Here is a 144,179-nt window from a genome sequence, read left to right as displayed (position 1 = left end):
CAGAGTCTGGCGGCGGGAGGGAGGCGCTAGGGGGGAGGGGGCTGTAGAGAGGCTGCCAGCTGTGGAGAAAGCAGGCAGCCAAACAATGTTAGAGTGGAGCATTGCACAACTTTAAATGAGTATGCTGCCTAACTGATCAGCAATGTTAAGCGGATGATCTTCAGTGAGGAGTTACTGTACTGTGTCATAAACCCAGAAATTGTTCTTTTATCCACTTAGGACAGGACAAAAAGTAATTAGCTTAAAAGGCAGCAAGGGAGATTTCGATTAGATATTCAGAAAAATTCCTACCTATAAGCAGGGGTCAAAGTAACAAATTTATTACTGGTACAGTCGTTTTGCAAACCCCCTTCCCACCTCCACTCTTGCACACTTAACTTCATGGATCCGTTTGTGTGACTTTGATGCAGTAGCTGTCTCCTAGTTTTATTCTAAAGTATTGGTAGTAGCTTTAATGGTATGTCTACACAGCTGACCTCAAAGCGCTGCCGCAGCAATGCTTTAATGTTGGCTGTATAGACATACCCTTTTGTGGATGACTTTCAGCTTCTTCACTTGTTGCTGTTCTTTTTGACTGATAATCCCCCATTTCCTCACTTTTACATTTAAACATACCCATTAGTGTGTAAGATGGGCAGAGGCCTGGGAGGTGTCCCCGACCAGCAAACAGTGGGAAAAAGGTGCAAGACGGAGAAGTTTCACCTGGGACACCAGCTGCTTCGGAACCCAGCTCACGTGTTGCCAAGCCTCATACCTTGCCCCCGCCCCATTGCTGGCTCCTGCCTCTGGCACCCCACAGCCACTTGCAACAGGGACTGCTGCAGAGACTTCCCCAAAGATTTCGAGCGCAAGAGAAGGAAGGAGGGTCCCTGGTTTTGGTTCTCCCCAGTCGCAGCCAGGTGAGCTCTCCCTCCCACAGCTGGCTGAATAATGAATGAATCCAAGGGCTGAAAGCATAGCACAGTGCCCTGGGCACAGAGTGCAAAGCCACTCTTCCGTTCTGCAGTGTGCACACAAGACTTGCTCCCCAAGCTGCCTCGTCCCCCAAAGGCCCACACGTGTGGATCTGCATGCTGGAGAGCAGGCGGCCCACAAGAGAACCAGTCCAAGAGCGAACCGGGTGGGGAGCAAGGGGCTTTCTGCACAATCACATTCCTGGATCCTGTTCGCATTGCACTCCTTAGACCCCCCTGCCTGCTGCTTTTCAGCTCCCATATTCTCTGAGGTCAACTCTGATTCCTTCTCCAACTATGCATAGGGATGGTCTGTTTTCTTGCAGAGAGCGATGTTTGCTGCAATCCATTCTGCCTTAATGGATTTCACAACACTGGTCCCCTTCCAGCAACATTTCCACTCTGGTGAGTTGTTCCCTCTTAGTGAAGGCTGAATTATGCAATGTGTGATTCTGCAATCAATGACATTTAATTACATTGTGACAATGGAGGGGAGAGTCACACCAGGTGCTTTCTAATGTAAATTGCGTGCCTGAGATGACAGACTTGATCAATAAGAGCAAGTGGTTACCATGATGGCACTCAAAAGCTAACATTCCAAATCACATGAACACCTTCCACCCGACAAGAAGTAAAAACTGAAAACTGAAGGGAAGCATTTTGTTTCTAGAGAATATAAAATATATTTAATTCAAGTAATTAATCTGATTTTTTATTATTATGCTTAAACCTGGCCTATTTTATTCATCTGTACTGGTATGCCATACTGGTCCATACCAGCTTACTCTCACCACTGCCTATAAGGGGAGAAAAGCATTGAAAAAATTATCTAGGGAGACTGTAGAATCTGCACCTTTGAAGGCTTCTACAAACAGGTTAGACAAACACCTGTTGGGATGGTTTAGATAATACTTAGTCCTGCCTCAGTGCAGGGGGCTGGACTAGATGACCTGTCAAGGTCCCTTCCAGTTCTGCATTTTTATGATTCTGTGAAAACTAGAGCTGCTCAGCCAATGAACTAAAGAGTCATGATATCAACCCAGAAAGTTAGAGATGTATGGTCTCTGAACAAGAGACCACACAGTAATCTCTGCCCTGAGAAGAGCACAGAAAGTTTAAGGTGCTGATCTTGTAACCACACAGAAGCCCTTGACCTCACAGAGGCTTGCCCCTTGACATCACACCAACATGATAAAAGATGCTCAGTTAGTGACTTGTGGATTGTCCTCTGACAAACAACGCAGAGGTTCTTGTCCATAGATGTCATAGACATCTAAACCTTCATACACAGCCAGCAAGCATGAGAGGTTTTTCCTTGGTTTTTGCTCAGGTTGCAACTTGACAGACACCCAGGAAAAAAGGATTCACTAACTTGACATCTTTGGCATCTGTCCAGCAAGATAGAGATTCTGGGCAGGGGCTAAAAGAAAGAGGAGTAAGTGAAGAGGCAGTGTTCTTCTATCCTATCCTCTCCTGAGCTTGAGGGAGGTTAGCCCACCTCCTTCTGTCTGTTCACTGGCTGGTGAAACAAGGACACATCAGGCAGGAGAAGCTGAAGTGGGAGCAGCAGGAGAAACTGACCCGTGATTGTGGAGTTAACAAAGTTCCAAACTTTTCCTGCCTGTAGATGTTTAGGCACCAGGACTTGACAGGAGAATAAGAATCACCCAAGCTGGGAATCCCCTACCTGCTTCCTTTCTTCAACATGCAGCTCTGTCTCTTTTGCTCTGCTCCACTGGAGAGGGATAGGAACCACCATTCAGGACCTGATGCTCAGAACACAGCTGTTAAATTCCTCTCTCTCCTGCCACTCCATGTGGGGCTGTGTAGGTGAGGTAGAAATTGAGAGAGTGCCTGTGAGCACAAGGATTATTTCCTAATCTAGCCCCATACACTTCACATGTGCACACCTTTTAGTGGCAGTAGGCCTTCAGGAGTTGAATAGATTCTGTCCAGACACTTTCATTCCACTGTCCATTTTCTCCTCCAAGCCAGTTCCCAGGATACAAAATGATACAACATGACCTCAACCTGCATAATGACATGCAACCACTTTCAGATTGTAAGCATTTGGGGTCTATCCTAGACAGCACCTGGAACATCACAGCCCACCCGGGTTGGCCTAGCACTGATACCACAATATAAATATTAAGCAATAATAAGAAATAATCACCAGCACCATGGGATTTGGTGAGTTCCCTCCCCTGTTTGGATGTACTGTAACTACAGCTCACGATAATGGTATTCTATGCATTTCTAGGTCACTGGTTCAAACCCATTCTAGCTCAGTGATGAGGAAAATTATTACTAACCTGACTTACGCAGTGTTTTGGTAGCTGTGTCGGTCCCAGGATATTAGAGAGATGAGGTGGGTGAGGTAATATCTTTTATTGGACCAACTTTTGTTGGTGAGAGATGCAAGCTTTCGAGCTTACACAGAGCTCTAGATATTACCTCAGCCACCTTGTCTTACTAACCTGATAGCAGTTTGGGTCCCTCTGTGAAATGAGGTTGGTGGTCTCTGTCCAGTTCCCAGTGAGTATCACAAGAAACACTACCACAATTGATATCCTTGTTGACACTCTCAACAGGAATTCTGGTGACTGACTAGGCCATGGAGACTTAACTGTCCTCTTCCACCTAGAGGCTGACCTTCCAGTAAGGGCTTGAGGTACATTGGCAGGGAATAGGGAGAGAATCTTGCACTGCTGTTGCCTGTGCTGTACCTATTCTGTGGCTAAATAGATTATTTCAGTCTCTAGTAGAGGGGGCCCCATTCTGGAAAAGTAGATCATCTGATACTGTTGATTAAAAAAACATTTGATAAAATAGCAAAATCAGTTTTTATGCAGTTGATTGGCTCCATCAAATGGCTGATGGATTCAACCTACTACTCAGGAAGAAAGAGCCTGTTCCAGGAATTAAGTGTGATTGAGGAGGCTCTGATTCAGAAAGACAATGGGATGTGAGCTTAACGTGCTGAACAAGATGTGTTTCAGAATATGCTTAATGCTTTGCAGAACTGAGTCCTGATTGCAAAGTAGAAAAACAAAGCAAACAAACAAAACAAAACAAAAAAAATACCCAACTACATAACAGATGGGATTTTAAAGCTGTAGGTATTTTCCTTTTTTAGTGAATAATTTTTCTGCTTGCTCATTATCAGTTCTTAAATTATAATGAATGAATAATCATGGATAATTATCATATCTGTATAATGATAGAGAACCTCTGCATACGAATATAGTAGGATAATTTGATATTTATGAAATGCTAGTTTATTTTTGAAACTTCTGTCTGGAAATTCAATTCCCAATGCTGGAACTTTTCACTGCAACTCTAAAGTAGAGTAGAATTCCTAGCTGGTCATTAAAATTTGAAAAATGAATTTCCTTTGATTAATCCAACCCCATGCCTTACTCAGCTACTGTGTAGAGTGCTTTGTATTTTCATTTATTTTTTCTGTTTCCTATTTCAGTCAGAGAAGTTAAAACTGGGAAGCCAGGATTTGGATGCAAAACAAAATGAAACAGAGATGGGGGAATGGCTGTGTGAAATGTTAGGGTGATTGAATAGCAAAAGAGTCAGATTACAGCACATGAAGAGACCAAGGGAATATTTAAAAAATATGAAGTTTATAATACTGGACAGAGGATTAAAAAAAACTAGAAATACAACACAAGAATAGATGGATGACAGCTGTGGGAGGGTGACGAGAGAAAGAATAGGAAGGGGCTGATTTTGTTCCCACGGAAGTCAATAGCAAAACTCCTTTGACTCCAATGGGAGTTGGATCAGGTCTATGGTAAATGAAAACTCACCACTGTGGAGGGAAAATCTAAAATTAATGGAAAGGGAATAAAATGAACAGGGGGTAGGAAAAGTAATAGAATACAACAATCAAAGCCTGAGGTGACACAGTCAGAACAGTATACATGGCCAAGACAATTAGGGAATCGGGGGTCTTCAGTGTATCGCAGGACTGAGCCCTGACTGAGGGCTGAGTTCTGGAGATCTAACTCTAGGTGTGCTGTGAATGAAGCAGGGGATTGCAGGAAGAGAAAGGACAGTCTTGTGGCTACAGCAGTTGAATGCTTCCATGTAGAACTGGCAGGGCCAGTGCAAGAATGTTTCGCGCCTTAGGTGAAACTTCCACCTTGTGCCCTCCCCCCTCCATGGCAGCTCCCCCTCTGCCCTGAGGCACCCCCCCTGCGGCAGCTCCCCACCCCCCACCCTCTGCCGTGAGGCACCCCCCATGCCCCAGCTCCGTGCACAAGCACCCCGAACACACCGTCGCTGCTTCACTTCTCCCACCTCCCAGGCTTGCAGCACCTAAGATGATTGGCATCGCAAGCCTGGGAGGTGGGAGAAGAGAAGCAGCTCACCCCTGCCCTGCCTCCTCCCCGAGCACACTGTGGCCGCTTCACTTCTCCCGCCTCCAAGGCTTGCGGTGCCAATGAGCTTAGGCGCTGCAAGCCTGGGAGGTGGGAGAAGTGAAGCAGCCACGGCGTACTCGGGGAGGAGGCGGGGCGCGGTGAGCTGGGGCGGGGAGTTCCCCTGCATGCCACGCCCTCCTTACTTGCTGCAGGCAGCCCTCCCCACGCTCCCCTGCCCCAGGTCCCTCCACCTAAATGCCGGCGGTGACTGGGGCGGCCGAAGATCCAGCCACCTCGGTCACTGCCAAAGAAAATGGCGCCCCCCAAATGCCAGTGCCCTAGGCGATCGCCTGGGTCGCCTAAATGGTTGCACCAGCCCTGAGCACTGGATTCTAGCCCTGCCTCTTCCATAGATTTCCTATGTGATGCTAGACAAGCCGCTTAAACCAATCTTTTCACAAGTGGTCACTAATTGTGTATTCCTTATTTTCTGGGTGGACAACTTGAGACACCTGGCGTCTGATGTGCAGAACTGCTGAGCAATCACAACAGTAACTGAGGTCAATGGAAGCTCAGTAGGATCTACATAATGCTAAGTACTCTGAAAACTCAGGCCCTAAGCATGTCAAATTACGCACCTAAAAGGCATTGAAACTTTTAGCAATTTTGGCATTAATCTCTGTGCCTCTGTTCCCCATGTGTAAAATGCTGCCTCACCTCACGGGGGTGATGCAAAGAAAATTTCATTATTGTTTGTAAAAAAGCTAATGAGAGCCATACAAACACTTAGGTGGAAATTAATAAGTCTGTACTCAGGGCAGGGCTTGGATGGTGTACAGTAAATGATGCATGGGGCCTTACACTGAATGACGAGGATAAATAGAATGATTGAAGAGCCACCATTCCTCTTGTGGACCTAAGAAGGCAGAGGTCTTGTGGGAAAAAAGTATGTTATCATGTAATTAAAAACTATCAAAATGTACACACATGAAGGGCCCAATTAAGGTTTCACAGGCAACCTTAATTCTGGCATTATGCAATTTCTGAGTGCTTGACTTTGCCACCTTAATTTTCTTTTAAAGTAATTAGAGATAAAGGCAGAGAAAGAGTTTAATACAGATGTGTGTGTGTATATATATATATGTGAGTGTGTGTGTGAGAGAGAGAGTCAGTCTACTGCCTGAGACAGAGAACATAATGTACTGTTTGTAGGTCTTTGGGGGACGACTTGGCTTCACTCCCCCCCCCCTTCAAAATTACACACAGATGATCCATTAATTACAAGTATCCTATCTGGAAAAGGACATCAACAATATTCCCAATCTCACAGGGCTGTTGTAAGGCTTAATTAGTTTATTGGTCCAATCCTGCTTTCCATACACCCTCAAAATTTATATTAGTTCGAGTGGGACTTCTGGAGGGTGCAAGGAAAATAGGCTCTGGGCCAACATATGTAATCGGATTTGAGCTCCTCGGATGAAAAGGCCTGTGGAAGTGCAAAACACAAGACTGTATATACTGTACTTCTAACAAAAATCTTATATTCTCCTCATCCTTGTTATTTGGCATTGCTTGTGCTGTGACTCCCTAATCTGTCATGTTAAAATCAAATGTCAGTGAACCCTGATGGTCTTTATTCACTCTTTTTTGTTGAAAGACCAAAGATTAAAGCTAAACCCATCGGGTATTATCACATGGTAAATATTAATTTAGTCCAGCATCTGAACATTTGGAGTAAATTTGAAAACAGAACCATCTGTTATACAAACTAATCCAATAGACTCCACACTTTGTATGACCAGCCGCTGTCCAGTAACAGATTATGAAACCAAGTCATAAATCGTAATTCAAAAAATGCATCCCCATCTGAAAGGTTTGAGATTTCATTTCTCTTTCCTTGTTTTAATGTAAACTTGATGCAAGCTGGCAGAGCTCTCTGACCTAAAGGGGGTCTGGTATTCACTCAGATCCCAATGAGAGGCTGTGGATGAAGTCTCATTGAGGTCAATTGCAAGGCAAGCCTTGTGATACTGGCCCTCTTTTTGTGCACCAACCATTTGCTCTGATACACAGAAGGTATAAGTCAGTGTCGAATCAGAATTCAAAGATGCCAACAGTTTTCTCTTTCCCCAAAGAAGAATCCGGTTCCTTGTGCCTGCCACCTAACTTCCCTCACAGCATGCTGGGGAATTACTCAGTTCACAACAGCTAGCCCAACCCTGCTATCCTGACAATCCCTGTACTTATTGCATATAGCTGTTCTCTTTCCTCAACTCAGGAAGAGAGATAAACCACATCCAAAGACAAGCAGAGAGAATGGTTATCCCTTCTGGCCATATCACACAAGCTTACAACAAAATGTCTGAACATATTTTTGCTGCCTCTATTTATATTAGCTTAACATTCATGTGCCAATGTGACACACAGAGAAGAAAAAAAAAATTTTAGGGACTATAACAAGAAAACATGAAAATGAAGCTGAGGAAGGATCCAAACCTATAGCTTATTTTCAGAGAAAAAAAAATTTTAATTTTTGTTTTTTCAGATTCCAATCCCAAATCATTACGGCACTAGGTTTTATCACATCCCATCAAGAATCACATTTGTGGGAGATGCCATGAGAAATGAAATGAGTTTTGCCACCATATATCTACAACCTTAGATATAGTTAATCCATGATGAGGCCACTGGAAAAACTCTTAAGGACACCAAGCATATGGAAAACTGCAAAGATTAGCCACCTTTAGTTTGGGTTTGCTCCCAGTTACACGTGGTGGTGAAAGCTAAAGAACAGGATGTGTTTTGAATAAAATCTTTGGAAGCAGGATGATATTATGCAGGGATTTCGTTTGCATGTCATGGGGAAATAAAGAAAGGATGAAGGAGTAGCTTTAATATCTTATTCAATAAGGGTCAGAGTCTCTCAACCTTATGATGAGTAATATGTTATTTCTCAAGCAGTCCCACTATTTCAATGGGACTAGTAGAGATGTAAGGTACTCATCTGCATGAGTAAGGGTGGAAGAATCTAGTCCTAACAGTTGTATCTCATTATAAATATACAGTTGGCTAAAATCTTCCAAACTCTATTTACTTTAATGGAAGCTCTGTACTGCTGGGGTGCACCTGACCCAATTTATATCTTCCCATTTCCTTCTTTACCACCACTACCCTCCACCCATGGTTGATTAATCCATTTAGTACAAACCATATCTATTAATCATGCAGCCTATTTAAATTCGCCATCAGAGGTGCTAATTTGGGAACTACAATGGGCAATCCTTACTCACATTAGTGAGCACTTCATAAGTAGCACCACCAGTACCCAACTGGACTACTCTGGTGAGTAAGGCCTGAATCCATAAAGGGACTGAGGCATTGTGATGCTCAGCATCACAAAATCTAACTTTTAGGTGCCTACAAAATCACACAAACAACATTGTGATCCATAAAGCCTCATTTAGGTGCGTAGGGTCCCTGTATGGATAGGAAGCCTTAAAATGTGATTCATAAAGCCAGCAAGCTAGGCAGAGAGCCATCTAAACTAGCCAATGGGATACACTGATGAGAGAGATGTGTCCTAAGCCCTGCCCCTCTTGCAGAAATCAGTACCTAAGTCCAGGCTGCAGGAAGGCACATATCTCTGCTAGGTTTCAGAGTAGCAGCCATGTTAGTTTGTATTTGCAAAAAGAACAGGAGTACTTGTGGCACCTAGGGTCATTACACTAATTTAATCTATTTCTCTATGTTAAACTCTCATCACACCTTCTATAGGTCATCTCGATTATCACTTCAAAGTTTTTTTTCTCCTGCTGATGATAGCTCATCTCAATTGATTGAACTCCTACAGTTGGTACGCGTACTTCCACCTTTTCATGTTCTCTGTATGTATAAATATCTTCTGTCTGTGTGTTCCATTCTATGCATCCGAAGAAGTGAGCTGTAGCCCATGAAAGCTTATGCTGAAATATATTCGTTAGTCTCTAAGGTGCGACAAGTACTACTGTTCTTTTTGCTATCTCTGCTAGTGATCCACAAAGCAGGCCAAGATAGGTGTTCCTCTGCCGAACTCACATGCAGGGCCCAGTCCAATAAGTGTGCACAGAGGCTACCTAGATCTACACAAAGCATCTAGGGTAGAGGGAAGACCTGTCAAACCTTTAGCTCAGTGGTTATGGTATTCACCTGGAATAAGGAGACCTCCAGCTCAAGTCCCCTCCCCCCTTATGAAGAGCAGGTTCTCAAGGAATCAATTCTGAAGCACTTAGAGGACAGGAAAGTGATCAGGAACAGTCAGCATGGATTCACCATTGGTAACTCATGCATGACTAACCTAATTGCCTTCTATGATGAGATAACTGGCTCTGTGGATGAGGGGAAAGCAATGGATGTGTTATTCCTTGACTTTAGCAAAGCTTTTGATACTATCTCCAACAGTATTCTTGCCAGCAAGTTAAAGAAGTATGGGCTGGATGGACTATAAGGTGGATAGAAAGCTGGCTAGATCGTCAGACTCAACGGGTAGTGATCAATGGCTCCATGTCTAGTTGGCAGCCAGTTTCAAGCGGAGTGCCCCAAGTGTTGGTCTTGGGGCCAGTTTTTTTCAATATCTTCATTAATGATCTGGAGGATGGCGTGGACTGCACCCTCAGCAAGTTTGCAGATGACACTTGTCATAAACAGATAGTTAAGGGTTAATGTCTCTTTTACCTGTAAAGGGTTAACAAACAGGGAACCAAACACCTGACCAGGGGACCAATCAGGAGACAAGATACTTTCAAATCTCAGTGGAGGGAAGCCTTTGTTTGTGTTTTTGGGTTTGGCTTTGTTCTCTCTGGGTCCTGGAAGGGACTAGACGGGCAACCAGTTTTCTTGCCAATCTCCCTGCTACAGTCTTTTATAGTGAGTATTTTAGTAAGAAAGGCGGTTATAGTCTTTTGATTGTTTCTGTATTTGCAAATGTGTAGTTTGCTGGAAGTATTTTAAATTGAATTTCTGTTGGAGGAGGCTTTTTCTCCAGTTTCTATAAGCTGACAGACCCTGTAACTTTTACCATCTAAAGTACAGAGACACCTTTTACTTTTTTCTTTCTTTTTATTAAAAGTTTTGCTTTTAAGACCTGTCTTGCTTTTAAGACCTCCCCCTTGTTGAGGCTCAAGGGAATTGAGTCTGTACTTAACAGGGAGGGAGGGGAGAAGGGGGAATCCCTTTGTTTTAGATTCACGGAGCTTGAATCTGTTTTGCCTCTGGGTGAGGGAGAAAGGGGAGAGGGGGAAGGGACATTCTTCCCTGTTTTAAGATTCAAGGAGTTTGAATCACAGTAATCTTCCAGGGTAACCCAGGGAGGGAAATCCTAGGAAAGGCAACGGTGAGGAAAGGGGTTTACTTTCCTTGTGTTAAGATCCAGGGGGTCTGGGTCTTGGGGGTCCCCAGGGAAGGTTTTTGGGGGACCAGAGTGTACCAGGCACTGGAATTCCTGATTGGTGGCAGCTTATCAGATCTAAGCTGGTAATTAAGCTTAGAGGAATTCATGGTGGTACCCCAACTTTTGGACTCTAAGGTTCAGAATTGGGAATTATACTATGACAACACTAAACTGGAAAAAATAGTAGATATGCTGGAGGGTAGGGATAGGATACAGAGGGACCTAGACATATTAGATAATTGGGCCAAAAGAAATCTGATGAGGTTCAACAAGGACAAGTGCAGAGTCCTGAACTTAGAACGGAAGAATCTCATGCACTGCTACAGACTAGGGACTGAATGGCTATGCAGCAGTTCTGCAGAAAAGAACCTAGGAATTACTGTGGACAAGAAACTGGATATGAGTCAACACTGTGCCCTTGTTGCCAAGAAGGCTAACAGCATTTTGGGCTGTATAAGTAGGGGCATTGCCAGCAAATCAAGGGGCATGATCATTCCCCTCTATTCAACATTGGTGAGGCCTCATCTGGAGTACTGTGTCCAGTTTTGGGCCCCACGCTACAAGAAGGATGTGGAAAAATTAGAAAGAGTCCAGCGGAGGGCAACAAAAGTGATTAGGGGGTGGAGCACATGACTTATGAGAAGAGGCTGAGGGAACTGGGATTGTTTAGTCTGCAGAAGAGAAGAATGAGGGAGGATTTGATAGCTGCTTTCAACTACCTGAAAGGGGTTCCAAAGAGGATGGATCTAGACTGTTCTCAGTGTTACCAGATGACAGAACAAGGAGTAATGGTCTCAAGTTGCAGTGGGGGAGGTTTAGGTTGGATATTAGGAAAAACTTTTTCACTAGGTGGGTGGTGAAGCACTGGAATGGGTTACCTAGGGAGGTGGTGGAATCTCCTTCCTTAGAGGTTTTTAAGGTCAGGCTTGACAAAGCTCTGGCTGGGATGATTTAGTTGGGGACTGGTCCTGCTTTGAGCAGGGGGTTGGACTAGATGACCTCCTGAGGTCCCTTCCAACCCTGATATTCTATGAGAAGGGATTTGAACAGGGATCTACTGCCATTCAGGGGAGTGCCATAACCACAGGACTATAGAGTCAGTCACACTCTTGCTGGCCCAATTAATATTTAATTAAAGTGGAAGTACCTCAATAGAAGACTGAGGGGAACCCACATCACACTATTCCAGAGCGTAGTGGTTAGAGCACTCTTTTGAGCAGTGGCATAGCCCTGTTCAACTCCTTTAGACAGATGGAAGAAACTGAACAGGGGTCTCCACCATCCTGGGTGAGTACCCTAACTACTGAGCTAAAGGTTAGAAGAGTTTGTCATCATCATCATCCTCCCCACTCCCACATATTTTGGGTAGATCTGGCAGCCTATGAGCACACCTACTGGATCGTGGCCCACACACAAATTAGGTGGAGGAACACTTATTTCCCCCAATTTGTGGATTGTTCTGGGGGTTAGGTGAGACATTGGTGTTCAGTTAAGCAGCAGTGTGTGTGCCCAGAGCCAGAAAAATAGGTGCCTGGGGAACTTTTGCTGCAGAAATGTAGGTGCCGAGTGAGTTAAGATGCCTATAGGGAAGGCAGTAGCTGAACGCAAGTTTTGTGAATTGCTGTAGTACCTAAAAATGAGGCTTAAGCACCTAAGTAACTTACTGGATCCAAGCCTAAAAGCTCAACAAAGTGATTAAGAGCTACATAGTCTAGCCCTTCGCCTGTGAGATACATTCCAACTTTTGGGTACTTGCACTGCATAAATTATCTGTATTCTCTCTGGACATTTCCAATTCTAAAAATGGTAAGTTCTCCCATTGATTTGCTGAACTGTTTCCCATTAGCATGTACACAGAAAGGAGAACAGGTTCTGCAGAATGCAATAAAAATATGTTTCCCTAACTAAATAAATTCCTTTATATATTATGGCAAGAAAAAATAAACAAACTCTGAGATTTACAGACAGCCACCTTGGCTGACATTTTACAGAGTTGGATCCTTCAGCAATACTCTTTGCTTAACTCTGTCCTTTCAGAGCCTTTCTACTGCTCCCAAAATCTCATTTTTCCATCTCTCCCTGACATCTTAAATAGAATTGGAAGGGACCTTAGGAGGTCATCTAGTCCAACCCCTGCTCAAAGCAGGACCAATCCTGAGACAGATTTTTACCCTAGTTCCCTAAATGGCCCCCTCAAGGATTGAACTCATAACCCTGGATTTAGCAGGCTAATGTTCAAACCACTGAGCTATTTTTCTTGCAGCCCTATTGCTTGGTCTCCGTTTCCCTATCCCTCTGTCCAACGTGTGATTCCTCTCTCGCTCTCTGGTCCCCAAATCCTCTTTCATTGTTTTGTTCTGCTCTAAGAGTCCAAGACATCTCTCTACTCCAAAAATTCATTTGCCCTTTTTATTATTTCCAGGCTCATCTTTCTCCTCCAAACCTTCTTCCTTTTTCGGTCTTGTCTGTTCTTTCAGACTCTTTCCTTCAATCGTATTTCCCCTCTGCCTTTCCAGTCTCTCTTTATCTCTTTTCTAGTCAAGTCTTTCTGCTCTTAGAGCACCAATAAAATAAATTCCATAGTACCAAAAAATGCCACTATTCTTTGTTTTGAGCAGTGACAACTGAAAATGCAGAGAGTTCAGGTTCACAGAAGCAGTAAAATAGAAAACATTTGGAAAGTTTTCATCATGAGAATCTACGCGTAGGAACAGGAAAGATGGAGGTACATGTTCATTTCTGAAGGCACTTGAAAGCTGAGTTCTGCAAACCAGCCCAAAAGCCTAAAAACCAATGGAAACATTCAGAATCATTTGTGGTCCTCCCATCCTCCTTCTAAATTTCCCACATAAAAAGACACCATTTGAATTTGAACTGACAATCTCTGCTCCAAAGATGAACACTCAAGACCAATTTAAGACCTGATGTGATGTAGTCATGCCCACTTACATCAGGTTGGATTTTTCAGCTCTGTATCTTCACTTACCAGGACTAAAAGGAACAAACGTTACCCAAGTGAAGTTACCAAAATCTCATGCTCTCTACTTATTATACATTTTGTTTTCATGTATATTGTGACATGCAATATAAATAAATGCAAATAAATCTAAGACTGTCTCTCAAGTGAATTGCTCTCTCCTACTTGGCTTTTTATTTGCACAACCATAGGGGACGGTAAAATCCATTACTGAAATGACATACATGGAAGCTTTTTATACTGGGAGTGGGGCTTAAAATTAATATTAAACAGATTATTTGCAATTTATCTAAGGTTTTATTTTGCCAACAACAAAATACTTTATTTTTATCTAGGTGTTTACTTCTGTTCCCATTAATGTTAACAAACATTTTCCCATGTACTGAATCCAGAGTGGGATCAGAAGGCAAGCCAATGCAACTCTTATTTAACTTCCGAAATTTGATGGTGCTCTATGCTGCATTCCTCATACAAGCAAAACTCCCACTTACTTCCTGTATTTGAAATGCAGGATCAGGCGCATCACTACTATGTAGCAGATTGACAGAACCCGTGTGGTACCATCTATTACTACTGGCACACAACATTTGAATTCATCTTCCCCTTATTCACAGGATGACTAATGCTGTCTTGTACACACTTCACTTTTGATTTATATAAGATGTACATCTCAACATCCTTTTTGAGATTCGCAATTATTCCATCTATTTTTGTCATTCTATTCATTGGCTTTTGCAAAGCATTCTGCATTAATAATCAGTCTCCATTCTGACTCATTATTTAGTATTTTTTGGTATAATGGAGTACGTACCAATTAATCGGACTTCTGGATGGGTGACATGTTTACTGCTAAAAGTTAAAACATAAAACTTCAGGCAGCAAAAAGGCAACATATTTCTAAAACTACTGTCTAGTTCTGAAGATCATGAGTGACCTGAGGCAAGTAAGTAACAATAGTGCTCTCTTCCTAGCTTTCCAAAGGTCGACGCGGGAGGGAAGAAACTACGAAACATCCCTTAGGGAAGGATTCATCAAAGGGGATACTCTATATCATCATAGAATCTTAGGATCGTAGGACTGGAAGGAACTTTGAGAGATTATCTAGCCCAGTCCCTTGCATTCACAGCAGGACTAAGTATTATCTAGACAATGCCTGAGAGGTGTTTGTCTAACCTGTTCTTAAAAATCTCCAATGATGGAGATTCCACAATTTCTCTAGGCAATTTATTTCAGTGCTTAACCACCCCAACTGTTAGGAAATTTTTCCTAATGTCCAACCTACACTGCCCTTTCTGCAATTTAAGCATAACTTCTGAGAATTGGACAAGAAGCAAAGGAGAACAATTTTTACCTCCTCCTTGTAGTAACCTTCTATTTACTTGAAAACTGTTAACATGTCCCGCCCTCAGTCTTTTTTTCTCCAGACTAAACAAACCCAATTTTTTCAATCTTCCCTCATAGGTCATATTTTCTACTCCTTTAATCATTTTTGTTGCTCTTCTCTGGACTGTCTTCAATTTGTCCACATCCTTCCTAAAATGTGACACCCAGAACTGGACACAATACTCCAGTTAAGGTCTAATCAGGGTGGAGTAGAGCCGAAGAATTACTTCTTGTGTCTTGCTTACAACACTCCTGCTAATGCACCTCAGACTGATATTTGCTTTTTCACAACAGTGTTACACGGTTGACTCATATTTAGCTTGTGATCCACTATGATTCCCAGATCCCTTTTTCCCAGGCAGTCATTTCCCATTTTGTATGTGTGCAACTGATTGTTTCTTCCTAAGTGGAGTACTTTGCATTTGTCCTTATTGAATTTCATCCTACTCACTTCAGACCATTTCTCCAGTTGTAGTAAATAGGAGAGAATAGAAATTTGTAAAGTACAAATTGGAACTGAAGAGAAATAGTCAAACAAAAAACTGTCCCATTCAATTACTTCACATGAAGGCAGACAACTAAATATTGACAAATTTTTAAGTGTGTATACATAAATGCTAGAAGTCTTAATATTTAGATGGGTGAATTTGAGCGCCTGGTATCAAATGAGGATATTGACTTAATAGGCATCACAGAAACTTGATGAATGATGATAATCAATGGGACACATTAATAGCAAGGTACAAAATATATAGCAATGACCAAGCAGTTCTTGCTGGTCGGGGCATGGCACTATATGTGAAAGAAAGCATACAGTCAAATGCAATAGAAATCTTAAATGAATTGAACTATATCATAGAATCTCTATGGCTAGATATTCCATACTTGAATAATAAAAGCATAGCAGTAGGAATATACTACCAATCACCTGACCAGGGGCGTAAGTGTGATTGTGAAATGCTCAGGAAAATTTGAGAGGCTACAAAAACAGAAAACCCAGTAATAATGAGGGATTTGAACTATCTCCATATTGATCTGGTATATGCCACCCTCAGGACAGGATGCAGCGATAAAATTTCTAGACACTTTAATGACTGCTTCTTGAAGCACCTACTGCCAGCTCACAAGGAGAGAAGCAATTCTTGATTTAGTCCTAAGTGGAGCACAGGATCTGGTCCAAGACGTTAATATAGCTGAACTGCTTAGTTAAAGCAACCATAATATAATTAAATGTAACATCCTTGTAGAAGGGGGAAATACCAAAGAAACCCACCACAGTATCATTTAACTTCAGAGGTGAAATACACAAAAGTGTGGAAGCTAGACAAATACAAATTAAAAGGAACAGTCACAAGAGTGAAATGCCTGCAAGCTGCATGGAAATTATTTAAAAACATCATAATTGAGCTTCAAACTAAATGTATACGCCAAATAAGAAAAAAACAGTAAGAGGACCAAAAAATGCCACCAGAGCTAATCAACAGAGTAAAAGAGGCAATTAGAGGGGAAAAGGAATCCATTAAAAATTGGAAGTCAAATCCTGCTGAGGAAGGTAAAAAGGAGCATAAACAAGTACTGGAAATCTAGTCTTTCTGTGTTTTGCACACACCTAATCACATCATATTGAAAAAGTTATTTGAATAGAGACTTTATTTATGGAAAGATTTATAAATAAATGCAAGAAAATTGATGTTCATCATTATTTGTTTAATCTACATGCTTGACATACTGAGTCTGTGGGCAGAGTGACCAGCCAGGGAAAATGAATAATGTTCTCCACAGCAGCTGAGTTTCAGTGCCTTACCTCAGGGTCTTCTTTTATTGAGTCATAAATGAAAGATCCGAGACCAAAACAAGCCACTCAAAACAGTGAGTGCCAGCTGCAAGAGACCTTTCCAGCTTCTCAACAGCTAGAGGAGGAAAAAATACATCCTTCCCTCGAGTTAACCATCACCGTGACCACTTCCCCTCTACCTTGATATGTACAACCCTGATCACCCAGGGGACAGGCAGGGTTAACTCTTCACACACTAGGGCTTGTGAAATACCTTTCTACCTTGTCATAAGTCAAATTTTCATGACATTTTGCAAAGACATATGATTGATCTTGGTGTGAACGAGGGAACTAGATTTGTGTGACATTTGTAGTTCAAAAATACAATTTCCCCACTATACTGTAATCCTCATTATTCAGGAAACAGTATCAGACAGCTCCTGTAGCTAGCACATGGACATGGATAACAAAGCCTGAGTGGCATGATGGATGCAGCATCCGGTTTATATCACACAAGTAGTGAATTCAGATTTAGCTGTACATATTCTTTTATTGCTTTAATTATCAGTGCCACTGATTAGTTATTCTTACTACATTTCCAAAGTAAGAGTGAAAAAAGATATAGTAGTTGAGTCAAAATATATCATCTCTGAAAGAAATCAAGATAGGAGAAAGATGTGTCATCTATTTTAAAATGACCAAGCCAGACAAGGACTAGACATTTAAATGGTCAAGGTAAACAAGATACAGGTAGGACTAAGTTGGCACCTATAAGTCAAATGTTAAGTAGTCGGATATAGATTATTGAGGAGCATGTTAGCAAATCTTCAGCTTTCCATCCAGATCCTAATGAGTTGTGGTTGGAAAGAATCACTACCCACAGTTCTGCAATCCTTATTAAAGCAATGTTCACCAAGACTAGAGGATGACATATGGCATCAATAACACAATTCTTCCATAAAATATCTATAACAAGGTTTCAGTTACCCCTAACTAAAACAATACCATTCTGTGATGGGTAGAGTCACAAAGACCCCCTTGGGACTGCCACCTGCTGTGCTGAGACTACCTCTGAGCCCGTTTTCCCTGACAGCTTGGGACTTCAGTACCCTGTCTTGTTGAGCCATACACACTAGTCTGCTGCAAACACAGACCCAGGTCTGAACCACGTCCCCTAAAAGCTGCAGGCTTAACTGAAAACAGCTTAAGTAGCTCTCCTGTCTCTAACACACAGTTACCCAGTTCCCAATGGGCTCCAAAACCCAAATAAATCCGTTTTACTCTGTATAAAGGTTATACAGGGTAAACTCATAAATTGTCCGCCCTCTATAACACTTGATAGAGAGATATGCTGCTTTCTCCCCCAGATATTAATACTTGTTATGGGTTAATTAATAAGCAAAAGGTAATTTTGTAAAATATAAAAAGTAGGATTTAAGTGGTTCCAAGTAATAACAGACAGAACAAAGTAAATTACCAAGTAAAATAAAACAAAAACATGTAAGTCTAAGCCTAATACAATAGGAAACTAAATGCAGGTAAATCTCACCCTCAGAGATGTTCCAATAAGCTTCTTTCACAGACTAGATGCCTTCCTATTCTGGGTACAGCAATTACTCACACACCCTAGTTACTGTCCTTTGTTCCAGTTTCTTTCAGGCATCTCTTTTGGGTGGAGGGACTATCTTTTGAGCCAGCTGAAGACAAAATGGAGGGGTTTCCAGGGCCTTATATAGTCTCTCTCTTGTGGGTGGAAACTCCTTTGTTCTCCCATGTAAAATCCCCTCAATAAGATGGAGTTTGCAGTCACCTGGGTAAGTCACATGTCTATGAATGATTCAGGGTATGGCTACACTTGCAGCTGTACAGTGCTGGGAGTTAAACCTGTCTTTGTACAGCTGAGTAGGGAAAGCACTGCAGTCTGTCCACACTGACAGCTACCAGCACACTGTCGTGGCTACATTTGCAGCATCTGCAGCGGCATTGGGAGTGGTGCATTATGGGCAGCTATCCCAGCATTCAAGTGGTTGCAATGTGCTTTTCAAAAGGGGGGGGTGGAGTGTGACAGGGAGCATGGGGAAGAGAGAGAGTGGATTTTTGGAGCCGACACTGTGTCAGCACGCTGCCTTGCAAGTTCCGACCCCGTCCCCAGCCCCTCTCTCACTCACTGAAAGCAAACAGACCAGATAAGCAGCCGCTCTGAAACGGAACCCATTCCCTCTCTCTTGTGCGCCGGGCTGCTTCTTTCCTCAAGCCTTCTCCCTCCCCCTCTCTTCAAGCAAACACTAGCTGTGGATGTTCCAAAGGGAGCCCCCCTGCCTCTGCTCATTCACAGAAAACAGGGGCTGTGTTTGTTTTTTTGATAAGCAGCTCCAGGAGCCCGGAGTTCACAACAAAACAAGTGGAACCTTCAGTTAAAGAATTATGGGAAGCTTTCAGAGGTCAGTCACAGCATACTAAGGGCTTGACTACACTTGAGAGTTACAGCGCTGGTGGTGGCTTTACAGAGCTGTAACTTACTCCCCATCCACACTGGCAAGGCACATACAGCGCTGTATCTCCCTGGCTACAGCGCTGGCTGTATTCCACTTCAGCCTGGGGAATAATGACTATAGCACTGCTCTTGCAGCGCTGGGGTGCCAGTGTAAACAGTGATTAATCTTACTGTGCTGTAACTGACCTCCGGAACTTTCCCATAATGCTTTTTAAGTAAAGATAACACTCTTTGTTTTGTTGTGATGCCTCTCTTTGTTTTGTTGTGAACTCAGGGCTCCCGGAGCTGCTTATCTGAAAAACAAACACAGCTACTGTTTGCTCCAGCAGAGGCAGGCAAGGAGATGAATGTCCACAGCTAGTGTTTGCTTGAAGAGAGAAGCAGCCAGGAGCAGGGGAGGGGGGAGTCCATTTTGGAGCAGCTGCTTATCTGATCTGAAGTCTGTTTGCATTTAGTGAATGAGAGAGGGGTGGGGGAAGGGGTCGAAACTTTTAAAATGATTGAAGGTTGGTGCTGTGTATCTTCAAGTCCTTAGAACTTGCAAGGCAGGGAGCTGACACAGTGTCACCTCCAAAAATCCACTCTCTCTGTCTCCCTCACGCTCCCTGTCACACTCCACCCCACCCTCCTCTTTTGAAAAGCACGTTGCAGCCACTTGAATGCTGGGATAGCTGCCCATAATGCACCACTCCCAACACCGCTGCAAATGCTGCAAATGTGGCCACACTGCAGCGCTGGTCACTGTCAGTGTGGCCACACTGCAGCGCTTTCCCTACACAGCTGTACAAAGACAGGTTTAACTCCCAGCACTGTACAGCTGCAAGTGTCGCCAAACCCTAAGATTACTCCCTATTTACACTGGCGCCCCAGCGCTGCAACAGCAGCACTATGATCTTTATTCCTCTCTGCGAGGTGGAGTACAAGCAGCGCTGTAGCCACAGAGATACAGCGCTGTATGTGCCTTGCCAATGTGGACAGGGAGTGAGTTACAGTGCTATAAAGCCATCAACAGCGCTATAACTCTCAAGTGTAGCCAAGGTCTCAGCTTTTTGTAGGCTGATGCCATTGTATACATGTTAGTTTGAACATTCCCAGGAAAGTTCAGAATGTGGATTGGGGTCTGCCAAAGTCCATTGTCAGTTAAGTGTTTCTTCTTTGGGGACTTACTGAGACTAGTCCTTTCTCAAGAAGTTGACCAAATGCTTCACTGAGGCTACTGAGAATCAAACAAATACATAGCCAATATTCATAACTTCAAATACAAAAATGATACACACATACAGACAGCATAATCATAACCAGCAAACTACAAGCTTCCCATAGACACCCCACTTGGCCTCCTCTTTATAAGAACTAGTGCAACCATAGGACCCTGGCTCCAACAATGATCTATACGGTCACAGTTTATGTCAATAATGTCACACCAGTCTTCTTTGGCACAAACCCTTACCAATTAGCTACTGATAAGAGTTTGGTTAAATCTTCATCATTTGGCTAACTATAGATGTCTCAAAGATATATATGCTGTGAGAAGAGCCAGGATATTTTGCTAAGGTATTAACAGTAATATTTCGAGCGTCACTGACTTCCGGAGCCGTGGGACCAGCGGACCATCCACAGGCATGCCGCCGAAGGCGACCGGCAGAGCGCCCACCGCAGCATGCTTCCCCAAGCACGCGCTTGGCGTGCTGGGGCCTGGAGCCGCCCCTGCCTATACCTATACATGTGCTCGTTCTCTGGCTCCTTCCACAACTGGAATTCAGAAACTATCAATCACGCTGATGACACAGGTTGAACCAACAGTGAAACACAATATTTTCTTCACTTAATGCTGGTGTTATGAAGAGAGAGAGAGAGAGAGAACTCTAGGACTGCCCAGATGTGATATAGCTCAGTGTTCACATACTGAAGGGTGCACCAGAGCACAGAAAGACTAACTCCAGGTCACAGTCTCTTCTCTCAGCCTGTGTACAAACTCTATAGGCAGGATGATAATGACAGTAGCACGTAACTCCACAATAGTATTTCCAAATGATACAATGTGATTCAGTGTTACCTTTAGAATTTTCTTTACACCCCTGAATGGAACTTGTCAGCCACAAGGCCAGTTTCCAAACCAGCCAGAGATAAATCAACTGAACAAACTGAAACTTAGAATGCTAGATCTACAGTAGCTTTTCTTTTCTTTCCTTTGGTTCTCTGCTTTTTCATTCTTTCTTGGGCAGAAAGCAATGTCCCTCTTACAGCTAGAACAGGGATTTGTTGTTGCTGTTTAGGGAAGGAATGTGATCTAGGTGTAACCCTTCTGCCAGGCCAAATTGATAGCAGCGAAGGCCGGGTTCAGTATATAGGGGTCCCTCCCCTACAACGTAATGCAAAACCAGCTTGAACCCCTACCCAGTGACCTGGGAAAATCTTACACACACCCCATGGCGCCTCAAAGAGGCAATATTTCCCCTCTCGTAAGCACAGAGTCTCGGTGTAGCAGAAAATGTTTAATAACATGAGATAAACAACCTCAGCATTAAATTGGGAAAACACCTCAGCTAGAGTTCATAGACCAAACCACAAGCAAAGACTCACCCCAGGAAATTGGGCTGTGCCCTTTTCTCTGGGCTCTTGAGTCCAGCAACCCAAAAATCACCCCAAGACTCCAAAGTCCAATACCCCAAATGTTCTTTGAGTACAGCAACCCATAAATCACCCACAGTCCCAAAAGTCCTGCAACCCAAAAGTCTCTGTCCTGGGTCAGTGCATCCCCAGAGTTCAAGAGTATATTTGCAGAGTTCCCCACCCCCCACAGCCTGGGTAGAAAGGGGCACCTTACGTGGTCTGGGGCTGACTGCCCTGCCTCTCCCCAGGATTCTGCTTCTGCCTTCATCACGAACTGCTTCACTCTACCAGCCACTCCGCTCTGCTCCTCCAGCCGCCCCCACAAACTGCTCAGCTCTGCTCCGCCCTGCCAGCTGCTCTGCTCCACCAGCCGTCCCGTGATCCACTCCAGCCATCCCCGCAAACCTTTTGGCTCTGCTCGCTCCGTGGGCCGCTCCAACTGTCCCACAGACTGCTCCGCTCTGCCAGCTGCTCTGCTCCACCAGCCGTCCCGTGATCTGCTCCAGCCATCCCCACAAACTGCTCTGCTCCGCAATATAGCTTCAGGCTCCCCCACAAGTTAGCCCAGCACTCAGTGATCTCAGCTCAGTAATTTTAGCTCTTTAGTGATTTCAGCTCTTAGCAGGAGAGCCCCAGTGCTGGTGCACCATTAGTTCAAAGTGAGTTCAGCTCAGTAACCAGTAACTAGATTTTTAATGGAATCAAAAATCAGCTCTGACATTCAACAGTGGAGAGAGGAGGATGTGCAATTAGTGCTTCTGGCTCACACATGAGGCCCACACCACCAGGTATAGATACCTGTTCCCAGCCTCTCTCAATTCACTGGGTTTTGGAACTCATGTCCCTTGTCTAGCGAGTGCTACTTAGTTGATGGTGAGACCCTCTGTCATAAAATAACTTCACAGTTCCTCATTCACGTAATCAGGGTGACAACACTTTATTCCTCCTGCCCCAATAACAGAGAAATTGGGGATCCCACAGCTGTCAAAGTGACCATTTTAGGCTGCCATGGGCTATATATGCTAGGTGGGGTGCATGTGCCTATGTAAACAAGATCAGCCCCTGAAATTCTTTTCCACACTCACCATAATTCACCACCAGATGTCAGGGTAGAGCTCATCCTGACTCTGCTTATATAGGCATAGAACAAGAGACTGGGTGTCGGGACTCCTGAGTTCTAGGCCTTCTATTACTGACTCTTCATGCAGCCTTCTCGGGAAACTTGATTAATCAATATAAATAAAACAGCATATGCTTGCCCCTCTGTAAAACGAGGATAATAATTGGAGTTGTATGAAAAATTCAAAATGAAATTTTGCTCTTACAAATACTTAAAAGGGAGTGATGAAGCTGTATTAATCAGTGTTTGTAAAACACTTTGAGATCTTTCATGAAAAGTCCTGTAGAAGTACAAATTACATTTTCTGTCACTCTCTTCACAAAGGTACTTCCTTATCAACACAATAGAACATTTACTTGTGCATTTTAGATTAATAGATTATAAAGCCAAAAGAGATCATTGTAATCTGACCTCCTGCAGGACACAAGCCAAAAGACTTCCCTAAATTAATTCCAGTTTGACTTAGAGCATATATTTTAGAACACACAACCTTAATTTTAAAATTTCCAGTGATGGAGAATTCACCAAAGCCTTTAGTAAGTTGTTCCATATATACCTATGTATTACCTGAAAAGACAGCCAATACTGGCATTATTTATATACATTTCATCACGAAGTATGTAATAAAACTGTATTCACAATGTGTCATGAATGGAAAAGTTGGACGACAATTTCATTGATCATTCCTCTTTTTGACACTGAAGTTATAAACAACCTTCATCAGGATGGTCTGCTTCTCTCCCTCAGCCTTACCACAGCAATCCAGTTGTAAACAAAAAAAAATGAGAATTTTGTCCTTTATTTCATTCCTTCAGGAAGCTATCGATCCTCTTGCTGTCTCTCTTTCCTTATAATTGGGCAATCTTAGTGATCTAACAAAATGCTTTGTCATTCATGGTGAGTATACTGTTTCATGAATGAGTGTATCTGCATAGAAATTAACTTTAATTATAAATTGTATTAGTCCCATTGCTGTCAAAAGTGTAGAGGGCATCTTCAGCTAAGTGAACAGTGAATGGTGGGGTAGCACTAATGGTACTGGAGATGAAGATGAGCTGAAGACATACAGTTTTTTTTCCTGTTATATTCCCCTTTATTTTTTAATTACATTTTTTCTGTCACCCCAGAAGACTAATTATATAAGAACAAGTAACTGAGCACAACGGCATTGATTTGTCATTCTGTTAGAGCCCAAAGCTGCAGCTGCAGGGAGTCAGTTTTGATTAAATTTATGTGTAATCATCTCAGGAAGAGTATTTGTGTGCAACTTTTATATTACATCAGCATCATGCACTAATCGGAATCATGGAGCCTGGGTTCTCCACTTGCCCCAACTCTCCTACACATTCCCTCTCTGCTTCTCTCATCTTTTCTTTCACACCCTCACAAAGTCTTAATCTTGAGGTCCTGCTGTACTTACAGATATCACTATGCTGTTTCCTGACAACAGTGCAAGCCCATAGGTCACTGCTATACAGCTACCTTTCACCATGAGGACAGTGCACACTAATGTGCTCCAAGCACTGCCATTAGTTGGATGGTGCTAGTATACCATAAACTAGCAAAAATTTAGAAGTGTAACATTCACCAAGTCAGATCTTTTCAAAATGTCTTAAGACCATGGATACATTTTTGACTCAATGCATTTTTGTATAATTCTCCCATCCCTGGCTTTAACCTAAGATTTCTTATCCCAAATAAATCTTTATAATTAATAAATTCAGATAATTTTGAATGTCTCTTTATGGATCTGAGGGATATTAAAAGCACTATGATCCTCAGCTCTGGTTTGGCTAAAATTTTACACACTTACGGGTTAATCTTTTCTAATTGGCTAAGGACTAATCATAGCTATAAGTGCTCAGACAGGGAAAAATTCTATTATTCTTTCCTCTCCAACCTTATTTTCTTTAGATTAAGAGTTAATGCATCTGAAATAACAGTTGTTCATCCAGGTTTGTGGTTTATCTGAAAGTCCAAATTCCTGCAATCTCAAATGACATCTGCACTTGGCTCAAGTTTAGACATTAACCACTATAAAGGACTGTGGTTAGATGTCACGCTAAACTTGACACTCCCAAATATAGGAGGACCTGGTCATCACACACCAGATGAAAAAGTTTCTTCTTCCTGTGGCTCAACATTTTCTTTCAGCTGCCTGCAAGATTTATTGGCAAAAACGTTTTTAGTATTTACATGGTAATTTCCATGAGAACCTATATTGAACAAATGCCCAAACCTACAGTTGATGGCATTCAAATAGAGACATAGTTGTGTTGTTCAAATTATAAATTAAAAATCAGAAGGTTTATCCCTTGGTGTCATAAGCCAGCCTTTTTTCACAGTTGGCACTAGCATTCACATTGAGATTTATGGACAAACCAAGTTGGGGACTGGACGTGATGACCCAAGGAGTTCCTTCCAATCCCATGTTCAAGTTCAAAGAAGTTCAGTACGATTGAACACATTTTAACTAGGTGCCTTAGACTGTTTATAAACCCAAAACTAATCAGAAGTTTAGTCAAGTTTCATTGAAACTCAGGAGTTAGTCTTGACCTGGTTCAGAGTGTGTGCCAACAGATCCAGCCAAGAACCTCTTGTGACAGGCCCCAATCTCTTTCTTACCTTAAGCCATCTTCCAGCCTACTCTCGTCACTCTCATCTTTAGAGGATGGCTGGTAGACCCACTTTCCACACATTGATCTTGAGTGAGCAGCTGATTGGCCTGCTCCCCATTCTGTTTTTTAAAGGATCACACCAGAAACCCGTTTTTTTTTCTACTGGAGCAGCAAGACTGGAAAGGATCTTCTTGGACTCTCTACTGCCTTTTCACTAGTTCTTTACATCATTTTAGGGCTGAGATACTATGAACTATGAGGTTCAGTGAAGCAGCAGATGCATGAAGAAGAGGGTTTTCAGCTCCACAGTCATACCACCTTGAGCTGAGATTGCAATAGATGTAAAGAGGGTCAGGTCTATTCACTATTTGGATATTAGACTTCCAGTGAACACCCAAGAGGCTCCCGGATGTGGTGTGGTTGTGACAAGGGGCCCTGTTGTCTGGCCAGGCTGCCATCATTGGCTCAGTATAGGGTTGGTACACCCCATCATTCAGTTGTCAGGATTCCTTGTTAGATCAGGTACCTGCTCTAGACCCCTGGTGGGGCTGAGCAAACAAACAGCCAGTGGCCCCTGAGTCTCTGGGCTGGGGCCTACAACAACAGTTGGGATTCTGGCCCTCTAGGTAGCCCCCGAGCAGCGCTGGACAAACAAACAGTCTATAGCCGCTAAGCCTCCTGGCTGGGGCAGGCAGTAGCAATTGAGGAATCCGCCTCTGGGGTGGGGCAGAACAATCCAACAGTCTATGGTCCCTGAACCTCCGGGCTGGGACCAAGAGCAAACAGCAGCCATGCCTAGTGGTCTATGGGGTGTGGTAGGAGAACCTGGCTCCTCCCTCTCCACCAGGTTCAACCCAGAGCCCTATGAAGCTGGAGACTTCCCCACTAAGGTTCGAGGCATCTGCTTCTACTACTCCCCTGGGTCACTTCCTACTACAAGTTGCGTCCCAGGCGTCTCCTCAGCTGGCGGCGGTGGCGTCCCTGTCAGTCTCTGCAGTCGACGAGTTGCCCATAGTGTCACCAGTCCCTATGGAGAAGCCTGCAGTATATATCCTTCCTACTCCACAGCCAGCCCCGACTGAGCTGTGCTGCCTACCTGAAGCATGCGCAGCAGGGGAAATGGGGCATTCCCTCCTGGGCCCCAGTGATTGGTCCATCCCCATTGGCCCAGTATGGGGTTGGGATACTCCATCACAGTAGTCAGTTAGTAGGTGGCAATTTTCGTTCTGAATTAGTATTGAACCAGTGTTCCAGCTTGGTGTGGGAGAGGTGCATTATGCTGTTGGGAGAGCTATCTTTTGAATTAGACAAAAATATGGTCCTTACTGCTTATGTTCATTAAACATCCCTTGGATCTTTCTCCAAGAGTAGGGGAATTTTCCTGATCTTACAATTTTGACTATACTCTGATTTAAGTAATATTGCAACTGCACTGCAGTTTCAAATGGATGGAGATTTCTACATTTGGGGCCTGATTCTTAATTGCACTAAGGCCCCTTTATATTGCTCTATAAATTATAATTAGGTTCACATAAAGAGCCCTTTACAATGCCAGGTGATATAAAGAGACATTAATATAAAGGAGAATCAGGCTCTTCAGGCCTAAACTACTATCTGGTATTACTGCATGCTGCTAAACAGCTGGTGCATTTCAGTGGTTCCTCAATATACACTTATGGTATATAGAATAATGTCCTTGTGGAATGAAAAATAGCATATTATATATTGTAAATGTAAGATGACATTATCATTATCGTGAAGTTTACTTTATTTTATACTGAAATGAAAAAGGGAAGGGCATTGTTATTTTGTTTTACTTTCTTTTTGTTTAAAAGCAGTATCTGTATTTTAGAAAAATCAGTAGATGATACGGAGTTAAATCCCAGAGGCCCAACATTAAGGCTATAAGCACATTCTTCAGCTCAAATAAATTCTCTATCTTTTCTTGTCAGTTTGATTAAAGGCTCATGTTCAATATCACTGATGTCCAAGAACGTTAATTTTCCTTTGATAAACTGACAAAGAAGACATTTCTTTATTGTTAATCCAAAGGGCATAATGTTATAATAGGCTCTCTGTAATGCACTAAAACTTATTTTAACTTGTTCTTATCTCCAGAACCCCTTAATAGCAGTCAATACAATACCCTACCAGTCCAATGTGCACATTCAGTGGATTAGTCTGGAGCAATTAGTTATCAACTCTAGGTAGTTGTTCCTTTAGTGGGGACAGGGGTATATTTAATCTCTCCTGGGACCTGGAAGGGTAGTAACTGGCTCCAAGTCAATCCAGCTGAAATACAGACTGTTCTAGTCAAAGGAAACAGTGGTGACCCAACCCAGTGAGGACATATGCCCCCCACAGTGGTCAATGTTTTGTCTAGTTTCTGGATCCTACCAGAGTCATCATTCCTCCTAGAGGCCTACAAATGGCTTCTTTCACATTCACCTGTGTATGCAGACTAGACACGCCTGTAAACTAGAGTACTGAAGTGTTATTATAACCACTTTTATAGATTGAACTGAAACACAGCAGGATTAAGAGATACAAAGTCTATGGAAGAAGTGTGAAGATAAAGCTTCTATTTCCAGTCTAGTCCAGCACCTTAACCATAGGACCATCTTTCTACCCAATTGGCATATGTACTACAGAGAGAATGACTAACACACTGTGTCCTGTTGTGCACATGGCACAGTTAACATTTGTCTGTTTTAAATAAAGTACCATCTGTTGTCTTACCCTGAAATTGTGTGTCTTGCTTCAGTCAAGCAGAACCTTGACATGACAGGAGTTCAGCTCAAAAGAACTCACCATGTCAGCATCATCACGGGAATGAAATTTTTCCCCCCTTTCCATTTCCATTTTCATTCAGATGGAAGGAAGGAAGCAGCCCTAGCAGAATCAGTTTGTCAGCTGTATTGCTGGAAAAAATCTGTTTAGAAACCAGATTCCTCCACATGAAAATCAGCGTGTTAATTAGCCTCTTTTGTGTCAGACTGTTTCTGAGCCAGTCTGGAGAGTGATCTGAGGGCACTGGATGTCTGTTCCAAAGAGAGGCTTATATGACTGAGAGTGTCATGACCACTTGTAAAGCTTTCTTCAAGGATGAGAACTTTTCTGTTGGCAACATATTATCAGGAACATCTAGTCCAATAACAGCAAGGGCTTTTCTGTTTATTTTAAAAACATCCAGCCACTACAACTTCTTTTGGTTGCAATGATACAAGGAAATGAGAGCAACAGAAAAACAGTTCAGGGAGATTTAATTAATGAATGATGCAGACTTTGCCATTAATATAAGCCAGTATATTGAGGCCACAAGTTGCAGTATTATTTAATGCTTTATCGGTAACTCCTGTAGGACAGGCCCAAGCTAGGAAATGTAAATATTAATTTTTAACCTCAATTTCAGTTACAATGCATGGGGATGCTTAGCTTCAGAGTTTGACTTATTATCAGGATAGGGCCCAAAGTTCAGGAAAGTTGGGATCCACAGGAGCCTATCTTGGCTACCATATAGGATTTTCATATCTGCCACTTTTGGTTTATCCTGTTTGGGCCAACAAAAACTGTCAAGTTTGACTTGTCTAAATTATAGACAACACTTCGCCATCCAACCCATCTCTTCTCCCCAGGGATGATTGAATCCCAAATCCTCTGGATGAAACTGGTACAAACAAAGCAACAATCACCAGCTTCCTAATGGAATCTGCATGTTTCTTTTCCCTTTTTCCCACTAATAGGCCCCTATACTCACTATACCCCTTCATCAGACATCTTTCCACCCCCTCCCAGAACAAGCCCAAGGAGTGTCCTTCCCTTTTCCATTTAGCCATACCCACTGTCCTAACAACATCTATAGCACTCATTTTCAGGCATCTTCTGGGAAGGCCAATGTTCCCCTAAAAAAGATTTTACAGGCAGCCAGCTATTAATAAAAGAATATGTACAGCTAGATTTGAATTCACTACCTGTGTGATGTAAACCTGACATTGCATCCATCACACTACTCAGGCTTTGTTGTCCATGTACATGTGCTAGCTACAGGAGCTCTCTGGTAGTGTGTCCTGAATAATGAGGATTATAAGTATAGTGGGGAAATTGTATCTTAGAACTACACATTTCACACAAATCCAATTCCCTAATTCACACCAGGGTCAATCATATGTCTTTGCAAAATGTCATAAACCTCCACATAAATCACTAAGCCTCAACAAGTAGTTTAAGCGCTAACTCTAAGTGAACAATGAGATAATACTGAGCAGCGCTAATCACTGGGGTCCCTGCATATCAACAGCTTAACTATTGTCAAGTTTTTTCTAGGCATGGCAGTGTGATGCTGGCATTAACTAAGAACTAAGAACAGCTGGGGACCAGACTAGATCACTTGTATGTTAGTTTTGCTCAAAAAGGTATTAATTTTATAAGAATATATTTAGTGTATAGATGCTATGAAATGCTTGTATGTTGCTGTAGGAATTAATCCCACCTGTAACATCTATAGCCCATGGTATAAGGCAGTGGTTTTCTACCTGTCATAGGCGGACCTTTGTGCCGACTATGACTATGTCTGAGGAGTCCGAGAATGGTTGTTGTAAACATAAAACAGTGGCATCCAACCTATGGTCCACAGACCCCTTGGGGTCCGCAAACTATGTCTAAGATTTCTAAAGGGGTCCACACCTCTAACTGAAATTTGTTAGGGGTCCACAAATGAAAAAAAGTTGAAAACCATTGTTACAAGGCAATATTTAAGCGTTTGCTTTGTAACTGTAAAAGTGTTTGCTCTGAAACTGTAACTCCCCACCCCCAATCTGGAGAGAAACATTACCAAGTGTGAAATATTAGTTTTCCAAAGAAGGTGTTCTCTCCTGCACAACAAAAGGAGGCCCATAGATACCAGACAAACTATTGTGGAACATCATAGGACAAAAGACTTTGTTGATTCCTCCCCCTCTCCCACACACACACACTCAAACATGAAGAGGAGACCGAACTAGTCTTCTCATTTTGAACTCTGGGGGAAGGGAAATCAAATCCCTGACAAGAAGAAACTGCATCTTTTTGGCTGTTTGAACTCTGAAGGGCCAGAGTCTCGAGACTAAAGCCAGATCCTTCTGGGTCTGCCCTGAAAGACACTTTGATTAGACAGAGCACTACAATTCTGTCACTCTTAGGATTTAGATAATAACTCCTTCATGTGTATATGTTTGCTTGCTTTAATCTGTAAATAACTCTCTTAATTCTTTTTCCCAGTTAATAATCCTTTAGATAGTTTATTTCAGGATTAGCTACAGGCATTGTCTTTGATGTAAGACAGGGGTCCCCAATGCAGTGCCCACGGGTGCCATGGTGCCCACTGGGGCGTCTATGTGCGCCTGTGTACTGGCCGGCGGATGAGCATCCGCCAAAATGCCGCCAAAATTCAGCAGCATTTCAACAACGCCGCCTCAGGATGATGCTCCTTGTCAGCAGCATTTCGGCGGATGCTTGTTCGCCACCATGGTCCTCTGTGGCTCGTCTGGCACTCACCAGATGAAAAAGGTTGGAGAATACTGATGTAAGATCTAGGGCACCAATTGACCTGGGGGTAAGTGACTGGTCTCCTGGGACTGGAAGGAATCTGAATGCAGTGTGATTTTTGGTGTAAATGACCATTTATCACGAAGTCCAATTTGTCTGGATGGCAAGATAGACTGGAGTGCCCAAGGGGACTGTCTGTGACTCCATGGTAAGACTGGCATAGTAATCCAGGAGTTCACATTTGTTACTGGGTTGGTGAAATCTAATTATAGAACACACCACCATTTGGGAGTGTCTGCCCTGTCTTTGACAGTCTGCCTTGAGGTATGCACTCACAGTCGTGAGCCACTCCAGAGAGTATAACACTCAGCAAAGGAGAGTTTTGAGGAGGGAGCTGAAGTGGGATAATGAGGATTTGAAGGTGGATAATGATATATGGATTACTTGAAATTGACCATACAAGCAGACAAATCTTTCTGCCCTTACCAAAGAAAGGAGACATAATAAAATGTAGTAATAATCATATTGTCTCCATAATATCATACACAAGAAAGTTCTGCCCTACATAATCTAGAATTGTATGAAGAAAATAATACCACCACAACAAACTGGTTTCGGAGATGGATGAAGCACATGTGATCAAATAGTGAATATCCTTCACATCATTGAAAAATTCAGGGAGCACAATCACACACTGATTGTGTGTTTCACTGACTACTCAAAAGTACTCAGTACCATCCAACATGACCATTTTTGGAGGATATTGGCAGAGATGGGGATTTCAAAGCACCTCATTGAACTCATCATAAGTCTCTACTGTTAACAACAGACCATGGTGCAAACAGCAGCAGGCAAGAGCAAGTGGTTTTCTACTGGGCAGGGTGTGACCCAAGGTTGTATTCTGCCCCTAAACTTTTTCAACATGCACACAGAATTTATTATAAGATGCCCTGGAAAGTTTTGACAAAGTGGAAAGAGCTGGGATTTCAATTGGTGGACACCTCTTAACTGACCTAAGATTGATGATGATACTCTTTACCACAGCCACTAATGTAGTGCAATGTAAGTCTGTAAAAACAGTTAGTGAGGAATATGGATTATTCCTAAATATGGCAAAAATGAAATGCCTGCATATTGACATGATTAACAAAAATAAAATGCAAAAGCAAACATCACAATTAATGGTCAAGTTGTAAAAATAGTAGATGAATTAAAATATCTCGGATCATATGTATATTATATAACCAAGAGGGCAGTTCAAAAGAAATCAGAAAAAGACTAGGATTGTCTCGCTCAGCCATGGCCTCACTTACAAAAGTTTGGAAAAAACGTGGCAGCTGGAAATGTATGAAGGTTCAACTGGTTAAATGCTTAATTTTTTTTCCTTAGTGACTTTTGGATGTGAATCATGGGAAATTAATGCTGCTAACAAGACAAAAACTGAAGTCTTCAATATGTGGTGCTGGCAAAGACTCTTGCATATCTCCTGGACAGAAAAGAAGACAAATGCTTATGTTAGAAACAATATTGGAGAGAAGCATACCATAGTGTTAGAAATCTACAGGCGCAAACTTATGTACTTTGGCCGCATCAGGTGTAGAGATGGAAATAGCCTCAAGAAATTTATCATGGAAGGAATGTTGGCAGGTCATCTCAGTAGGGGCCGACCAGCAAATAGATGGATAGAAGGTGCTTGCAGATCATTTCGAGGTTAGCTGTTGAATCTTCAAAGATGGATCAAGAAGGCTTCCAAAAATTTTGCTCTAGTGTCACCAATATTCAGAGTCAATGGATTTTATTTACTGAGGGTATGTCCAGACTACCCGCCTTATCGGCAGGTAGCGATCAATCAATCAGGGATCAATATATCGCATCTCGTCTAGATGCGATATATTGATCCCCGAACACGCTCCCGCAGAGTGAGTGGCGGTAGTGGAGTCGATGGGGAAGCTGCGGCCATTGACCCCATGCCATGAGGACCGGAAGTAAGTTGAAATAAGATACTTCGACTTCAGCTACGCTATTTCCGTAGCTGAAGTTGAGTATCTTACATTGATCCCCCTCCCCGGTGTAGACCAGGCCTTAATGAGGTAGCTTTGTGTATGTTTATGCCTCAGATTTTCTTGGATGTGATAGCTGACAGATTTCTTCAGCAAATAGTTGCAGAACCAACAAGAGGAGATGCCATTTTTGATTTGGTACTGGAGAGTAGTGAGGACCTCATAGAAGAACTTGCTGTAGAGGACAACCTTGGTTCAAGCGATTATGAGCTAATTCAGTTTAAACTAAATGGAAGGATAAACAAATCTGCAACAAGAGTCCTTGATTTCAAAAGAGCTAGCTTAAAAAAATTAAGGGAATTAGTTAGGGAAGTGGACTCGACTGAAGAACTCAAGGATCTGAATGTGGAGGAGGCTTGGAATTACTTTAAGTCAAAGTTGCAGAAGCTAGCTGAAGTTTGCATTCCATGCAAGGGGAAAAATGTGTAGGGAAAGATTGCAGACAAAGTTGGATGACAAGTATCTCAGACAGGTTATAAAGAGAAAACGGACAGCCTGCATGGAATGGAAGATGGGAAAGATCAGTAAGGAAAATTACCTCTTGGAGGTCAGAAAGTGTAAGGACAAAGTGATAACTGCCAGAAGCCAGGCAGAGCAGGACCTTGCAAAGGGAATTAAAACCAATAGTAAAAGATTCTATAGCCATATAAACAAGAAGAAAACAAGGAAAGAAGAAGGGGGACCACGAAGCACTGAGAATGGGGAGAGATTAAAGATTATCTAGGTAAGGCCCAATACTTAAATAAATACTTTGCTTCAGTTTTTAATGAGCTAATGAAAAGCTTAGGGGTAGTGGCAGGGAGGCTAATGGCAATGAAGATACGGAGGCAAAAATTACCACATCCAAGGTGGAAAAATCACCTTAATAGGACTAAATCACTGCGGTGGGCCCTAGATAATCTCCATCCAAGAATATTAAAGAAAATGGCACATGAAATTGCAAGTCCAATAGCAAGGATTTTCAATGAATCTGTAAACTCAGTGGTCACACCCTATGACTGGAGAATTGCTAATATAGTTCCTATATTTAAGACAGGGAAAAATTGATCCAGGAAACTACAGGCCTGTTAGTTTGACCTCAATTGTATGCAAGGTCTTAGAACAAATTTTGAAAGAGAAAATAGTTAAGGATATAGAGGTGAATGATAATTGGAATAAAACGCAACATGGTTTTACAAAAGGTACATCATGCTAGACTAACCTGATCTCCTCTGTTGAAAAGATAACTGAATTTTTTTAGACAAAAGAGATGCAGTTGATCTAATCTAGCTGGATTTCAGTAAGGCATCTGATACAGTTCTATATGAAAAATTATTAGTTAAATAGGAGAAAATGAGATTAATATGAGAATTGAAAGGTGAATAAGGAACTGGTTAAAGGGGAGACTTCGAGTCATACTGAAGGGTGAACTGTCAGGCTGGGGGAGGTTACTAGTGGAATTCCTCAGGGATCGATCTTGGAACCAATCTTACTTAACATTTGCACAAAAAGTGAGAGAGATAATAAAATGTGCAGATGACACAAAGTTGGGAAGCATTGCCAATACTGAGGATGACTGGAATATCATACAAGAATATCTGGATGATTTTGCAAACTGGAGTAATAGAAATGGGATGAAATATAATTGTGCAAACTGCAAAGTCATGCATTTAGGGACTAACAACAAGAATTTTTGCTATAAGCTGCGGATTTATCAGCTGGAAGTGACAGAGGAGGAGAAAGACCTGGGTGTATTGGTTGATCACAAGATGACTCTGGGCCACCAATGTGAAGTGGCTGTGAAAAAAGGTTAATGCAATCCTAGGATGCATCAGGTGAGGTATTTCCAGTAGAGATAGGAAAGTGTTAGTACCATTATACAAAGCACTGATGAGAACTCATCCAGAATACTGTGTGCAATTCTGGTCTCCCATGTTTAATAAAGATTAATTCAGACTGGAACAAGTGCAGAGAAGGGCTACTAGCATGATCTGAAAAACCTACCTTATGAGAGGAGATTCAAAGGGCTTGGCTTGTTTAGCCTAACCACAAGAAGGCTGAGGGGAGGTATGATTGCTATCTATAAATACATCACAGGGATAAATACCCGGGAGGGAGAGGAGTTATTTAAATTAAGCACCAATGTGAACACAAAAACAAATGGATATAAACTGGCCAACAACAAGTTTAGGCTCAAAATTAGATGAAGGTTTCTAACCATCAGAGGAATTAAGTTCTGGAACAATCTTTCAAGGAGAGCAGTGGGGGCAAAAAACCTAACTGGCTTCAAGACTGAGCTTGACAAGTTTTACAGAGGGGATGGTATGATGAGATGGCCTACAATGGCATATGGCCCATTGGTGACTGCCAGTAGCAAAAATCCTCAAGGGCCAGTGTCATAAACAGATAGCTAAGGGTTAATGTCTCTTTCACCTGGAAAGGAATAACCTGAAACACCTGACCAGAGGACCAATCAGGAAACAAGACTTTTTCAAATCTGGGTGGAGGGAAGTTTGTGTGTGAGTCCTTTGTTCTGGTCTTGTGTCTGTCCCTCTCGGCTATGGGAAGGATTTTTCTGTTTCCTGCTTTCTAATATTCTGTTTCCAAGTTGTGAGTACAAAGATCATAAAACAATAGGGGTTATTGTTTTTTTTTCTTTTGTATTTACATGTGTGTAGTTGCTGGAGTGTTTTGAATTGTGTTCTTTTGAATAAGGCTGTTTATTCATATTTCTTTTAAGCAATTGACCCTGTATTTGTCACCTTAATACAGAGAGACCATTTTTATGTATTTTTCTTTCTTTTTACATAAAGCTTTCTTTTTAAGACCTGTTGGAGTTTTTCTTTAGTGGGGAACTCCAGGGAATTGAGTCTGTAGCTCACCAGGGAATTGGTGGGAGGAAGAAGTCAGGGGGAAATCTGTGTGTGTTAGATTTACTACCCTGACTTTGCATTCCCTCTGGGTGAAGGAGGGGGGTGGGGGAGGAGCTTGGCTCTCTCTCTCGGTACTTCTGTTTTCCAGGACTGGAAACGGGGAGGGTGGAGTCCCTCTGTTTAGATTCACGGAGCTTGCTTCTGTGTATCTCTCCAGGAACCCAGGGAGGGAACATCTGGAAGAGAGAAGGGGGGGAAATGGTTTATTCCCCTTTGTTGTAAGACTCAAGGAATTTGGGTCTTGGGGTCCCCAGGGAAGGTTTTTGGGGGGACCAGAGTGCCCCAAAACACTCTAATTTTTTGGGTGATGGCAGCTTTACCAGGTCCAAGCTGGTAACTAAGCTTGGAGGTTTTCATGCTAACACCCATATTTTGGACGCTAAGGTCCAAATCTGGGAATATGTTATGACATGGTGGCAGCCATTGTGGGAAAGATAGAATCCAGAAGCCAGTAGGAATATTATATTTTTCTTTTCTTTGCTAGGGGCTTTTAAGCAGAGAGAAACAGTTTGGTTTCAAAAGGAACCAGAGAGAATTTTTTTTTTCTGCTCTCTCTGGCAGTTGTGGCTTGCATATTAAGCAAGGAACCATTAAGGAACTATTAAGGGTCTTTTGTGACAATAGCACTCCCATTGAGAGTCAGTATCCAGCAATACACATGCAAATACAGTGGTTTTTCTGGTTTACTTTACATTTAAAAGATTAGCTATAGGAAGAAAGGGAAAAAGGCATTGTTGCAGGACACTAGATGGGGAGGGTTCTGAGTTACTACAGAGAATTCTTTCCCAGGTATCTGCCTGGTGGGTCTTGCCCACATGCTCAGGATCTAAGTGATCAACATATTTGGGGTAAGGAAGGAATTTTCCCCCCAGGTCAGATTTGCAGAGACCCTGGTGGGTTTTTGCCTTCCTCTGCAGCATGGGGAATGGGTCACTTGCAGGTTTAAACTAGTGTAAATGGTGAATTCTCTGTAACTTGACGTCTTTAAACCATGATTTCAGAACTTCAGTAACTCAGCCAGAAGTTACAGGAGCGGGTGGGTGAGGTTCTGTGACCTGGAATGTGCAGGAGGTCAGACTAGATGATCACAGTGGTCCCTCCTAGGGTGACCAGATGTCCCGTATGCTATTTGTCCCAATATTTTGTTTCCTGGTCTTTGGCGGCAATTCAGCAGAGAGTCTTTTGTCCCGATATTTTCTTTCCTGGTCTTCAGTAGAGAGTCCTTCAGTTGTGGACAGTCTTCAGCTGTATTCGGCGGCGGGTGCTTCTTTCTTTGGTGGCAAGGTTTATTACCCACCGCCAAAATACCGCCAGAAGACTGTCCATGACTGAAGAGCTCTCTACCGAATTGCTGCCGAACTCCCAGACGGGTGAGTGTGAAAAAGAAAAAGGCCCCTCTGCGGCAGTCCCAATATTTTCCCCTTAACATTTGGTCACCCTAGTCCCCCATGACCTTAAAGTCCATGAGAGCAGCGGGTAAGGAGAAGAGTAAGGGAAGGGATGAGAGTGTGCACAAGAGAGATAAGGGGATGGGATGGGGTCACTGGGGAAAGTGGATTTAGAATAACCATGCCAAGGCTTTGGTCAGAGCCAGTGCAGCTTGAGAATTAAGAAGCCATAACTAGTTCCCTGACTGCACCCTTCACTATTTCTGCACCCTTGAACAAATCTAGGTGCAGAAGAGCATTTGGGCCATACTAATTCCTCCTAATTCATGTAGGATAGAGAAAGGCAAAAAGGTATGCCTAGAAATAGAAATTTATTCTAATCTATTCCCATCACTGAAGTCATTTGACAGCTACTACCATGGAAAGGATATATAGAAAATTTTCCACCACCTCCCAAAGCCCTAGTTTATTTATTTCTTTAAGTTATAACCTTAAATAGAATCTTTATTTAACATTTTGAACAAGTTTAGACATAGCTGTCTACTGTAAGTCTAGTAAGACACACCCATCTTGTTGATTAGATATTGAATGTCAAGTTTTCCTTGGAAGAGTTTTTTAAATTTAAGCAACAAATAAGTAAATGCTATGTTTTCTGTTAATATACGTCATCTAATTTAATGGTTTACTCAAAATCAGTTATTTAATGGTATGTTTGAATCTGTGTGTGGCTCGCTTTCTTTTCTCTACTCTTTGGTGTTAGCAAAATTTTCATAGCTCTTACAAATTTACCTTAAAAGGCTAGTTTGACAATGAGAACAGAGTCTGCCAGTCATTCTAATTGTAGTGGTTTTGTGGGGCTGGACTGTAGTCTGCTGAGGACTAAAGTTCCCCTAACCAAAAGAAGAAAATGCTTTTCTAGATCTCTCTCTTTCACTATTATTTTCACACACACAATTCAAACTCTGGCTTATTAGTATAATGAAAGATAACAGCTTTACATATACACAGGTCACTGATACTGAACATGGACATGGCAGAAACACCTCTTTTTGCTGGTGAAAAAATTTACATAACACCATATGTTCCAGATGTTGAGTTTCTTTAAATGATTAAATTTTTTTGTGTTCTCACAGAGCTATAAAAAGTGTTAACATGGTTACATTATGAACTTCAGCTGCTTTTTATAGCACTTGAATTTACTCAGAGCAGAGATGTTCACCTAACATTTGTTTGAAAAAATGTATTGCAAGATACAATGCATTTCATTGGATTTCCAGGGCTGGCCTTGCCATGAGATGAACTGAGGAGGTCGCCTCAGGTTTTAGACGGTGGGGGGAGGGTGCTACTAGGATCCAGAATGTAGAAAATTGTGTCTGCTGCCGGTGCATATGTATTCTCTCTGCTCTAGATGCACAGAGATGGTGAAATGCTGTGCTGGAGGAAGGAGGGCACAAGAGATATAACAGGCAGGCAGGAGAAAAGGTGAGAGGGAGTAACAGAAAATAGCAGGAGCTGCAGGGAGAGAGAGGAGGAGGAGCCTCTTATGTACCTCTCTAGCACTCCCAGGAGCCTTGACTGATTAACACCAGCTTCTCAGGAGCTTCCTGTTTCCCTGAACCCACTTGAGGAGAACAGGCAGTCAACTGAAGTAGTAGGAGCCAGTTAGGCCCTTAAGATGCTGATATCTTCCCTCACTCAGGCCCTGCTACCAGCCTGCTTATTTGTCCCCTTCAATTGAGTGTTGAGAGTCGCTGTAACTGGCACAGAACAGCAGTCATGAGTGAAAGAAGAAAATTCCCCTCTGGGGCAGCATTCAGAAAAAGAAAGCAAGCAAAGGAAGCTTTTGTATCTAAGCAGGAAGGAGCTCTCCTGAGATACATAGACACAAATGTTCACGGTGAGCCTTCTAGCCCCAGTGAGGATGTGAGTGGTGAGGAGATGCCTGATCTTCCATTTAGTCAGAGTTCAGGTGACCTGGCAGCTACTGCAGCATCCATATCTCCATCTCAAATGGATGTAACCGTGCACATTCCTGAAGAAAAGTGTAGATCAGAGAAGAATGTGGTAGAGGTGCAAGAAACAGCTACTGCTGAGTTTAGTTCCTTAAGTCTAGATGATCCAGGACTGTGGACCCACTTGAGCAGTAGCCTGAGGGTCTTCCTTGTACTGCATGGGCCACAGCAAGTGAAAAACTTCATGTTCCCCAAAGACAATGGTAATAGAAGTTTCCATCCAACACATTACTGATGTGAAATCCCCAATGGTGACAAAGTGGAGAGGCCATGGTTTATGTACTAAAAAACCCAGATTGCATACTACATACTGTTTTTGTTACAAATTCTTCCAGTCTAATGTTCCAGCCACATTGGGTTCTACAGGAACAAAGGACTGCAAAAATCTGGCTAGAAATCTGGCATGCCATGAGAAGGCAGCAAATCACCAGAGAGTATTCCATAGATGGAAAGAGCTTGAGATGAGACTGAGGTTAAAGGCCACCATAGATGATCAGCATCAAGAGAAGATTGCATCAGAGTCTCTTTACTGGCAAAATGTTCTGAAAAGGCTCATTGCCATTGTGAGAATGCTTGCTACCCAAAACCTAGCATTGTGTGGCACTTCAGATCAGCTATATGTCCAAACAGTGGAAACTTCCTTAAAATTGTGGAGCTGATGGCTGAGTTTGATGCTGTACTCCAGGAACATCTAAGAAGAGTCGCCACCCAAGAAATGTGCACACACCCCACTACCTTGGAAAAACAATTCAAAATGAGATCATACAGTTACTAGCAATAAAAGTCAAACAGAAGATTGTGGCAGATCTGAAGTCAGCAAGATATTACTCTGTTATTCTGGACTGCACACCTGACATCAGCCATACGGAACAGATGACTTTAAAGGTGAATTTTGTAACAACAACAGAACCTAGTGAAAATGTCACTGCAATGGTGACTGTCAGAGAGCGTTTTCTATAATTTATTGACACTGATGATGCTAGAGGAGCTGGTATGACAAATGTGCTTCTTAAAAAGCTGGAAGATATGGGAATTGTGATAGCTGACATGAGAGGTGAGGGCTACGATAATGCTGCCAACATGAGAGGAAAGAAAAGAGGAGTGCAGACACGGATCTGAGAGTTAAACCCTCAAGCTTTTTTTGTCCCGTGCAGTCCTCATTCATTGAACTTGGTGGTCAGTGAAGCAGCATCAGCTTCTAGTGAGGCTGCTGATTTTTTTAATGTAATTCAAAGCATCTATGTATTTTTCTTTGCATCAACTCATCAATGACAAATTTTGAAGCAACATCTGGGAGCATCCTCTCTGACAGTGAAACCACTGAGTGCCAAGATGGGAAAGTCGAGTGGAGGTGATAAAGCCTATCAAACACCAAATTGGGAAGAAAGATGATGCCACAGTTGCCATTATGGAGGATAACACTATGAGAGGAACTGTTCGTCGGAGAACAGTGGCAAAGGGAAATGGAATCACCAGAAACATATATAACTTCCAATTTCTGTGTGGCTTAGTGTTGTGGCATGACATACTGTTTGAAATAAATGTTGTAAGCAAGAAACTCCAAGGTGTTGACCTTGATATATCTGGAACAATGGAACAACTGGACAAAGCAAAGTCATACCTACAGTCTTACCGGTCAGATGAGGGAATTCAAAAAGTTCTGAAGAGTGCACAGAAGTTGGCAGACGAACTTCACACTGAAGCTATTTTCCCACCCATTCAAGAATACAAGAGTCACCGAAGAAGAAGACATTTTGATTACGAGGCACAGGATAATACCATAAGAGACCTCAAACAACAATTCAAAGTTGAATTCTTTAACCAGGTGCTAGATTGTGCAATACAGTCAGTTGAAGAACGTTTCATGCAGCTCAAGGAACACAGCAGTATATGTGGGATGTTGTATGATATTCCAAAACTCCTCACTATACCGGAAGAAGAACTATACCAGCAATGCAGAGCACTACAGACAGTATTGACACACGATGACATGTGCGATATTGATGCGAATGATTTAGGTGATGAACTGAAAGCCCTTTCAAGATATATTTCAGCAGGACCAACTCCAAAGGCTGTTCTGGAATACCTGTGCACAAATAAGATGACCACCCTCTTTCCAAATGCTTTTGTTGCTCTGCACATACTTCTAACACTTCGTGTAACAGTTGCCAGTGGAGAACGCAGCTTCTCCAAGCTGAAGTTAATAAAAACACATCTATGCTCCAAAATGACACAGGACAGGCTGGTCAGCCTTGCAACCATCTCAATAGAGCATGAGCTGGCCCAGACTGTGGGCCTTCAGGAAGCATTTCAAATCTTTGCAACCAAGAAGGCATGGAAAGCACCAATCTGATTATTCAAACAGATAAAAATGCCAGTGTTTACTATGCTGACAAGAAAAGTTACATTTGCTGTTCAGGCATTTGAAAATTAAGTGTTACTTAAAATTTTTGAACAAGGCATTTTAAGTTGTTAGTTTCTCCTTTATTGGGGTAGGTGGCAGAGCACTACCATGAGAGGAGTAGAACAGGAAGAAGGCAGAATTGAGACCTTTCAAAGTTTTGGCCCAAGCGAGGAGGCATGGGGGCATCATTTGAGCTCCCTGCCTCAGGTGCCAAAATGTTGTGGGCCAGCCCTGTAGATTTCTTGCAAGTTTCCTCTACTTAACTTGTTCCAGATTTTGCCACTCTTTACATGCACACTGAATAATACTTTAAAACACATGTAGTCTCATTGATTGGGTCTACTACTACTGTAATAAGGTACAACTCAATTTGCGTGAAGGTGGCAGAATCTGGTCTGTATTAACTGACCCTTTCCTACTGAACCTCTCTCTCCAGCCTATAGCTCAAATGTTACCTTAATTATAATGTTACTCAAAGTGCTAGGTGATTGTGTTTTAAATATAGATTGCATTGCTCATGAAACACAATAAATTAGTGCCCACTCATACCATGCTGGGGATGTGTAAGTGCCCAGGAACATAGGGCAGCTGATATTCCCACAGTGCCACCAGGAGGCCAAGAGGAGGCACAGCCAGGGAGCAGTGTGAAGAGTAGGTGCCACAGGAAATACAGCCCAAGAGACCTAGAGTGACAGTACCTTGTGTTGTCAGATGCTACCGGTGTGGTGCTCTGCTCTGCTCTGTTCCTTGTTAATATCACTCAGCTGCCTGCGTTTGTTCCCTCTGTGTGCTGTCCCAGCTCTGAACAGATAGCTGACACAGCAGACCCGAAGAGAACCCCCAATGACCACAGACTCTAGTAAGGTACGAAGGCACGTCGGCCAGGTTTATTGTTGAAGAGAAACACAGTCTCCAGCTCCCTGGCAAACATAGTCCAATGTGCTGCTAAGGTGCAGATAACCAGTACTTATGGGCTCCCTGACAATGGACTCAGCTCAGTCAGTGGCGGGACTTTCCACTGCCCCCTAGGCTGGACAAAGACACCGCCCCAGGGATGCATTCTTATACACAGGTACAAACAAGTTACACGTCACTCCTGACGTATTGAGGTGCAACGCCTCTACGTAGCAAGGTACAACCCCTCTACGCAGTAAGGTGACGCCTCTCACTTTGTACATGTTGGTTGGAACAAAGCAACTCTGTCCATCATATTACCCTTTTGGCCCTGTCATTGGGATGGGTCAGCCTGTTCCTTGTTATCTGCGTGGAATGTGCAAGTATGTAAATGTTCTGATATCTAGTGTTCAGTACCTTTTAGGTACATATCTTCTTGCAGCATCAGCCCTTTTCTTGCCAGCTTCTGTGAGCAGGGCCTGCCTCTGGCTCACAGCTTAACTTTGCTTTATGTTAGCAAAGTCTTGACCATTACTTTAGTTCAGGCCTCAGGCCTCATATATCGGGCCTCTGATACCAAGGTTTATATCTTAGGGCCTCCTCTTACTACACCTTGCAGCCCTATGATTGGCCAAGTACCACTACTTAAACCCAGGGGTTGCCCCAGGAAGGAAGTTGTCTGGGAAATCACACAGACTTGGCTTGCTGCAATGCCAGACTTTGCCTCATCTCCTGATCTCTGACTCCAGCCTGACACTGACTCTGATTCCCGCCAGTCAATTCTAAGCTGGTACTACCACTGGTCTCTGACCCTGGCCTGACTCTGGCTCTGACTCTTGTTTATAGGACCCAGCCTTGCAATTCCTCCAATTCCTGCCTGGCAGTTCCTATCCCTGGTAGGCAGATCTCAGGCTAGCTGTGATTGCTAGGCCAGACTGCCTACACGCCGGTCCCTTACTGGAAGAGTGCCACCTGATGAACCAATATTTGCAGTGGATAGCGTTTTTCTCAGAGGCAGGTTTCCATTCAAATACTTACCTTATTAAACCTTTATTAGAGTGTGAGACGTGACAAGATCACAATACAAGATGGTCTGGTTGCTGACAAACCAAGACCCTGACCCTGCAAACCTGTACAGATGTGCTCAACATGTATGAGTAATCTCACTGAAACCAATGAGACTACTCACATGTATGTTTGCAGAACTGGAAAACGGCTTAGGAAATGCCAAATTTATAGTTATCCATGCAACCTGGATTCAGCCCCCTTATTATGATCTTTAATTACATTATCATAACTGCCTCATTCAGTGCACAGGCTGGATACATAAGGAGGCTGAATTAAAGCTGCAGAGGCAACTGTTAATCTGACATTTCCTAATTTTTGAGTCCTTAGCTTTGCAACCTAAATAATATTTTCTAACTTTGTACATGTACATATAAAAACTGTCAGAGGTACCATAAATGCTCAACAGGCAAAGCAGCTTGGTGGGAAGAAATGCCCCAGATCACCTGGAAAAGGACTGAACAAAAGGATTTGCACATACATGTATTTTGACGTGGTTAGAACTGAATACATAAATGACAACAAAATGTTAATAGCACATTTTTGTAGCATAAAATAAATAATAAAATAATGACAGCAACAAATAACAGGTAAAAAGACAATTTACAATTTTTTTCAGAAGGCAAATTCTACAGTAATGAAATGTAGATATTTTTAAACTGTACCTGTAAGTGGCTCTAGACATTTCTAATGAAGCCAGAATATGTTCTGTGTCTTGCTAATGAGATCATCATATCCAGAGAGGGAAAACTGTTAAATTATTAACAGTATTAGAAATCAGATATTGCTCTGGATCCTCAGCTGGCATAAAGTGGCATATCCTCCAATGGCCTTGACTTCACTGGAACCATGCCAATTTATATCAGCTCAGTATCTGGTTTATTGTGTTTTGCAGAAGGTTGAATCACTCTGCAAAAGATGTAACAGTAGAAAAATGCCACTAGATAACAGGGAGAAAAATATTGGATTGTTGCACAACTACCTGCTTAAGCCATAGATCTTGTGCATGTGCTTTCTCTTGCGCTAAATACCATATAAATAGAAGTAGAAATGCTTGTTTCTGTAAATAAAGAGAACTCTTTTTAATCCATTCACAAGGAGAGATTTTTGCTCCATTCATAAAACCCAATTCATTTACAGTCTAAAATGCATTTACAGTCTAATCAGAATTGCTGTTCAGATGAACGCCCTCTCCACCCTGCCCCCCAAAAAATAATTGCAGAAGTGTTCAGTTCTGTTTTAGGATCATGATGCCCTTATTCACAAAAAAAAAGAGATCATAAACTATTTAAGAGCATAAAGGCAGCACTTCTCTAAAGAAGCAGCAGTATTATCTGATCCAGAAAATTTCCTATGCATTAAAACAAAGCTAAAAAAAACCAGTGCAGCAAAATAAATGTGACAGCTATAAAAACAGCCACATCAGAAAGGTGTGTATTGTTTCAGATACAATTTGCATAATTTGTCTCCTCCTTCCCTCAATCAAAACTTCTGTGTATAGGTTTAAAAACCCTAAGCAAAGACCAATTTAGCCCTAAATGTACCTTGTTTCATCTCACCATTTTCACAGCTAACCCTTTAATAAAATAGTTTTATGAAACTCTTTTTATGGGTGAATTGTCATTTTTCTTACTAATCCTTCTACGTATCATAAAACCTTTCAGATCAGTTATTTATTTTTATTTTGAAAAAAGAAGCAGAAATTCATCTCCAATCTCACTGAAGGAGAAAGGGCAACAGAATCACTAAGAATTACAAATAACAATCAAATAGGCCCTGACACTCAGAAACATGGAGCACCCACAACTTCAAAGGCTATAGCACCCCTTAAAAATAGGCCCATCGTTTTATTTGCTCACAGGGCCGGCGCAACCATTAGGCAACCTAGGCAATCACCTGGGGAGCTAATATGTGGGGGGCGGCGACCGCGGTGGCTGGACCTTCCACCGCTTCTGTCGGGGGCGGCATTTCAGGGGTAGGACCTTCCACCGCCTCTGTCGGGGGTGGCATTTCGAGAGCAGGACCTTCCACCACCTAGGGCGGAAAAAAAGCTGGCAGCACTCCTGGTTGCCCATGATTCTGTTTGCCAACTCTTTGCCAACAGGTCTTAATTTGTTCAAATGTAGATCCTGACAATCCACTAGAGCAAATGCATGTGTGGAGCCAGCAACTTGAAATGGGACTTTGCAAGAGCATGGGATTCCATGCTAGTGGATCCTATTGTAGGATCAGGGTCTTATTCTCTAATCAGAATTTTTGATGGACGAATCATTTATGGGAACAAATGATGAATAGCAAGCAGCTGGTCTCCTAAGTCTCGTGGGCCTTGATTCTCCTATCATGCTGGTTTATGCTCATGTAATTTCACTGACTTCAGCTAAGCAACTCCTGATTTACATTTGCTTATGAGAGAGAAGAATCAGGCCCATGTTATTGTGTGTGGTTTTTTTCCTGACTGATTGAACAACTGGAGCTTCTTAAATAGGAGAATAATGAACCATGAATATTTATTATGCACTAATATTAGCATTGGTACAAAGAAATGCCATCCTCTCAAACAATTGTGTGACATAAACTTGTTCACAAGAATTTTTATGAATAGGGTGCGAAAAGGGGGATAAGAATAATCAAAGCAAACAGCTGCTGGAGATTCATCCAGCTATGCTCAATACCTGGGAAAAATGATCCAGAGAGTTACCACTAGGGCTATGTCTACACTGCGAGCTAGCAGTGTGATTCTCCTACTCGCTCACACATACTTGCACTAGTTCTCATCGAGCTAGAGCAAGAGTAAATAGCAGTGTCGCTCTGGTAGCATAGGACACTGAGTTGTGCTGAGTTCATACCCACAGTGGGTTTGTATTCAGCATGGCTCAGCCATGCTTCTCTGCTAACGCTACCAGAGCTACTGCAGCTACACTGCTATTTATAGTCTCACTAGCTCAGTGAGAGCTAGAGCAAAAATGTGTACACAAGCAGGGTAATCACACTCCTAGCTTGTAGTTTAGATGTAACCTAGGTTATGTGGTAATTTGTTATTACCTATTTGAATGTAGAGATGTTACTTTGGCCACCAAGGTGCTCCCATGTTTTAAAAAAAATGCATAAATAAGTAAATAAATCACTATGTATATTGCTTTTCATCCATAGATCTCACAGTGTTTTACAAAGGAGAGCAAGTGAGAGAGCATCTTTCCAGATGGGGGAAATGAAGCACAGACAGAAGAAGTGATTTGCCCAAGGTCACCCAGCAATTCAGAGGGAGAGGTGAGACTAGGAGCATCTTTCAATGGAAACATATTTGAGAAAAATTACAAATGGCTAAAGATGTTCTTTTATTTTATTATTTCTGTAGTATCCACATATTTATCTGAATGCTCTGAAATGTGAAACTATGGGTTAACATAACTCGTCTCCATGGACCAGGCAGTAAGAACCATTCAGGAAACCTAACACTATGGACATAAAGAAATAATCCCCAAAAGAAGAGCTACTGGTGACAAAAGGGATTGATGGTGAATAATAAACTGGCTTGACAGGCAAGCTCTTGCTCAGAGATGTGAGGAGAGCCACCAAAGGATTTAAGCGAACACTATCAGGGAAAATGGTTCCATACTGGTAGATGCTGTCCCTAATGTAAGAAGTACCCACCAGGCTGCCCAATCTAGTTTGTACCTCAGGGTGAAAAGCAAATATAATTTGGCCAGTCAAAACTGTTTGGGGTGGAGGGAAATGGGGAGAGATGGTTGCTAGATCATTAAGTATCCAATATCCATTGATGTGAATTGGGCTTTTGGTAGACCCATACGTCATATGTTGGAGTGCTAACAATATTAATAATGGATGAATAATACAACATATTTGTAACAATCTTTTATCATCACATAGGCCTTGCATGGGATGTGGCTTGGTGGTGAGTACAAGAAAATGGACTGTTTGGCTTGCCTTTTTCCATTTGGAGTCATCTCCCTCCCCCCCTCAACCCCATTAACGTTTGTTTCTAGGAAATTTATAGAACGTCAGACATTGGTAAATAAATTCCTTATCAAACATCACACAAGATCGCTTCAGTTTATGATAAGATAAAAACAGGTTTCCCTCCCATGTCCTCACACTGTCTGATTTGTGTAGAAATGTGTAACCTGGCTATAATATATTTTAAAGCACACGGCCCTTTCTAATTTTTGTTCCTTTGTTAGTCAGCAGAATAAAGAACCAACAAACCTGCTGAACAGAAATCATACATTTCCAAAAAAAAAAAGTTATAACTTCATGGAAAAATACCCTAAGTCAGGAGCCTCTGCAGGAAAAACTTTTTAAAGCACCCCTTTTAGTAGCTACCACTTCTGCTAAGCAAATAAATGAGATGAGTTACTCCCCACTACTTGCAGCATGCTGAACATGGTCTTTCATTGTCCACCTGACTTTATCCCTTACTGTAACACAGAATTTCATATCAATAAAACTATTGTTCGCCCCCATCATCTCTTCAAGCCCAGTTTCCTCCCAGGATATAAAAACTACATTTGTCCAAGGTTAATGTGAAATTTTACATCTCATTCACAAGAGTTTAGAAAAGCCAAACAATCCTGGTATGTTTCAGGTGATAGTACCTATAATTTTACAGCATCTAAAAGTGCGCGAGGTGATTTACAGAATGTATGAAAAGAGATGGTCCCCACTTCACAGAGCTGAGGCTGGGATTTTCAAAGGCAATTAGGCACCCAACTCCCATTGAAATTCAATGGGAATTGAGTGTCTTCCATCCCTTTGGAAATCTCAGCATCAACTTCTAATTTAGCCAATAAGGACACAAAGGAAAAAGCTGCCACAAAAACTACAACTGCCAGATAGGCCAAAGACTCTTAATTTAGTAGCAAGCTAGTCAATCATATTTATTTAGGCATCACTCCAGACAGGTCTCTACTTCTTGGGGAATGAGAGCTGAAGGAATCTTACCACAGATATTCAAGACAACATGATATCTCCTCACATTCCTAAGGCACTACCATGTTGATCTCACTGCTTCTCTGCATGTTTCTTTCAGGATCATTGTCTTTCAAGCAGCACAATCAGATGATTGCCCTGTCTCTGTGCTAGAGTGGGAGAAGAAAGATGTACAATGAGGCAAAATTACTCACTACTATTTCTGTTTATGGTCTTCTGTTGTCCTACATCCCACCTTCTTCCATGCTCAAGAATAGTGACATTGTATTTCTCATTCTCCCTCACACCACCTTGGTCTCTGCCCCAAAGGCTTTACAATCTATGCATAAGTCTAGAGATAACCAACAGATGGGTAGAACACAAAGTATCAGTGATACAGCTATGATTAGTGTATTAAACAAAAGTCGCAGCACCTCAATTGCCTACCCGTTGTCAAGTGTTTTACAGACATCACATCATTAGTGGGTTTTAAGGAGAGATTTAAAGAAGGCTACTGCAACAGCCTTGCAGATTTTTACCAAGAGCTCCTCCCATTATAAGTAGGGATGAGAGAGAAGGTGCAATTGTGCTTGTTGGAAAACTTGACAAATGACCATAACAGCATCTAATTGACATCATACAGGTCTCTAAAGTGCAAAAGGTGACACTGATGATATATAAATCTCCACAAGTTCAATTATCTTATATATTTGCAGTTATCTGTATGGGTATCATATAATTTCAGGATCTAGTTAAGACGAACTCTCACCAAACAAAGCACCACCCATGCAATCATTCTGTAATTTTAGATTGATTAGATACATTCAAATTAAATCCTTATTTGTGACCTAAACATTTTTTGGTGATCATTTTTATGACTACTATGTAGTCTGTAGTTTATAGATGTGCTTTATTTTATGAGGCACAAGTAACCATGTAAGCACCATGTAACCATGTAAATAATAATCATATGGCACATTATTCCCTGTGGTTTATATAGTCAAGTCTAATTAGAATTAGCAAGGAAAGAATGGACACTTTTCTGGTAGTTAGCCTACTTCTACATAGCAGTGAGAGTTAATAGACAGTCCTGCATGATAATAAAAAACATTCCCCAAACTGAAATCTATAAAAAAATATTTTCAGGAAATTGCCTCTCACTCTTAAAAACTGCCATTTAAAGTTAGAATGTTTCAAAATGGGCAACTGATGAGGATGATTACAACTCACCAAAAAAATCAGTTTTATTTGTTTTATGTCCAATAGCTAGGATACCCATTTAAAAAATATTGTCTTCAAGATAGGGCTAGAAAGAGGTTACTGGAATGTGGTCACCAGAAAAAGGAGCTGTGACTGTGTACCTTACATGTTCAGGAACGAGCAAAACCGAAGGTAGATGTCAACGATGAAACGGTTAATTTTCTAAAGGAAGGAAGTGGGAGTCTGACAAGGGGTTCTGTAAGAAGGATAGTTTGTGGCTGATGGGAAGAGAGCTCAGGTTAGGAGTCTTACCAGCAGTATGTGTAAATGGGCCACTGCCAGGAACTTCTTCTTAACATGGTCTGCTCTCTCTCTCTGAGGCTCCCCCTGGTTGCGTGTTCAAGACCTTACTCTTAGGCCAAGAACTGGTAGAAAGAAGTGAAGTGCATCAGAAAGTTAGGCAAGGTGAGGAATGTGGAGTTGTAGTGGGTTTAGCGGTTATCTTTCCCTCTCTGGATAGGAAAGAGGCCACTCCACTTCACTGTGTCACTGTGGGGTTAGCCCAGTCACAGGGGGAATTAGAGACTCAAGGGCTACGATATATGAGGCCCAAGCAGTGCAGAGCTGCAAACAGTCAAGGGGCTCTGGCCCTCAAGTAGGGCAGGGCAGCAAACAGTATAGTGAGCTCTGGCCCTTGGGGAAGGAAAAAGCAGCAAACAAACCGTTTGGCCTACGGTGGAGCAGCTGCCACTCCAGAAATGGGATTGGCAGCAGGGGGTAGGGTGACCAGGGCCCACCATAGTCCACTGGGTCCCAGCCCAGGGCCTGACAGTGGCGGAGAACTGTGCCACTGGGTCAGTGGGGATCCTACCGTAACATACCGATTCCAGTACTGACAGCAAAATGGACTAACGTCTGATTTCCCTGGGACACTTCCTACCATAATCTGGGGCGGGGGGCTCCAGCGTCCATGGGTCCTCCATCTCCTCATGGTATGAGGCTTCCAGCAATCCCAGATGCTCCTCTCTGGGCTCAGTCTCCTTTGGGGGCAGGCCGCAGCCTGGTTTGGCCACAAGTCCAGAGGACTGCAGCAAGCAAGAGGCATCTGTCTCCTTCTCTGACTTCTCTTCCACTGAGCTGTGGTCCCCGCTTCTTATTCTTCCTGTCCAACCTCTCAACTTTCAGTGAGAGGGCAGAGCTCAGCCTGGCTTCACCCACCCAGGCACAGAGAGAAGCCCCTCACCCTCTGGCTCAGAAGGAAGCCACTCCACCTCACTGCAGGAGTTCAGAATGGATCCATGTATGGAGGGAGAATTAGCAGTACTGTAAAGTGACCAGAGACCTCAAATCTTTCCAACCACCATAGGAGCATCTTCCAGTATAATCGCTATCCATCTTGCTCTGAGTACAACCAAGGAAGGGCTAGTCAGGTGGGAGGGAGGAAGGAAGGACTGAGGGAGGGAGTAAAGGAGGGAGTAACGGAGGGCTTGTGTTTGGAGTTTCTGCTGGTTAGGGGAGAGTGTGGAGGAAGGATCAAGCATACTCATCTTCGTTGCTATAAGGGTTACTACTATAGGAGAACAGTGCTTTGATCACCTCTTTTCCAAAACAATCCTACTAAATCGATGAAGTAAGGTGATACATGCATTCTGAGTTACAGCAGGACATGTCTGATTCTCTGCATGATCATGTGATTATTCAATAGACACTCTGAAATGTATTGACAAGGTTAAAATTCACTGAAGCCACCCTGGTGAGTAAAATAATAAAATATAGTACCTGTACCACACATGAATATGAGGATCCCTTACACACAACTATTTCAAATTTGATGACAATATATATCTCCAGATCAGTGGCACTGCTATGGGCACCCGCATGGCCCCACAATATGCCAATATCTTTATGGCTGACCTGGAACAATGCTTCCTCAGCTCTCGTCCACTCATGCCCCTTCTCTACCTATGCTACATTGATGACATCTTCATCATCTGGACCCATGGGAAGGAGACTCTGGAAAAATCCCACCACAATTTCAACAGCTTCCACCCCACCATCAACCTCAGCCTGGACCAATCTACACGGGAGGTCCACTTTCTTGACACCACGGTCCAAATAAATGATGGTCACATTAACACCACCCTATATCGAAAACCTACCGACCACTATGCCTACCTTCATGCCTCCAGCTTCCATCCCGGACACATCACATGATCCATTGTCTACAACCAAGCACTGAGGTACAACCGCATCTGCTCTAGCCCCTCAGACAGAGACCAACACCTACAAAATCTCCACCAAGCATTCTCAAAGCTACAATACCCTCATGAGGAAATAAGGAAACAGATCAACAGAACCAGACGTGTACCCAGAAGCCTCCTACTGCAAGACAAACCCAAGAAAGAAACCAACAGGACTCCACTGGCCATCACATACAGCCCCCAGCTAAAACCTCTCCAATGCATCATCAAGGATCTACAACCCATCCTGGACAATGATCCCACACTTTCACAGGCCTTGGGTGGCAGGCCAGTCCTTGCCCACAGACAACCTGCCAACCTGAAACATATTCTCACCAGTAACTGCACACCGCACCATAATAACTCTAGCTCAGGAACCAATCCATGCAACAAACCTCGATGTCAACTCTGCCCACATATTTACACCAGCGACACCATCACAGGACCTAACCAGATCAGCCACACCATCACTGGTTCTTTCACCTGCACATCCACCAATGTAATATATGTCATCATATGCCAGCAATGCCCCTCTGCTATGTACATCGGCCAAACTGGACAGTCTCTACGGAAAAGGATAAATGGACACAAATCAGACATTAGGAATGGCAATATACAAAAACCTGTAGGAGAGCACTTCAACCTCCCTGGCCACACTATAGCAGACCTTAAGGTGGCCATCCTGCAGCAAAAAAACTTCAGGACCAGACTTCAAAGAGAAACTGCTGAGCTTCAGTTCATCTGCAAATTTGACACCATCAGCTCAGGATTGAACAAAGACTGTGAATGGCTTGCCAACTACAGAACCAGTTTCTCCTCTCTTGGTTTTCACATCTCAACTGCTAGAACAGGGCCTCATCCTCCCTGATTGAACTGATCTCATTATCTCTAGCTTGCTTGCTAGCATATATATACCTGCCCCTGGAAATTTCCACTACATGCATCTGAGGAAGTGGGTATTCACCCACGAAAGCTCACGCTCCAAAACGTCTGTTAGTCTATAAGGTGCCACAGGATTCTTTGCTGCTTTTACAGATCCAGACTAACACGGATACCCCTCTGATCCTTAAATGCTGAGTGTTATCTGAGCAACCAATATTTAATTTAGCTCAAAAGTACAAATGATTCAGCCTTACTACCCTATGATTAGGAGAGAGAAGTGCCTACCAAGGAGTATTCAATTTGGGCAGTTGTATGCCACCTAGAGCAGTATACAGAGAATTAATCAAAGGACTATTAACCAGTGAGAGAGTGTTGGAATAACCAAATGTTGTCTGATTAATCATTGTCATGTATCTTTTCTGCCTGACTCATATGATGTACTTCAAGGTGGACCTGAAAACTGGACTTAAACCATTACACATGTAATGATATGAACTAACATGTGATTTTTAATAACATCCAAGTAGTTGCTCATTAGATGGAGGAGTGGAAAGAGACAAGGACAAAATGCTATGTAAATAAACAGTTTTTATAGAAATAATGCACCGTCTGTGGCATGTGTTTGGTCCCTGGCCATGCAATGTTGTTTAATAGTCTTCTTGTATAGGCCACCTCTCAAACCCAAAGGATAACAAGCACAAATTGTATCTATGAAATAGCATCACATCTTTATTCTCAATGGCAAAAATTGAAATGCAATATACATTATAAACAGAAAAACAGCTGGCTTGGATTGTGTTGCAAGCCACTAACAGTTGAGGGATTTGAATGACATCATAACCCGTGAGAGCATGTTGCTGGCCAGCTGGTGTTATTTATAATATACACATAACTGAGGAAAAATAAAAAGGCAAAAGTTATATATTATAAAGCTAACAAAATAAAATTATCTCCCGCCTCTTGGCATTTAACATGTTACCAAGAATGATTATGAAGAATAGTAGCAAAAGGGGAAATTTCACTTTATTTTTACTGTACAAAAAAAAGCAAAGTCATGAGACAGTGTCCCATACTAGGCCAATAGCACTGTTATATTCTGACTACAGTAAGTTCTAGGAAATTATATCATTTCTCCCATAAGGTTGTTAAAGATATTTTGTCTTATTTAGCACAAGTAAGGGCTCACCGAGCCTCATATTTATATCAGATTGCTAACTGCTATTTCAGGGTTAACATCACTACAAGCTGGAGACTTAAATTATTACCCATTGTATAGACTACCAAATTTCCAACCCTAACAATGCAAAGGTGTATAAGCTGATAGATAGATACCCAGCTGAAAGTTAACCATAATACACTTTCTTTTCCATGGCAGCATAAGCTTTTTCATGTGCTAACCCTTCTGTCACTAATGCACATTCTTTTAAGGGGAAAAAAATATGCTTCTGTGCTCTAGTTTTAAAATGCAAAGGTATGATGTTATTTGTCACCATGCCCAAAAAAGTCCTTACTCGATAACTTTGCCAGAAGAGGGAGAGAGAGAGAAGGCAAATGCTCCCCCAGCTGTTTCCTGTCTACAGTGTCTGTGTAATGTAGATAAATGTGAGGATTTTCTCTAAATCCCTCTTCTGTTTGCTAAATCTCACTGTCACTGCTAAAATCAGAGCAGATAGAGTCTGCGCAATGGAATAAAGTCCTCAATATTGAAATGTGACATTGCTCTCAACATCTCACATCTCTCTGGATTTCTTTTTTCTCATTATTTCTGCTAACAAATTCATTTCCAGGCTTTGCACTTTTAAGAAGCAATGGAAAACATCAACAGTCTTTCAACACAATTATTAAAGTGCTGCTTTTGTGATTTCTTGAAGGTAAATATTACTATTTGAAATCATTTTGGAGTTTTATTTTAGTGTGTATTGTCTGCTTCTGGCTAAGAGAGTGTAATGCACTTTTTAGTAACATTATTTCTGAACTGGAAATTATTTATCAATTGCTGAATATGCAGTTTTAGATGATCTGAAAAATGGCTGTATGTGATAGTTGCAATTACATACCGATAACAACTGTAAAGGTAAAACTATTGCAGGTAATTATTTAAAATTCTGCTTCTGTTAGGAAAACTTTACAATATTTCTGTTATATCAATATTAAAGCTTCCAGTTACATTATTATCTATAGTTAATGTTGTTCAACATAAAATAAGAACTTTTACATATTTTCTGCAGGTGCAGAGGTTTATATTGATATATGCATTATACATATGCTAAATGTTAAAGTACTGTTCTATTAGTCTATGCAAACAATATATAAAACATTCATACTTTATGGTGTTCAGACTTATAGGTGATGGTAGTGCAGTGTGTTGCCACTATATTACATGTACTTATTTTTGTGCTTTCATATATTAAAACTAAAAATGAAGTTCAGTTTGCCTTTTATATTAGAAACCAGTTACAACTCTTGCTGACCTTGCATATTCATATAGTTTAAACAATTGTACATAAGGAAAGTGGAAATATTCCCCGTCATCTTGTCAACTTTTCCCTTTGTAGGGAGGGCTTTTTCAGGCAAAGTTTCATGTTATAATACTATCATTTCTATTCAGGAGTGTCAATTCTCTTTAGGTAAATTTGACTGCAACAGATGCACTGACCTCTGTTTCTATCAAGTGGCCCCCATTCAAGTTTCCATTTTCAGCAAAATCATATCTTTCAAGAACTATGTTGGGATTTTTTTTTCCAATTTGTAAGCACCACAGTTTTAAGAAGTTGACACAACCTCCACAGCTAGAATTACCTGAGGGCCCAATTCATTAAAAAAGTGCCTGTCACAAGCAGAATTCATCCACTTTCCTTACTATAATTTATAATAGCTTTTCTAAGTAAAATATGTGAATTGCAATTGAACAATTTTTTTGGTGTCCAGTTAGGCACCTCATTCCAACATACCTGAAAGATGAACAAATAAAAAAATAGCTGAGCAATGCTAAAAGTTAAAAGACCTAAAAATAATGGGCTAGTTCTTCAGTTGGTATAAATTAGCATAGCTTCATTGAAGTCAATGGAACGACACTGATTTACACCAGCTGAAGATCTGGCCCAAACATATGCTTTACTTACATGATAATTACTAGTGAATACTATGTTATTACATTGTAATTACGTTTCTTCAGATACTCTGGTTTAGTAATTCGCTCCAGCAGTTTCATATGCAACCTGTACTTCAATAGATACATATAACCCTATATTCTATTTTACACTGTAATACATGCTACTTACATCATTACTGCTATTTATACATAGTATTTATAATAACTGCAAATGTAATTAAATGGACAACTGTAATCATGAATGTAAAGATTATTTACATGCACTTTGTGTCAACTGATTTAAAGTTTTTGCAATGGGTGGAGTCAGAAAACATGAAAGGTGTAAAAGAGGTCTGGAGTGTTCAGCCTATGTCAGTTCATTTATGTGCCACTATTTTGCACTACTGGAACAGGCCTGCAGTAATAGCTGGTTATGTTACTGAAGAAAGATCCATGGAATTCCAGCTGTGAAAATATGATCAATCATTTGATGCAATTAACGGAAGTGTTTACCCAGGCTCATCCTGTACCTGTATTTGGTGTCCAAATGTAATTAAATACTTCAGTAAACCCCACCCACAAACCAGTGCATTTTTTTAAATACCTCAGTTTTCTACTCAGATTGGGTACACAATAAAGACACTAACCTGTTGTAAAAAACCTGTAACCAATTGTGTTACATTTCTGTAAGTATTTTTTCTTATATTGCCCTCAGATGTAAATGGGAACTTCAATCTTATCACAAACATCTTGAATCAACTAATGGCACATTTAATTAAAAAGATAAAGAAAATAAATCCAGTTTTAGCATAAGTTTGGAGGGAACAGTACCTAACTTTAAAAAAAAAAATCAATCAATTGAGCCCTATGACCATGGGAATCCATTTCCTTTTTCAACGTTTTAACTTGTCTGCAAGTTCTTGATTGTTTTATATTTTGGGATAAACTTCAGAAATTCTCTGTGGTTGGACTGTGCAGCTTTCTTGGCCTGCACTAAAGGAAAAACACCGGAGAATCTGTCTTGTCCTAGCTACACGCTGATATTTATCTTACCATGTAAACCCAGTTGAAAACTCTTGAAAAACATAAAATTGTTAAATGCTTAGGATTTATGTTTATTGCTGTCCCAAATGTTATTCAAGAACAAACTGTTAAATACATAATGTTCTTATATATACAAAGCCTTTCAGTCTACTGAGGCTATGTGTTTAATAGCTTTCTGATTTATCTCCTCTGAAGTAAGAGCTACTTTAAATTGCAGGTGCATCACTTTTTTATTTGAAATTCAAGAGTATGGAAGGGGAAAGAAGAAACTGGTGTTGTTAAAATATGGAATCCTTACAGGAAATGATGCTCTATGTTATCAGTCATTTATAATCTAATGTTCTTGCATCTATCATTGAAGTCATTTTAGTGCAATAACATTTGTTGGGTTTTCCATGGCAAAATTGGCTAAAGACTCCTGTAAATGGGAATATAATTATTCTCATACTTTGTATGACATATTAAGGGATTTGGATTTGTTGGTTATTTTCACAGCAGAAATGCCATCTAGAAAAAAGGGAAAGCTTTCCAAATTATTGATATATTTTCTTCTTTTGAAATCTGCAACATAGTAAGCATGGGGCGTAAGTCTGCAGAATGTTTGTCTCACTCACTGCCCCTACTATAGACATAAATGGGTTTTCCTACTATTTGACAATGGTATTTTCTAAAACTGCTATGTCATTTCTACAGCCTAGGGATTGTGTAGCACTACACACATTGGATTAGATCCTTGGCTGCTGTAAATCAATACAGAAATGGAGACAAATGGGGCTCTGTCAATTTACATCAGTTGAGAATTTGGACCTTTAATATTTTTTCTAGGAAAGAAAAGAGTGAGTCTATACCACAAATACAAGAGAGAGAAAGTAATTATAATCTCTTGTGTATATGGTCAAGTTCAGACATGAGCTAAATGGGTGTAACTCTAACTTCAATGAAGATATACCTGCTGGCACAGAACTGAATTTGGCCCATAAACTATGACTAATTTTCATCTTAATTTCTTGAACATTTCCTGTTTCCTTCTTTCTCTCTCCCACCCTAGTTATTTTGGCCTCCCTGCATTCCCTTGCCTTCTTTCTACCTCTTCCACATGCAGCTGCAACAAGTCAAAGTCCATTCTTGAAGGTTCTTTAACTCTGTGTAAACATGAACCATGAATGTTCACGCGGAAGAAAAAAACAGGTTATAAAATGCATGCAAAGGCAAATGTAAAGACTTGCAGTATTATCTTGAGAGCTGCTTTAATATATTGTTACTCTTATTTAACAAATTACACTGTGTACGCATTCCCAATTCACTGGGGTGAAGTATTTCATTTTCATTAGGACTCTACTGGGAAACTCTGATGCAGTACTTTTGCTTCTTTGGCAGGTGAAGATGCACACTGTGTCCTACATTCATCTCTTCTACCTTGGCCTGTGTTTGCTTACCTTAACCAATTCTGCCACTGCTGGCCCAGAGACACTCTGTGGTGCTGAGCTGGTTGATGCTCTCCAGTTCGTATGTGGAGACAGAGGCTTTTATTTCAGTAAGTCAACCTCTTCTATCGTTCAGCTTCGACATTTTTCCATGTAAACCTTTGGGTTTTGCAACCACTGCCTGCATGCACAAGAATAATCAAACCTGACTGTGAAGTATGGCTACTATCCTAAATCTTGGAGTTCTCCAAATCTGAAGTGAACATGAAGTTTCAATAAAGCATAGAGCACAGTCAGAGTTCAGCTTATCTGAGGTTTTAATGGGTTTTCTTTTTCAGCTACGTTATTCCTTTTAACCACTTCCCAGCTGCTTCTATTCCACCTGCTGTGCTGCTACCTTCTGCTGGCCTTCCACTGAAATCAATGGAATGACAGGACATGCTAGACCTGATAGGTCCATGTGGCAGTGTAGTAGGTGCTGTGGTACATGAATGTATCAATTTGTATACTATTGGATGTTCTATGTACTAAGATATCAGGCAATAGAAAACAAGTTAAGTACATATCACATCATGTTAAAAACACACTACGCTCCAACATCTGGTTTGAGAGAGGAAACCTGGAAGGCAGCAGGCAGAAAGTTACAACATCCAAAATCCATACACTACATCAATTCAGTTCAGGTGAAGACAAAATTAATGTGCATTGGGATAATAAAAAACAATAATCACAAATACAGCCAACAGTTCAACTGACTGGACTATGAGGCTGAACATAAGTTAGCGCACGAGTTCCTCTTCTGAGCAAAAGCCCCAAAATTGGCCTTGACAGACCACTGCAATATTTCACTTCCTTAGCTTCTTTGGTATGAAACCAGAATAATGCAGTGGTGACTCAAACCCATTATTCCTTCCTAAACAATTACAAAAACAATGAGGAGTCCGGTGGTACCTTGAAGACTAACAGATTTACTTGAGCATAAGCTTTCTGTTAGTCTTTAAGGTGCCAATGGACTCCTCGTTGTTTTTGTGGATAGAGACTAACACTGCTACCCCCTGATACTAAACAATTACAGGTGGTCTGCACTTCAAAAAGAGCAAAGATATGAAACAGAGGGAATTTCAGTGTCACTTCCTATTTGAAAGGTGGCTTATTCTAAGATTCCAGTGCATCGAGTATATTCTGGTTTTACCACTGATACACTTCAAAATATCAAAGTTTCCATTGTGACAAAGTTCCTCCTCTACCTTGGTTGGTCCTGCGCTTATTGGCAGATTTGCTCAACTCAGTGATCTTCCCCACAGTCTGGGTCAACTCTTCCTGTGTCTGATCAAGAGTTGGGAGGTTTGGGGGGAACCCGGACCCGCCCTCTACTCCCAGTTCCAGCCCAGCGCCCTGTGGATTGCAGCTGTCTATAGTACCTCCTGTAACAGCTGCATGACAGCTACAACTCCCTGGGCTACTTCCGCATGGCCTCCTCCAAACACCTTCTTTATCCTCACCACAGGACCTTCCTCCTGGTGTCTGATAACACTTGTACTCCTTAGTCCTCCAGCAGCACACCCTCTCACTCTCAGCTCCTTGTGCCTCTTGCTCCCAGCTTCTCACATGCCCTTCCTCTCCTCTGGCTCCCCCCTGCCTGACTGGAGTGAGCCCCTTTTTAAACCCAGGTGCCCTATTTAGCCTGCCTTGATTGGCTGCAGGTGTTCTAATCAGCCTGTCTGCCTGAATTGGTTCTAGCAGGTTCCTGATTACTCTAGTGCAGTACCTGCTCTGGTCATTCAGGGAACAGAAAACTACTCAGCCAGTGACCAGTATATTTGCTCTCTACCAGACTCCTATACCCCACTGGTTTGGGTCTGTCACATATCCCTCCCCCCTGCTCAACACCAAGGGGTTGGGCAGCTTGGGACGCCAGACAGTGCACACGTGACAAGCCATCGGCATTGCCATGACGGCTCCCTGCTTTGTGTTGCACATGGAACTGGAAAGGTTGGAGGGATAAGAACCACCTGGTCACTCTCATGTTCTTCTCCTTGTTCCACTCCATCCATTGAGGAGGGGCATGGTCGGTCACAAGGACAAATCTGCGCCCGAGCAAGTAGTAGCGCAATGCTTCCATGGCCCATTTTACGGCGAGGCACTCTCTCTCCACCACTGCATATTTTCGTTCCCTTGGAAGGAGTTTCTTACTGAGGTAGAGAACTGAGTGTTCCTTCTCCCCGACCATCTGTGATAAAACGGCCCCCAACCCTACTTCCGATGCATCTGTCTGCAGGATAAAGTCCTGGGTGATATCAGGGGCTATCAGTACATGGTTACTGCAGAAGGCAGTCCGAAGGTCTGTGAATGCTTCCTCTGCTGCGTCAGACCATCTTACTAGATCAGATCCATGGGCTTTTACTTGGTCTGTCAGGGGGCTTGCCCTTGTGGCAAAGTAGGGGATAAATCGTCTGTAATACCCCACTACACCTAGGAATGCTCAGACTTGTTTCTTGCGACATGGTCGGAGCCAATTTTGGATGGCCTTGAACTTATTCACTTGGGGTTTTACCAGACCTTTTCCCACAATGTAGCCAAGATATTTGGCCTCCGTAAACCCTACAGTGCACTTGACAGGGTTTGCTGTAAGGCCAGCTTGCCTGAAGGTATCAAGGACTGCCTCCACCTTCTCTAGGTGATTTTCCCAGTCTGGGGTATGAATGACCACATCGTCCAAGTAGGCAGCATAACTGTTATGCAGGCATAATAGCTTGTCCATGAGGCGCTGGAAAGTAGCTGGAGCCCCATGTAGTCCAAAAGAGAGGACAGTATATTGAAAAAGACCCTCTGGTGTAGAGAATGCAGCCTTTTCCTTTTCGTTTTCCACAAGGGGAATTTGCCAGTACCCCTTTGTCAAGTCTAGAGTAGTCAAGTACCGGGCATTCCCCAGACTGTCCACTAGCTCATCTATGCGAGGTATGGGGTACGCGTCGAACTGGGATACTTCGTTTAGTCGCCGGAAGTCATTGCAAAACCTTGTGGTGCCATCAGGTTTGGGCACCAGCACGATTGGGCTGGACCACTTCAATGACCCCCAACTCCAGCATTTTTTTTACTTCTGCTTTTATTTCCTCCCTTTTGGCCGCTGGCACCCAACAGGGCCTCATTGTTATTCTGGTCCCAGGGTTTGTGATGATGTGGTGATATGTCTCGGTTGCTTGACCCGGTTTTGTCAAGAACACATCTTGGTTCCGGAAGATCATCTCAGACACCTCATTCTTCTGGTCTAGTGTTAAATTGGAAGACACTCTCACCTGTTTGGAAGGCTTGTTTTCCTGGGTTAGGTCTTTTTGGACAGTTATGCATGACTTTTGTGCGTGCCAGGGTTTCAGAAGGTTGATGTGATAAATCTCTTCTTGTTTTCGGCATCCTGGCTGCCGCACCTTGTAGGTTACTTCCCCCATGGGTTCAACCACCTCATAGGGCCCCTGCCATAGGGCCAGAAGCTTGCTTTCTGCTGTGGGTACCAACACCATCACCCGATCCCATGGTTGGAACTGTCGGACTTTTGCCAGGCGATTGTAATAGGTTCTCTGGGCCTCCTGTGCCTTTTCCAAATGTTCCTGTACAATAGGGGTGACCCGGGCTATCCGGTCTTGCATCTGTATTACATGTTCTATTATATTTCTCCCCTCATTGGGTTCCTCTTCCCAGATCTCTTTGGCAATGTCTAGTATGCCACGGGGGTGACGCCCGTATAATAACTCGAAGGGGGAAAACCAATTAGGCCTGAGGTACCTCCCGGATAGCGAACATAAGGTAGGGTAGTAGGGTGTTCCAATCCTTCCCATCCCGACTTACCACCTTCCTTATCATAGCCTTGAGGGTTTGGTTAAATCTTTCTACCAATCCATCAGTCTGCGGATGGTAGATTGAAGTTCTCAGGGTATGTATATGGAGCAGCGTACAGAGGTCCTTCATTAGTTTTGACATAAATGGGGTTCCTTGGTCTGTTAATATTTCCTTTGGTAGCCCCACTCGGGCAAAGATCCCCACCAGCTCTTTGGCTATAGTTTTAGACGCTGTGTTCCGCAGGGGGATGGCTTCTGGCTAGTGAGTAGCATAGTCCAAAACAACAAGTATATATTGGTGGCCCCAAGCCATCTTCTCCAGGGGTCCTACTTGGTCCATGGCTATTCGCTCAAAGGGGACCTCTGTGATGGGAAGGGGTACTAAAGGTGCCCTCAGGTGGGGACAGGGACTGTACAGCTGACACTCTGGGCAGGACGCACAGTACCTCCGCACTTCTTCATGTACTCCGGGCCAGAAGAACCGTCGTAGGACTTGTGCCAGGGTCTTCTCTACCCCCAAATGCCCCCCAAAAAGATGACTATGAGCAAGACTTAATACAGCCTTCTGGTGTTTTTGAGGTACTAGGATCTGCTGTACCTTCTGCCCCTATACTGGTGCAACCCGGTATAAGAGATTCTTCTTCACTATGAAGTAGGGTCCTGGTCCCTGGGTTTTCCCTTCCACGGGGACCCCATATATTTCAGTCACCTCCTTCCTAATGTTGTCATACCTTGGGTCTTCGGCCTGGTCCCATCCAAAATTTCCTCTCCCGGGGTTAATCTACCCAAGATCTAGGGGTCCAGTCTCTGTTGTCTCTACTGGTTCAGAAACGTTAGGATCGGGGTCAGAATCAGGTGCTTCTCCCTTCTGGGTGGCCTCCTTTTCAGCTGCTCGGGTCTGCCTACCTACAAGAGCTACCCTCTGGCTTTGAGTCAGTATTCAGGTTCCCAAGTCTTTAGCTGCCCTCCTTTCTCTTTTTGACTTTCTACCCTGTCTGGGAATGGGAAGTAAATCTGAGGATATTTCAGAAAAGACTGGGGGTTGACAGTCTACTGTGGATTAGGGAGCATGGGTCTGCCCAGTTGCCCAGGTTACATTGCATCGGCTCCTCAGCATTGGGACACTGTGCAGTTATATGACCCTGCTCCCTGCAGGCATAACATCTGTATGGAGCCCTAGGCATTCCCCAGTCTCTTGGTTTGGGCAATCTAATATCATGATCCTCTTCTCTCTCAGTGCTCCGACTCTTTGTGGCTTCTGGTGAGCCTTCAGCCCCTCTTTTTCCATCTGGGCCCTCCTGGTGGCCCAGTCACCTGAGTTTTAGGGCTTGGTGCTGCTAGTTTAACCTGGGGTGCCTCTTTCTTAACTGGTCAGCTCAGCTCCCTTGCCGTCCTTCACCCCTCTACCAGTGCAACAACCTCATCATAAGTGGAGGGTTCGTTCTGGCTTACCCAGGCACAAAGGTCTGGCGGTAGTCCCCTCATGTATCCGTCGATGACCAGAACCTCTAGTATCTCTTCCGGATTCCGGGACTCCGTTAGCAACCACTTTCGTGCGAGATGGATGAGGTCATACAATTGGGACCGTGGGGTTTTGTTTTCCTGGTACCTCCACTCGTGATACCGCTGGGCCCACACTGCGGTCGTTACCCCAAATCTGGCCAGGATCTCTGCTTTCAGCTGGGGGTAGTCTGCTGCAGCCTCTTCAGGCAGATCATGGTAAGCCTTCTGGGCCTCCCCACACAGGAATGGGGCAAGGATGCCAGACCACTGATCTCGAGGCCAAGCCTCCCATAGGGCTGTCCTCTCAAAGGCCAGAAGGTATGCCTCTACATCATCCTCCCGCGTCATTTTCTGCAGCCAATGCCTGGCCCGTATGATCTGCGTCCTATCATGGCCACAGTTCAGCTCTGTAAGGGTCTTTATCTGGTTTACCAGTTCCCGCAACATAGCTCGGTCTTGAGAAGCCTGGTCCATCAGCAGGCGATTAGTCACTTGTTGCAGCCGCACTGCCTCCTGTTGGGCAACTGCCTGGACAAGGGTAGCCTCCTGCTGGGCTGCCGTAGATTATATCAATGCCCGTACTAGGTCATCCATTGTGGTGAAAAAAAAAAACCATCCACCTTTTTTTTTTTAATCACCCTCCTTCTTCTGCTGCACTGTGCACACCAAAATCCCACTTCTAAAACCAGTTGTGACAAAGTTCCTCCTTTACCTTGGTGGGTCCTGCGCTTATTGGCAGATTTGCTCAACTCAGTGATCTTCCCCACATTGGGGTCAACTCTTCCTGTGTCTGATCAGGAGTTGGGAGGTTTGGGGGGAACCCGGGCCCGCCCTCTACTCCCGGTTCCAGCCCAGCGTCCTGTGGATTGCAGCTGTCTATAGTACCTCCTGTAACAGCTGCATGACAGCTGCAACTCCCTGGGCTACTTCCCCATGGCCTCCTCCAAACACCTTCTTTATCTTCACCACAGAATCTTCCTCCTGGTGTCTAATAACGCTTGTAGTCCTTAGTCCTCCAGCAGCACACCCTCTCACTCTCAGCTCCTTGCGCCTCTTGCTCCCAGCTCCTCACATGCACTTCCTCTCCTCTGGTTCCCCCCTGCCTGACTGGAGTGAGCCCCTTTTTAAACCCAGGTGCCCTATTTAGCCTGCCTTGATTGGCTGCAGGTGTTCTAATCAGCCTGTCTGCCTGAATTGGTTCTAGCAGGTTCCTGATTACTCTAGTGCAGCCCCTGGTCTGGTCACTCAGGGAACAGAAAACTACACATCCAGTGACCAGTATATTTGCCATCTACCAGACTCTTGTACCCCATTGGTTTGGGTCTGTCACATCATATTTACTCATGTCGAGTGCATGTCAGTCTGGTAACTACTCAGATTGCAGCTTTTGAATCCACTGAAAGACATGTCCTCTAACGAAACTTTCAGTGATTTACTTAAGAAAAGCCATTCAGCATCTAGTGAGCTTATTCTAGCTGGTGTGAGGCTCACTCTGTGCCTTTACTAGCCTTCATTTTGGGAAAACCACAAAAGACTCAGATAAAGCGCCTCAATTCTGGACACTGACCTGAAGCTGGTCCAAATCTTTGGAAGCTTTCTCCATCCTTTCAGTCTATTCAGATCCTTCCTTTTCTTCCCAGCCATCCCCAACTTCACTTCAATAATGAAGTCACTTCCTCTCTTTCTTCCCCATTCTCCCCAGCACAATCAGCTTTCTGACACAGTTATCTCTCTCTTCATGCTTTTATTGTGATCTCCAACCCCAAATAACCTTTCCCTGGTCTCCTTCAGGCTTTCCATATCTTTGACGATATCACACCAAGTACATTAGGTCTCTACTTATATACAACAACTGTCCTCAAAATTCATATGTTCTAGAGCTGCACAGGTCATAAGAACAACTCCGAATGTTGTATGGCGTATGGCCATAAGGAAACAACTACAGGTTAGAAAGATGGAAGGTTATTACCAACCTGGACCTTCAAGTTTTGGTTCAATGTCTGGGTTGAATTTTGAGACACCTATTATTTTTTCCAAATAGTTAACCCATTCCTATTGTGACCTAGAAAGACTGTTAAAACCTCTCTCCCACTTTCAAAGGTTTTCATAAGAGGCTAATGAACGTACTGTACATCTCTTGAATATACATCTAGCACCAACAGTAATGAAGGACATCCAAGCTCCTTTATCTATTGTAAACATAGTTTAAAATACATTTAATGATCTGATGGAAGTTCATACATAAAATACATTTATGAGGTGTAGCCTGTTCATGAGTTTTAAAATATTATATTACCAGAAATAAAAATAACCTCATCAACTTAAAATTAGGGTTCCTGCAATAAAACAAAAACTATTAAAACAAAAACCAAGAACACTACAAGTAAAAAAATATACCCTACTCATTAAAGCATACAAAAGGATAATGATGTCATTGTTACCTAAAGATATGAATACCTTTATAGTGATTATACTGCCTAACGAAAATCAAGTGAAAATAAACATTAGGTATTCCAATAACAACCTTAACTCTGACCCCTTTTTTCTATGTTTCTTCTTTTTAATTTCATACAGTTATTCTGTATTTTATCTAATTGCTATGGTACAGCAAAGGAAGTCAGATATATAAGTACAATGAACAGTGAAAACATAGTGTTACTTTAGATATTATATATTACCATAGTAGAAGGTATACTGTACAAAGATGTGTTAAGTGTATTAAATATGCAACATTCTTCTTTACACAATGTCTGCTTAGTTTGATAATTATAAAATATCAATATTCTGATAGAAACTGTGTGTTCAAAGGACCTTGGAATGTGTTGTTTCTGTATTTTGGTGCAAGGGCTTATAGTTACTGTAGAACTGTAAGCTCTTTATCTTTCAACACTGTTATTTAAATGTTTATAACTATCTTTCTATCATAAAAAATTGAAGTACTATGTTTTTTGAAAGCTATGTTCTGAGGTCAGAGTTGAGGCTGTAATTGTAATGTTTAATGTTAATTTTTAGATGTTTACATTTTTCTGGAAGTATCATAGAATCACAGAAATATTGGGCTCAAAGGGACCTCGAGAGGTCATATAGACCAGCCCCCTGCACTGAAGCAGGATTAACTATACCTAGACCATCCCTGTCAGGTGTTTGTCTAACCTGCTCTTAAAAACCTTCAAAGACAGGCATTCCACAACCTCCCTTTGTAACCTTTCCAGTACTTGACTGTCCTTATAGTTAGAAAGTTTTTCCTACTATCTAACCTAAATCTCCCTTGCTGCAGATTAATCCCACTGCTTCTTGTCCAACCTTCAGTCCTCTTTATAACAGTCCTTAACATATTTGAAGACTGTTATCATGTTCCTACTCAGTCATCTCTTCTTAAGACTAAACATCCCCAGTTTTTTAATCTTTCCGTTTCTAAATCTTTTACCATTTATTGTTGCTCTCCTCTGGACTCTCTCCAATTTGTTCACATCTTTCTTAAAGCATAATGCCCAAAATCAGACACAGTGCGCCAGCTGAGGCCTCATCACTACTGAGTACAGTGGAAAAATTACCGTCTGTGTCTTACATGATACATTCCTAATAATACACCTGTCATGGTATAATTCCTCACTCTGATCCTTAGCGTCCAAAAGATGGGGTACCAGCATGAATTCCTCTAAGCTCAATTACCAGCTTAGAACTTGTAGCGCTGCCACCAACCAGGAATTTCAGTGCCTCGTACACTCTGGTCCCCCCAAGACCTTGCCCGGGGAACCCCAAGACCCAGATCCTCTGGATCTTACCACAAGGAAAGTAAACCCTTTCCCCCACCATTGCCTTTCCCAGGCTTCCCCTCCCTGGGTTACCCTGGAAGATCACTGTGATTCAAACTCCTTGAATCTTAGAACAGAGAGGAAAGTGCACCTTCCCCCCTCCTTCTCTCTTCCCCTCCCAGACTCTCCCTGAGAGAGACAGTAATCCTAACACAGAGAGAAATTAGCCTCTCTCTCCCCCTTCCCGCCTTTCTCCCCACCAATTCCCTGGTGAATCCAGACCCAGTCTCCTGGGGTCTCACCAGAATAAAAAAAACAATCAGGTTCTTAAACAAGAAAAGCTTTTAATTAAAGAAAGAAAAAACAGTAAAAATTATCTTTGTAAATTTTAAAAAATGGAATAGGTACAGGGTCTTTCAGCTATAGACACTGGGAATACCCTCCCAGCCTAAGTATACAAGTACAAATTAAAATCTTTTCAGCAAAATACCAATTTGAACTCCTTCCAACCAAATACACACTTGCAAATAAAGAAAACAACCATAAGCCTAACTCGCTTTATCTGCCTAGTACTCAATATTCTGAACTTATAAGAGCCTGTATCGGAGAGATTGGAGAGAAACCTGGTTGCACGTCTGGTCCCTCTGAGCCCCCAGAGCGAACAACAACCAAAAACTAACAGCACACACACAAACTTCCCTCCCTCAAGATTTGAAAGTATCCTGTTCCCTGATTGGTCCTCTGGTCAGGTGACAGCCTGGCTCACTGATCTTGTTAACCCTTTACAGGCAAAAGAGATATGAAGTACTTTTGTTCTATTAACTCTTACTTATCTGTTTATGACAACACCCCAGAATGATATCAGACTTTTTTGCATCTGCATCACATTATTGGCTCATATTCAATTTGGGATCTACTATAACCACAGATTATTTTCAGCAGTTCTACTGCCTACCCAGTTATACCCCATATTGTTTTGGGCATTTGATTTTTCCTAACTAAGAGTACACTTTGCACTTGTTGTTATGACATTTTATCTTGTTGATTTCAGTCCAATTTTCCAGTTAATCAAGGTAGTTTTTAATACCAATCCTGGCCTTCTTGCAGCCTCTTCTATCTTGGTACCATCTGTAATTTTTATACACACATTCTCCACTCCTTTATGCAACACATTAATGAAAATATCGAATAGTACTGGACACAGGATAGACTTCTGCAAGACCCCAATAGATACATCTTGCCAGTTTGATAGTGAACCATTGATAATTACACTCTTTGAGTAGTTCAAATGGTTGAATTATATGAGCAATTAAACCTATTAATTATATTAAAACTTTATTTATTATTTTTCAAGTATACATTCTTGATATTTATTGTTCTGATGTTTATTACTTACTCTAACAACTTTTACTTTAACAATGAAGACTTTGTCTGAGATTTTTTCCCCCAAAGGAATATTTAGAACATATTATACCTTGGGCTCCTGAAGGATTAGTGAGATCTTCAACAGCTCCTGAAAATGTTGACCCTCAGTACTTAAAACTCTATGGGTTAACACATCCCAGTTCTCCTTTTGCTCCAAGTTACCATGTCTCTAGTGCTGGTCAGATTATTATTTTCCCCTGTGGAAAAATAAAATCAAACTTTTTAGGCTTCCTGTTTTTGGTTTTTCAAGAAAAAGTTGAAATTTTTCACAGGGAGCAGGCACTTCCCAGGAAAATTTTCTATTGAAAAAGAGTTTAGATCAATTTTTTTTCAACCAGCCCAATACTGCTCTCCACAGACTAAAATAAGTAAGGTGTCTCTTATACACAAACTATCCCTCAACACTTCCTTGCCTTTTCCACTCAGCAAACCTGTTGGGGCTGGTTACAGGGGACTACTGCTGTCACAGAGGACCACAACCATGATCCAAAGCCAACTGAAGTCAATAGAAGCATTTACATTGATTTCAATGGGCTTTGGATCAGGTCCCAAAGGAAGACCTCAGTAGGTGCAAAGAAGGGGTAGCTTGAGGGAAGAGCTCAGAGGTCATTCCTGTTTTCCTGTGAATCTTCTGAATAAGTAGAAAACCCCATGAGCCTGAGGAGGCTCAATGCCTATAATGCACCATTTTGGCAAAAATTATCTTTTATTTCACCAAGCCTCATTTGAGAATAGGTTACATTTTAGATCTATGTATGTAATAAAAGGGGCTAGATGCTTACTAAGTGCTGTATTAAGTTCACCAGAGCCAATATTCCACAGCAACCTCTCAACTGAAAAGTTGGTAACTTCTCAATTTGACTTTCATCATCTAAATTCTGATGCTGTGCACTAGAGGTCTGGGCCTGGCTAGGTGAGGAGAATGGGACTGGTATGAGAAGCCAGGGTGGGGAAGACTCAGGACTGGGATAGGCACAGGGCAGAAGCATTCAAGCTTGGGAGGAAATAGGCAGAACAGTCTGAACTCACTAGAGTACAGGGTTCCTCACAGCTGCCACGGAAGTCAATGGCAGCTCTCCTTTGAATATATAGTTCTAATAATACCAAAGGTCCTAGATGGCTTAAATTGGGCAGCCAAAATTCATTGATATTTTTACCTCAGTCTCATTACACCTCATTTCCCCCTCTGTAAAATGGGGCTAATACCACCCCCATCACCTTACTGGGATTTTGTGAAGATAAATTAATTGTTTGTGAAGTATTCAGATGTTATAGTGATGAGCGCCATAGAAAAACCCATGAGGAAATTAATAATTCTTTCTTCGTAGCAAGGTTTGAATAGTGTGAAGTAAATAAGGCTTAGGCTCACCGATTGAACAATGGGGAGAAAACAAAATACTGAATAGAGGCTCACTAAGTGAGCACTGTCCATCCTATTCATTGAAAGAGGCAGGAGTCCTGTGGCAAAAGTAGTATGGTGACTATGTAATTAAACACTGTGCATATGCAAAGGGCACAGGTAATTTAATTCTGGAGTTTTTGAGTGCTTGATTTTGCAACCTTCATAATCTTCTTTTAATATGGGGTGGAGGGTTGTGTGCATAATTATATGTAAATTTAAATTTCCATTTACTAGCACAGACAAATGTTTAGATACAGCACATGTACCTAGGCTATCTTCATTACCAGTGAGGAGAAGCACTTTAACTAATGGTTAAGTATTAAACACTACGGTATTTTAAGTGAATGCAGTGCTCGTAATAGGCTTTGTATTGATAACTTGGGAGACTGAAGTCTTCTGCTTACTCACAGAACAAACACAGCATGTGCAGCAGCAATGCAAGCTTCCCCACACCATTCTGCCAATGTGTCTCAACCCTGCCCGGAGGGACCATCTCTAGGGCTGAGAGGGTAGTTCATTCCACATGCTGCTTTTATCTTTGGCAATCTCTACTGAGAATGCTATCAAGAGTGCTAAACAGTACTTACTATGATGGCAGTTTTATGATATGAGCACCTGTCTATTAGCTACTAGATTGAATCCTTCAGTTCAACCACATCACCTTCTATTGCTACCTTGTTAGAACTAGTGTACTAATTGGGGTTGGGCCTGATTGGTATTTGGATGGGAGAGCCTCAAGGAAAACAAGAAGCTGCTGCAGGAGATGTATATTCAGTAAGTGATAATCTTCCCTGGGAGTCAGTATTGAGCTAGTGACAAAGTATTCTATTAGGAAGGTGCCATCCACTGGATGAGACTAAGAGAAGTCCTAATCACTGAAAAGATCCTATCTCATGTTTTACAAAAGAAGAAAAATTAGCCCCAGTGGCTTGTCCACACTGAAGTTTGGGAAGTCAGTCTACCACCCTGCATGCATGTAATTGAATCCTCCTTTATTGTGCTTCATATCTACCCATCACTATCTATTTATCAGAATTTCTAGAGTGCCTATCAACATGGCATCCAATTGCTGCCCATGCAAACACTGGGATCTGCCCTGAAGAGATAGTCAATTCTCCATCCTTTGACACATGTTGCTTTAAACACTAAATCCAGTAATGTTCAACAGCTGCTACATTCCATGAAGTGGTAGATTAATAAAAGCCCATATTCTGGCTTCTCTTGCATGGTTTCTGACATGGGCAGAGGAAGTTCTCCTTCTGTTCTTGCACTAAAAGGCAACCAGAATCCCACACTCTGAGTTCACTAAGTAAGAGTTTGAGGAGGGCCATAATGCCATTGCGGGTTGTGACCATGTGCCGTTCCCCTTCCATACTGGTTGGCAGCTGAGGACAATACTGTGAGAAGCACGTATTGGCCCCTGTAATGGTGTGACACTCCTGTGCATACTTGCTACCAGTCTTTTCTCCACATGCAGAATTTCTGTTGCTTGTGCAAAGGACTACTGCATCTGTTTACTGCAGTTGTGGCAACTAATGCCATACAATGTGACCCAGTGTATGTATAGCTGTTTAGGTTTCTTAGGGGTAAACATAAAGGTAAGGTATTAGTCAGCAGTGGTCACTCATTTCACTTTCAGCCCTAGTGATCTTGAGTTTAAGGATTCTGTTTCAAATTCTTATACTCGCTGAACACCCTCCCTTTTGTTTCCGATATTACCATATGTAAGCAGGAAGTTAAAAGGATAATTATTGCTACACTGAGGTGGAATTCTTCGGTTTTGATTTGCCGTCGATGTGGACTTTTCCTTTTATTTCCCTAAATATGGGTTAAGATATCTATGATTCACTCAGAGTTTCAGTTAGGGCTGGTCTACACTAGGGGGGGAAATCGATCTAAGATATGCAACTTCAGCTACATGAATAGCGTAGCTGAAGTCAAAGTATTTTAGATCAAGTTATCTACCGTCCTCACGCCGCGGGATCGACGTCCACGGCTCCCCCTATCGACTCCGCTACTGCCATTCGCATTGGTGGAGTTCCGGAGTCAAAGGGAGCGCTTTCAGGGGTTGATATATCGTGTCTAGATGAGACGAGATATATAGCGATCCCCTAGAAATCGATTGCTACCCGCCAATACGGCCGGTAGTGAAGACGTAGCCTTAGAATGAACACAAACAACTCAATTGACACCTTCAAGGGTCACCTGCTTTAGCTTGAAACCAAACCAGTTAAGTAACTGCCCAAGGAAACTCAGGAAGGCTGTAACGGAGTCAGGTATAGAACACAAATCTTGTCCTGATGCAGTCTTGTGTGTGAACCACAAGATCATCCTTCCTTGTGATAGCTTTCTAGGCAACATAGACCTTGTATTCTCACATCCTGTTTTTCAGGTTCATACATTGTAGACCCCATGCTTATTTCATCTGGCAAACTGATAAATCTGTGTGTAACTTGCTCAGGAAAATCGTGTTATAGGAAGATTATTCTTCCATCATTCATATTTCACTAGAGACTTCAAAGGTAAAGAATAGCAGCAGAACATGCTCCAGAGAGCTACAGCACAGATCAGAGGTGGAGAATTTTGCTGTACGTGTTCTACTATTCTTGTAAGTGTTATCCAGTCAATTTCTCTAACAGGAGATTGTTTCTTTATATAATTCAAAGAGAATAACAGAATACAGTTTACTCTAGCTTACATGTCTATGTTATGAATAAATTGCACTAGCTTGGGAGAGGAGAGCATGAGCAATTTGCTCTAGGAAATAAGTTACATTGTTTTCAATTCAGTTCCTTCTTCTTTAAGAAACATGCATTGCCACATTCCCAAATATGGATGATTAATTTAGTTAAAAGTGCATATAAGTGTTAAAAAATAAACGGCCTTTCAGATGGTTAGATAATTCAATGAGCCATTCTAATTTCTCAAGCCCAATTTAGACGTAATATGTACCTGGGGCCATGTACACAAATGGAAGCTAAAGTTAGGGACCTAGCATAGTGAAGCTCTTCCGACATTCTTCAGAGAGTGAAGAATAATCTAACACATGTTTCCTTACATAGAAGAAAGAATTTCAGAACAGGAATGTATTCAGTGTTGTTATAGCTGTGACAATCCTAGGATATTAGAGAAACAAGGGGGTTGAGATAATATTTTTTATTGGACCAACTTCTGTTGGTGAGAGAGACAAGCTTTGGAGCTACACAGACCTGAAGAAGAGCTCGAAAACTTGTCTCTCTCACCAATCAAAATTGGTCAAATAAAAGATATTACCTCACCCACCTTGTCTCTCTAATAACTGGGATCGGCAGACTTAGGTTTTCCCAGTATCCAGCCCTCCCATTGCCTTTGACAACCGTGTGGACTATTATGACATATTTTTACTATTGATTTTCTTCCACTGAGACAACAAAACCAATTCAGTATCCCTGGGAATGCTCAGAGATATCCCCCCTCCCTGGTACATGTGATGGGAATACTGGATAACTCTTCCAAATGGGCAGGAATCCCTATAATCAGTCCTGTCATCACACCTCCCATGTTGTGTAGGAAGAAGGTATAAATGAAGGAGTCAGTATCCTGCAGAGAAGGAAATCAGTGGCCCAGTAATAGGTAGTTATGTGACCAGCACAGTGCTTCTGCTAAGTACCAGGACAATGATTCCCCTCCCTGCTCAAAGTCTGCTTTTAAGATGGCTTTAGGATTTTTAGGCCTGACAGCAGAATTCATCATTGTGATTACAACAGATGGAATTGCATTGCATTCCATACCTCTCCCGTAGCTGGGGGGACTATGATAACCATATAGATGCTCACGCCTCTAAATGTCCCAAGCTGAAAGTAATGATCTATTACAAGCCCTGAAAAGAAACATTGAAAAGTTACAATTACATACTATGTTCAGCTGTGTTAGGGAATTTTTTATAGACATTTCAAAAATATATCCTGGTGAAACAGATGAGCCTGTGTAGTAACAACATGGAAACTGTGCAGTTTTGGATTGAAATAATTGTGGACTCAAATTGGATCTAACACATACCTCTTTTGTATCTATATAACCCCCCAGTGAGTGTGTGCTATGGATCCCTTCTCTGTGACAATCCACAGAGGATATGAGTTGTTCCAAACTCCACCTATAGAGTCTTGGCTATTTAGCTCAAGATGCAGCAGGTCATGTTTTTTATCTTTGCAGTTCCCAATTCAATCCCTGGTGTGATGACCTACATTTTACTGCCATTCATAAGAAACATGGAGGAATGCCTTAAAAAGAAGCAGGGCCTATGAGAGAATCTTCAAGTTTTGCCACATTGGAAAGGGTTGGAGGGCTCATGCCACTGTGTTCTCCTAGAGAGTCTCCCAGCCATAATAAAAATAAATTTGCTTTTCATTCAGTGGCACTACACTGAGCACAGTGATTAGCTGATTGGCTTCTCTGAAGCTGAAGCGGCGGGCAAACTTTCACGCAGGTACATCTTTGTGAAAGATCCAAATGAGAGTGCATTAGGTTCCCTAAAAGTTCAAATTATGTGTGTTCTCATTAGTGGTTAGACAAAAGAGATGACAAAGCTTGTCATGCTGTTTGTCTTTATCAATGTGGTAGCTCAACTTTAACACTGAGCAAAAAGCTGTTACTTAACATGTGATTCCTTAACTGCAGCTAGTTGTATGTGTATTTAATGCATTGTTTAGTCTCATGTTGGCTAAAGTTGCTTAAAGAAGCAATTGGCAAGCTCAGCGTTAATTCTTGGCATTGCTGCCCCTCTTACTTTTTCACTGAACCTTAAATACCAAGAAAAACCCTTGACTCATTTTACTTCTGGCATATTCCTTTATGCAATTGGCCAAAACCTTTGCACATGGTCCTCTGCATTTGTCCTGATATTATTAATGGCTTTGCAATATTTGATCAGAGCCGCTAGAGTCATAAAGACAAATTATACAATTTTGACCAAGACCACACAGTCTCTTAATTCAAACCTTTTGCATTAAATGCTTGAGCGTCTAAGGCAAATGTGATGTTTAGATGTTGCTTGTAATTATTAGAACTGGGAGCACTGGCTTTTGGGAGTCTGAAAGGACAGGAAACAGGAAGGAGGAGGGAGGAGTTGAGGAGGCAGAGTGAGAGTTACAGGGAATGCAGCAGCAGCTTGGTAAAGAGATTTCCATTTTAAAAATAAAGTCCTGTTGAAGTTTGTTAGTACCTTGCCTGGTTGATACAACATTTTGGGGATGAGGATGGATCTTCTGCCTCTGAACCCACCTATATCCTTTCTGCAAAGCCGAGGTGAGCCTCCAATTGCTTTTACTGCCTGGATCCATATGTTTGAGACTTATCTGCTTGCAGTCAGTGCTACAGAGATTTCTGAAGTAAGAAAGCATGCTCTGCTAATCCACTGCCTTGGAGCAGAAGGGCAGAGTATATTTTACACTTTTCCCCTTGCAGATGATAAATACGGGACTGCACTTACTGCATTAAAGAACTTTTTTGTGCCAAATGCATGATAAGACAGCAGTGACATGTACCTCTCCATTACAGCCTGTTCCTCTTCCTGAATCTGCTTGGAAAAAAGTGATGATTGACATTGTAGGACCCTGTGATACTGCTCCAATTGACTGTCATTATGCCATCACTTTAATAAACAATTTCAGTAAGTGGCCTGAGGTAGCGTTTACATTGCAAATCTCTTCTGCTACAGTAATTAAGTTCCTCTCTTCAGTTTTTAGCAGGGAAGGTAACCCCAAAGAACTGGTTTCAGATAATGGTAGTCAATTTACTTCCCTGGAGTTTGAAACTTTTCTAGCAGAGAGGAAAATTTTACACAGAAGGCCATCCCTATATTACCTTCAAGCCAATGGGGAAATCAAATGGTTTAAAAGAAATTCAAAAGAGAGTTTGCAAACGGCTAAATTGGAAGAGTGATTGTGGATACGCTTCACTACTGATTTCTTGAAAACATACCGGGCTACACGACATGCCACAACGCAAAGATCACCTGCAGAGTTACTGCATGGGAAACAGATGAATACTAAACTGAACATTGCTGGATTGTTAAAGGCACGACCTGAGGCCCCAACCGAGGATGATGTGAGAAAAACAGTTGAACAGAACCAAGCAAAGTATAAGGCTTTCACAGACAAGCGACGGGGTACTAAGGAACCAAAGTTTGAGTGTGGTTCCTTCGTTAGAATACAAAAACCTGGAATTTTACGCAAAGGTGACCATAAATTCACAGCTCCTCTTAAAATCATAGAGAAGAAGGGACCTTACACCTACTGACTTTCTGAAGGGCAGGTATGGAATGCTTCTTATCTTGCACCTGCCTATGGAGGAGGCAGAGGAGATTATGCCAACACTCAGTCTGCATTGGATGACTTCACTGTAGTATCAACACAACAAGACATTGCATTGAAACCGGGGCTTGAGAGATGGCCTGTCAGACCCAGACGACCACCTGTCTAGACTAGAGACTATATTATGTAGTATCTACAGTGTTTTCAGTGTAATATTTCTGCCAATAGTATAGTGTCTTGTTTCCTATTTGTTCCTGTGGTTAGAACAACAATGTTTATTTTAATTGGGAGAGTTTCTTAAGAGAGGAGGGAATGTGGTGTTTAGATGTTGCATGTAATTATTAGAACTGGGAGCACTGGCTTTTGGGAGTCTGAAAGGACAGGAAACAGGAAGAAGGGGGGAGGAGTTGAGGAGGCAGAGTGAGAGTTACAGAGGGTGCAGCAGCAGCTTGGTAAAGAGGTTTCCGCTTTAAAAATAAAGTCCTGTTGAAGTTTGTTAGTACCTTGACTGATTGATACAACAGCAATCCATATTGTAAGTGTTTCAGGACAGGGAATTCATATGGCAGCCTCTCTAGGGACTCAATTCAGCAGTCTATGTCTATTCAGCAAAGCAAGTGCTTAAGTCCCACTGATTTCAATGGAATTTAAATGTGTGCTTAGATGTAAGCATGGTCTTAAGTGCTTGGCAGAATAAGGATGGATTTAAGCGTATGTTCTAATGCTTTTCAAAATGTCTGGGATAAGTTTCTTATTTAACCATACCTAATGTCGACATTCCTCCTTAAAATGAGCCCATTTGTTCAAAACTATGACTACAAATGAAAGTGATTATGTGCAGCTAAGTTATATTTCAATATAACTAATAAAAACTAATAAAAATGTGGCATCAAATTCTTTCATGCTGCTCCTAGCAAAGCTATTGGGCCAAATTCATCCCTGGAGTAACTCTAGGGCCCCTTATGTCAAATGGGAAAAAATTATTAGAAATTCAAACTATTTTACAATTTGGTTTAGTGCAAATATGACAGTCACCATCTAAACTGCTGCATCAGAGATTAAAGAGCTAAAAACCAGAGCTAAAAACATACATCTCCACAGTTTGAGCTAAGGAGCCAGGTTCTCAATGGGAGAGCATTAACAGATCCATATCTTCTGTGCATCAGGCACAGAAGGGAACATGTAACATACACTGATGAATGGGCTGCACACAACAATGGAGAGTTTAACAGTGTCATTATAAGCACAGGTTTAGACAAGTAAATCTAGTTAAAACATCTCTGAGTGCCTTCCTGATCCAAAATAGCTCATCATAGTCATGTGTTAACCAATAATACTCAGCATAGGATGACAAATTGCTTTACTTCTATCCAGGGAAGTAAAATTAAATGATATCCCTTCTCAAAACTTCACTGCTGATTAGAAACAATTCTAGAGATGGGTTTATTTTGTCAGTGTTATGGCAGCAATCTTTAAGTTAAAATTCTGACTTCTGTTAATTTTTATGTATCTCTGATTCTTAAATTTCCCCATCCAATGCCAACTCCTGTAGAGTTGCTTTGGAATGTCATAGTAATGATTAAACTGCTATAAAATCTGAAGCAGACAGATGAGTCTGAGATAGAATTTCATCAAGAACTACGGCATCTATGCAGAGTCAAAGACAACAGGCCTTCAAAGAACCTACCTCAAAGCAGATTACACCTGATTTCTCTAGTCTATCAAGGCAGATGTTGTTTTCAGGCCAAATCCTTAGCTAGTATAAATTGGCATAGCTCCACTGGCTTAAATAGAGCTATACCAATTTCATCTTTTCTGACTCTTCATATTTATATTTTCCCTATATTATTTTTGAAATTCAACCGAAATCCCAAATTTCCAGCATTGAAAACATAATAGAATGTCCAAATCTCCCATTGTGGTGTGCAAAATGAATTTTATATTTGTCTGTGTGAATGCATAAATATGGGGAAGGATGTCCCATTTTATTTGAAAATTATACCATACACATTAATTCAAAACCATGTGATTCTTAATATAAAAATATTTGGGCTTTTTATTCTTCATGCTTTTGTATGATAGTGAATGTTTACTCATGGTTGAGTGTGTGAAAGAAAAGAAAAGAAAAGAAAAGAAAAGAAAAGAAAAGAAAAGAAAAGAAAAGAAAAGAAAAGATTTTTAAATCTCTATCATGTAAACTTTTTTTATGAAAAGTGAAGAGTGGAAGTGACTCATTCCAATCACCCTGGCCAAATAATTTTATTACTGAAGATAAATAAAGTGTTGCAAAAACACCTGTTGACCAGCTCTACCTCCAAATGAGGTAAGCCACAAAATAACACTACCAGAAATATTGCAAACAACTACCCAAAATGATAAACGCTACAGCAAACTATTTCATCTTAAACAATTCTCTCCAACAGTCATCCAACACTAGTTACTGAATCATGAGATAAAAATCTAAACCCTACACACTTGCCATCTCTTTCAATGCAACACCAATTCTACATTCCAAACAACTGACAAACATCCATCTTTAACAACTCTACATGGTCAGATTTAAATGCTGTGTGGTTTATGTGGTGGTGGAGGGAGAAGGCGTGCATGTCGTGGATAGGGGATGTGGGTGAGATAGTGTGAAGAAGGTGAAATCATGGCTGCAGGTTGAAAAAAATGAGGAAATCTTAATTTGGAATTCCCTGGTACTTTTTATGGCTGTGCCGGTGTTGTATGCACTTCAGCAATCTTTACTGGTTTATAACAGAGTTTTTGTTTAGGATGCATATATGCACACGACATACTGACATTTTCTATTTCATGAGTCAACACTCAATTATCAGACAAGTGCTTCTACTATTACTAAGAGCTTTTTTAAAACATCTTTTTGTAACTTTTCATCAGCCACAATAGATTTTTGAGAGTTAATTTGGACATCTATTTTAGTTTAATTTGCATGTTCACATTCCGCAATACTTCAAAACTCCTGTAGATTAGAAGGTTGTAATGTCTTGCCTCTGCATCCCCTAAATTCCTGAATTACTAGCCAACAGGTCATCCAAGAAGAAGCTTAATTTTTCCTACGTATTTTGAGTTTTATGTTTCTTTCCATTAAAGTTTCCAGCCTTTCAGAGACATATTTAGTTTGGCAGAGTGACTCTGGTGACTCATGGAATGAAGAGATTTGAGAGCAAGCTACTGAAAATGTATCCAATTTCTCCTTGTGTAATTTGGGAGCAAGCTACTAATAATACATGTAATTTTTCTTGGTTTAATCAGATGCATTATTGCCAAATATTTATCCTGTATAGAAGTCTTGTTATTCCTGAAATATATAACAAAGATCAAATGCAAATATACCTGTATACTGGTTTAGAAGATATTCCTGGCTCCTTTTCTAATTGTTTTTGTCACTGTACCTTAAATCAATGGGCACTGAAAGAAAACACAGATCCTACGGATCCCACTGAAACCTTTTCCAGTATGACCCTAACTATACTTTGGAATTCAGCAAAAAAAATTCCTTATTAGCATAATTATTTACTTTCCACCAGGTTTTGATCAATTACATTGATGTTACTTTCCAATTTTTTGTATGAAGAGATGTATTGTTAGAATAACTCTGTCTCCCAAGCTATAATGAAAATTCCATTGATTCTTTTGTCAAATTAAGATAAGATGTTTTTCTCTTCACTCAGTCCTTTCTCAGACTGATGGTCAGTGACAAGCTTGTGTCATTTTGCATTTATATGAATACATGCACCTGAAAGATATGAGGCTAGAAATTGCATAATATAATAGTGCTAATGGTTCCTCTCTGCAGTTTCCTTATATGACAGTTACTTCTAATTTTACAAACCTCATTAAGGCCTGGATCCTCCTATCTGATCCACAGAAGCTGTCTCCTGTGCCTTTCAGACCCTCACTTGACTTCAGTAGATTCCACCATGGGCATAGCTCATACAGATCAGATTGCAGACCTAAATTTGCAAACTCAAGCTTGTGTTAGTTCGGTCTGACTTCAGTGGAACTTAGCATGGACATAGGAATCTGCTCATGTGGATCATGGTAGGTGAGCCTCCTCCTGCTCTCTTACTCAAGCAGAACAGCCAATAACTTCAGTGGGAGTTTCGTAGGAGTGCAAACTTCACACTGGTACAGCAAAAGTGGAAAGAGAAGGCAATCGCTGTATATATAGATTAGACCAGGTACAAAGGAAAATGAACAGTTTCTCACAATACAATAAATGGTGTGTATTCCTGAGTATCATGGGAAGTCCACTGCTGTATTTGAATGCCAGTGAAAATGAGATAAGATCAGAAGAGGCTAAAATAGGGAAAGAACAAGTTAAAAATTACTTAGACAAATTAGACACCTTCAAGTCACCAAGGCCTGATAAAATGCATCCTAGAATACTCCAGGAGCTGACTGAGGAGATAGCTGAAACTTTAACAATTATCTTTGAAAAGTCATGGAAGACTGGAGAGATTCCAGAAGACTGGAAAAGGGCAAATATTGCGCCAATCTATAAAAGGGGAAATAAGGACAACCCAGGGAATTACAGAGCCCTCAGCTTAACTTCTGTACCTGGAAAGATAATGGAGCAAATAATTAAGCAATCAATTTGCAAATATCTAGAAGATAATAAGGTGATAAGTAACAGTCAGCTCGGAATTGTCAAGAACAAATTGTGTCAAACCAAGCTGATAGTTTTCTTTCACAGGGTAACAAGCCTTGTGGATGTGGGAAAGCAGTAAATGTGGTTATTTCATGACTTTAGTAAAGCTTTTGATATTGTCTCGCATGACCTTCTCATAAACAAACTAGGTAAATGCAACCTAGATGGAGCTACTATAAGGTGGGTGCATAACTGGTTGGAAAACTGTTCCCAGAGAGTAGTTATCAGTGATTCACAGTCCTTCTGGAAGGGCATAACAAGTGGGGTCCTGCAGGGATTAGTTCTGGGTCCAGTTCTGTTCAATATCTTCATCAACGATTTTGATAATGGAGTAGAGAGTAGACTTATAAAATTTGTGAACAATACCAAGCTGTGAGGGGTTGCAAGTGCTTTGGGAGATAGGATTACAATTAAAAAAGAACTGGACAAACTGAAGAAATGGTCTGAAGTAATTAGGATGAAATTCAATGAGGACAAATATAAAGTACTCCTTTTAGGAAGGAACAAGGTACTGCAGAAAGGGATCTGGGGATCATGGTGGACCACAAGCTAAATATGAGTCAACAGTATAACACTGTTGCAAAAAAAGTGATCATTCTGGGATGTATTAGCAAGAGTGTTATAAGAAAGACATGAGAAGTAATTCTTCTGCTCTACTCCATGCTGATTAGGCCTCAGCTGAAGTATTTTGTCCAGTTCTGGACAACACATTTCAGCAAGGATGTGGACAAATTGGAGAGAGTCCAGAGAAGAGAGACAAAATTTATTAAAAGTCTAGAAAACATGACCTCCTAGGGAAGACTGAAAAAATTGGGTTTGTTTAGTCTGGAAAAGAGAAGACTGAGAGGGGACATGATAACAGTTTTCAAGTATGTAAAAGATTGTTACAAGGATGAAAGAGAAAAATTGTTTTTCTTAACCTCTGAGGATATAACAAGAAGCAAGGGCTTAAATTGCAGCAAGGAAGGTTAAGTTTAGACGTTAGGAAAAACTTCCTAACTGTCATGGTGGTTAAACTCTAGAATAAATTGCCTAGGAAGGTTGTGGAATCTCCATCATTGAAGATTTTTAAAAGCAGATTAGACAAACAGCTGTCAGGAATGGTCTATAAAATACTTAGTCCTGCCATAAGTGCAGGGGACTGGATTAGATTACCTCTTGATGTCTCTTCCAGTTCTATGATTCTATGATTTATCCATGTGCAAATACAGGGACAGGTTCTGATACCTTTTCTCATATTTAGTGTCTTGCTCCATGAGTATTCATAGAAGAAATTGACTCAATGCCGTTTTCTTAGAGATGGAGGAGACAGTTTTACCAGAAGCCAAGATTGAGCTCTGAATCTGGAAAGCGATTTTGTTGTTTATAAGGATTATCTCTGAACCCACTGGACCATTCAATCTGACAATTAAAGAAACAGCATCTGTACTATAATGCTGTGCCCCAAAGTACATGGGGAAAGAACCATATTTCAAAAAGCAAGTGAACACTGAATGACACTAAGCTGAACTGTTAGGAGGACCCATAGGTTCTATATGCATTTGGAGGGATTCAATAAAGTAACAGATATTGTAGCTCTACTTAGCTCAGCAATGGACATGTATGTGGCATAACAATTGATGGAAGAAAACAAGATAAAACTCTGCTTGAGGTCATTACCAATTCATGTGCTAACTCAACAATGCAAAATCCCTTTAACTCCATCCCTTCAGTTTTTCTTTTCCTCTGGGTAATATAACTGCTCCAAGGATAACCCCATTGCCTGACCTTCTGTGAACTGGAAATTGGAAATGCTAATTGCTGTGGTTGCAATTTCCAAACCAATTGCTGGGGCCAGGACAGTACTTCAGTTATTTGGATCTTGCCAATTTTTTTCAATAGTTACATTCTTCAAGAAGAGCCAGAGAATAGCACTACAAAATAAAAAAAAGAGGGTGATTTATGTTTGCTATGAATAGATAAATGTGCAGTTTACTTGAATGGTGTTATTTTCTTTGTCATTCTCAACCCAATCTTAATATTTTGCCTTGTACTATTTTGACTTTGTTTGGAAAAAAAAAATAGTCTGTCTCAGTGTGTGAATGGAAAATTAGGTTTAAGAAACTGTAAAAATGTGTTGGGGTGAGCAATTAAAAACTGAAGGGTGTGCTCTAGAAATAGATACTCACAGCACTGATTCTAGAAACACTGCTAAATAGCCCTCTGGTCAAGTAATAGATGTATTAAACACAATTTTAGCTTCACAAGCTGTGGTCAAAATAATTTAGTCTCCTCAAAAGAAATAATAGTACGTTATCAGATTATGTGACTGCAAGTAATTCTTAATCACTGCACTAGGTCAATTCTTTTAATTTGATATATGTTGTTCACACAGAATGTTTTTCGGTTTTTTTAAAGAAAATATTTTGTGGATCATGAATTACTCTTTTAGGAACTACAAAATGCAACATTTGCAGAGACAATAGCTTTTGACTCTTACCCTTTTCTTTTTTGCAAGCATTGGAGTACACCTCTGTTATTGTACCTCCGTTTTAAGCTGAACATATTTGTTGCAAAGGCATCTTATTTTATTTTTCAAAACCTACAGGGGTTGATGCTGTAAAACTAATTGTTATCACTAAGAGTAAAACTCATAAAGAGAAGATAATTGATGGTGGCGGTGATGGTATCCTACTTTTCTATGACTCTTTTCAAATGTGAGTTATATTCTGGATCACCTCTGATTTCAAACAGACCAACCTGAATTGAGTGGAAATAGATTGAAACTTTTTTAATAAATCAGATTTGATATCACCACCAAAAAGAATCAAGTAATAGATAACAGATTCTAAATTTAAAGTGTTTATTTTTGAATTATTAAACAAGTAAGATTCCACCCAGTTTTAATAAATAGCTTAGCACATAACGGAAAAAATATATCTATACTTGCACAGAGCAGAAGTGAGACAGAAGTTACAGAGCTAAGACTAGTGCAGGCTATACTAAAGAGGGGAGAACCAGATTGGATAACATAAGAACCTACTCAGTTCTTTGTCTAAAATTCTAATTTTGCCAAATCTCAGCCTTCTTTAGGTTCTGAAAAATTTGATCTAAAAAAACAAAAACAAATTTAAGGAACCAATCAGCTGAATTCTTTCAGATAATGCATAGTCTCACCAACCCAGACCACCATTCCCCATCAGATCAGGCCTGATCACAAGTCCACGGAAGTCAATGAAAACGCTCCCATTCATCTCTGTGGCTGGTTTCTCTGGGCCTTTTGACTGCAGGTGCCATAGGCTTCAGATAGATTGTTTCTCTTGGTAGGGTTCAATCTGGTTTCTGAGTACCTCACCCACCTTGTCTCTCAGTATGTCCATTGTCATTTGGGTTCCCTGAGACCCACTACCTGCACGTCTGATACTTGTGTATCTTGGTTGTATATAGTAGGGTGGCTGTGGGACTATTGACAGATACTATCGACACTTGGCTTGGATAGGGCAAATGAGACAAACACTCATTTGGGGGGCTTATATAAGCAACCTGTGTACTTTTTGAGATTCACCTATCACTTGTGCACAGACAGCAAATTTTCAAAATCCCCAAAAGTCACTTAGGAGCCTAAGTCTTATTGGACAAAGTTATTTAGGCCATGTCTGCCTTAACACTTATGCCGGCAAAACTTTTCCTGTTCAGCGTGTGTGAAAAAATACACACCCCAAGCGACATCAGTTTTGCTGGGATAAACGCTGGGGTGCACAGCACTATGTCAGTGGGAGATGCTTTCCTGCCAACACAGGTTCCACCGCTCATTGAGCTGTTTTATTATATCAACAGGAGAGCTCTCTCTCATCAGCATAACATGGCTACATGAGCACTTTTAAAATGGCACAGCTGTATTGGTACAGCTGTGACGCTGAAAGCTTGTAAATGTAGACATGGCCTAAGATTAGGAGCCTAAGGCTACCCTGCAGTTCAGACTATGAGAGTGTCAACTGTAGCATGCATTAGTGTGCTATGCTGTAAATCCCCCATGTGGAAGCTGCAGGCATGAACTAAAAGGTATCTTGTCTGCATTAAGGTAATCCTTGTTCAGAAGGACTAAGTTAACACAAACTGGGTACCTTTTAGCTTGAGTCTGCAGCGCCCACACAGGGGAGTTTCAGTGCAAAATACTAAGGCATGCTGCAATTCACTCACACACACCCCTGTGGTCCAAAGTACTGTGTAGACAAGCCCTATGTTTTATTGAAAGCCAATGGAACATAGGAGCTCCTAAGTGCCTAACTTCTATTGAAATCAGTGGAAGTTAGGTGCTCAGGCACTTTTGAAAATCCCACGAGATGCTTATCTGCATCTTTAGAAGCATAAGCATCTTTAAAATCTGGTCCTAAGTCAATTTTGAAAATAGAAGATTGACTGCTAAATCACTTGGGCATTTTTGAAAATTTTACTCACAGACTTTAATAATGGTTGTGCAGCCATGCTCTCCCACATGCCCCCGTACTTCATGGTGCAGTATGGCAATGGCTCTGGCTTTGTCTCACTCCTGGTCTTCCACTGATCCACCTAGCCTCCAACACCTTCTGGGCTGAGGTGAATTAGCCCCCTGGCTAGGTCACATAGAAGTTCCACCCCATCCGGGGTGCCCAAAGTCCAAAACAAACACAAAGAAACACACTCATCCACTCTTCCTGGGCTCAACCGCATACCAAGAAACAAATACTTCTGCCCCGCATGGGCTCGTGCAAGTTTAAGTTGGTCACTGGCAACCAAACAAAGCAAACAGGCCAGGCCAAGTCTGCTTTCACTCAGGGAGGTCCTCCATTCCTCACCCCAGGCAGACTTCACTCCCACAGTGAAAGCTGAAGGCCTGCTTTCCCTCCCAGTCAGTCACCAACTGAGCTGAGCTCTCCCTTTTTACATTCTTCCTCAAAGCCTCATATCTACTTCAGAAGTTATCAGTGGGTAGGGCTGACTGGACCCCGGGAGCTATTTAACCCGTTCCAGATTTGTGTAGTGTTTGTAAACGCTGTCACTGCTTGTGAAAAAACATGACCATTTTTAAAAGAGAAACATAAAAAAACTCTCTCAAATAAAAATTGGCTTAGTGATTCCTCTCGGCCGTGAAACATTCTAATATGCTTAATATAAAATCTTCTAGCATAAATATGTAAAACATAAAATGAAGAGTGGTAATTTCTAGAGCGAGCTAAAAATAATGAAAGCTGAATATGAACAAATATTCTATATCAGGAGGTAGTCTGAAACAGATGGTGGTCAGTCAAGACTGTAAAACCTCAAGTTTGCAAGTTATTGCTTGCAAGACCCTACAACATGCCAAAGCCCAAATGTGGGACACAAACAATAGAGGATAAAAATTCATTATTGGAAAAAACAATAATTGATGCAGGAAGCATGAGACAATGCATGTTTTCTAATGTCTTCAATGTCTCATATGCAGAGGAGTATAAATAAAAATACCTCATAACCTCTTAAGGAGTTTTGCCTATATTATTAAAGGATTTTATTTCTGTGGGTTCTGAATAATCTGACCATAGTTTTGGTCTCCTAACAATGAGCTGCAACTAACTGTATTTAAATAATTTTAAATTCCTTGCAATTTGAAGAATATAAGGAATTGTTGATGATCTGCAAAGTCTCTGTTGCTGTAAGATACCAGTATTACTCCTTTATCTTATCTAAGTACTCACTAAGGCCTGGTCTACATTGGGCGGGGGTGTCAATCTAAGTTACACAACTTCAGCTATGTGAAGAACGTAGCTGAAGTCGACGTACTTAGATCAACTTACCGTGGTGTCTTCACCGCGGTGTTGACTGCTGCCACTCCCCCGTCGACTCCGCCTGTGCTTCTTGCGGTGGTGGAGTACAGGAGTTGATGGGAGAGTGCTCGGGGATCGATTCATCACATCTAGACTAGATGTGATAAATTAACCCTTGGTGGATCAATTGATGCCCGCCGATCTGGCAGGTAGTGTAGACATACACTAAGAATGCGGGAATGTATGGGTATGTCGACAGACTGCCAAAAAAAAACCATGCCTGGCCCATGCCAGCTGACTCCGACTCTCAGGACTTGGCCTGTGGGGCTGTTTCATTGCTATGTAGACTTCCAGGCTTGGGACAGAGCCTGGGCTCTAGGACCCTGCAAAGTGGGAAGGTCCCAGAGCTTGAGCTCCAGCCTGAGACCAGTTTATACAGCAATTGAACAGCCTCGTAGCCCCCGCCGGAGTCTGCTGGCATGGGCCAGCCACAGGTTTTTCTTTGCTATGTAGACATACAGACAGGGTGTGATATCACCGCCATCTGTGGCCAGTATCTCAGTGTGTAAACAGGCACAGAGACTTGGTTATTTTGGGAAGGGCAGGTATGTGGGAAGCCCATAGTAATGCAAATCAGAAATATTTTATTTGATGTCTGATATACCAGTTAATCTTACAATCCTTCAACAGAAGACACTTCACTCACACACACACACACACACACACACACACACACACACACCACACACACACACCACACACACAATTGTATTACATACTAAAAATATGTTAAAAGAATGGTCTCAAGGTTATGTGGCTAAGTATCAAAAGCTAGGAAGTAGCAGCATTAAGATTGCTTTTGCAATCTTAAAAATCAATTTGTCTGTCTTATCAGACAGAAGGTTAGAACTACCGTTGGGTGGAAACTGGTTTTCCCATCCCACGAGAACTTTTGAGATTTCTAAAAAAATGTACTGAACCGAATATGTACAAAAAGTCAATCTTGAAAATTTTTCATGAATTGATAATCTGAAAAAATAATCAGATTGGGTAAATTATTCAAAATGTTTCATACTGATTTCCACCTTTTAACATTTTAATCTTTTTTAGTATAAATCAACTAACATAAAAACAAAAAGTTGTTTTGAACCAAAAACCAAAACTTTTTCATTTTGAATACAGTATGTTAAAACAGAATGTTTTAAAACTTTCAAAACCCTTTTTTCCAACATTTTTTAAACCAGGAGATTTATGAAAACCAGTCCCTTCCTGCATATAATTTCAGTTTTGATGAATCAGCATTTTCAAACAAAAAACCAGTTTTGTCTGAAAATTCCCAACCAAGTCTAGTTAGGAGATGACTTGATTATGGTCTATAAATACCTCCATGGGGAGAAAATGTCTAATAGTAGAGGGCTTTTTAATCAAAACAGACAAAAGCATAACAAGAGTCAATATAGAGTTGAAATATGGGACAAACTAACAGTGAGAGTAATTATCCATTGCAATAATTTATTTAGGAATGCGATGGATTCTCCATCACTGAAATCTTTAAATAAAGACTGTCTGTCTTTCTAAAAATGTATTCTATCACTCAAACAGAAGTTATGGGCTAAATGAAGGAATTTCTGGAGGGTCCTATGGGCTATGCTATGCAGAAAGTCAGACCAGATGATCATAATGGTCCTTTCTGGACTGGAAATCTATGAACCTATTAACCTTAAATTTGCTCCTTTGTGCGGCTTTGGGCAAATCAGCTTCTATATTATGATAGTCTTTATTGAACAGCTGGTCCTATAAAAATAGGTGTCATCATGTAATTATTCATTTTTCCTCATTATTCAATGTATGGCCCTATCAACAGCACATCAGCCAAAAACTGCATTGAATAAAGAATTATTAATTTTGTTACAAGCTTCCTATGCTGCTCATCACTAATGCATCTGAGCACCTCACAAAGACTAATGGCATATAACTTCACAACTTCCCTATGATTATCCCTATTTTACAGAACTGAGATTCAGGCCAAAATTTGTAGGATGTTTTCTAAATGTAGATGTTACTGATTGGGCATCCAATCAAATATATTGAGGACCAGGCCCGATTTTTCAGAGTATTTAACATTTTTAATAGAGCTTCAGATGTTTAAAATAGTGTACACACATCAACTAATTAACCCTCATAGTACCCTGAGATCTAAGTATTATTATCCCCATTGTGCAGATGGTGAAATTGAGACAGGGCAAAACCAAATTCTATAATATGCAGCTGTAACTGTCTCGCCCACTACTCCAGTACCTCTTCAGTGGGGTCTAAAACCTGGCACTGCAGCGTAGACCTCTACCACTTGAGCTAAAAGACTAACAAGAACAGAAGGCAACAGGAGTATGAAGTTATACTGTGTGAACCAGCCATTAATGGAGCATGTATAAACACATGCAAACAGTGGGCTGCTTTACAACTCACCAAATCTGAACAGAGAGAGATCCACAGGGACAGTACAGGGCTTTTCTTGACCCAGAAGTATCACTTTGCCAAACATCGAAGTCCTGCTGCAAAGTAGGGAGTCTTTAGAACTCTCAAAAAAAATAGTCAGAAAAGCTGCACAATGGGAAGTGTTAGGCATTGTAATATAAGTAGGCTTGGAAGGATTAGATACTAGTAAATGTCAGTAAACATCAATTTCACTGTACATCAACGATAACTGAAATTTACAGATAGGCAAAGTATGAAAAATACTGCTTGAGAACTTATCATAGTTTAATTTAAGGATATTTACTTTGTATGTTTTGACATGTGGTGTGTTTTAACGGTTATAAAGCTTTAAGTTTTTGAATCTCAGTGTCTGCTGTCATTAAATAATTATTGACCCTCTCTTCCCCCCCCCCCACATCCATAATTTCCCACAACTGTGAACATTTAAATCTATAAAAATACAGGAAAAATACCTAAATTAAATATTGATATTAGTTGTTAAAATTATTTTAAAATGTCAAAACTGAATTCTTCCAAGTCTAACTATAGATTGTTGCTGCTCCTTCTATAATCTGTGTACATACAGAGTAGAATAGCCCTGTGGTAAACACTGTTATAATGAAGCCAGGCTTACTAAGTGAAATTCACCTTGTGGAAGGCCCAAAGAAAGCTGTTCCACTGTCGAACCCTCAGCAGAGTAGCCCTGTACAGCGAAGTCACAAGTTGCAGCAGTAGTGTATCCCCATGCATAAAGGAAACAATTCTATTTACCTGAGAAAGCTTAGATACTACCATGATTCCAATTAACAATAATGCCTTAACCCTCTTTCAACCTGAGGAGAGGGTGGCTATAGTGTATGTGTGTAGTCACTCAAAAAGGTTCTCTCGTGTCTTCTCCTCTCTTTTGATTTTTACTTTCCTAGCTCTTTAAAAGTTGTATCCAGCAATTATCTATGTTCACTGATTTCCTCTAAGATGGTTTGTATTTTGCAGCTCTCAGCATTATGTTTAGAACAATTTATAGTTTTGTTTCTAAGAAGAATTGTATATTGTTTTCAGTTCATTGTTCGCTGCATTCAACATCTTTTTCAAGTCACCAAAGAAGCAAACCTTCACTTGTTCCCTAACTTTTATATTCTATAGAAAACCCAGTGTCTCTCTTTCAATACAATGTACAGTATTTCAGTTTTATTTACAGAAAACCCTGTAACAGCAAACCCTCTTAACAGAGTATCAATAACTTCTTAAACTCCTCACACCTCAACATCTTTTCTCTACATATTTCTCTGAGCATAGTTTAGATCAGTAAAGCCTCCAGCATTAAAAGTTGTCAGTGAAGCTCAAAAGGTTCAGAAATTCGTTTCGCTTTCTTATCCAATGTAAACCAATTTGGTCTGGAAATCTCATGAAATCTGACTCTTTCCTATGATTTCCTCTATTTCTTGGTTTTAGCTAGCTGAAAGAAAAGAAAAGAAAAGAAAAGAACTATGACAACCTTCTTTTCTCTGTCTTTTTTTAAAAAGTTAATGTAGGAGGTAGTGACAGGTAACACTGAGAAACCTTAGAGACAGAAACTCTTTATTTATCCACAAGTGCAGAACTTACAGCAGTTGTGTAAGCATCCCTCCCAGTAAGATGTGAATGTGTTTCAGCCCTGAGCTGGACTATCTCCAGACTACTAGGGGTGAAAGTATAATTCAGGCTTTCTGCTCACTCGGCCATTGCCAGTCTACTGAAACTACTAACAAGAGTGCCAGCTAGGGCCAATGATTTTGTGATATTGAATTATTGCCCCTTAGGAACTATAACAGAGACTACTAACTCTTTTCCAACCATTTACAGATCGTAACACATTTCACTTATTGAGTCTGAGTGGAATTGAACTGATGCACTACAAAAACTCCACTAATATCTTGAACCATCCCAGTCCTCTCTGTGCATCCAAGTGCCAGATAACATTGCTTTCTCCCTTGTGGCTTTTCTTCTCTCACATTGTGTTCTACTCTCAAAAACTGATATCTAACTTTGAACAATTTGAACTGACAAATCAGGCTTTTCCCAATAAGTCCATCTTAACCGGCTTTGACCTGAATTTTTCAGAAGAATAGAGAAACTAATAGCTGTTTGTTTCTATGTTTTCAAAGCAGGTTGATTATACAGGGAGTAAAGATTTCATTTTGCTGGTTGCTTATAAACTCAAGAGATGATGGGCCTATCCAGGCAAAGCAGGGGCATGAGCAGGAATAAAAATGTGGCTGCTTTTGGAGGGGTATTTCCTGTGCCCCTGGTGGGTGGAGAAGCTCACTCTCCCTTTCCCCCAAGGCTGGGAAGAGCTGAATCTTCCCACCGTGGCCCTGGGGCAGGTAGAGCTGACTCTACACCACACCTTCTGTGGCCAGTGGAGCTCACTGTCCCATAGCAGCCAGGGAGCTGGATCGTTCCCCACAGCCCCAGGACCAGAGCATTGTCATCTCCTGCCCTGGCCCAGGATGGAGAAGCTCGCTCTCCCTGCTCTGGCCCCAGAGGAGTTTGATTGTGCACATCCCTGAGATAAACTCAGATCTATTTGTGTACCAGTGGAAGACTATTTCCTTGCTGAAAGGCCTACAGTTACAAAGAAACTGGAATAAACAGACTGTGCCTGAAGCTGACAAAAGTTAGGAATCACCATCTCACAGCAGCATGACCCCAGGGCAGAGTAATAAACTACACTTTGAATCACTTACCTTTTCTTCAGACTGACTCCTCCTCTATACTATTTAAAGGTATAGCAGTGAAGCTATTTTAAAGCACTGCTTTGTGTTCCATTTTAGAGGCATTTAAAATTACAGTTAGTGCACTGACGGCTGCTCAGTCTCAGTGCAGGCAGTAAGAAAGCAATCCAATGACCCCAAGGTCACTGAGATTTCTGGAGAACAATAACACATGCCGCAACACATAAAGAAATATATTGAATACTTTCAAAGATACAAATTTCTTAGAACTGTTGGACAGGCTTCAGCATGTGAACTCGCTCGTCCAAATGGTATTGCTAAATAGCGTGATTCCAGTCAGAAGACTGACACTGTGTTGTTGCGTAACTCATAACCACAGCAATATGACTTCTGTAAATGCACTATGCATTCATTTAGCAACTTAAAATCTCAACATCACATATGCTGAATAAAAGCATCATTCAAGATATTTTATTTGAAATATGAGCTCTTTGTTTTTTTTAAGTAAGAAAAAGAGAATGTAGAGGTTGGGAAGCCAGAATGCTAGCAGTGGAAATTGGAATCCTTTATTTATTCACAGAATTGAGGTGGCAGGGGTAGGTTACACGACCAATAAAATACAAGCATCATGAGCATTGTTCTGGCAGTTTGCCTGAACCCTGACTTAGAGTGACCATCTCAATGAATGAGAGATGTAGTTCATAATCTTCTGTGCATATTTAATCCATCACTTGGGCTGCCAAAGTGACTCTAACTATGATAATAGATTGTGTAATGAGGATATGTAGCAACTAAGAACCAAGAGATTGAATATTCCTTTTTGAATTTTTTTATTAACAGCTTCACGTGCTGCAGGGGCTTTTCAGAGTTTCAAGAGAAGAGATGTTGTTAGGAGGAACTAATTCTGATGTTGACTTTTAATAAGCAACAATAGTCTTAATTTTTTAAGCCATTAGGTCAATCCTGACCTAGATTTATGTAACAGTAATGCATGGTCATTCCAGACTGCTGCATGAACTGGCTGGGAATGGTCCGGCTTAGTTACTAAACGGAATGAAGGGTGGTACCCAACCATGCTAGAGATTGGAAAACTCATGCAAATGAGCTCCTCTCTTCTTCCCCAAACCTAATCATACTTGCAATGGATCCTAGGCCTCTCTCTGCTTCCTGTGAAACTATGGAAGCTGCCACAGACCTATCTGCCCTTCTGGCTGTCAGTTCCATCTTAGAGTTATCAGCTAGAGACAATGACTTGCATTAGGTGACCCATCCACTCATCACAATCATCAGTCAATCAAGGCATAATCCAGGCCCCAGCCACTTGTTTGTATGTTGACCTAGCTGAAATAAATGTCTGTGATATTGGGCAGAGTCACAGTCTCTGCCCCTGTGGCAGTGAAAGGGGTAGGAAGGGAACCAGCTTAGGTTACTCATAGTCCAAATGTATTTTTAGCTGTGGTTACAGCTAATTTCAAAAGATTCCAGAGAGGGTGCCCCAAATACACCAGCATCTAGTTTAGGATGAATCGCAATTTTTGTGGCAATGTGCAAGGGTACATGAGCTTCTCTGATGTCAAGAAATAAGATTAGGGTCTGATCCTTCAAGCACTCCACATTTGTAATTCCCCCCTGAGGTCAACAGGGGTGTGCACACACAGCAATTCAAGTATCAGGCCCTTAGTCACTGGAATTCTCTATATGCAACACAGGACAGTTGTTCATGTTTCTGAACAAATTCTCCTACGTACAGAACAACTTATCCATAATTGTAAATCTTTAAAAGAAAAGAGTTAGCTATTGAAATGATGAAGTTCACTAAGACACCATTAAGACTAGCTTGGCCCCTATCCATACAGTCCATGAATCCACAAGTGGGAGCTGCGAATTGCGAAGGAGTAACCTAGTGATCCACCTTCTCAATGTTTTTGAGATCCACTGATTAAAAGGAAAATATAAATATTATTCATATTATTTGAGTGTAATGAAACTGTTTTACTAGACACAATAAGGTTCAATTGTTCTTCTTCTACCTTGTTTTTTTTTAATGTTTTCCATCTGATATAAATTCTTTTTTTTCTTTTGCTTTAGAAATTCATTCATCTATAATTCCATTGTTGGACTAAAACTAATCCAAATTTTAAGCAAAATGCAATATGAACATGCTGGGAAATTATGGGTTATAATCAGTTACCAGACTGAGTCCAAGCAAATGCAATAAACACATTCCAATTGACAAATAAATAAAAATTAGCTAGAGCTTTCAAAAAACTGTTATTGTATGTCACATGGTTGCACAGAATTCTTCAAAGCTTTTAGTAAATCTCTGTACCAATATATAAAATTTCATGGAAATTAATGTAGAGCACACTGACAAGAACATTGCCAATATAAAGAGTATGTGATTGGGTCCATGATTTGTATTAAGATTTGTTCTCCAAACAAAAGGAATTATTTTAACATTGGTTTAAAAACAGAATATGAGCCCAATTCCATCTCCATTGAAATAAACAACAAAACTCCCATGTGTTCAAACATCTCACCTTTGACTTCAGCAGAAGTAGATTTGAGCCTTCCCACATGCGTGGATGAAAAATGTGTTGAGAATTTAGCAATGCATTTCACAGATAGCTAAAACATTAGTTTGCTTTGTGAGTTTGCTACAGTTAACTCTTCCTTTGTCGGCTTGGGATTACCTCTACAATATTGCTGTCTACATGGGGCTATATCTGAAGATCACTGGGAAATGTCAGCTAGTGCTGAATCCAGTGTCTCATGTCTTATAGGGCAGCTTGCTAAATATGCTCCACAATCTGCTCTGCTTCCAATTTGTTTTCAGGTTAGTTTTGACCTATAAAGCCCAGCTATCTAAGAAGCCACCTTTCCCCTTTAATGGTACCCCAGCAGTTGTGACCAGTGGAGATGTCAGAACTATCAAGCCCTTAGTTTAAACAGGAGGAGACTAATGTTGGGACTATCCTGGTCCTCTATAAACTGCCGCAGCTCTCTCCTCCATGCTACTCAGCTTGCCACATACCTATTGATGACAACAGAAGGCTATTGTCAGGACAACACTGACCTTGTATGAATTGGTGTAGCTCTGTCCACAACACTACTCAGCTTGCCACATAAAAAGAGAGGACACGGGAGGTAGAGTACTATACTATTTGCATCTGACATAAAATGCAAGAAAAACCCTTCTGGAAACAAACTTTTTCAAATGTCCTCATCAAGTGTGTCAATCCCAAATTAAATCCAATATGAGAACTCTAATGGAGAGCAAATCAGCCCACACGTACTAAAGAATTCATGGAAATTACTTCCAAACCTACTCATAATGCCCAACAGAGATTGAACTGGATTTTTGTCCTAAAGGGAGATATCAGGGGTGTTGTAATAGTGCCTGTAATCTGATCTGACCACCACTTTGTCCAAGCAAATCTAAGGAAGACTTCTCTCCTTATCCTGTAGGGGGAGGAAGAGGCTCAACCGTAAGCAGGTTTAAATTCCTGCAGCTGGTGCACCATGTTGTCTGCCTCCAATACAGGACAGACTAAAAAGCAAAAAACCTTCAGTGCTCTGCACTTTACAAAGGGTCCCCATCTAATTTTGGCATGAGTTCAAAGTGTTGATCCTGAGCCTCAAAAGTTCTCAGTGGGATACACCCATGTTATCTCAGAGCCACTTCTCCCTTTATGCTTCATGTATCAGCTACGGTCAAACACATTACTACAATTACCAATCCCTAGAATGAAACTCTCAAGGGCAAGGTATTCTAGATGCAAGGCCTTAGGCTGTGAAACACCAGAGGACCATGATGAGCCTAAGTCTCGGAATTTATAGAGCATGATCTCCTTGAGCAGGCTTTCCCACAATAATAGTAATCTCCTGCCATGGTCTCATGGAAAACCTTTAGATAAAAAAGGTGAGAAAGAATGTTTTAAATCTATTTTGGACAGAACAATAGTTAGGTACCTTATTTATGTAAAGGCACCTAGGCATTATTGTGCTGATTACATTAGAAATGTTAAGGGAAGGATAAAAAATATTTTTCCAATTCTGATACCGGGCTCTGAGACTCTTGGAGAATATTAATAAATAATAAATACTAATAATAATATTGTTGGTCACCATCTGTCAACATTAACTGTCAACCACAATTTATATCTTTTTACACAGTGGTTTGTTTCTCTTACCACATAAGCTTTTAGATTGTTGTGCTGAGCAAACTGGTGCAGTTAGATTTTAAGTACCAAGGTCCAATCTTCAGTTTACATTTAGGTACATTCTGACTCATCATCCTTTAGCTTTCTCTGAGCCTCCAGCTCATATTTTCCCCCTTTCTCTCTAGATGTGTCACAGCAACTACTGCTGCATCGCTCCACTTCACTGGTGCAGCCTGGCAAGCAGCTTCTCTTCAGTCTCCAAAGTACTCAGCCAATGCCACATCAGGGATGGGTCAAAAGGCTCCTAGTGACAGGGCAGCATTGCCTTTCCTTTCCCTATAATGTTTCTACAATCAATCCTGAAAGAGTAACAAACATAATTCAGAGATTTCCCTGGAGCGGGGGATAGCTTCAGTTGCCACTCAGCATGTTTCAAACTTACACTTGTGTGTGTCTGAAATGTGTTTGGTACCAGGCTGAAAGCAGTGTTTGTCAGGATTTCTGAGCAACTGCGGGAAACCAGTTGAGGATTCAAAAGTCTCGATCTAGTTACTCCTGCTCCATTTTAGCTTCTGCATTTCCTAAGACCAAAAAACCCTCTATTGTGAACTTTTAGGAGGTTCATTCTTAATTAAAAAAAGCTAATTTTCTATCCTATTTCAAAAAAGGTAGTAATGTGAATTAGCATTGGACTGGAAAGAAAGGAGGGGAGCTGGTGGGAAGTGAAGAGGATAGTCAGGGATGACTGAAGAATTTGTTGGTCTGAAAGGCAGCAAGGATGGGACTTGGGAGGATGTCAGAGAGGAGAGAGTTGCCTTCAAAAGGTTGGCTAAGTATCTATTTAGGGGATAGAACTTATCTTACCTGAACTGAAATCTGAAATCTTTTGAGACCGAATTGCTTTTTAACATGGTTTTCAAAGACAGCTCCATTGTCTCTCCAGACACTTGCTCTCTTAGTCCAATAGGATCTTTCATTCAGATTTTTGTGCCAGTCATAGATTAGGCACAGACTGGGACTTTGTGACTCTTTCATTGCCTCTGCCACTCTACAAATGATATTACATAAAAAACAAAACAAACTTAATGTGGTGTGACAGATCCAAACCAGTGGGGTACAGGAGTCTGGTAGAGGGCAAAATATACTGGTCACTGGATGAGTAGTTTTCTGTTTCCTGAGTGACCAGAGCAGGGGCTGCACTAGAGTAATCAGGAACCTGCTAGAACCAATTAAGGCAGATAGGCTGATTAGAAACCTGCAGCCAATCAAGGTAGGCTAATCAGGGCACCTGAGTTTAAAAAGGAGCTCACTCCAGTCAGGGAGGGGAGAGCCAGAGGAGAGGAAGTGTGTGTGAGGAGCTGGGAGCAAGAGGCACAAGGAGCTGAGAGTGAGAGGCTGTGCTGTTGGAGGAATAAGGAGTACAATTGTTATCAGACACCAGGAGGAAGGTCCTGTGGTGAGGATAAAGAAGGTGTTTGGAGGAGGCCATGGAGAAGTAGCCCAGGGAGTTGTAGCTGTCATGCAGCTGTACAGGAGGCACTATAAACAGCTGCAATCCACAGGGCCCTGGGCTGGAACCCAGAGTAGAGGGTGGGCCCGGGTTCCCCCCAAACCTCCCAACTCCTGATCAGACACAGGAGAAGTTGACCCAGACTGTAGAAAAGATCACTGAGGTGAGCAAATCTGCCAATAAGCACAGGACCCACCAAGGTAGAGGAGGAACTTTGTCACAGTGGTCAAGGCTGAAAATCAAGCACTCAAGAGTTAGGAAATGCCTAATGTTGCTTGTGTAACAGGTGCCCTTGTGCATATGCATCCTTCTATTCCTGTCCCTTCCATGCTCTGGCTCCTGCTGCCATTGCTCTCCCTCTTACCCCTTCGCCTTTGACCATCCATCACTCTCTGGGGACAGCGCTTGCAGAGTCTGGACAACATGTAGGAAATATGTTGGGCCTGATCCAAAACCTCAATACAGATGGAGTTTTCAGAGATTATAGATTCCAAACTGTAACAAATCTCTATTCAGCATGTGCAAACTGAGATATTTCAGAGGTTTATAACTTGGCCAATGTGAGGAAATTTTCACACGCATGGCAAATTGACATTCCTGACACCCAGGCAACCTACTTGCGAAATTTCAAGTCTCTGCTCTGCATCATGAAAGTGCTACAGCTTCTCAACAAAACAGTTGAACAATTTTTTTTTAATATGGACAAAACAACGCATTTTTCCCCTAATCTCATTCTTAGAAATGGCAGAACTGTTTTAGCTGAAATGTTCCCAAAAATTTAAGCCTGGGGAAGCCATCTTGCATGGAAAATTTCAATCCAAAAGGTTTAAGTTTTCTAAGCTATAAGTAACCAAAAACAGGGTCTTATAATGGGAGTTGTCATGCAAACTTAATTATAGTTTACTTGGTTGGTAATATTCTATGCCAGAAATCACAATTTATATTTCATGATTCTTATAACCTCAGTTCTTCCATTAGATTGATGATCATCATACTAGGATTTTTTTGTTCATTTTAGCAGAGATATTTTGCTATCAAATTATTACATGTACCATTTGCACAATAAGAGCATATAACTTGCTCCTTAGGGATCAGGCTGGTGCCCAGTGGTCCCCACCTTGAGCTGTGCCAGTGTCACAGGGCCAGTCCTGAGCATCTAGCCCTTTAATTCTCTTCTTCCATATCTAATAGAAGAGGCTTTAGGTGTCTGTGCAACAGACCAGAGGTAGTAATTAAAACATGGCCCATGGAGAGGCTTTAGCAATTTCTGAAGGGAAATTAGTCAAAATGAATCTCAACAGATATGGAAGACCTGCACAAGTATGTCTGTATGAAAAAGCAAGTGCCCTATCACTGGTACAACATCTTCAGCCAGTGCAGTGTCTGACATGAAAGTTTGCAATGTGAAATCATACATTAGAAACTCCAGTTCTATTACAGCAGTGCTTTTCAATCTGTGATCCTCAGACTATGTCTAAGATTTTCATGGGGTCCACCTCCATCTGAAATTTTTTAGGGGTCAGCAAATGAAAAAAGGTTGAAAACCACTGTCTTAGAGAACAAATACACTCAATAATTATTGCCAGCTTCAGCACTAAAATGTTAACAATATGTTTGAACTCCTAAATGTTGAATTTATTTAGCCATTTTACAGCATATCAGTTTGGAAGATATTCTAGATACTTGCCAGATGTGATACAGTGGTTGAGGAATACTACAACACAGAGCTTAGTTATCCTTAGATCACCCCATTCTCTCTCTCTCTCTGTTTTTTTCCAAACCGGAAAGAAATGATTACAGAATTTTCTAATGATCTTGCAAGATAAATATTAAGAGTTAGCAAAGCTAAAATTATTCGATTGAAATGAGTATTATATTTTTAAATGCTCATGCTAAAAACATAAACCTTTTCTAAGTCCTGCTTATCAGCACAAGAGACCTAATGCAGTGACGTCACCTTGGAGAGGAAGCAAGGATAATCTCCTCATTGCTGCATTATTGAGGAATGGTGGTGAAACACATCTCTCAACTACACTTATATGTTCAATTAGAACCATCACGGAGTTCTCTGATACTGTAGGAAACAAGAGGTCATGGATTTTATAAGTAGCACATCTTGTTTTCAGCAGTTACAATGTCTTGTCTTTCTACTGTATGGCAGTACTTTCCAAGCATATTTTGACACTTAACAGGACTGGGCTCTACATCTCCACACCACCAGCTGTCAGCCCTGTGACATTCCACAGCAGAAAGTTGACAAGGAGTAGCAATAAAGCTAAGAACTAGTCTGTAGAGATCATTAGCAGTAAAAAAATTATCAGGTTTTAGAGACAGATTCTGATATACTTATTTACATGGAATAGTACCTCTACTCCACGAGCAGTCCCTTTGAAATTATTGGGACCCTCTATTTCTGGAGTAAAGCACTTCTAAAGTAGAGTATCAGAATCTTGCCCTAAATTTGTGTCACCTGCTTTCTTACCATAATTTTCCATTTAATCTGAAAAGGAAGGTGGATTAGCTGGATTGACAGTAAAATAATTCTGTATATAGCAGAAAACCACTTAAATCAGTTCTGTTCTTCAGCATCTGTTTTTATTAATTATTATTATTATTATTATTATTTTATTATTTAATCCACTATCAATATATCTGTAACATTTAAACAATTACCTAGACATATGTGAATACATAACTGATAGCCATGAAAACAGGAAATTATTCCTAACGAAAGACTGGATGTTCACAAAGCAAGGGGAAAGTGATAGACAGGAATTTTATTCCTGAAAGCCACATACTGATCACCATTTTTATTTATTATTATTGATTGGTCAAATCATTTTCAATTGCAACATAAACAAGACCAGAATTGTTTATCAAAAGGGGGAGCCTTTCAGCTACAGTTAAGACTTATCCTGCCTTTGTTATCTACTGTTTGCCTGGTGTTTGAGCTACTGTACCTGTGATGTCTTGGTACACATAAAGCACCTATTACAGTTTGTAGAGCTGGTCTTAGCATCCTGAGGTGAACTAGCACAATAACTTCTCTTCCACCAAAATATAATTAACTTCTTCAGTCCATAAAGTGATCTGGATCCTGCTAACAATTGATGGATAAGTGGTCATGATTTTCAGCAGACCCCAAAATCCATCCATGGGTGGCTATAAGAAGGACCTTAAATAACCTATGGGGTTTTTTAGGGAAAATTTGGGACAAACTTTCAATCCTACTAACCAGCTTATAACGTTTCACCTTTTCAAGTTTCTCTTTACCAAGAAAGAGCCTGAAACTTATTTATTCTTAAATCAAAGATAAGATAAGCCCCGACATTTCTGGGTCTCCCAAACTGTGAAGGAGGAGAGGAACCGGTCACAGGCTCCAAAGGTCAGCTCTGACAGTTTGCCACTGAACTTGAGGTCAGCCACATCAGGTTTATGCAGAAGCAACTTTAGGAAATCGAGTCACAGGGTGCTGGCTAAGGCAAGACATCTAAACAGGTACTATTAGGACAGGAACATAGCTCTTTCCCATTTTCTCTTCCTTGTCTCCAGCTCAGCTGCTTGCAGCTTACTTAGTGCAATTCCATGATGTTCCCTCACAATTTTATGTCCTGGCTCCCACAGTATCTCACTTAACCAACTACCTGGAAAAAGGGAAACTCTTTCACAGATGGAATCATGATAGATAAAGAACCAGATGAATCATTGAGCTGAATGGGAAGAAATGGGATGGGGAGACCAATTCTTTAAACACTGAAGTGACTCACCTATACTTCTAAAGTTGTTCTTATGGCTGTTGTGTCAAAATGCAAAAATGTGTAAAAAAACCCAAATAATATAGAACAAATACTTGAAGATATAGGGTAAAATTTTCAAAAGTGCCAAAGTAAGTTAGCAGCCTAAGTCCCACTTTCAAAATTTCCTTAAGTACCTAAAAGCCTCAGCCATAAGTGAAAGGGGATAAGCTATGCCAGTATGGGGTATCTTTATACCAGTATAACTGCATACATACTAGGAGTTCTATTGATGTAACTATACACACACATGCACACACACACACAACTGTAATATGTAATTGTATAATGGATCAAAACATTTGATTCACCCTTTGTTTTGAAATTGTTATGTTAATAACATGATAATAATATTATTATGTTATTAACTTAATATAAGTAATATTATTACTTAATAATAGCTTCAGTTTTGATAACAAAAATATTACCATAGACCATTCTTATGGTGATTGTTCATTACTCGCAAACAATAAATTATATATCTTTTAAAATGTGAATAGCCTCCAGATTACATAATTCTTGTGCTGTATAGATGAGGCTTCATTTAATAGTTTATTTGTCATCATCTTTTAATCTCTAAGAATTTTGAATGATCATAGCTTACTGCACAGCATTTTTATTATAACAAGTAGAAGATGAAAAATAAACTTGTGAGGCTTTTAAAGAGATTGCGTTTTAATGACTGCTGTCTAACTGCTGGAGGGATAAACAAAAAAGGATCTTGAATGCTACTATCCAAGATCTGGGCAATTCGTTAGCAGAAAGTTCATGACTAACATTAGAGAGCCCAAAGAACAGCAGCAACAATGACCAAAAGGCATGAGAGGCTGATATATGAGGAAAGACCAGAAGTAGCAAACGCAAATTGCAAAAGATTTTATTTGAGCAGGCCTTCAAAAGCTCAGCAGTGAAATACTGGCCACACTGAAGTCAATGGGAGCTTTGCCATTGATTTCAGTGTAGTCAGAATTTCACCCCAGATGCTGACCCGAAGCTTTTCTGAACTCTACAAATTTGGAGGATCTGGAAAAGTAAGGTCTGGTCTGCATGGTGCTAAGCAGCCAATATTGAGCGTCCTCTTCTTAATGGGAGTTGAAGGCACAAAGCATCTCACATGGTGAAGACATTAATTTGGAAATCTTACATGAACTGATTCTCTTGTTAGACTTTCAGTACTTCCTTCTTCCAGCCAGTCTGAACAACCTCATTGGGTTGTTCTGGCACTTCCCATTCAGGCTGGCACTGAAATGAAAAATAACAAGAGGAAAAAAGCTAGTCCAACTTTCCCAAACCACAGAAAAGCCTCATTTGGTACACATTTTGACTAAAGGTGCAGTGAGAGGAGCAGTCATATTTTATCCAAAAATCACTCTGTATGGAAAGAACTACAGTATATATAGCTTTGGTAGGGGAGGACTAAAGGAGGGATACAATAGACATCTTCATAAATATTTTAACAGTGTAAATACATCAAGAATGTGACAGAATTACTTGAGTTTCCCAAGAGCATATTAGTAAGAGTAGTGGAATTTAAGTAAGCCAAGGAAACATTAATCCAAATAAGGAGTTAGGAAGCTCTTCCTAACAGTGACATCTATGGTATTAAGCCATGGAATATTCTCCCCAAGGGAACAGCACATTACTTGAGTCATTTCAAATTAGACTGGAGAAGCTACTCTAGAATATACTGTATGGACTATCCTTCACTGGCAAGAGGTAAACAAAATACTCTCATGTCTTTTGCACCCTGATATTTCATCATCTCATATTATTTAAATTAAGCCTATTTAAAAAGGATTACTTACGGTTTTAACTGAGCTGTTACTAATCATTAATATTGATAGCATGGAAGGACATGTCTCACTATAGAAATGTTAAGGAATGTAATACTGCATTCAAGGGTTTCCTCCCCTTTTTCATGGTAATGAAACATTCTCTTTCAAGGTGTCAACAACTATTAACAGAGTTAATGAGATTTTATCAAATTACTTGCCGGTCATTTTTCCTTAGTTGTGTGGGGGGAAATCTTTTTAATTCAATGCATACAAGTGTACAATGAAACACAAACACTTTGAAGTTATTGGATCAGTTCCATCACAGGCTAGATTTTCAAAACATGGTCCCTAATTATCTGTACACTATCATTTGTACTCACAATTAATAGAATTTCACGTACAAACTGCTTCTGGTTGAAAAAAATGCACTCATATATATATAAAATAATCAAGCATGTCCTTTCCTATGATATTAGCAAAGGACATAGCAATGCATGATGATTTTTTTCTAGATCTGCAAAGGTTTATCTCCCTAGAATCACAGGGATTGATCCAAAGTCTATAGTTTTGTGGTGAGGATTTTTCTGTTTTCGATCCTATTTGGCTCAGCTCTTGTATTTCAGTACCAGATATAACTGTAAAACTCCAGGATATTAGAGAGACAAGATGAGTGAGGTAACATATTTTATAGGACCAACTTCTGCTGGTGACAGAGACAAACTTTTGGGGCACACAGAACTCTTCTTCAGGTCAGGGAAAGGTACTGCGAGCAGCACAGCAAATGCAAGGTGGAAAAGATGGTTTAGCATAAGTAGTTAGCATATATTCCACTCTATCTTGAATGTTTCCTTAGAATGGGATATGTGCTTACTACTTATGATAAACAAGCAGTTCCATCTTGCATTTAACTGTGATGCTCGGAGTATCTTTCTCACACCTAAAGAGCTGTGTGTGGCTCAAAAGCTCATCTCTCTCACCAAGAGATCTTGGTCCAATAAAAGATATTACCTCACCCACTTTGTCTCTAATATTCTGAGACTGACATGGCTACAACTACACTGCATACAAATTCAAGGATAGTCATGCAAAAATGTCTATCATCTCATTAAACCAAACTTTGGAGCCCAGGGAGCATGTTTCACATCACTTCCTTATGTGAAACTGAAACAATAATCTAGTTTCTTGAATAACAGATTACTAATTTTAGATAAATTTAGATAGTTTAAGAAACTTCTGACTGCACTGATTAAGAACCTTAGGGCACACAACAAAAATTGTTTGAAGGAGACATCCATACAGTGGTCTATACCTTTGCAACTGCTTCAGATCCAGCTTAGAACCCATGCAGGTGATACAAAGCTTCTTCGAAATTCCCCCAGGCTTTGGAGATACTAAAATTTAAAGAAATGAAAACTGAATTACAGATGTTGAATGCCAGAAAGTTAAAAGAGACTGTGCTCTCCAATAACCTACACAGGAGTAAAAGACATTTTGTCGAAATATATTTATTCCATAAAAATTGTTCAGCCCTCCTTTACTACCACACTAATATGGCACTTGTGGCCCATAAACCTCTCAAGTATGTTACAGACAAGTATATTTCCCTCCTGCCCCACTACTATTTTTGCTCCAGAACACTCCTAACTTCTGTTTGACTCGGGAATGAGAGACCAGGCCCAAGCATCAATGAAGCTGAACATAAATCCCACAAAAATCTGCAATATTCCAAAAACCACACTGCTTCAGTCAACCACTTTTAGCCCACATTACTGTAAACCTCACTTTTAACCCAGTTTAAAAATTAGCAGCAAATAGTTTGACTGTTGCCTAACTGCATATTCAAAACTTGCATCATTAGTTCTGTGAACCATCCCATCCACTGAAGGGGCTGTCATGATGTGACTAGGCAAAAACATTGGCTCTTTCTAGAAGAATGATCAACAGGAAAACACATCCATCAAAACTGACATTTAAAAGGTCAATTCTAGGATTCCAGGTTAACACAGTATTAAAATAAATGAAAAAATTCACACATTTTTAGAGCTATTGTTTCATCCTGTCTCTCCACCTCTTAAACTGAGCTAGATTATTGTGCATACATCCTTGTGTCTGGGTAATGCTGGGGACGCAAAAGAAGTCTGTGAGCTTCTAATATAGCATATGGAATTTAGGAGTTATACCAATCCCAGGAGGAGCTCGAGTGAAAGCTAGATTCATTTCAGATACAGACTTCAGTATAACCACACCCCTCTTAAAATTTACAATGTTCCTGTTTCATCTAGAGAATGAACCTAGTGAAACAAAAAGACAGAAAGACTGCCAAATAAAAGAGAAATCTCTAAGAAACATCTTTAAATGATCCGGGCTTTCCATCATCATTCAAATTTTTAGAAAAGTTGGAGTGGAAATAGTATAAGAAAGCAATTACTCTGGTTACTTAAGAAACTCAACTTTAAGAGGGAATTTAACATATGTATCATTGAAACGCACTAAAAAGACTATACCTAGTTAGTGAGATCTCAAAAATTCCTACTTAGAAAGGCATGTGGTCCTTAAAAAAAAGCAGGAATAGGAGGGCTCTCTCAGCTCTGCAAGTCCAGAAATTTTTCCTATTTTTGCTACCAAACTTCACTGCCTGTAAACAGTCTTCTGTGGTCCTACAAGCTGATCCCTCTAGGATCCCCTCAGCAGCAACAAGGAGTGTTCAAACATCCAAGGAACATCTCTGGAGAAGCTTCACTTATTTCTCAAAACATGTTCTTTGTTTCTATTACTGTCACTGAAGCTGATTCTCTTTTCACTTCCTTTAGTGTTAAATGAGAGCAAATCCATCAAACTGAATGGAGTCAGAGTAATGTAAAAGCAATGTGAGAGAGAGGTGAATCAGGCCCACTACTATATTTTAGCTACTTCTTTTTTTTTTTCCAGGCACAACTCATTGTCCTTCTCTCACCTGTGACTTTACCCTCACTCTCCAATAACCATGTACTCTACTGGAAAGCTTTACTTTTTCTTTTAGCTCATAAAACAAGTTTGACAGGATCATTGTGACCTCACAGGAATGTTTTTCTTTCAAGGTTACTCTTTTACAAGACAATAGCATAAATCTAATAACTAAAAAGAGGGCTGAAGGGAAGATAATAATGTGGTTAAGGCATTACACTGGTCCTTGGGAGATTTAAGTTTGATTCCTGACACTGTTACAGAATTCCTTTAGGCAAATCACTTAAGGCTGTATTTTTCCAAATCTGTTCAAGTTGAGAAGTCTCTTGCTCCGTGCAGAACCTTCTGAACTTGGAGCAAGGTACTACTTAACACAAGAAGGGATGAACTAGTACAGCTATTAATCTCTTTATGCTTTAGTTTCCCACCTGAAAAAGGGGTAAATACATCACTACCTATCAGAGGTCCTGCATGGATATCTTCACAAATACTTGGGAGGCATTGGGAACATGGTGATGACAGGGACATATGTGTAACTCAATAGCTAGAAAGTGGCAGTAAACCAAAATTCAACTCCCTGGCAAATAACTCACTTTTTAAATTATGGGCATAAGAAATCTACAAACTGAAATTACAGAAGCAGCCATATTTAAGTTATTTTCGTGTCACAGCTCTGGTAACCAATCACCCTTTAAAGTACAATAGCTGGAACTACAAAGCTCTTAGTCAGGGCTGGTTCAAACAATGCTACTCAACCTGAAGCCACAGAATGAAATGTTAGTGGCTTATTTATGGCTCATTCGCTATTTCTGCATAGTGTAGAGAATGAAGCGGCTGCTTAGCTGACTGTAATGATAACTTGAGCCTCTATCATTTTGTGCACACTGCAAACCTAAATAACTGTATAATATTATTACCATTATCCTCATTCTCCCTCTTCCTGTCCCTCCTATTGTTTGTCATTCTCATTTGTCTTTAATGAGGCTATAAATGTTTTGAGACAGAGAGCATTGTCTACCTATGTGTTTATAAGATGCTAACACAATGGTGGCTTGATTGTGATCGGGACCTTTGGGGACTATCATAGGATAAATGAAAATCATCATAACATGGGTTATAATGGCTGTGTGCAGTCCTATACAGTCACTGGGCTAGCACATCTTTGTAAGATATTTTGACATATCTGGAGTGTGAAAGATGCCACAGAGAAACAAATTCTATTATGTCATTATGCAAAAGCTCTTAAATCCTACTATCCCTAACAAGATAGTGATGCTGAAATGTAGAAAAATACCACAAGTGTAATTTGTTATCTTGTTATCTTCTATCATTCCTCAGAATACAGCTAAGGAAGGACATCCAAGGAGCACTACATGGTTAGAAACTTTATTATGTAGCCAGATTAGTATACTATTTTCCATTTTCACAAACATTACCATAGGAAAATGATCATTCTGATATAGGGTATCTCACTAGCTTTTTTATTCTTGCCTCCCTCAAGGTCTCCCCAAACATCCATTGACCCCATGTCTCTTTACATGTTAGTGAGCTGATGTTTGTTCTCCATCTGGACAGATGGAAGGAAAAGCAGAGGGATTACTCACTATGGACCTGATCCAAAGCCCACTTAAGACAATGAAAGTCTTTCCATGCGCTTTGGATCAGGGCCTACATAAGCAGCTTCTTGCAGGCAATGTGTAAGGTGAAATCCTGACCCCAATGGAGTCAACAAGAGTTCTGGGACTGACTTCAATGGAGCCAAGGTTTTACTCAAACAATAGCTTTAACATTGCTTTTCACCCACTAATCCAACTGGAAAAAGGGAGATGCTACATTGACCACAGGAAAAGATGGGTATTAAAGAGGCATAATAGTTGTTCTCAGGACCATATCTTTACTGAGTGTGGGCAAGGAAAGGATACATAGACTCACTGACTTTAAGGTCAGAAAGGACCACTGTGATCATCTAGTCTGACCTCCTGCACATCACATGTCACTAAACCTCATCCACCCACTCCTGTAATAGGCTCATCACCTCTGGCTGAGTTACAGAAATCCTCAAATCTTGATGTAAAGACTTCAAGTTACAGCGAATCCACCATTTACACTAATTCAAACCAGCAAATGACCCTAACCCATGCTGCAGAGGAAGGCAAAATAAAAAACAAAAAATGCCAGGATCTCTGCCAATCTGATCCAGGGGAAAATTCCTTCCTAACTCCAAATATAATGATCAGTTAGATCCTGAGGGTGTGGGCGAGACCCACCAGCCAGGCACCTGGGAAAGAATTCTCTGTGGTAACTAAAAGCACTTCTCTTCTAGTGTCCCATCTCCAGCCACCAGAAATATTTGCTAATAGCAGTCACAAATGGGCCATATGCCATTGTAGGCAATCTCATCATACTATCATGTAGCAAGCTCAATCTTGAAACAAGTTAGGTTTTTTGCCCCCACTGCTCCCCTTGGAAGCCTGTTCCAGAACGTCACTTCTCTGATGATTAGAACCCTTCATCTAATTTCAAGCCTAAACTTGTTGATGGCCAGTTTATATCCATTCATTCTTCTGCAAACATTGGCTCTTAATTTAAATAATTCCTCTCCCTCCCTGGTGTTTATTCCTCTGATGTATTTATTGGGCACATTTATATCTCCCCTCAGCTATCATTTCATTAAGCTAAACAAGCCAAGCTCCTTAAGTCTCTTCTCATAAGACAGGTTCTCCATTCCTCTGATCATTCTAGTAGCCCTTCTCTGCATCCGTTCTGGTTTTAATTCATCTTTCTTTAACATAGAAGACAAGAACTGCACACAATATTCCAGGTGAGGCCTCACCAGTGCCTGGTATAATGGTAATAACACTTCTCTATCTTACTGGAAATACCTCACCTGATGCTCTAGGATTGCATTAGCCTTTTTCATGATGGTTGTTGTTGGTCCCTAAGTGCATGACCTTACACTTAGTATTATTCAATTTCATGCCATTTCTATTATTCCAGTTTTCAAGGTTGTCTTGTATGATATTCCAGATCTCCCCTGTATTGCCAATACCTCCCAACTTTGTGTCATCCACAAATTTTATTAGCACATTCATGCTATTTGTACCTAGGCCATTAATAAAAATGTTAAATAAGACTGTGCCAAGACCAATCCTTGCAGAACTCCACTAGTAACCTCCCACCAGCCTGACAGTTCACCTTTCAGTATGACCCATTATAGTCTCCCTGTTAACCAGTTTCTTACCCGCCTTTCAATTCTCATATTAATCCCTATCTTCTCGAATTTAACTAATAATTTCCCATGTCGAACTGTATAAACTGTTTTACTGAAATCTAGGTAAACTAGATCTACTGCATTTCCTTTGGCTAGAAAATCAGTTATCTTCTTGAAGAAAGAGATCGGGTTGGCTTGACACGGTCTACCTTTTGTAAAACGATGCTGCATTTTATCCCAATTACCAATTATCTCAATGCCTTTAACTATTCCCTCTTTCAAAATTTGTTCTAAGACTTTGCATACAATTGAGGTCAAACTAATCTGCCTGTAGTTTCCCAGATCACCTTTTTTATCCTTTCTTAAATATAGATACTATATTTGCAATTTTCCAGTCCTAGGTTACAGCCCTTTGCTATTGGGTTTGCAATTTCATGTGCCAGTTCCTTTAATATTCTTGGATGGAAATTATTTGAGCCTCACCAATTTGGTCCCATTATTGTTTGAGTTTGGCTTCCACCTTGGATGTGGTAATTTCTATTTCCATATCCTTGTTTCCATTAACCATCCTGCCACTGTCTCCAAGTTCCTCATTATTCTTATTAAAAACTGAGGCAAAGTATTTGTTTAGGTTTTCGGCCATACCTAAGGCTATGTTTTAGTCATGGGTATTTTTAGTAAAAGTCGTGGACAGTCATGGGCAGTAAACAAAAATTCATAGACCCATGACCTGTCCATGACTTTTACTAAAAATACCCACCATGACTAAAACTTGGGCAGGGGTGCTCTGGGAATGAGGCAGTCCGGTGGCCCCGTGGATGCTGGGGGAGGTGACCTGGGACCCCGCTGGTTCTGGGGGTGGGGAAGTTGGCGGAGCTGGCAGGGGCTCCCTACCCAGCTCTGCATCCCTGCAGCTCCTAGGTGGCAGAGGCAGGGGCCAGGACAGGGGCTTCTTCACTGCTCCCACGACAAGTGCCAGCTGCCGCAGCTCCTGTTAGCTGGGAACCACAACCAATGGGAGCTGTGTGGATGGAGCCTGCAGGCACAGGCAGTACAGAGACACCCCCGCCCCTCCACTGCCTAAGTGCTGCAGGAGGGGCTCCACCCCAGGTAAGCACCCCCTACGCAACCCCCAAACCTCTGCCCCTAGCCCTGAACCCCCTTGCACACATCCAGACTGTTGCCCTGGGCCAGCACCAACTGCTGAAGAAGTCACAGAGGTCATAGAATACATGACTGCTGTGACTTCCATGACAGACTTGCAGCCTTAGCCATACCTAAATTATTTTTAATCTCCACCCCATCCTCGGTCTTAGCCATCCTACTTCTTCTTTCCTTGTTTTCTTTTTACTTATACACCTTATATTATTGGTTTTAATTTCTTTTGCAAGCCCTGCTTGGCATTTCACTTTTTCCCTATACTTTCTGACCTCCAAGAGGTAGCTTTCCTTGCTGAGCTATTCCTTCTGACCTTCCTTGTAGGCTTCCTGCTTTCTCCTAATAGCCTGTTTGAGATGCTTATTCATCCAGTTTGGTCTGCAACCCTTTCCTACACATTTTTTACCTTGTCTTGGGATGCAGACTCCAGATAGTCTCTCAAACTTTGACTTAGAGTAATTTCAAGCATCCTCCATATTCAGATCTTTGAGTTCATCAGTCCAGCCCACTTCCCTAAATAATTTCCTTAATTTTGTAAAGATTGCCATTTTGAAATCAAAGACCCTAGTTGCAGATCTATTTTTGTTTATCCTTCCATTTAGTTTAAACTGAATTAGCTCATAATCACTCAAACCAAGACTGTTCTCTACAACCAGTTCTTTTATGAGGTCCCTGCTACTTGCCAATACTAAATCTAAAATAGCATCACCTGCTGTTGGTTCAGTGATTATCTGGTGAAGAAATCTGTCAGCTATCACATCCAGAAATATCTGAGCCCTACCATTATTAGTAGCACCTGTCTTCCAACCTATATCTGGGAAATTAAAGTCTCCCATAATCACACAATTCCCAATATTTATTTCATTAACAATAGTAAAGAGGCCTCTAACCCCATCTAAATTGGATTTTGGGGGTCCATGTTTTACTTGGATAGCTGAGGGCAGTGCCATCACCACTACCACAGAAAATTGTTATGCAGTACTTCATTGTTGTGAGAACAAATACAAGAAGAAGAGGATATAGTGTAATGTTAATTTATTCTATTGTAACAAGAATAGGGAATATATTCTCATTACAGTTGGAAGAATGCAATCCCAATGTCCTCCATGGAAGCTGCACCATAGTATGCAACATTCTGTGAATCCAAATGTAACAATGAACTACTGGCTTCTGATTATCTTATCCTGGACCTTGATAAACCTGGCTATTCTCTTAGAAATGAATTTCTGTCCAGCAAAGCATTTCTCTTGCCAAAGTATAATTTTTTTTGGCAGTGTCTATCACTTTCCAGTGCTGGAATCTGATCTAGGCTTGTAAATTGTGCTGTGCTGGCAAGGTTTTCCCCCTCTGGAGAATTGTATTGGTCTAAAGCAATACATCATATTGTTTCCCAATTTTTTGTTAGTTTTTTTTTTTTAAGAATTCTAAAACTATACAATTTTCACTTCATACCCCAGTGCAATATTACCCAAGCCTATAGACCTTACTCCTCACATCAGTGCAACTGACTTTGAAAATTACCATGTGGTATCTAATGGCTTTATTGCATGTTTAGTAGACTTAATGGCCTCCAAATCGCAGCTCTGTGCAGAGGGCATAGTGCAATTCAGCTATGTGTGAGGGTAAATTGTTACAACCTCTGTACTTTGGAAACAAGTTTAAGAGGGGTTGTTGGGTTTTCTTGGGGGTGGAGGAAATTAAGATTAAATATCCAATGAAGAGCAAAAAATTGTTTCTGAAAGCAGATTCCTAGGGGAAGAAAATTACCCTGTTTAATTATGTGGCAGGTTGTCTGGCAAACACTAACTAAAATTAAAAATTAACACAAACTGGAGACTAAATCCACATAGACAGAAGTAATAATTTCCTTCTAAGTGCATTTAGCCTACAGTATGTTAATCTAGGTTTTCCAGAGCTGAAATACAATGTTTGATTTTGTTGTCTGTGCGGATTTCTCTGTTCAAAACACAGTGACTTTTTTCTCATAAAGCCTAATCCATGAATCTTTATATACTTAATCCTGCCAGAGCACAGGGGGATGGACTAGAGACCTCTTGAGGTGCCTTCCAGCCCTAAGTCTTTATGATTATATGATTCCTCGCAATCATGATAATGTTACATTGCTATGCCATCTGAGTGCTCATGCGTTCCCAACAAAACTCTCTTAGGATTTGCAAAGACAAAGCCTTTTACAATGAATTAAGACAATATCCTCTATTGTTTTACATTCAGAATGCAATGGAACCAAGTATCCTGCAAAGCAGTAGCTGCGTACAATCTAGTACTCTCAATATTAAAAAAAAAATGCACAACTCTCATTCAAATGTTACTAGTACTTTTTGATAAAACTCATCTTTTAGTCTCATACATGTAAAACTTAGGCTTCAGAGCTAGTACATCCATTCATCATATAGTAACAAATACAAATATATGCTCATTTTGGTGGATATAAACAAAATCCAAATTTGGCTCAACATATTAATTGTGCAACACTCAATAAAACATAAAAGCAAAATTGCAAGTAAGTGTTCAGGATTCAAAACAAGTGCAGTACATTTTAATTAAAATCAGCTTGCTTTGTTTGCTAGATTTACGTTTTAAATAATTCCTAGTGTACAGGAACTTTGACAACAGGTAGCACGATTTTTGTAAATCTTTCGTACCATCATCAAAACACAGACATTTCCTTTTGATTTTACACAGGCCTCTAGTTTTCCCAGTAGTGATTGGAAACTCTAAAGAAAAGCCATAGAAGTAAACTCATGCAGAAGTTACAATGGGAACAATTTAGTCATCAACAGGGGCATCATTGCAGAAAAATTCTTGGGGGCAAAGTTGTGTCAGCATATAGAACATTATATGTGACAATATCATATCTTCAAAGTCACATGGAGAGAGGCAAACAGTGGAAGACACACAGGCATATGAAAAGTCTGGTGGGGAGGGGAAACCAAGATCGAGGCCTGGGGGGCAACTGCCCCCATTGCCAAAAGCAAATTATCCCCCTCATTGTCAAGATTTTCAAATATGATTTTGGGCACCTCATTGCTTAGGTGACCAGTATTAGACACCCAAAATTGGAGCACTCATAATCACTTGTCACATTTAAAAATCTTGGCTTTGTAGATTTGGCAATATTTAACTTGGATTTCACACTTTGCATTTTGTGCTTAAAGTTAAGCATGTGCTTAGGTGGTTTCCTAAATTGGGATGTTTTCCTGAATCAGGGCCTAAACATCACTCTCAGCTTCTGCTCCAGTAATGACAAAGATGTTACTTATTACAGCACAGTGTGAAGACCTGAGTAATGATTCCAATTTGGGTGGTGCCACAGTTCCTTCCAGATCCCTTGTAGTAGTAAGGTTTCAGAGTAGCAGCCATGTGAGTTTGTATCCACAAAAAGAACAGAAGTACTTGTGGCTCCTTAGAGACTAACAAATTTATTTGAGCATAAGCTTTCGTGGGCCACAGCCCACATCTTCAGATGCATAGAATGGAACATATAGTAAGGATATATATATATTGCATATATATACAGAACAAAATTGCCACCTTTAAGTCTGTTACTGAATGACCAGTAATTGCTTCAGGTTGGGGGGGTGTCTGCAAGCAAGTATTGATTTGTCTCTCAAAAGCTGTGAGATACTCATCAGCAACCACACACCACACAACAAAAACACTAACCCAGGAACCTATCCTTGTAACAAAGCCTATTGCCAACTCTGTCCACACATTTATTCAAGTGACACCATCATAGGACCTAATCACATCAGCCACACCATCAGAGGCTCGTTCACTTGCACATCTACCAATGTGATATATCCCATGTGCCAGCAAGGCCCCTCTGCCATGTATATTGGCCAAACCAGACAGTCTCTGCGCAAAAGAATAAATGGACACAAATCTGACATCAGGAATCATAACATTCAAAAACCCAGTAGGAGAACACTTCAACCTCCCTGGTCACTCAGTAACAGACTTAAAGGTGGCAATTTTGCAACAGAAAAGCTTCAAAAACAGACTCCAATGAAAAACTCCTGAACTTGAATTAATCTGCAAACTAGATACCATTAATTTAGGCTTGAATAGAGACTAGCAATGGCTGAGTCATTACACAGATTGACTCTATTTCCCCATGTTAAGTATCCTCACACCTTCTTGTCAACTGTCTAAAATGGGTTCTCTCTATTATCACTACAAAAGTTTTTCTTTCTCCTGCTGATAATAACTCATCTTAATGAATTAGCCTCAGAGTTAGTTTGGCTACTTCTACCTTTTCATATTCTGTCTGTGTGTATATATCTTTACTATATGTTCCATTCTATGCATCTGAAGAAGTGAGCTGTAGCCCACGAAAGCTTATGCTCAAATAAATGTGTTTGTCTCTAAGGTGCCACAAGTACTCCTGTTCTTTCTGTAGTAGTAAGCTAGCTCTGTGTTTCTGCTGAACTATTTTTCATGACATTTCTCATTGTTAATATTACCAGTGTGGTTTCTAATCCTCAGAGGAGGTCTAGATGGCAGGATGGTTAAACTTTCTGTACCTGTCTGCACTAGAGCTCCCGATCTTGCTACTACCAGTAGAGCTGAACTGTGGCCTCAGCAGTGAGAAATTTGCTGCGGAAAGAAGAGTCTAGCATAGAGAAGGCCCTACTAAATTACTTCGTGGCCACGCATTGTTTAAAGGGAAGTACAGAAGCCAGCTGTTTAACCATTGGAATTCTATAATTTGGCTCATTTTCAAGAAACAGCAGAATACTTTGCTACAGTAGATTAAATGGTAGCCAAAAATTCTATTAAGTAAACTTTGACCTACAAGATATGAAACCTCTTTGGAGTAACAGCTGACAAAAAAGGAAACAAACCTCCAAGGACATGAGTATACATCAGCAAAAAGGAATTCCTAGGACTGTTGCATGTCCAAAGGCATCATTCTGAAGGTTGAGTAAATATAAGGAACTGTTTGATGGCAGCCAGAGAGCAGTTCTGATGTTGAGTCAGAACGAAAGGGAAGAACAGTGTGGGTGAGCAAGACTGGATACGTCCTACTGGCATATCAGGATCAATCAGTATTTTTAGGCAATCCTGGCTTTTAGGTAACAGATTACAATATGAGGAACGGAAGTTTAGGGAACTCATTCCCTTGAATGAACTCCCCTTCAGACCATTTCCTTTTATTATAGAATTTCTTATGAACTGGACAACTGATGTTGCATGTGTAGGTCTTCTTGCGTTTTTAAGATATTTTCTCATGCTGTTCACTCAGGTAAGCACTCCAAGCACATGCTTAAGTCTATCCTCATTTAGGAAACCACTAAAGCACATGCTTAACTTCAGTGGGACTTCAATGAGACTTAGACATGTACTTGAAGTTCAGTGCATGTTTTAGTGCTTTGCTGAGTAGGAGCCAGAGGGTCTGATCTTGCAGTCCTTTTGCAGGATCAGACAAAAAGTTACCATTAAAGAAAAAGGTTAGTGTAAGAAATGTTCTGATACGTCTGCATAACAGCTAACTGGCTCTGGTAGAGAACCAGGGATAGTGTTATCGTCTCAGGAAAATTCATAAGACACTGTCATTCACAGGACATGTAGTCAGTGAAGGAAACTTGGTTCTATATCCAAATTGACTGATGATTTAAAGGAGTATTTAACAAGTGACTTAATCTTATTGTGCCTCAATTTCCTAATCTGAAGAGAATAATACTTACCTACTTCCTAGGGTTGTTGTGAGGCTTTATTGTTTGTGAGCTCTTTTCATGACAGGCACTAAAGTAGTATTAAATATTATGATTATCACTGAAATCTCATAGCATTTAGATAGATGAAAAATGATGGTGACTTTCCCAATGACTCAAATATTACGATGATAAGGACAGTGTAAGACTTTGTCTACTCTTGTGGCAGCATACGGGATACATGTAGCTCCCTGTCACAGGGAAAGGAAGTCTAAGGGTACGTCTAAACTACCCGCCAGATCGGCAAATAGTGATCGATCTATCGGGGATCGATTTATCGTGTGTAGTGTAGATGCAATAAATCAATCCCTGATCGCTCTCCTGTCGACTGCTGAACTCTAGCTCGGCAAGAGGCGGAAGCAAAGTCGACAGGGGAGTAGCGGCCATCAAACTCACGCCGCGAGGGCGCAAAGTAAGTGATTCTAAGTTGATCTAAGATACATCGACCTCGGCTACACTAATCTCATCGCTGAAGTTGTGCATCTTAGATTGATCCCTTACCCCAGTGTCGACCAGGCCTAAGTCCACATTGTGAAAGTCTGTGGCAAGGAGGAGGCAGCAGGGAAAGGGTCCAGCAGTGGGAAGCTGCCAGAGGCTTTCCCTGTTGCCTTTTCCCAGTACCAGAGCTTATCACTGCAGCAGGGAAAGACTCCAGCAGCAAGGAGGTAGCGGCACACTACAATGATAAAAATAGCAGCGTAGATATAGAAGGTGCTGCTTGGGCGTGTAGACAACCATGTAGGGCATATACCATAGGGTTCTGGTGTGTCTTCACTGTACTCATCTATGCAGTGTCTCACTGTCTACATTGCTATTTATACCAGTGCTAGCTGGGTGTGCTGTATCTGTACTCTATAAACAGAATGACTGAGAACAGACTGACTTTTTGATGATGATTCCCTGGTCCTAAGCACCCTCTCAGAACCATGTAGTTTGGCTCATTTAAGCCTTGATGCAGCAAAGCATTCAAGCATGTGCTTGACTTTAAGTACATGTTTATATCCAACTCCATTCAGCAAAGCACATTTCAATGGGACTCAGTTGTGTGTTTGAAATTAAACACATGCTTTTCTGAATAAGAATGGACACAAAGTACATGTTTAAGTGCTTTGCTAAAACAGCACCCTACTCTAAAGACAGAAGCCATGGCTATCATGAATTGGTTCTGGTTTTTGGCAGAATGTAATTTCTTTTCTTTTCTAGACAAAAAAGGCATACAACTCAAATTGCAATTGATAAACAGTGCATCAGTGAATATATGATTCTGACTGCTTATTAGTAATTCAGTAGTGCCCAGAGGAACCAGTCAGGATTAGTGCTTTCTAGGTACTGTAAAAACATGTCAAATGAAAAATAAAGTTCTTGACCTCAAAATGTTACAACCTAAATTAAAACAAGACACAACAGATTTGTTAAAATCACAATCTGTGAATAGGCAACATGTAAATTGAAAAAGTTAAATTTGATAAATAAACTAATTTCTATTAATAGTTTGATGATCTGTGTCAGTGAGAGTTACACAGGCACATCCCGGGACAGAGTTTAACCTGCAATTATTTAAATGTAAAATAAGTCAGAGAGAATCTGAGGGTATGTCTGTACTACCTGCCGGATCGGCGGACAGTGATCGATCCAGCGGGGGTCAATTTATCGCATCTAGTCTAGACATGATAAATTGACCCTCGAGCACTCTCCCATCGTCTCCTGTACTCCACCAGGCCAAGAGATGGAGCCAGAGTTGACTGGGGAGAGTCAGCAGTCGACTCACCGCAGTGAAGACTCCATGGTAAGTTGATCTAAGTATGTCGACTTTAGCTACGTTATTCACGTACCTGAAGTTGTGTAACTTAGATCGATCCCCCGTCCCCCAGTGTAGACAAGGGCTGAGACAGCTCCCAGTACCAGATAAAGTAAATGCCACTCTATTTTTGACCCCTAAACACTAAGTTCTATAAAATAAGTTATGCTAAGGAGATCAAGTTAGAAAGCTTCTGAATCAAGTCTCGCATATCTCACAGGTAGTAGTGTTCCTTACTGGGTGAAAATAATCTAGAAAATCCTTTAAAAATTTCTTTATCTCTGCACATTTATAAGACATTTCTGTGGTACACACACAAACACACCAAAAAACAACCCTACACCGTAAAATATTACTATAATCTATTACTGGCTTGCTGTCCTGTTTATCTTTATGAAACAAATAATTTAGCAGAGAATGTACAGTATAGAGGCCCTCAGTGGATTACAATGTACTAAATAAGCATGTTTTTCTTTTTCTTTAATTTATAATCCCTGGAAAAAGATGTTTAAAAAAACCCTATTGTTTAAGTTTACAAAGCTCACAGGGACAGTTAGTTCTGAGCTGACGGTATCCCTGGCTATAAAGTTAGACATATTTTATCACTAAAAAATATCTTTTCTTTTATGGATGTACTGTGATCTCAGAGGCTCTTGATCAGTGATTATTTGTTTTAATCACAAAGGAGTACAAACTGTACTGTCTTCCCCAAACTGACAACTCCAGGATGTCTTTATGCCTCCAGAATTTACTGTAAAAGGGAAAGAAGCAAAATTTTCCCAATGAAAAACTAAATTCATCTATTTTGTGACAGTCTCACTCTTCATCCAGGCTGTGTCCCTTGTCCTTTCCTAAAACTTAGTCTCCTGACAGTCCAACTGGATGTTGTCACTGTGTAGTAGTAAAACTACAGGCCCAGCAAAGAGAAAGCTGCTGCATGCCCAACTCCCTCCTGCTGTCAAAGAGTGGAGAGAAATGCAGAAACTAGCCAAGAAATCAAAAAAAGAAAGTCAGAAAGGAAGACATGGATCAGAAGGAGAGAAAAGTAGAAGTGGATGTTGTGAGGATTTTAATAACATTATTGTTGATTAGAGCTGGATTAATACTGCAAAACATTTTCTGTGACCATCAGTTTGAGTTATTAAGTGGATTCATTTCTGCTGCATTGGTTCCCCTGTTGTATTCACATTGGGTAAACATTAGTGTCATCAAGTTTTACTTTCGCAAACATTTAATGGGCAAACACTGCCTCGTTCACAGAGCACACACTTATCGCAACTGATCAGTGACCATAGGGTACAATAAGCAGCAAACAGTATGCAAAACCAGTCCTGTTTCATACATTGTTTCACAACTATACAGTGCTAGGTAGCAGTATACAGCATTCCCTCACCATGCACCTTAATGCTTAATGCTTTTACAGCACTTTACTGGTTATTGCTAACTCAACCTTACTTTCTACTGCTTACTGTTTTCTGATTAAACCACATCTTACAGTCTGTAAAAATTCTCTATATTTTTCCCCTTTACACTTAATTTTGGCCTCAGTGAAGCCCCCTTTTGTTTAAAATGTTAGGAAATAGTATCTTAACAGCACTATCCATTATTTTAAAGAAACTACTATACATTACCTATCTATAAAAAGAGGAATAAGGACAGCCCATGGTATTATAGACCAGTCAGCTTAGATAATGGAGCAAATAATCAAACAATCAAGGTAAGCACCTATCAATAAGGTGATAAGTAATTGTCAACATGAATTTGTCAAGTACAAATCATGTCAAACCAACCTAATATTCTTTGACAGGGTAGCAAGCCAGGATAGTGGGGAAGCAGTACATGTGATATAATTCGACTTTAGTAAGGCTTTTGATACCATCTTACCTGACCTTCTCATAAACAACCTAGAGAAATACAATCTAAATGAACCTACTATAGTGTGGGTGCACAACTGGTTGGAAAATCATACTCAGAGTGTAGCTATTAATGGTTCACAATCAAGATGGAAGGGCATATTGAGTGGGGTCCTGCAGAGATCTGTTCTGGGTCTGGTTCTATTCTATCTTCATAAATGGTTTGGCTAAATGGCATACCAAACACACTTGTAAAATTTGTGGATGATATCAAGTTGGGAGGGTTGCAAACGCATTGGAGGACAGTATTAGAATTCAAAATGGTCTTGACAAACTGGAGAAATGGTCTGAAATAAGTAGGATGAAATTCAATAGAATAAATTGTTCTCCTTAACCACTGAGGAAAGGACAAGAAGCAATGGTCTTAAATTGCAGCAAAAGAGATTTAGATTAGACATTAGGAAGACTTCCTAACTTTAAGGGTAGTTAAACTCAAATTACCTAGGGAGGCAGTGGAATCTCTGGGCTTGCACACACTAGCGCTTACTTTTCTATAACTTAAGCCGCTCTGGTAAAAGCCACCCTCGAGTGACATAAGTTACATCTGTCTAAGCGCCAGTGTGGACAGTGCTATGTGAGCAGGAGAAGCGACAGCCACTTAGGGAGGTAGAGTAATTATGCTGACAGGAGACATCTCTCCCATTGGCACAAAGCATCTGCTCTAGCAATGCTAGAGTGACACAGCTACATAGGTAGCCATTCTAGTGTAGACTAGCCCAAAGTAATTGGAGGTTTTTAAGAGCAGGTTGGACAAACACCTATCAGAGCTGGTTTAGATAATACTTAGTACTGCCTCAACACAAGGAACTGGAATAGATGACCTATCAAGGTCCCTTCCAGTCCTACTTTTCTATGATTTTTATGAACAAACTATGATCTTTAAACACTCCTAATTCTACCAATTCAAAGTCAGTTTTCACCCAAATGATGACAGGTACATTGCCAAATGTAAGCTTCCTACCCTCAACCTCTTTAGTGCTAACATAGTTCCAAAAAAGCTTTTAACAACATTTTTATAATAAGAAAAGTTATGATTTTGCTCAAATGTTAAAAGAAAATAGCCCTTAGGCACAGACAAAGGCTGGACATTTTCAGGTAAATGATTCAAAGAGTTATGAGCAACTGAAGAAAGGGTCATATAGGCATATAGGGTCATATAGGCAGCCTTAACTACTAGTCACTAGTATTCCAGCTATAATAATGCAGCCTATCATAGGAGTGCTACTGAGGCTTTTGCATTTTTTCCCCAACAATAAAACTCTCCCATTTGTGTTGTGTGCAGGTAAGCCAACAGGATATGGATCCAGCAGTAGACGTTTACACCACAAGGGAATAGTGGATGAATGCTGCTTCCAGAGCTGTGACCTGAGGAGGCTGGAAATGTACTGCGCTCCTATCAAGCCACCCAAATCTGCACGCTCTGTACGTGCTCAGCGCCACACTGATATGCCAAAAGCACAAAGGGTAGGAGATTTTACTCAAGCCTGGTCGTGTAGCAAGTAGTGTGTGTTTTACCTAATAAGGAAAAGCATCATGATTGTGAATCTTATTTAAAATATCCCCTAGGTTTCAAATATAGTTATCAAAGATTTAGTGGCACTTTTGGAAAGTAATGTCTGTCAAGGGAATGCCTGGTTCCTTGAATATGGAGTATTTCACCTCTAAATTATCTATAGAGTAAAACAGAAAGGAGCATAAACTCTGGCAAGCCAAGTGTAAAATTATAATTAGCCAGGAGAAAAAAGAATTTGAAGAGTAACTAGCAAAAGACTCAAAAACTAACACCAAAAAGTACATCAGAAGCAGGAAGCTTGCCAAACAATCAGTGGGGCCACTGGATGCTTGAGATCTGCAAGGGCACTTAAGGAAGATAAGGCCATTGCGGAGAAGTTAAATGAATTCTTTGCATTGGTCTTCACTGAAGAGAATGTGAGGGAGATTCCCACACCTGAGCCATTCTTTTTAGGTGACAAATCTGAAGAAAAGTCTGAGATTGAGGTGTCAATTGGGGAGGTTAGAGAACAAGTTGATAAATTAAGCAGTAATAAGTCACCAGGACCAGATGGTATCCACCCAATAGTTCTGAAGGAACTCAAATATGAAATTGGAGAACTACTAATTATGGTATGTAACCTCTCACTTAAATCAGATTCTGTACCAGATGACTGGAGGATAGCTGATATGACACCAATTTTTAAAAAAGACTCCAGAGGCAATCCTGACAATTACAGGCCAATAAGTCTAACTTCGTTGCCAGGCAAATTGGTTAAAACTACAGTAAAGAACAGAATTATCAGACACAGATGAATACAGGTTGCTGGGGAAGATTTAACACAGATTTTGTAAAGGGAAATCATGACTCTCCAATCTATTAGAATTCTTTCAGGGGGTCAGCAAATCTGGACAAGGGTAATTTAGTGGCTATAGTGTACTTGGACTTTCAGAAAGCCTTTGACAAGGTCCCTCACCAAAGGCTCTTAAGCAAAGTAAGCAATCATGGCATAAGAGGGAAGGACCTCTCATGGATTAGTAACTGGTTAAAAGACAGGAAACAAAGAATAGGAATAAATAGTCAGTTTTCCAGTTGGAGAGAGGTAAATAGTGATATCCCTCCAGAAGCTGTATTGGGACCAGTGCTGTTCAACATATTCATAAATGATCTGGAAAAGAGGATAAACAATGAGGCGGCAAAATTTTCAGATGATACAAACTTACTCAAGATAGTTAAGTCCACAGCAGACTGCGAAGAGTCACAAGGAGATCTCACAAAACTGGGTGACTGGGCAACAAAATAGCAGATGAAATTCAGTGTTGATAAATGCAAAGAAATGCACAATTGTAAATATAATCCCAGCTATACATAGAAAGTGATAGGATCTAAATTAGCAGTTACCAGTCAAAAAAGAGATCTTGGAGTCATTGTGGATAGCTCTTGAAAACACCTCCTCAAAGTGCAGCAGCAGTCAAAAAAGATAACAGAATGTTAGGAACCTTTAGGAAAGGAATAGATAATAAAACAGAAAATATCATAATGATACTATATAAATCCATGGTACTCTTGGAACTTGAATACTTTGTGCACTTCTGGTTGCCCCATCTCAAAAAAGATATATTAGAATTGAGAAGAGGTATGGAACAGCTTCTATATGAGGAGAGATTAAAGACTGGGATTTTTCATCTTAGAAAAGAGACCACTAAGGGGGGATATGCTAGAGAAATATAAAATTATGAATAGTGCAGAAAAAGTGAATAAGGAAGTGTTATTTACTCCTTGACATAACACAAGAACCGTCATGTTTAAAGCAAACAAAAGGAAGTACTTTTCTACACAATGTACAGTCAACCTGTGGAACTTGTTGTCAAGAGATGCTGTGAAAGTCAAAACTATAACAGGGTTCAAAAAAGAATTAGATAAGTTAATGGAGGATAGGTCCATCAATGGCTATTAGCCAAGATGGTCAGGGAAGCAATTCCATGCTCTGAGTTTCCCTACCCTCTGACTACCAGAAGCTGGGAGTGAACAACAGGGGATGGATCACTCCATGATGTCCTGTTCTATTCATTCCCTCTGAAGCACCTGGCATTGGCCACTGTCGGAAGTCAGGATATTGGGACAGGATCTGGGGTCAGACCCAGTATGGCCATTCTTTTGTTCTTACTTTCTTACATTACCAATTCATCACTGTCCAAATGTAATCAGATGGCTACTGTGGATCTACTGAAAGTGAGTTTAGAACCTCACTCCAGATCCCACTGGACAAGTATTCACATCATAAAACCATCACTACTGTTGACAGTAAGTGCCATTTTCAATAGAGAAGCCAAACACTAAATGATCATGAACTGATCTCCTCAGAACTCTCTCACTATCTCAGAACAGAGGCACAATGAGGGGACATTAAGGAAGAAGGTTTCATTTCAGCTGCCCAAGTGCGCTGTGTCTACTCTGTAAATTAATAGATGACTTTAGTCTCCAAAGCTGTAGTTCTAGCATTTTTCCCCAGAACCAAATTAATTTAATATTCACCACAGCTATTATATACAGACATAAATGATGTCCAGTGATTCCTTGTTTTGCTCTTGCTCTCCATTATTATTTCACGTATACATTACACTAGCACTCTGAGTCCCCATTATTATTATTTGTATCACAGTTGTGCCTAGAGGTTCCATCTAGGATTGGGGCCCTATTGTGCTAAGTGCTGTACATATATGTAGTAAAAGATGTCCTTGCCCTGATGAGCTTACAATCTAAATGATCCTAAGTAAGCTGTCCATGGCCACTGTCACATCTGGACACATCTCCACCTTGGTCTCCTGTTTGGCCTCTGAGCATCTCTCTTTTATGTGTTACTTGCCTTTTACACTGTGCAGCACATTTTCTGGGGTTAGGCCTGTCTGCCCAGGCCATTTGACTGAGTACAGTGTGCTGTGGCCTGGTGTCACAACTCTATCCTGTAGGACCCTCTCTGTAAAGTTACATGAAGGATTTTTTCTCTTTAAAGACAGAATCTAAATTGGCAGCTGAATTCATAATAATACCAACGGTAGTGAGAAAAAGATTTAAATTAGATCAAAATAAATAAAAATGAATGGTCAGCATATTGAGATTTATACTTTGCGAAAGTTAAAGCTGATAAAGCATTTTCAGTGAAAGTTACAGAAGAACAAACTAGAATTTATATAGTCCTAAAAACAACTTCTAAGGTCTGAATGTCTTGTCAGAAATGAACCGCCTGCTTTTTTGAGAGAAAGCAAGCCCTGTCCCACCTCTTCCCCAAGGCTTTTTCAACGCTTTGAAGAAATGGCTCTGTAATACTTGCTGAGAGTCAACCACAGAGATGTACCTCCCACTATGAATGTATGAGGAGTGGAGTCTTCTCCAGGCAAAGATCAACCATAGAGCAGCAACCTATATGGTTTCTGTACGTCCCAGCACTTTAATGCTCATGGCCTTGGGGAAAAAAAAAAGAGAAGAACTATGGCAACTCCTCTTTGTGCTCCACATCCATATGACCTCAGGAGATGAGGTAAAAACATTTTCACTGTAGTTGAAGGGAGAGAAGATTCCCAGCAGCTCTCTACTGGTTCCCCATGACACATCTCTTCCTGAGGGCCACAAGAGCAATCAGTCACCCTCTAGACAACTCTCCACACAAACAGAAGATGGGGCAGCCCTCATCACCTTGGAACACACTTCTCCTCACAAAGGGAAGAAAGATTAGCAGAAAGGTCCTCACAGCCTCCTAGGGTGACCAGATGTCCGGATTTTATAGGGACAGTCCCGATTTTTGGGTCTTTTTCTTATATAGGCTCCTATTACCCCCCTGTCCTGATTTTTCACACTTGCTGTCTGGTCACCCTACATCCTCCCAAAACCTAAAGTATGATCCTAAGAAAGGCAGAGCTTGAGGAGAATACTGGAAAAAGAAAAAAGTGGGAGAAGGGGAGAGATTATTGAGAGAACCAGGAGGGGGAAGTGAGCACGATGGGAGGGAAAAGGAGAGGGAGAATGAAGCCTGGGGGAATGAAAGCCAGAAGAGAGTGAGAGATAATCAGGGGGAAATGAGGACAAGAGAAGAGGGAGAGCAGATGAAAGAGAGCGCAAATTCTGAGGAAGAAAGAGGAGAGGAGGAATTGATTAAGGGACCTGAGAGGAAGAGAGAGAATACATGGATAGACTGAAAGAGAACAGAAGAAGGGGGCTGAGAGAGACACAAGGAAACCAAAAGAAAGGGAATCATTTACCAGAACAACAGAAAAAGTTGGAGTTTGAAAAAGGGGAGAGAAAAAAAACATCTGTGCAAGAAAGAGAAAATAATTAAAAAGAAATGGGAGGGGAAGAGAGTTGAAAAGTGGCAGTCAGAAAGATGAGAAAAGGGAGGTGAAAGAAGAACAATCTGAGAGAAAAATGACCTGAAATGTTCGCTAAGCATTAAGCATGGGGAAAATCAGACTGAGACAAAAGAGATAGGGAAAGAGATAGAAGGAATGAAACTCAGATCTATAACAGATGAAGGGATAAAGTAGAGGGAAATGTAAAAAGAAAGCAAAAAAAAAAGACAAATTGAACATTTTTAGAATGCTTTATGTAAAGTTTGATGAGACAAACTTTCCTCTGTCTGATGACAGCCACCAAAATTGGTGAGCTTCTTTCTCCCTTGAACCTCCATTCATCTATGTTAACTACTGCCATGAAATGAAAATAAGCATGAGAAATATTTTAACAGTGGATTCTCTTACAGCACATAGACTAGAGAGTTCAAAATGCAATTAATATACTGCAGACTTTGGAAAGAACGATGAATTAACTAACTCAGGAACTTGTAGAAATAATATGCATCTAGATGTTATAACTGAAAAGCAAGTTTTAAATGTATTTAAATAAAAAGGACAGTTATACTATATAATGGCTTTAATAGGTGGTGGAGTTAGTGTTTGAGAAACACCATTTTTATGAACCACTTACACTAATGTAATATGTATTTTTATTGTTCCTTGCATGGAATAGCTTTTCCAAAACTGTGGTACCTAGGGAAAATTTAATTGGAGCATGAATTCAAGCTCTCACAAATGCAAAGCCAGAATGCCAGAATAAATAGAGATGTAGGATATTTCAAAGCTCATGCAGCTTCCGGGACTTCAGTCTCTAGGGCTGTCAATATAGGACTTTTCATGAACATAAATTCACTTTGAAATAAAAAATTAATAAATACCGGCTTACAGACCTTCAGATTTTATACAGCATACAGATGAAAAAACAAAAACATGGCAAGCAATTGATTTTTATAATAGGTACATTTTCAAATTTAATAAATTTCACAGCCTTTGCAGTCAACTTTGGAAGTGTCCATTGGGGAAGGCAAGGTTAATAAACTAATGAGGTCTTTTCCTCTAATGCATGCCATATATGAATATACTTAGCTGATTGCTAATCCATGATCTGGCACTCTCATTTTAATGTAAGAAATTAATTATGTTAAATGGAAAAAGATTTTTGGGGGTTGTGCACAATTTCTTTATCTGCTTTAGAATATCCATTGCATAGTTCCTCAACACAAGTCTGCTCCAAAGCCCACTGAAGCCAATGGGAGTCTTTCCAATGACTGGCTTTGAAGCAGGCCCTCTGGGTTAGATCCTGAAGTTCTTGCTTATGCCCTAATCTTGCAAGCATATCCTGTTTCTGTACAGAGCCCCACTCACTGCAGTGGGCCTCTGTGTGGGCACAAAGATCCTCCTGTGCAGAATAGCTTGAAAGAATGGGACCTTAGGGCTGACAATTCTTATTCAAACATATCTCCCATTGAAGTCGAAGAGGGACTTGCCTAAATAAAAACTGAGTAAGGAATTGAGGATTTGACCCCATATTTGCCTATCTACATAAAGACACTGTTGAAGATTTTTTGTGTAGCTGGTGCCAACATACTGACCAACGTAGGAGTGTATTGACCAACATAGGAGTGTACTATTAAGCAACAAGTACTGAGGTTCGATGAGTAACAAGACTCTGAAGTCCAATAAAATATCTGAACGTCATTGAAATTCAAAGCCAGCATAAGCACTTTTTGGAAGGAGACTACTTTTCTTTCTGAGGAAGGGATCAACTTCTCTAACCCTGAATGTCTGAGCAAAGTCTGGTAATTTTGGACTATGCCTAAATGTTTCTATCCTTCTGTAATAGAGCTCTACAGAATGAAATTAAGTTACTAGAAGTAGGTCATCATCATCATAACATGACTTTAAGCCAATACAAATATAACAGTGATTATTATTGCTGTGAAAGCAGGTGTTCTGGAGGGCTTTAGAACCCCTATAATAGCCTGCTGATAAGGTCATTGGAAAGTCTTTTAAATATTCTCTGTGTTGTTTCAGTGATTCTGATGTGATGAGCCAATTCACATATATAAGAAAGATTGAATAGCATATTTATTTATGATTAAGCTATATTTCAGTCATGGCTTCCTATGATTTGACGAATGTCTTGTGAGAAGTTTGGTTTTTCTGTTACAGTAAAAACCATTAATAAGTCAATGAGATAAATTTTACACTCAATTACACCCATTCAGCCCCACTGACTTCAGTGGGAATTTGACCCAGTATGTTCATCAGATAGAAGATAACAGGCTGAGACTTTACATACAGGTTTTGCATAAAAAGATGTACCATGAGGAGCAACAGAAATCAAATTCAGGAGACTACAATAATACAGCAAAAGGCAATTCGAGTTTTATAATAAAGAAATAGAATAAGTCTGAATTTGATTTCCCATTATGAGAGATTAATGCAGATTTTGAGCCTGAGGAATCTTCTGAAAATACACTTGTATTTGTGCTCCTTCTTCCCTGGAGGAAATACTACGTGAGAGCCACATCTCATAGGCCTGCAGGTCCCAGAACTAAATCAATAATAATTTGCACTTCTACAGTGCTTTTCTCCCAGAGCTCTCAAAGCACTTCACAGCTACAGTGTCAACAAATTTAAGCCTCACAATACCTCTGTGATATAGGGAGTTCCTGCTATGGAGACATTTTTACAGTTAGAAGTGAGTTCTAAAATGGACTTAAAACAGAGCATCATTTTTTGTTTTGCTCTAAATCTTGATGGCCCATGAAAGTGAAATTTCACACGTGGTTTGTTTTTATTCCCTTTGCATTTTCCATGTAGTTTTTAGTTGGTTTCTTTTCATAAGTTTCAAACAGGAAGACTTTGAATTTGGGTTTTGACTCAAAAAAATTATTATTTTTTGGTAGTCCTACTTTTCATCAGTGATGGGTATCTCTTTAAAAAAAATATTGTCACAACTACAGCACACTACAGACCACACACTGCAACTGTAACTCTGCCCTCCTAAGAATGCCAACCTCTCATCACCCCCTTTAACTGTTCTTCTGTGCACAAGCCTTTACCAAATGACCCTCTCCCAGTGCAGCCAACTACTACACCAAACATGCACAATTCCTGTCATTGGGGTAAAATAATCTGATAAAGTGATGTGTGCAGAAGGACGAGCTGGTGGGACTGCAGGCCAAACAACAAACTCCATATTGAGCAAGTGCAGTCTTACATGCCACCCTTCCAGAAAGATTTCTGGATATTGGTGGTTAGGGGTGGTTGCAAACTACAATGACACACAGCTCCTATCAGTCCTCAGTGTTGAAACCTTGGGAAGTAACATGTTCGCAGGCAGCCACCTGAAAGGATGCTAAAGGAATCCCTATACTCACTAGCTAACCAGGGAGTTAGATTCAGAGCCTCAGGAGTATTTAGGCACCTAACTCTCATTCATTTCAGTGGGAGTTAGGCCCTACTTAACAAGAAAGATAAGGTTGTCCCCTGTCCAAAGATACTATTTTTCTGGGTCCCAGCATACAAGGGCAGCCAACTGTAGGTTGTTGTTTTTCCTCTGGGCAGAAAGGATTATTTGTGGACAGGAAATGCTTTTTATTTTATCATGAAAATTGATTTTCTCCAATACAAAACCACAATTGTTTCTAGCAGCATATCAAAAAATTTTATTTCCAAACTCAACTAGAAAAATTCACAGGCTTTGCAGAAGGTGAGAACACTGTTGCACTTCTAATTTAAAAAAAGCCCTAATTCTAGCATGGAACTTTCAGTCCAGTCAGCACCAAGAGTTTAAGTAGTCATAGTTGAAAAAGCCAATAGCTTGTTCTAGAATCACAGCTTGAGATAACCATTGTGGCTAGACCAAAGTATTTTGACTAGTTAGAAACTAGTCAAATCTGGGCTGAAAGTTAAGTAACCCTTTACACTGTCTTGTGCTGAAAAGTATTCTTCCATTGAAAGTGATCTGTGAAAGAAAATTATCAGACTTCTGTGACATTCCTCAGGATACAATCTGGACCATGGAACAGCTCTGTCCCCTTAATTGTCTATCCTGTGGTGCCTTTTACACTGCTTTGCAGTCAGAACATCCACTACTGGCCCGCTCACACAGCCTCCAGCATGCAAATTCACTCCCAGATAAATACATGAGCTCTCTGACGAGTCACTCATGAATTAAACGAAGGGCAACACCTGGTCCCAGCCTTGTCCCCCAGAAATGAGCATCTGGTACTGTCCAGCACACCACTGAACAATGAAAGCCCATAGAAAGTCTGTCATTTCATCAAAAGAAAATGATATGTGCACCAGCCTTGTTATCCCAAATGGAGCTTTCCACACACTCTAATCCAAACACACTGGTTAAGATAAAACAATAAGATAATTTTATTAACTACAGAGAGAGATTTTAAGTGTTTACAAGCACTGATGCATAAAAGTCAGGATTGGTTACAAAAGAAAATTAATGCCTAACTTAACACATTAATACCTAACTTAACAAATTAAGTGGCCTTAAAAGCAAAAGTTTTGTATCATCATATGCTGCTGTAAATTTCACAGGCTAGGTATCCTTCCAGCCTGGGACCACTAGCGCCTTAGCTCAGTTCTTTGAGCATAGATGATGTCATGAACAGAGAGATGAGAGGACGAAAGATATAGTCAGATGTTTTCCTCCCACTTTATAGCTCAATTTGCTAGTGCTAGAAACTTCCTTGCTGAGTCATAGTGACACACAGTCCATTACAGATGTGAAGTTTGAATCACCCATGTGATGAAATGTAAATTTCTTGTTTAAATCTCTCCTCCTACCCCGCTGGAGGATGGCCATTTAAATAGGTGATGGCCCTCTAACACCTGTCTGGGGTGCTAGTGTGTCTTTGTCTCTGAAAAACTGGTTTCAGCCTGCCTTTCTAACTCTGGAACATGTTTCAGCAACATTATACTGTAGAAATTTATAACGCTAGTTACAATGTTGATACATATATAGTTTACCAGGACAATAATGTTCAGCAGATTATAATTTTCAAATTATATCTCAATAAGGCATACATTATACAAAATTTATCATAGTCTTGTAAAAGTGGTGACCATAAGAGTATAGACCATCACACCTTCCCATAAAACAAACAATAACTTACCTTTACCCTCTACAAACCGTCCCCATTCTCTTGTAGGGTGCTCCAATCACTTTGATCTCAGCACAGTGGAAGTTGGCCTGAGCCTGAAAGAGAAATGCAATAAAAAATGTGAAATGGTTTTAGTTGATGTAGTTGCCCTTTTTTAATGTGACTTGTGAAGATATTGATGAAGTTACTGGAATGTAATACTTTGCCTTTTGTTGGTCACTTTAGTATTATTACAAAACAAGAGCCTTGTCATGACCCACAGGTCTCCAACCTGGGCCCACAAGGTTCATGGGAGCATCCACACTCCATCCCTCCACCTAGCAGCCTACTGGCAATAGCTTACCTGAGACCAATGAAGCAAGCTCCAATGTAAGGCTTCATCTATGAGGTCCAACTGGCAGAGTCCCAGAGCATCTGATTGGCTTGCTGGCCCTATTTAAGCCAGCAGAAGGAACAGGAAGCTGTATGAACAACAGGCCTCCATCCTGCTCTGGACTGCGTGCCTTGTGCTTCCTGCTGTCTACTACCTGCTATTGCTTCCCTTGGTCTCCTGCATTCCAACTTGGCTTGATTCAGGGATCTGACTTGCGGTTCCTGATGTCCAGGCCCCAATATCCTGACTTGGCCTGACTGGTTCCCAATTCATGGTTCTGATCTTCCAGTTGACTCTTGGCTCCTGTCCTGTGTCTGCAGACTCTGGCGCTGACTACTAGGTCTGGCTGACCATGACCCAGCCATGACAATCTCAATCCTGCAAACATTTTACTTTAAACATAAAATTAAATGGGACTATTTCAATGTGTAAAGTTAAGTATGTGTGTAAGCGTGTGCAGGGTCAGGGCCAACCAAAAAATCCTCACCAACTCCAGCTTTTCATTAAACAAGCTAATCCAGTGGTGGGCAACCTGCCATGGCCTGTCAGGATAATCTACTGTTGGGTTGTGGGAGAGTTTGTTTACGTTGACCGTCCACAGGCACGGCCACCCGCAGCAACCAGTAGCCGTGGTTCACTGTTCCCGGCCAATGGGAGATGCGGAAAGCAGCATAGGCTAATCTGTAAAATCAGTGCTGTAACATGTCCCATGTCAAAAACCATTTTCCAACCTCCCTCAATCAAGTTAGGTGTTAGCATATGGCAAAAAAAATTAATGAGTTTACTTTCAGTAACACTCAAACCCACATCTTTTTGTATGGCTTTTATGTTCTAAATAAAGCACATGGAATACTGCAAATGTAAAATCACACATGTACAGCTATCTTAACTTGGAATAATCAATGCAGAATAGTAATAGCCACCAGTAATTTTCCTCTATTCTACCTTATTTGGTTGCATGTAAATTAGCAAGAATAATTATCAGTACTACATATATTTTTACCAGTACCAGACAGCAGCAATTTTTCCCCTTGCTACAACAGATTAGGTTCCACAGACAACTGCATTGATTCCTTAGATTACTGTTAAATTGTTACACAGTGTATGTTTCAGTGCAAAATTTTCCTTGCCACACATGAAAAATTCCTAAGTTGGGAGTGAATTACAAAAATGCCAGTAAAAAGAACAGGAGTACTTGTGGCACCTTAGAGACTAACAAATTTATTTCAGCATGAGCTTTCGTGAGCTACAGGTCACTTCTTCGGATGCATAGAATGGAACACACAGACAGGAGATATTTGTTAGTCTCTAAGGTGCTACAAGTACTCCTGTTCTTTTTGCGGATACAGACTAACACGGCTGCTACTCTGAAAAATGCTAGTGGAGCCACAGCAGATTTACACCAATGTAACTGTGAGCAGACTTTGCTAAAAGTGCTTGTTAATTTGTATGTTATTGGAATACTCTGCTGGAAGGTATTACCTAGATTTCTTAGCAATACAATAGGATAGTTAACTGAAGTCTGTTAAAAAATTGTTTATCTAGTCAGAATCATTAAATGATAGGCATTGTCATCTAAAATTGAAAGTCCTTGTGTGATGAAAAGTCTTTATACTTAAATCCAGCTAAGGTGAATGTAGTTATCCATGTAAAGAAGCAAACAGATTACTACAGAGGACATAACCTAATCATATACTAATATGCCTAATACCAAGAAAAGAAGACATCACTATATTTTTACAATTAGCAAAGAGATGTTTTAAATCCAATGTACACTGTACTTTGTAACACCTTTATACCAAAGTCTGAATTACACCAATTACCAAACTGGTTTTCAGGTAGAAATCTGATTTTCAGACAACATATATAAAATACCTAAGATTGCAGTATAAAACTGTGGGAGCAGCTCTCCATTATTTAGGCCATGAGGTAACATTGTTGCTTTCCTCAGCTTTCCTGTGGAATTTAAGTTTATAATTCTAGATATGGTGGGCTGTACATCCCGTGGTAAGAGCATATATTTTTATTTTTCTGATTTTTTTTCTCTTCTGCCAATAAAAACATAGTCAATTTATCCCTAAATTGAGTTTTGGGTTTTGACAGTTATTTAGAAAAAGGACAGGCCAGCACTCTCAAAGGAAATTAATTTCAGTCCAGGCAAAGAGATTACCACAACAGCCTGTATGTAAATAAAGGATGTAGGGAAGGCTATGGCTTTGCTGCTCCTACATAGTAGTGCTGTGGTTGCCACAGTGGGCACAAAAAGGCCTGTTGACTTAAGCTTAAAAGGCACCATCACTCTTGTACATGTAAGGGTTAGGCAGGCCTTTCGTCTTGTTTTTAATATGGACAGTCCTGTTTTTAAACGCTTTGTCCTCTGTCCAGTACTGAGACAAAACCAGATGCAGTTTTGTCTGGTATCACAAATTGGGGGAGGGGATGAACGCCATTTTGAAGAGTGCACTGTTCTGCCCCAGCCAGCATGCGAGGTCACACTGGTGGGGGTGGAGTACTCTCCATAAGGGTGTTCTCTGTGTGGCATGACCTTGCACGTGCCATGCATTCAAGGCCACACTGGCAGGGGAATGTCCAGTATTCTGGGAATGCATGACTGGCCACTCTTCTAAGGGTATCACAGCCAACCTTAAGGACAAGAAAAGAAGGTCCTGTTTTAGACCTCACATATTGTGCAAATTCTGGAGTTAATGGGCCAACCTTATCTCCTTAAAAGACATCAGGGCTAGAGGGGAGGACAAGGACTCACTAGCAGACGATCCCCTCACCTTCCAGCAAAAGGGCCAGAGAAGCGGACAACTCATGATCTAATTTCCCCTTTCTTTTATTTTAGGATCTTGTTCTTGCTTAGCCCCCATGTAGTAACATCCAGATACAAGTAGCATAGGTGATCTTTAAAAAATTCAGATATTTGGTCATCTCAGAAAGAGTGCATCTATACTTTTGGCCCTAAAAAGACTTTTCAACAGCAAAAAAAAATGTGGATATTTCTATATTTACACTAAGAAAATATCTTTAGCATAGGAAAAGTGGAGACTGATTTAGTTCTCTTATTTCTGAAAGATTGGCAGCATCTCTGGTAATTGGCTCATTAACAATTCATATATATACATGCATAGGCCAAAATATGCACAATGACATGAATCCTACCTCCTCTTGCATTCATGCCACACCACTGAAGTCAATGGGAAGCAGTAGGTGTAACAGGGAGCAGAATTTGGGCTGTTTTCTTTAAGACTTTTCAGTTTAGTTATTTTGTCACTGACCACATTGCCCACAAAGCTAAAAAGCTTTTTCAAAATAGACTCTAGAGGGTTTGTAACTAAGATATAGTGGCTGTAAACTACAAACATTGGACTTTTTATTATTATTACCAGTAAAGCAGAGAGGTCTTTTTATGCCAATGTTAGGTTTGAATGTCCGTCCTGAAAGCTTAAGAAAACCACTGCATGCTTCTTAATCTTTTTTGCCAGTTTCAGTTAAATGACCCTTCAGATCATGGAGATAGTCATTATCCGAGGATTGGCTGGTCTTTCTGTGCAAGAAGTCAGTGCTGAAGAAGACAAGGTCAAATTCTGTTCTCATGCCTCCGTAGCCTGATTGTCTTCAGTAGAGTTGTACGGATGTAAGGGAAGGATTGGCTCCAATGTGCACTCTCTGCTAGTTCTGTGCAGGTATAGTAGGCATTTGGCATTTTGCCATTGAAAGTATGGCTACTTTGCCTTGTCAGTTAAAAATTGCCTGTAGTCCTTATCTCTGTCTGTTATGGCAACCAAGGAGATGACTATCCCAGAACCCAGCATCTGAACAAGATCGTAGCTAGTGCTGTATGTATTTAATAATTGCTAACAGATTCTCAAATAGTTGAAAAAGAAAAAAGCCATTTAAAAAAAAAATTCTGAATTTTAATGTCAGCATAAGTTACCAAGTGCCTAATTCAAAGCCTATTAAAATCATTGGAAAGGCTCCCGTTGACTTTCAAAGCCCTTTGGATCAGGACTATAGTAGAGTCTTTATTCTTCTTCACTTTGTTCATTTTTGGATGATTTGGGGATAATTTGTTGTATTATTTGTTCAGTTTAGGAATTTCATTCTTGTGCATCAAAGAGTTCCAAGATCCATAAAAAGAATGATAAAGCATGGCACTCTGGACTGGCTGATCAGTCCCAGTGTATTTGATATAATGTTGTTTTTAATGATTACAGATTTCTCATCAAGAATATAGTGAATTCTTTTTTTTAATCTATTCAGCGAGATGTGGAAATGCAAGGGGGGCTTTTTAGCTGAATTTGGGACAGAGCATCGTAGGCTTTTGGAGATCAATTAAAGTGGGGGCATACATTGCATAACTCTACATAACGTAATTGGGATAAGTCATTCACTGTTGAGAAAACCCTGCATGATCGAACTAAAACCAACATGTGTGAACCAGCAGATGTGAGCTAGACCAAGCTCCCAGCATACATTTATTCTATTGCTGTCATTGTCTGCATGAAGAGGTCACATGTGAGACCTTGGGAGATGATCCAAACGCTAACCAGACATTCCAGTTAGTTTTGAATGGTCTCAGCTGTTCATATTAGTAGGAAATGTGCTACTTGGGGCAGAGCCATTTTTTAAGCATGTACTGCTGCTGCCACCACCGCCAATGCCTCCTGTCTAGCAGCAGTGATGAAAATACTGAGTCCGCAACCAGAACAGTAGAGAAGCAACTCCATCTTTTCTCAGATTCAAACCTAATTCTGGGTGCTATGACAGGATAATAAGCAATGTCTTATTTGGCCATATATCGTTACTGAAACATGATTTTACCCCAGCCCATCAGAATCTATATTTTGCTTTGATGACTAAGCCATTATAAATTTAATGTACAGCAATAGTGGAGAAGATATATCTGTTCATTAGGGAACTGCATGGTTCATTATTAGCCTAATACTTTTTGGAAGCCATTTCCTCTACAATGTAATATGGCTGTAGATCAAGAGCAGTTCTTTGTGCTGCTTTCCAGTTTACAGATAATATGCTTGGATAATTTTTGGAATACTTGATTTAAGGAAAAAATTATTGTGTAAAATAATTTATCCTTTCCCCATTTCTTAGTAAATTCTTCTTAGAGGCGGTACACATCCTGCAGCAACGATGATCACGCTGGTATTTTAAGCCATTGTCAAAGCAGAAATTGTAAGGCTGAAGATGCAAATAATTTATCCTTTCCCAGTTTGTTCTTGCCATCAGGGTGGATTAGAGTAGGATCCTTGGGATTTTTAAGATATGGGGCCAGCAGCATAAGGTGGCCTGGTGCAGCAATGAATCAGTGAAAACCAAAGGGTTCCTCTGGGGAAGAGTGTTTGTGAGATGAAATCATTTGGGAAAAAATAGAGACAGGTAAGGAAAGTTGTTTTGCCAAGCCTGGGAGAGGCAAATCAAGTATAGCACATTGGGCCAGCTTACCTTTATTATATTCACTGTTTTTGCATTATATTCTGCTTTTATTATATTCAGCAGTAATGCAAGGAACCTACAGGCCTATATCCTGACAAACATTAGCTTCTGCAAGTTAGCATAAGGCCTGAGGCCTTTGAACGTTGAACAGATATACATCAGCAGATACCTAACCACAAGAGGGCCATGGTAACTAATTGATGTATATGATAATAAGTTGAGATCATTGATAAACCACCCTATAGGAGAAGAAAACCCCATCATTAGGAAAGTGAGGATATACAAATAAGAAAAAGGGAGGAAATCCCTCCTGAATATACATCAGAGTGGCATCAGCACAACATATTATAAAAGTGGCATCCCAGCCTACAGACAGTAGGAGAAAGATGTAATATTTGGGAGTTGCCAGAATAATGGCCACTGGTGATGAAGAGGAATGTGATGGTAATGAGAAAGAGGATGGCTAACATTTCAGGTTGTTCTACAAGGGATGGTGAGAGTATATGGATGTGCAGATGTACATTCTGTAGTATTGCTATCTACCTTACTGAGCTGGGATGTTTGTGACTGTGCTAAATGTATTAATAAACTATTTGTAAATATAGAAGAGTTCCTATAGTGTGAGTGTTACAGCTATGTACATTGGAGTTTCCAACTATATAATAATTTGAATAATACTGGGCCTGATCTTGGGAAAGAACCTATCAACCCTCAGTGTTAACTGGTCATTCTTAAGTAATCAATACAATCAATCCATAATCTATAGATCGGGCTACACAAGGAAGCTGCAAATGTAACCTGAAGTTATAGTGGATCCAGATCATATTTAAATTTATCCGCCCATGTGTTCAAGGTATATGAGGCAACTATTTATTAGTGACATTAAGAAGTAATATCTGGTAAAGGAGAGTCAGTATTTCACTGAGCTAGTCATTAGAGTATCCTTGATTGCTAACTTTTATCTGGTGAGACTGTTGAAAGGTACAGGAGTATTGGAGCAGGATTACAAATCAAATCAGATAAATAACTGGATGTAATTTTCTTTCTGCTGATGCCAGGAGCACTGGGAGTTCTGGGCGCAAAGGGACTGCAGGACCCAGTGCTGTATGTTTTGGTGTTAGAACTCTAATAAAAATACTCACACTTAGGATATCTGTGTCTTCATATCTGTATTGATGGACAGAAAACATGTTTGGAAATCATCAATCTTTGAGTATGCACTGCTGCACAGGCTCTTGGGATTTACATCTTCCAATTGTTTTAGAAACATTCATTAATCACCATAAACCTCTATAAGGAAGATATTGCATGATGGACTTGTCCAAGGCCGCAGATAGTATCACTGTCAGAACCAGTGATATGAATGGAGGAGTTCATGATTCCTAATCCTAATTCCACCCACCCAGGTTATTCATACACCATATCTCAGATTAAAAACTAATTAAAATATATTTTTAAACTTTCAGGAAGTGCATTTGAAGAATACAAGTAGAGGGAACACAGGAAACAGGAACTACAAAATGTAAGAAAATGCCATCCACAAGAATGAAGAATGAATGTGCCATCTGCAGGACACTTCACTGTAAATAAATTATTGTTAAACATTGGAAGACTTAAAAACTATAGTTTATAAGCTTGATGAAATCTCAACCAATGGGCATTCTCCCAATAAACAATGCAAGTAAACATTCCAACATCAAGTCTTTAGAGAGCAGAATGTTATAAACCAATCCAGTGCGAAAAATGTTCTGAGGTTGGTACAATGCTGTTTGATTATTAACCTGTTATAAATGTCCTGCACGAAAACTCTTAAAATCCTGTGCCCCTCAAAAGCCTGCAAATTTATGGGCCTTTGATGGATCCAATTGCACTAAATTAACCTATGAACTCTGGCCGCTGGAGTCATTCATCAGCCTTGGCTTAGAGTTGGGGTTCTGTTTTGTTTGGTCTTTTTTTTTTTTTTTTGCACTTCTATACAAGAACAGGCTGTTTGTTTTACAGTGTCTGATAACTTTGTTTGTCTACTGCTTCCATATTTGCACAGTCTGATATTCCCAGTAGCAGCAGTAAAGTAACACAACTTTTAGACATCCATTTATTCCATCTGTGGTATTGACAGCATATGGGTTAAATACATTTAAGACAAAGCTTTATTTTTCCACATCTTGCTCAGATGCAAATAGTTGCAACTTGTGAGGCAAATGATTGTTAGAAGCAGTTAAAGCATATGTAGGCTATTAGACCATCAATGATTGTTTCAGGTAACAAATTGTTTTGCAACAGTATAAATAACTTTTTTTTCTTCCATATAATGCAGTATGTAAAATTTAGCATATCAATAATACACATATATCAAACAGTATGTAAAATTCTCTTTTATAGTACAGTGGTGCTATTTTATAATCTGTTATATGAAAGGGTCCGGCCAAACCCGTAAAAGGTAAAAAGCAAAGTAGAAAACTAAGCCAAAGATGAAATAAAAGAAAGTAGGTTAAAAAAACCACAAGTATATTTTTTTAAAAGACTCAGTGCTTTAGATTCTTCTTTCAATATTGTTTCTCACCTTCATAAGAAAATAAAGATGTGACATTCCAGTAGTTTCCTTTTTGAGATTTGGATTCTAGTATTTATAGTAACACATGAAGACAGTTACAGTAATTCTGAACACAGACATATATACACAGGCCCACTGAAGTAAATACAAAACGTTGACAGTCTTCAGTGAGTAGGATCAAGCTCTAAATCCTTAAGAAACATTAGTATTCTGCTCTTATAACAGGGGGTTAATCATACTCTTATTTCTTCCCACACCTCTATGTGACTAAACCGAGTGTTAATTATACTGCAGCATCCCTCTGTAAATCAGAAAGGCTAACCTGAACATCAGTTACAAACACAGGAGAAACAATCTACAGGGAGAAGTGGACAGAGCAGTTCTTTAGACTGTAACTTTGTACCTTTTATACACTCAGATACCTTGGTGATGGAGGAATAAGATTATATGTTTCTAATCGGTGCCATTTCACAGAACCTTGATATGTGACGCTCTGATTCAAAGCTAAAACAGCTCTGTAATAATGGGTGATGTGGAACCACCACAGTTGCAGAGGGAGCACCAGAATGACCTACTATGGGGAGGAGCACACACAAAGCTACACACCTTCAAGGTGTGCAACGTAGTTCTACTCTCTGCATCTGGACAGCTCTGCACTCTCCACCCCTTAGTAAATTTTAAAGTGTTAAATTTAAATTACTAAATTTCGGGAAATATCCTGACCTTCTAAAATTTGATACAAAATAAGACTTTCAATTACTACATAGAATTTCACTGACGTTTAAAAGAAAAGAGAGAGTTAAACCTGATTGTTAACTAACAAGCAGTGCAAAAAGGGCTCAATCTTTCACATACTGAAGTCAATATGGGTTTTGCTATTTATTTCAATGGTAGCAAGATTTGAGCCCAGATTCAATCGTAATTAGCACTAACCATTAACAGTTTTGAAAGGATAGCAGAACTAAATGCTCTGCACAGCTGTAAAATTGTACATATAGAGTGAAATTCACACCTGTGAGGAGGATCTGAACAAGGCTTATTATTATTATTTGCATTATGGCATAAACAGGAACCACCATCAGAAAACACGGTCATATTGTGTGGTACTAGCTCACAAATGTAATAAAAAAGACAGTCCCTGCCCAAGAGACCATGCAGCCTAGGTGTGTCTGTAAGACTTGTGGTCCATAGGCCCTGCATGGGCCTTAGGCAGGAGTGAATTTCATCCATAAGCAGTAGCCATTCTCAGATTGCCCCTTCTGTTAATTGTTGGTATGAATGAATGAAGCCTCTGCTATGCCAAGTACAATGGCTCAATGACCCTCAGTTTCAACAAGCAAATGCATTACAACTCAAGTTCAGAAAAGAATATGTAGCAATTTGCTTTACCTTTTACCGATTTGGCCAACAATGCCGAAGTGGTGCTATTGTTTTGTTTAAGAAAGTACTTGACTAAAATATAAAAGAAAGCATATAAATATTTTTTTAAAGTATGAAAATGACAATTATATAGATAAGCTTATTGAAAATAGAAATGTCTAGCCATAACTTTTCAATTTTTTAATCACAAAAAAGTCATGAAGAAATCTGCTAAATTATTGGGATTGGGCCAGGGTAAGGGCTTTCAAACACAATACAATTATCAACATTTTATTCCAAGTGGGTATTACAGATGAAGGAAAGCATTTAAAGTCCTGAGACCATGAGTCTGATTCAAAGCTCACTGAAGTCAATGGAAGGTCCCATATCATTGAAATCAGTGGTGGGTTCTGCTAATAGTCAGCGTGACATGATATAATCCAGGTTCTAATTCAGGGGAATGATTAACACTCCCTATTTCTCCTGCCTAGCCCTCCATCCTCCACTATTAGCCCCAAGCAATACAATAAGGTTTTTGCTTGCATAGAAAGTAATGCAAAGCACTGTCTCTGATCATGGTGGGAAATGAAGAAAAAGCAGTGCCAATGAAAAACAGGTTATCTTCTAATACTGAGCAATTCTGAGTTGTGAGAAAGAGTTGAAAGATATGGCTAATAGTCTGTGAATTTTTTTTAATGTTATATGGTCACTATGGACAACATAATGTGCACAAAATGACAGTTCATTGTTTTATTATTTTTTGAATGGAGAGTTAGTAAGTTAAACCCAAATAGAGATTCTTTGAACCTATAGGCTAGAATACTTATGTTCTGATGAAGTTATAATCCATCTATTTAAAATTATTTTAAAGTTATTTTTAGTCTGAAAAGGAATTTTGATAATTTATTAGGGACTCAACCTATGTAGCCGGTTACTCTTTTAGGAACACTTCTTCAATTCAAATAAATCTTCAAGATGCCAAAGTTTCACACAAACAGACTTTTCTATTGTTATTTTTTCAAATGGCAAATCTAGCTAAAATGCCTTTGCATCACTGTTTTGGTTTTTTTAAGGATTTTTTTCACAAATTGACAAAATATCTAAATCTGCCTTGGCAAGACTCCTCACAAATTATCCATTTTACCTGTGGAAATACCATAAAGTAAAGCAAATGGATCAAAATTCTGTCTTGAAAGAGAAAAAAATCATGAATGCATTTTTTGGTTCATTTTAATCCTACACTACACGTTTTGCTTGTCACAGCATTGTAATATTTTACAGGACAATCATTGTCCAACACAATATCTGATATATACACATCTTTTGCTTGATTTTTACATGAAGGAGGTTATAATATCTGAAACTTGATTACATATAGTACAGTATAGATACCAATCTGACAGAGACAAAAACAAGGACCTCCCTGATGCTTACATTACATTAGGAAGTCCCATACTGGTTGCATAAAGGGTGTATATTGTGCTTTTTAAAAACATCTGCAGTGGAATTTGACCTACAACATATTAAATTTTTCGTCTCTGCTTCTTACACATTTTTCTAATGAATTTCTTCCAAGTTTCTTCCTACTTCAGGACAAGATTTTAAAATATGAATGGCTAAAGATAGATCTAACATCCATATTTAGGCCTCTAAATAGATGGCCAGATTTGCAAAAATGTTGTGAACTTACAGACCCTATTGAAAAATCAGGAAAACCTATTTTGGTGCCTAAGTATGGATTTAAGACCCTAACTTTAGGCACACAATTTAGAAAATATTGGCCTAAGTGTTTTCTTTCATTTCATCCTTCATTACATACCATTTTTACAAAAATTGTTCAAATCTCCTTCTTGACATAGGCACAAAGGGTGTTATAAAATGGGGAGAATTTGGATCTCAGTGATTTATTGTCATCTGAATTATGCCTATGTCAGCTATATAAGCTTTATAAATGGACTTAATACTTTTCAAAGACTTCATACCTTCCAGTCACACAGACAAATATTCAAAAAGTGGAAAGGACTTTTTTTTTTTAGCACCAATTTCTAATCTGTGGCTCATGCATTTCATGATAATCACTAATATGATACTTCCGCTGCTACCCACTCTTTCCCGGAAGCATACACTAAACATACTTGTAAAAATCTGCATCTATGTAAAACCTCTACATAGTATTTGATTGAAAGCTTTTTCTAACAAGTACACAGCATCAATCCAGTTAAGAAAGAGATTCACATGGTTTCACACTTTGCTTTGGTTAAGAATAGTTGATAAAATACAGTAAGAGTCAGTGTCTTTTATTTTGATTCAATAATACAGTTTCATTATCCTCCCACCCCCCAATTAGCACAAAACAAATTCAGAATTGAAGAATTTCTATATTGGTAACACTTTAAAATTAATGTCATGCTTAATATACTCATGAATTAAAGAAAAATTGTATCCAGAAAACTATAATTAGAGCTGATTTTTGCATCAAATTTATATTTGATAATGGGATATTATCCTGATGAGTTTTAAATGTAAATAAGTGTTCCATTACTTTAATTTATTAAGCATACTTTGCTATTATAGGATATAATTCCACCTTGTGCAAAGGCCCAGTATATGGGCCCACGCATCACTTAAGAACTTTTTTGTGGATTTAAGTGGCACTGTAAAGCTGGGTAAGTACACGGGCGAATTTTATCCTTAATGATTTGGTACTTTACTGTAATAAATTAATCCTTCAGATTAACGTAGATATAAGTATTCCACCTGAATTATGTTTTAATTGAGCATTATTTCCACTAAGTGAGGAGCTTGCATAAAATAGAAATATGCAAGCTACCTAA

The 144,179-nt window shown here is 40.5% G+C and overlaps 1 protein-coding gene across 1 annotated transcript; it reads left to right on the top strand.

Annotated features, from left to right (window-relative positions):
* Positions 1–54,896: 54,896 nt before the first annotated feature.
* On the top strand, positions 54,897–139,108 carry IGF1 (insulin like growth factor 1). Its single transcript, XM_030544434.1, has 4 exons — positions 54,897–55,110; positions 58,752–58,908; positions 121,915–122,096; positions 138,899–139,108. Exons 1-4 carry the CDS (start codon positions 55,048–55,050, stop codon positions 138,956–138,958), a joined length of 462 nt encoding a protein of 153 aa, XP_030400294.1. The 5' UTR covers positions 54,897–55,047; the 3' UTR covers positions 138,959–139,108.
* The last annotated feature ends 5,071 nt before the right edge of the window (positions 139,109–144,179 follow it).

The sequence above is a fragment of the Gopherus evgoodei genome, chromosome 1, assembly GCF_007399415.2.
Source record: "Gopherus evgoodei ecotype Sinaloan lineage chromosome 1, rGopEvg1_v1.p, whole genome shotgun sequence".
In the NCBI taxonomy this organism is placed as follows: Eukaryota; Metazoa; Chordata; order Testudines; family Testudinidae; genus Gopherus; species Gopherus evgoodei.
The sequence above is the reverse complement of the archived record's forward strand: the minus strand, read 5'-3'. Positions and strand labels throughout refer to the sequence as shown.

Coding starts and splice junctions, on each gene's coding strand:
- IGF1 (XM_030544434.1), top strand. CDS start 55,048: ATGGAAAACATCAACAGTCTTTCAACACAATTATTAAAGTGCTGCTTT. Junction 55,111..58,751: donor GCTTTTGTGATTTCTTGAAG/GTAAATATTACT, acceptor CTTCTTTGGCAG/GTGAAGATGCACACTGTGTC. Junction 122,097..138,898: donor ATATGCCAAAAGCACAAAGG/GTAGGAGATTTT, acceptor TTAAACTTTCAG/GAAGTGCATTTGAAGAATAC.